At 42.4% G+C, this 121,896-nt stretch overlaps 1 protein-coding gene across 1 annotated transcript; it reads right to left on the reverse strand.

Moving 5' to 3' along the window:
* Nucleotides 1–7,917: 7,917 nt before the first annotated feature.
* Nucleotides 7,918–121,552, reverse strand: LOC126283310 (transcriptional regulatory protein AlgP-like). The gene is made up of 3 exons (XM_049982265.1): nucleotides 121,543–121,552; nucleotides 114,357–114,637; nucleotides 7,918–8,124 (listed from the first exon to the last, which is right to left on the reverse strand). The coding sequence occupies exons 1-3, from the start codon at nucleotides 121,550–121,552 to the stop codon at nucleotides 7,918–7,920; spliced, it is 498 nt and encodes a 165-aa protein (XP_049838222.1).
* Nucleotides 121,553–121,896: the final 344 nt, after the last annotated feature.

Here is a 121,896-nt window from a genome sequence, read left to right on the forward strand (position 1 = left end):
GACAACGTACCTCACAAGCTGCTGTTAATAATATTGTGTTGTTATGGAATACCATCTGAGTTATGCGACTACATTCGTGATTTCTTGTCAGAAATCAGAGTTCGTGGTAATTCACGGAAAGTCATCGAGTAAAACAGAAGTGATTTCTGGCGTTCCCTGCTGTTCTTTATATATATAAACGATTTAGGAGACAATCTGAGCAGCCGTCTTAGCTTTTTTGCAGATTACGCTCTCATTTATCGTGCGGTAAAGCCATCAAAAGATCAAAATAAATTGCAAAACGATTTAGAAAAGATATCTGTATGATGCAAAAATTGACAATCGACCCTAAATATTGAAAAGTGGGAGGTCATCCAAATGAGTGCTAAAAGTGCTAGCCGTTAAACTTCGGTTATACGACAAATCAATCAATTCTAAAGGCCGTAAATGAAGTATGTACCTAGGAATTACAATTATGAACAATTTAGATTAGAAAGGAGACATAGAAATGCTGTGGGGAAGGCGAACCAAAAACTGCGTTTCATTGGCAGATCACTTAGAAGATGAAACAGATCTACTAAAGAGACTGCTTACACTAGACTTGTCCGTTCTTTTTGGAGTACTACCACCTGGAGTGGGATCATTACCTGATAGGATTAACGCAGTACCTAGAGAAGGTTCAAAGAAGGACAGCATTTTTGTTTTATCGAGAAATAGGGTCCTAGTCTTGGACATGATACAGGATTTTAGATGGAAATTTTTAAAACAAAGTCGTTTTTCAATCATACAATGAAGGCTTTCACGACCGGATGATACTGTTGTTTATAATTCTTCCGGGTTATATGGCCGTGATCGATCGAATTCTTCTATTCCTAACGTTTCGTCCAATACTACGTTGGACATCTTCAGAGGTATGGATGGTCCTGCAGTCGGCAGGACTCAGCAGGACCAGCCGTACCTCTGAAGATGCTCAACGTAGTATTGGACGAAACGTTAGGAATAGAAGAATTCTATGGACCACGGCCATATAACCCGGAAGAATTATCAACGAAGTCCTTTTCCGTTGCGGTGGGGTCTTCTGACGAAATTTCAATCACTAACTTTCTCCTCCAAATGCGAAAATCTCTTGTGGACCTACAAAGGGAGGAACGATATCATAATGAAATAACGGAAATCCGGGCTCGCATTGAAAGGTATACGTGTTATATTCTTCCGCACTCTGTCGGAGAGTGGAATAGTGAATTAGTGTGAAGGTGGTTCGATGAACTCTCTGCCAGGCACTTAAGTATTATTTGCAGTGTAACCATGTAAAAGTATTTGTAGATTAAGACAGAGTAAACCTAACACGTGACTTTGTAGTGTTCCTTCCTCCTCCTAACACATGACATCGTAGTGTTCCTTCCTCCAGAGCTGGACCAGTTCCACCATTATTTAGTCTCATGGGTGGGGCGGTAGGCGGTAGGGGGATGAGGTGGGGCAAGAGGGAAGCTGTACTTAACAGATACTCAGGTGAAACGGCTTTTCAGATCGTTCCACTAGATGCATTCAACTCTTGTGGCCGTCCATGGTGTCCATGGTGTACAAACCAGCGGGCGTATGTAGGCCCGCACAGCGAAGCACAGAGAGATTCTTGTGTGTTCTCCCTTAATATTATGCTACACTCTAAGCGGACTATTGCCTTTTCCATTGTACGCACACTTTGGTTTACTGCGTAGCAGGAATTCTTGCTTTCAGGATACCGACGTCTAAGCCTATACTTGATTCTGTGTATCGCACTTGCATTTAGTGTGAACGGTACATATACGTTGCCTCAGCGGTAAGATTGTTCCAAACTTCCGTTAGCTGTATGAAGTAAAACTTCCTCTTAATTATGTTTCCATTCTGTACTGCTTCGCTTTGTAGCTATTTTCAAATGCATGCCCGTATATAACCAATCAACCCGTACTTTAGAAAGATATTATAATTTAAATAGTTCCACACACTTTTAATCAGAAAAGGACTATTTAGTTTTGAACCATACGGGTAGTTCCAAGCTTGTGGAGCAGGAGATCACTATTTTAAAAAGTTTTTATTTAGTTAAATACCCAAAGGCTGATAATTTCAAATCACAATTACTGATGTCTATTCGACTCTAGGTAAAGCTTTCTTTTAGTGCAAAACCATGCCAGTTTATATTTATGCAAGAACTTGTATTAAAAGCAAATCTCAAAAATGTAAATATCTTTGCAATGGATTAAAACATCAACTTTAAAACTTTCAAGCTGTCATCAATTTTAAAATTTATTTAGATACATGTTTCGATAAATTTTAAGAAAGAAAATAGTTACGATTATCATCAAATTGAATCAACTGAAAGGTAAACAATGAAATGGCAAGTAGACCAACCCCTTTTACAAGAAGTGAATATAAAGCACCTTGCTTCCAAAAGAACTTCGTTTACATTGCGTATTAACTTCAGATTGGCCGGTCGGCTGGTACCTGTCTTATATGCCGCGTCTATGGTTTTTTAGTTTGGCCTTATATCAACACAATTTCTACACGTAGTAATCATAGCTCCTGCAACACAACAACTGTTGAGCACTTGTAGTAACCAAGCAACTTGAATAAGGAGCTTGGCCCTTAATAACATGTAGTAACCAAGAACGTGAATGAAGTAGCTTGGCCCTTAACAACATGTAGTAACCAAGCAACGTGAATGAAGTAGCTTGGCCCTTAATAACAACTGAGCTTTGCGAAGTTAGGTGGTTTGAAGACAAGGCTTTTAATTTACCCAAAATGTTACTTAACTAGAGAAGGAGCTCGACAAGTTAATTGAAAAACTACCCGAGAAATTTAAATACTAAAACAAACATAGCACGTCAATTACTTGGTGCAATTTAGCGTAAAGAATTTAAATTACCACAAAAATTACCGGCACTTAACAAGAAAAGGACCTAGGCGAAGTGAACTGAGACATTTTAATATGAATAACCCGCACCTCAGTTGCTTGGTGCACTACACTCTTTAAATCTATGAAGGTCTTTCCGTCCTGTTGAAACATCCCCTTAAAAATTTTATGAATGACTGTGCTGGTAAACCTCTTAAATTATTTGATTTTCAAACAGCTGAGTAGAACTGAACGTGCTCAGACATTTCGCTCTTTACCTATTCTGATCAACACTAAACTGACACACAATATTTTTAGCGCAACGCAATCTGACTTTCAAAAATCCCTACCAAAGAATGGCCCTGACTAACAATAACCTATTCCTTTCATGAATCACTTACTTCACAAAAATCTTCGTTACTCAAACAACTGCAATACAGCGTGCGCCAATACTGCCAGCTGAATAAAAGATTCTAACTACTGAAGGCACTAACTACTGATAGGCATAGTTAGCAAATGAAAGATTTTGATGGAGAACAAACAATGTATTTACCTTATTAGTGATCAAAAGTCATTATATATATATATATATATATATATATATATATATATATATATATATATATATACTCCTGGAAATGGAAAAACGAACACATTGACACCGGTGTGTCAGACCCACCATACTTGCTCCGGACACTGCGAGAGGGCTGTACAAGCAATGATCACACGCACGGCACAGCGGACACACCAGGAACCGCGGTGTTGGCCGTCGAATGCCGCTAGGTGCGCAGCATTTCTGCACCGCCGCCGTCAGTGTCAGCCAGTTTGCCGTGGCATACGGAGCTCCATCGCAGTCTTTAACACTGGTAGCATGCCGCGACAGCGTGGACATGAACCGTATGTCCAGTTGACGGACTTTGAGCGAGGGCGTATAGTGGGCATGCGGGAGGCCGGGTGGACGTACCGCCGAATTGCTCAACACGTGGGGCGTGAGGTCTCCACAGTACATCGATGTTGTCGCCAGTGGTCGGCGGAAGGTGCACGTGCCCATCGACCTGGGACCGGACCGCAGCGACGCACGGATGCACGCCAAGACCGTAGGGTCCAACGCAGTGCCTTAGGGGACCGCACCGCCACTTCCCAGCAAATTAGGGACACTGTTGCTCCTGGGGTATCGGCGAGGACCATTCGCAACCGTCTCCATGAAGCTGGGCTACGGTCCCGCACACCGTTAGGCCGTCTTCCGCTCACGCCCCAACATCGTGCAGCCCGCCTCCAGTGGTGTCGCGACAGGCGTGAATGGAGGGACGAATGGAGACGTGTCGTCTTCAGCGATGAGAGTCGCTTCTGCCTAGGTGCCAATGATGGTCGTATGCGTGTTTGGCGCCGTGCAGGTGAGCGCCACAATCAGGACTGCATACGACTGAGGCACACAGGGCCAACACTCGGCATCATGGTGTGGGGAGCGATCTCCCACACTGGCCGTACGCCTCTGGTGATCGTCGAGGGGACACTGAATAGTGCACGGTACATCCAAACCATCATCGAACCCATCGTTGTACCATTCCTAGACCGGCAAGGGAACTTGCTGTTCCAACAGGACAATGCACGTCCGCATGTATCCCGTGCCACCCAACGTGCTCTAGAAGGTGTAAGTCAACTACCCTGGCCAGCAAGATCTCCGGATCTGTCCCCCATTGAGCATGTTTGGGACTGGATGAAGCGTCGTCTCACGCGGTCTGCACGTCCAGCACGAACGCTGGTCCAACTGAGGCGCCAGGTGGAAATGGCATGGCAAGCCGTTCCACAGGACTACATCCAGCATCTCTACGATCATCTCCATCGGAGAATAGCAGCCTGCATTGCTGCGAAAGGTAGATATACACTGTACTAGTGCCGACATTGTGCATGCTCTGTTGCCTGTGTCTATGTGCCTGTGGTTCTGTCAGTGTGATCATGTGATGTATCTGACCCCAGGAATGTGTCAATAAAGTTTCCCCTTCCTGGGACAATGAATTCACGGTGTTCTTATTTCAATTTCCAGGAGTATATATATATATATATATATATATATATCAGTTCATGACATCCAGTCTTACAAATTTACTGTCTCTGATGGACACACGTCCACATCATTCGTTCTCAAAACTCCGCCATCTCTCTCCCCACATCCACCACTGCTGGCGGCTCACCTCCAACTGCGCAATGCTACACGCTGTTAGCAGCAACTGCCCAACACTACAATAGCATATGCTCCAACAATGCAAACCAACCACAGCCTTTACACAGCACAGTCAGTGATTTTCATATAGAGCGCTACATGGCGTTACCAACATAAAAACCTAAACAGCCTACTTACACTGTTAACGCGGTCACTGTAATTAAATCTACATCTTGTAATCTGTATGGCGAGCTTCACGCAGGTTTGCTGTAGTATGAATTTTTAGAGCAGAACAAGTGCTTACCAAATGTAGAAATTTCACTGCGTCCTTCGTCGTTAGTGCTGGAAACCATTCTCATGTACACTGGTTACACTACAAGACCCGTCTAAAGCTGAGCGCCTCGTACACACTGGGACCAATAACTTGTTTTACAAGCTACCTCCGGAATAGGGTTGTATGGGGAGTGAACAGCATCTGCTTCGTTGAAAGTGAAATCCACTCGCGGAGCTGAGCCAAGCTAACACGTACCCCCCGCAAATATTGCGCCACTACGTACTCACCTCAGCCTGGCAGGATGCAACTGGCACATTAACAACGGCCCGTCCACACAGGACACTACAAACAGTGATTTCACTATGGGTCCACCTCTTATCTACGCCAAGAAGTACTCACTCTGCGGTAGCTCTCTCTCTCTCTCTCTCTCTCTCTCTCTCTCTCTCAAACACACACACACACACACACACACACACACACACACACACACACACTGTCTGTTGCTGTCTTCTTCCTCTGTCAGTCTGTATGTCTTCCCTCTCGCGCCAACGGGCGCCCCTTTTAACACCAATCGCGCCAAAGTTACTCTATTATCCGAGTTGCGATTTAATACGAGATATCGAACTTCGGTCAAAGCTCGACCAGTGACAATGGTTCAAATGGCTCTGAGCACTATGGGACTTAACTCAGTCCCCTAGAACTTAGAACTACTTCAATCTAACTAACCTAAGGACATCACACACATTCATGCTCTAGGCAGGATTCGAACCTGCGACCGTAGCAGTCGCACGGTTCCAGGCTGTAGCGCCTAGGACCGCTCGGTCACACCGACCGACGGACCAATGTCGATCTCCCCTCCCCCAACGGTTTACCTGAATCAGAGTCCAAGAAATGGTCAATTCACACATGTTGGTTGGTTGGTTGGTTTGGGGGATTAAAGGGACCAGACTGCTACGGTCATCGGCCCCTTTTTCCAAAACTTAAAAACACCCACAGAGAATAAAAGCGAACAAGGGTGTTAAAATTACGAACAACTTCAGTTGGAAGGACCACATAGATAATATTGTCGGGAAGGCGAGCCAAAGGTTGCGTTTCATTGGCAGGACACTTAGAAGATGCAACAAGTCCACTAAAGAGACAGCTTACACTACACTCGTTCGTCCTCTGTTAGAATATTGCTGCGCGGTGTGGGATCCTTACCAGGTGGGATTGACGGAGGACATCGAAAGGGTGCAAAAAAAGGAAGCTCGTTTTGTATTATCGCGTTATAGGGGAGAGAGTGTGGTAGATATGATACACGAGTTGGGATGGAAGTCATTACAGCATAGACGTTTTTCGTCGTGGCGAGACCTTTTTATGAAATTTCAGTCACCAACTTTCTCTTCCGAATGCGAAAATATTTTGTTGAGCCCAACCTACATAGGTAGGAATGATCATCAAAATAAAATAAGAGAAATCAGAGCTCGAACAGAAAGGTTTAGGTGTTCGTTTTTCCCGCTCGCTGTTCGGGAGTGGAATAGTAGAGAGATAGTATGATTGTGGTTCGATGAACCCTCTGCCAAGCACTTAAATGTGAATTGCAGAGTAGTCATGTAGATGTAGATGTAGAAACTGGGACCAAAATAAGACAAAACGAATTAAAATCACACACATTGTGATTGTGGTTGGCCGACCATGGAGACAAAAAAAAGGGAAAACCAACCACCGAGAAACACATTAAAAACTCAGTCTAAAACCGTACGCTAAATGGCAGACTCAACACAAAATAAACACTTACAGCAAATGATAAAAGCCCCCTGCCCCAATAAAACGCAAAACAAAGCCTGTCATGGCAGTGTCATCTGTTAAAAGGGCAGGGAGTGTATCAGGCAGCACAAATGTCTGCCTGACCACAGCTAAAAGGGGACAGGCCAACAAAATGTGGGCCACTGTCAGCGTCGCCTCGCAATGACATAGAGGAGAGTCCTCCCGACGCAGTAAATCAGTAAATAGCTGTGCGTCAGCCGGGTGTGGCGAATGCGGAGCCGACAAAGGACAACTGAGCCTCTGCGATTGGTTCGCATGCACGACCGCCACACAGTCGTCGTCTCCTTGATAGCATGGAGTTTATTGGGTGTGGTCAGATTGCGCCATTCAGCGTCCCATAGCGCAAAAACTTTGCAGCGTAAGAAGGCTCGCAAATCAGTCTCTGGGAGACCAACGTCCAGAGATGGTTTACTGGCGGTATGACTGTGGTGTCACCGCCAGACACCACACTTGCTGGGTGGTAGCCTTTAAATCGGCCGCCGTCCGTTAGTATACGTCTGACCCGCGTGTCGCCACTATCAGTGATTGCAGACCGAGCGCCGCCACACGGCAGGTCTAGAGAGACTTCCTAGCACTCGCCCCAGTTGTACAGCCGACTTTGCTAGCGATGGTTCACTGCCTACTTACGTTCTCATTTGCTTTCGTGGGGATTGGAATTATTATATTCTTCTTGACGTCTGAGGGTATTTCGCCTGTTTCATACGTCTTGCTCAGCATTCTTCTGTAGCACCAAATTTCTAAAGCTTCTATTCTCTTCAACTATTTATCGTCCACGTTATAAATATAGGTTTATATGTGTGATAGGTGAAGGTAAAGAACAAGAAATTTACGTCAGACTGACGACACAGGGACGCGAACACCACCCGTTCCGAAAGTGAGAGAGCGCAGGCTGCGAGACGGCGCCACGCAGACGTCGCCTTGGAGCCGCGAAGGAGGCGCGTCGACGCTTGAGAAGACGCGGTGTCGCCTGGGACGCGTCGAGTGCCGAGGGCCCTGCAACGCCTTTGATGTCGCCGAGCCACGGGGCCCGGCCGCGGGCTGCACGGCGGAGACACGTCACATGCACACGTGGGGGTTATGAGGCGCTACACCAGGATCGCGTAGCCTGCAGCGGGCTATCGAGATGTTTTATGTCAGTCACAAGAGGTTTTCTTGACTAGGCGACACAGTGACATAAATGGCACTCTTTTAAGTGTTCTAATCCATCAACAAGTTTTATCATTGTTGTGGTTGTCTGGAGAGCCAACACCGTGTCACTAGAGGAGGCCGAAATGCACGCGTTTTAGCTCACGCAGGATGGCGTGAGGTCTGGAACACGACAAGGAAATTACAATTTAGAAACAACGGATGTAGCTGGTGGAATACTTAACTTTAATCCATTAAGGATGAACGTCGCTCTTGGCGGTACATAGTTCACAATATCAATAGTAACTGATAATGGCGACTTGCTAGGTCGTAGCAAATGACGTAGCTGAAGGCTATCAGTTTAATAAGTCACAGCTGCAAAATACTAACGGGAATTCTTTACAGACGAATGGAAAAACTGATAGAAGCCGACTTCGGGGAAAATTAGTTCGAATTCCTTAGAAATATTGCAACACGTGAGGCAATACTGACCCTACGACTTATCTTAGAAGAAAGATTAAGGAAAGGCTAGCCTACATATCTAGCATTTGCAGACTTAGAGAAAGCTTTTGACAATGTTGATTCGATTACTCTCTTTCAAATTCTAATGGTGGCAGGGGTAAAATACAGGGAGCGAAAGGCTATTTACAATTTGTACAGAAATCAGATGGCAGTTATAACAGACGAGGGGCGTGTGTTGATAATAAAGGCGTGTGAGGGTTGACAGGCAAGTTACATTCGAAACTCGAAAGTATTATAACGCGAATTTTTTGATCATCTCATGCGAAAATCTTAATATTTATCATGGAGGTGGAAACCACAGGTGTGTTCATTAAATATAGAGCGTTACAATTCACTTTTTTTACCCTTGTTAATAGTAAATGACAGTTTTATAAAAAAATATTTTTCCTTAGACTTTCAAAAAAAATTCCGTTTAGTACCGCTTTTTGTCCTAAATATTTACACTTGTGCATTTGTTGACTATTAGTATTGTAGATTCTAGGAACTCAAACCAACGCATTGTGACACCAGGCTCTTTTCCTTACAGGTGGTCGGAGTGGACCAAGTCACTCGGAATTAAATATGAGGAAAATAGATCTAGTTTTAGTGTTAAAAGAGGATAACTTTTACAAACAATCACAGTTAAGTGTATAGAACGATTAACGACTCACATATTGGATAAATTTAGTGAATGTAAATAGTCAAAAGACAGTGTATGTAAAATTAAGTCAATTTTAAAAGTGTTTGTCTCAAAATTGCACACAACTGGAAAAAATCCAATTGGAATATCGAAATATTTACCAAATCCAATTCAGAATAGTTAAAAAAACAACTTGGTCTTGTCAGCTCTAAGCACTGCAACCACAAACGAAGAATTACACGTGAAAAAACCCAGAGGAAGACCTGCAAAATCTTTTGAAGAGAGCTCTCAACGATCAAAATGAAGAATAGTGCAACCAATTATTGCTGAGTAAACCCCAGAGATTTTGTGTACTGCTGATCAAAGCAGCCTTAATAAGAGTGGAAAAAGAACAGCTGCACAAGTAGTAAACTTAGCCCTAACTACAAGCCCTCGCAGATAAAAACGCATGAAATACATTCACGAAAAGCCATCATATTAGGTTATGAAGCCTTACTCACCAGAAGGAGCCATAGCGTTCATTATTGACTCTGACATGGGAAAAGAAGATTATATTCATTGGAAAAAAGGGGTGAAATCTCGAGGCGCGAACATCTATCCACCTTATAATGTCATGTTGTTGTTGTCTTCAGTCCTGAGACTGGTTTGATGCAGCTCTCCATGCTACTCTATCCTGTGCAAGCTGCTTCATCTCCCAGTACCTATTGCAACCTACATCCTTCTGAATCTGCTTAGTGTACTCATCTCTCGGTCTCCCTCTACGATTTTTACCCTCCACGCTGCCCTCCAATGCTAAATTTGTGATCCCTTGATGCCTCAAAACATGTCCTACCAACCGATCCCTTCTTCTAGTCAAGTTGTGCCACAAACTTCTCTTCTCCCCAATCCTATTCAATACCTCCTCATTAGTTACGTGATCTATCCACCTTATCTTCAGTATTCTTCTGTAGCACCACATTTCGAAAGCTTCTATTCTCTTCTTGTCCAAACTAGTTATCGTCCATGTTTCACTTCCATACATGGCTACACTCCAAACAAATACTTTCAGAAACGACTTCCTGATACATAAATCTATATTCGATGTTAACAAATTTCTCTTCTTCTGAAACGCTTTCCTTGCCATTGCCAGTCTACATTTTATATCCTCTCTACTTCGACCATCATCAGTTATTTTACTTCCTAAATAGCAAAACTCCTTTACTACTTTAAGTGTCTCATTTCCTAATCTAATTCCCTCAGCATCACCCGATTTAATTTGACTACATTCCATTATCCTCGTTTTGCTTTTGTTAACGTTCATCTTATATCCTCCTTTCAAGACACTGTCCATTCCGTTCAACTGCTCTTCCAAGTCCTTTGCCGTCTCTGACAGAATTACAATGTCATCGGCGAACCTCAAAGTTTTTACTTCGTCTCCATGAATTTTAATACCTACTCCAAATTTTTCTTTTGTTTCCTTTACTGCTTGCTCAATATACAGATTGAATAACATCGGGGAGAGGCTACAACCCTGTCTCACTCCTTTCCCAACCACTGCTTCCCTTTCATGCCCCTCGACTCTTATTACTGCCATCTGGTTTCTGTACAAATTATAAATAGCCTTTCGCTCCCTTTATTTTACCCCTGCCACCTTTAGAATTTGAAAGAGAGTATTCCAGTCAACATTGTCAAAAGCTTTCTCTAAGTCTACAAATGCTAGAAACGTAGGTTTGCCTTTTCTTAATCTTTCTTCTAAGATAAGTCGTAAGGTCAGTATTGCCTCACGTGTTCCAACATTTCGACGGAATCCAAACTGATCTTCCCCGAGGTCTGCATCTACCAGTTTTTCCATTCGTCTGTAAAGAATTCGCGTTAGTATTTTGCAGCCGTGGCTTATTAAACTGATAGTTCGGTAATTTTCACATCTGTCAGCACCTGCTTTCTTTGGGATTGGAATTATTATATTCTTCTTGAAGTCTGAGGGTATTTCGCCTGTCTCATACATCTTGCTCACCAGCTGGTAGAGTTTTGTCAGGACTGGCTCTCCCAAGGCCGTCAGTAGTTCTAATGGAATGTTGTCTACTCCGGGGGCCTTGTTTCGACTCAGGTCTTTCAGTGCTCTGTCAAACTCATCACGCAGTATCGTATCTCCCATTTCGTCTTCATCTACATCCTCTTCTATTTCCATAATATTGTCCTCAAGTACATCGCCCTTGTATAAACCTTCTATATACTCCTTCCACCTTTCTGCCTTCCCTTCTTTGCTTAGAACTGGGCTGCCATCTGAGCTCTTGATATTCATACACGTGGTTCTCTTCTCTCCAAAGGTCTCTTTAATTTTCCTGTAGGCAGTATCTATCTTACCCCTAGTGAGATAAGCTTCTACATCCTTACATTTGTCCTCTAGCCATCCCTGTTTAGCCATTTTGCAGTTCCTGTCGATCTCATTTTTGAGACGTTTGTATTCCTTTTTGCCTGCTTCATTTACTGCATTTTTATATTTTCTCCTTTCATCAATTAAATTCAATATTTCTTCTGTTACCCAAGGATTTCTAGCAGCCCTCGTCTTTGTACCTACTTTATCCTCTGCTGCCTTCACTACTACATCCCTCAGAGCTACCCATTCTTCTTCTACTGTATTTCTTTCCCCTATTCCTGTCAATTGTTCCCTTATGCTCTCTCTGAAACTCTGTACAACCCCTGGTTCTTTCAGTTTATCCAGGTCCCATCTCCTTAATTTCCCACATTTTTGCAGTTTCTTCAGTTTTAATCTACAGGTCATAACCAATAGATTGTGGTCAGAGTCCACATCTGCCCCTGGAAATGTCTTACAACTTAAAACCTGGTTCCTAAATCTCTGTCTTACCATTATATAATCTATCTGATACCTTTTAGTATCTCCAGGGTTCTTCCACGTATACAACCTTCTTTCATGATTCTTAAACCAAGTGTATAATGTCATAGCAGAAACAAAAAAGCAATATTACCCGAGTAACATAACAATCACGGAGACCGAAGTGCAAATTTCAGTTCAAGATATTTTGGACCACACAATCAAAAGACTTGCTCATATACAGCAGGATGTACTTCTGTTACACACGATCACACTGCTAACTCAGCGATTGAAGTCATCTACAAGTGGGGCCTTGACGGTAGTAGTGGACATTCCATTTACAATGTGTTGCCAACAACTCACTGTATGGAGATACCAACATAATTATATGTACTATAGTTCCATTGCAAATGTCAGAGGTCACAACGAATGGTATACAGATTTTCCGGCAAAACCCGGATCCTTCTTCGTCGAGATAGAATCGCATCATACGTCTGTAGATTGAAAAGGAGACAAAGGAATCAGTAAAACTCCATTACGAAGCAATTGAGGAACAAATATCAAGTTTGCAGCCTACTGAGGTGATCCTCGGGGATAAATCTTACACATTTAAACATTGTGCTGTGTGTACAATGATGGACGGAAAAACGTGTAATGTGCTCACACACACTTCGTCAACACAAGCGTGTAATGTGTGCATGGCAACACCCAAATAACTCAACAACCTTGACTTACTTTTGCAAAAACAATATTCTACGACCAGTTCGTTTAAGTTTTGGATATCTGTTTTACACTCATACCTTAGATGTTACGAGTACTTGTTACATATATCATATAAATTGGAACTGAAGCAGTGGCAAGCAAGAGGTAAAGAAGCCAAAGAAAATATAAAAAGAAGAAAAGAATAAATAACCACTAAATTCTATCGTGAAATGGGATTAGTGGTAGACCAGCCCATGCAATGAGGAGGTAACTCCAATGACGAGAATACTGCAACAAAATTTTTTGCAGAACCCACGACATCTGCTACTATAACAGGTCTAGTGTCCGAAATTATGCAAAGATTTGCAAACATCCTAAGCGTTTCGTCATGCGGATTTAATGTTAATTACAGTAATTTAAAAAATTACTGCCTCGAAACAGCAAAAATCTGTTTAGAAACGTACAAGTGGCACAAAATGAGTGCATCTGTGCATAAGTTGCTAATACATGGTGCAGACATAATAAAGGAACTACCTTGGCCTGTGGGGCTTTTTTCAGAAGATGTCTTGGAATCAAGTCAGAAAGAATATAAAGGTTTAAGACTTTTCCAGGCAAGGAAAACTTCAGTAATACATACCAATACGGATATTGTCCACTGGATGCTGATAGCTTCAGATCCTATCATTGCGTCCAAGAGGAGGAGGCACATTAAAAAAAGAAAACCCTTTCCTAGGTAGGTACTGTTAATGTTAGAAGAACTTGTTGTGAAAATGCTTGAAGATAATGGTGACAAAGGAACAATGGATGATGATGTCGACGGCGGAACAATGGATGACTATGATGAGAGATACTAACTGTCTTACTGTCTGTAAACTTTAAGTAAGATATACTAATTTGATTTTCATTCTACTTTTTCATTTTTAGCTACCTATAAATCACCTTTTAGGTTGGTAAGTACTTTCAGAATCTTGACAGGTCTGAATACACATCATCCCTAAGGTCAAAAGCCTTTCTAAGTGTAAATGCACATATTATTTAACATATTTTAATTTTGGCCGCCTAGAGTGGTCATTTTGCCGTGTGTGCGACGGACGGATCGCCATCAACATGTCACGTGCCCTCACTTCATGAGACACTGCGGAGAGGTTTGGTATTTAAACCAGATATTGGCGCATAGATATGAAGGGTAAGCTGAAAGGTGGAAGCAGTATATACAGGGTCTCATACAGGGAGATGAACTTGGAAGCACTGTTATAGAAAGCCAAGCGGACGTAGGCGAAAGTGAGATGGGAGATACGATACTGCGAGGATAGACCGACAAAGCTCTGACAGATCTGAGTCGAAACAAGTGCACGGGAGTAGATGACATTCCATCAGAATTATTGTTAGCCTTTGGAGGAACAGCCACGACAAATCTCTTCCATCTGGTGTGTAAGACGTATGAAACAGACGAAATACAGTCAGGCTTCAAGAATAATGTGGTAGCTCCAATTCCAAAGAAAACAGTTGCTGACAGGTGTGACAGTTACCGAACTATCAGTTTGATAAGTCATTGTTGTAAGATACTAACACTAATTCTTTACAGAAGAATGGAGAAACTTGTAGAAGCCGACATCGGTGACGATCAGTTTGAATTCCAGAGAAATGTAGGAAAGCGCGAGGCAATACTGATCCTACGACTTATCTTAGAATATAGGTTAAGGAAAGGCAAACCTACATTTATAGCATTTGTACAATTAGAGAAAACTTTTCTTAATGTTGACTGGAATACTCTCAGTGAAATTATAAAGGTAGCAGGGGTGAAATACAGGGAGTGAAAGGCTACTTACAACTTGAACCGAAACCAGACGGTAGTAACAAGAGTCAAAACACATGAAAGGGAAGCAGTGGTTGAGAAGGGAGTGAGACAGAGCTGTAGCCTACCCCCGACGTTATTCGATCTGTTCATTCAACAAGCAGTAAAGGAAACCAAACGAAAACTCGGAGCAGAAATTAAAATTCAGGGAAAAGAAATAAAAGCTTCCAGATTTGCCGACGACATTATAATTCTATCAAAGACAACAAAGGACCTGGAAGAGCAGTTGAATGGAATGGACAGCGTTTTGAAAAGAGGATATAAGATGAACATCAACAAAAGCAAAAGAAGAATGATGGAATGTAGCCGAATTAAATCAGGTGATGCTAAGGCAATCAGATCAGGTTCAAAAAAATGGTTCAGATGGCTCTGAGCACTATGCGAGTTAACTTCTGAGGTTATCAGTCGCCTAGAACATAGAACTAATTAAACCTAACTAACCTAAGGACAGCACAGACATCCATGCCCGAGGCAGGACTCGAACCTGCGACCGCAGCGGTCGCTCGGTTCCAGACTGCAGCGCCTAGAACCGCACGGCCACTCCGGCCGGCAATCAGATCAGGAAACGAGACCCTTAAGGTAGTAGATGAGTTTTGCTATTTGGGCAGCTAAATAACTGATGATGGCCGAAGTAAAGAGGATATAAAATGTAGACTGCTAATTGCAAGAGAAGCATTTCTGAAGAAGAGAAATCTGTTAACATCAAATATAGATTTATGTGTTAGCACGTCTTTTCTGAGGGTATTAGTCGGGAGTGTAGCCATGTACGGATGTGAAACAATGACGATAAGAGTTTAGGTGAGAAGGGAACAGAAGATTTCGAAATGTGGTGCTACAAATAAATGCTGAAATGTAGAGGGTTTGATCACATGACTAATCAGAAAGTACTGAATAGAATAAGGGAGACAAGAGATTTGTGGCAAAAGTTGAACAAAAGAAGAGAGCGGTTGAGAAGACACGTTCTGAGACATCAAGAGGTCACCAATTTATTAGGTAGATGTGTGGGGGTAAAAATCATAGAGGGAGACCAAGAAACGAATACAGTAAGATTGAGAAAGATGTAGGTTGCAGTAACATTCGGAGATGAAGAGCCTCGCGCAGGATAGAGTAGCATGGAGAGCTGCATCAAACCAGCCTTCGGACTGAAGACAACAACAACAACACTGGCGCAAAGACTGGTGATCAGGAACTTTAGGCGCCACCTCTCCTTGCCGGTCAGATGCTGGAAGCGAAAATTTTTTCCACGACCAGGATTGGAATCGGCCTACCCCGGGTGGACCACCTCCGCACAAGCATGCGTTAGCGACCGATTTCTTTCTTTCTTTCTTTTTTCTTCAACCACGGACACTGTCTGTTGAATTGTAATACACTCCTGGAAATGGAAAAAAGAACACATTGACACCGGTGTATCAGACCCACCATACTTGCTCCGGACACTGCGAGAGGGCTGTACAAGCAATGATCACACGCATGGCACAGCGGACACACCAGGAACAGCGGTGTTGGCCGTCGAATGGCGATAGCTGCGCAGCATTTGTGCACCGCCGCCGTCAGTGTCAGCCAGTTTGCCGTGGCATACGGAGCTCCATCGCAGTCTTTAACACTGGTAGCATGCCGCGACAGCGTGGACGTGAACCGTATGTGCAGTTGACGGACTTTGAGCGAGGGCGTATAGTGGGCATGCGGGAGACCGGGTGGACGTACCGCTGAATTGCTCAACACGTGGAGCGTGAAGCCTCCACAGTACATCGATGTTGTCGCCAGTGGTCGGCGGAAGGTGCACGTGCCCGTCGACCTGGGACCGGACCGCAGCGACGCACGGATGCACGCCAAGACCGTAGGATACTACGCAGTGCCGTAGGGGACCGCACCGCCACTTCCCAGCAAATTAGGGACACTGTTGCTCCTGGGGTATCGGCGAGGACCATTCGCAACCGTCTCCATGAAGCTGGGCTACGGTCCCGCACACCGTTAGGCCGTCTTCCGCTCACGCCCCAACATCGTGCAGCCCGCCTCCAGTGGTGTCGCGACAGGCGTGAATGGAGGGACGAATGGAGACGTGTCGTCTTCAGCGATGAGAGTCGCTTCTGCCTTGGTGCCAATGATGGTCGTATGCGTGTTTGGCGCCGTGCAGGTGAGCGCCACAATCAGGACTGCATACGACCGAGGCACACAGGGCCAACACCCGGCATCATGGTGTGGGGAGCTATCTCCTACACTGGCCGTACACCTCTGGTGATCGTTGAGGGGACACTGAATAGTGCACGGTACATCCAAACCGTCATTGAACCCATCGTTCTACCATTCCTAGACCGGCAAGGGAACTTGCTGTTCTAACAGGACAATGCACGTCCGCATGTATCCCGTGCCACCCAACGTGCTCTAGAAGGTGTAAGTCAACTACCCTGGTCTGCAAGATCTCCGGATCTGTACCCCATTGAGCATGTTTGGGACTGGATGAAGCGTCGTCTCACGCTGTCTGCACGTCCAGCACGAACGCTGGTCCAACTGAGGCGCCAGGTGGAAATGGCATGGCAAGCCGTTCCACAGAACTACATCCACCATCTCTACGATCGTCTCCATGGGAAAATAGCAGCCTGCATTGCTGCGAAAGGTGGATATACACTGTGCTAGTGCCGACATTGTGCATGCTCTGTTGCCTGTGTCTATGTGCCTGTGGTTCTGTCAGTGTGATCATGTGATGTACCTGACCCCAGGAATGTGTCGATAAAGTTTCCCCTTCCTGGGACAATGAATTCACGGTGTTGTTATTTCAATTTCCAGGAGTGTATAAGATGCAGCCACTGTACAGATCACAGACATTGTGTAAATCATTGAAATATTGAAGCATATGACAAGAAGGATCATTTGATGCAAAGAAAAGTTGATTTGGACAGATACCCTATTCCGAACAGTTTCCGAGACGGGACACATTTATCACGTTCACGCTAGCAAGTTCCACTGCCTTCTAGCACTAGATCTTCCCATCGGGCTGCGTGAACAACCGGTGGCTCATGCTGGACTCCAGCAATTATCCTGCGACCAACATAATGATGTGAGATGTATTATCTATCAGTCAGGCGCAGCGAAAAGCTCTGACTACAATTACGAAAATCATCTCCACCATATGGAGGAAAGCGCGAATACGCGTTCCAGTCCGCAGCGACAAACACAGTTCGCAGTGCCAGCGTGAACATATTAATGTACATCTTTATTTACTTTCTGTATTATTCAGTTATTTATCAGGTTTACATGTGTACACATGTATAACAGTAAGTAAACATTACAATATGGGTTTTACAAAGTATCGATTGAAAAATACGTATTTTTAACACTTGTACCGCTAATCATTATCATACACGCCACATTACATCTGTTGTACACTTCATAATACGTGTTCGAATATCTCACCGTCAACTTCAATGCATCGGTGCAGTCTTGGGAGAACATATGGTGCAGAATGTCTGAGTACATTTGAACGATCGCTAATGAGAGCAGCAGTGTCCATGACGCGACCAAGCAATTCATCTCTCTCATCTTCCGTTTTTACGCCTCAGATTTATTCCAAGCGTGTGAACAAAAATCTGATGGCGTAAGGTCTGGCGGTCTTGGTGGCCATTCAATTGTACAACCACGACCAACCCAGTGATTAGGGTAACTGGGACGTTGTGTTGCCTCACACGCGGGGTAAAAAACGGAGGAGCTAAGTCATGTTGGAAGCACATTGCACACCACGTAGGTAAAGGAATGTCCTCAAGGTCTTCAACAAAGCAAATTTCCAAAAAATGGAAGTAATTGTGACCCAGAATTCCCTCTTCCAAAATGATTGTACTTATCAACATGTAACCGACTATCCCGCACCAAACATCGATCGAAAAACATACTCGGAAATTGGTATCCATTCTAGTGCGTGGGTTTACCTGCGACCATCCATGATTATTGCGTATGTTCATGATTCCATTGCTTGTAAAAGTAATTTCATAAGTGAATAGTATCAATGGAAGCAAACTGCAATTGTCATTTAACGAGTGACGACACTGAAGCCGTATAGTGTCGTCCCGAGTGTGAAGACTGCGGACACGCTTCATTGGAAAAGTGTACAAGTTTTGCGCATGTAAAGTTCTCCATACACGTCTTAGTGGGACAGTGGAACGTGCAGAAAGTAGCCGTGTGCTGGTGGCAGGACTACCCTGCACCATTTCGACCACATGTTGCTGTTCCTGCACGGGTTGTTGACCTACATGTTCAGAAAAAGCATGGGAACTTGAAGCATACCTGTTTCAAGCAAAGTGCTGAAAACTGGCAAACACTCTACGAACAAGAATTCGACTAGTCGGTAAGTGCCAAAGGTTTTCTTCGACAGCAGCAGGAGCACTACCATCAAAGAAGCCGTAAACATATACCATCTCTGCATACTCTCCGTTAGTACAGATGTGTGGCGTTTTGGCCAATGCGTGTACATACATAGTTAAGCGATGCTTCTCTCTGATACATTCTCAAACCTGTTGTACTATTTCACTCATAACACATCATGGACAACTGCGCCTCCAACTACACTAAGCGCCAAAGAAACTGGTATAGGCATGCGTATTCAAATACAGAGATATGAAAACAGGCAGAATAGGGCGCTGCTGTCGACAATGGCTATATAAGATAACAAGCGTCTGGCGCAGTTGTTAGATCAGTTAGTGCTGCTACAATTGTAGGTTATCAAGATTTAAGTGAATTTGAACGTGTTGTTATAGTCGGCGCACGAGCGATGAGAAAAAGCATCTCAGGGGTACCGATGAAGTGGGGACTTTCCCGTATGACTATTTCACCAGTGTGCCATGAGTATGAGGAATCAGGTAAAACATCAAATGTCCGACATCGCTACGGCCGGAAAGCGATCCCGCAAGAACGGGACGAACGACGACTAAAGAGAATCGTTCAACGTGACAAAAGTACAATCTTTCCACATACTGCTGCAGATTTCAATGCTGGTCCATCGGCAAGTATCAGTGTGCCCACTCATTATCCTTAATGACCGCACGACACAAAGCTTCACGCCTCGCCTGGGCCCAACAGCACCGACATTGGATTGTTGATGGCTGGAAACATGTTGCCTGATCGGGCGAGTCTCGTTTCGAATTGTATTGAGCAGATGGACGTTTAGGAGTGTGGGAACTACCTCAGTAATCCATGTTAAAGCTAGTGGAGGTTCTGTAATGGTGTGGGGGGTGTGCAGGTGGAGTGATATGTGACCGCAACTGCGTCTAGATAAGACTCTTACAAGTGACACGTACGTAAGCATCCTTTCTGGTCACCTGCATCCGTTCGTGTCCATTGTGCAATTGCTGCAGGACAATGCGACACCCCACACGTCCAGAATTGCTGCAGAGTGGCTCCAGGAACACGATTCTTAAACTGACGAGGCAGTACACTTGTTTATAGCTGAAAACACATAGTTACTCAAAACAATATGAAATATAGGTGGAGGTAAGTTCATAAAGGTACAAAAAAAACCTTCAGCTATTATTCTAAAATTGCTGGAAGCAACAGATGTCTGAACCCACCCATTGTAGTCATTCAGCTACATATAATGACAATATACTTTTTTCTAATCAGTTTTATTCATTAGTCAAGATGATGTGTGATCAGAATTATTTTTTCCATTATATTGAACATAGCTTTTCTGATCTATTTTTGTTGTTAACGAGACGACTGAACCCATCTAACTGGACAATTTAAATGTTTTTCATATGTAATGAAGGTACGACTTGTTTGTAATCTGCCCTGGATCAAGAAGAAAGGTACATTCTTTTTTTGTACTGTTGCCTCCACCTTTTAAAATTTTTATCCGTAAATAAAGTAGTACCCAAGCAAACGTAGAAAACAATATTGGCAAGAGTTTTCTAATACGTATTTTGTAATTGTGTTGTAGATTTCATTATGTCTAGATGCAGTACGTGCATGTTCGTGAGTTGCTGCAGTTCGCTACAAACTGTCACCCCGCAGTCCACGGAGGTTACGGCCTACCGTCGTAGCTCACGGCAGACAGTGCAGCCGACGGTCTTCAGCAATAATATTTAAAGTGTTAAAAGGAATAGTGACGCTTTACATTTGCCAAAATTACTGGTCGCCGTCCTTATTCATATGTTCTAGATAGGCAGTAACGTGACAACAGAACGAGAAGTCGTTTCAAGTCGTGAAGGGGTAGTCTTGGGTTTACTAGTCGTCGGGATCAAGTTATTGCGTGCGGTAAGCCATAATTTGGAGAGACTACCGACAATACATGCTGCTTCGAGTATTCTGCCGGGATAAATTTTTGAGGATCTTGTTCACTAGTTTCGTGATTGACAAGTTGGGATTTTCCTAATGTTTATTTGATGCAGGGAGATGTTAGGTCGCGGGTTTGTGGCTGCTGGGTTGTGTATTTATTTATTGGTACTGAAGTGCATTAATGGGCTGTAAACAACGACAGGTCAAACTATAAGGTAGGGCTAACAGGTTCATCAAACATCTACCATACAGTGCCCATCCCAGCTCGCCGTCATTGTTCATCCAGTGTTACTTAAATTAAATGGTACATCATTCTCAAAATGACACATTCAAGTCTAATTTTACTCATTTAGTTGTTCTAAATTCTCGAGGTTCTCATCAGAATCTAATATTAACTACGTCTTTAGATAGACTTTCATGTTCTGCTGTTGGATGTCTGCGATACTTTCTTTGCAATTACTCTCCAGAGTTCAAGCTCTTGAGTCGGGTGGAGGGAGTGCTCGGATAGCCGAAAGGCAGCCACCCGCGTAAATCAGGAAATCCAGGTTCGAGTCCCAGTCAGACACAGATTTTCAAATCCATGTTCGAGTTCTTGTAATGCACTAATTTTCACTTGTTGCTATTGAATTCATTTCAGTGCCCAATTGCGAACGAAATCAGAACGTTTTTCATTTCGTAACATATACGTACAGCTGCGATATAAAGTATGGTGTCTGTACATTCTTTTTTTGTACTGTTGCCTCCACCTTTTAAAATTTTTATCCGTAAATAAGGTAGTATCCGAGGAAACATAGAAAACAATATTGGCAAGGAATGAAGGATATATATTGAATTCATTTCAGTGCCCAATATATATATATATATATATATATATATATATATATATATATATATATAATGAAGGGTACATAAATAAAGAGATTAATAAAAATCTATTATTTTCAATTAATGCCCAAATTTTGGATTTTTATAGTTTCTTTCCTTTGAGTCCGTTTTAACGTGAACTTTCTTCTGATGTCCTTGGTTATAATCATCTTCTTTCATCATAAATATTTATCTGCTGACCGTGCCTATAACAGTTCTTAATCGGGCTACTTCTTCCGAATGCAGGCCGCTTGTGGACCTGACATTGAGATGATGAAAGAAAACTTTCTTCGTTTTGCACAAATAATAATTATTATTCAAACAACACAACTGGCTACCTCACACATCTTACAGAAATACGTCTTCTCCATTCGAGAACTAAATACGGACTCAAAATGGCTCTGAGCACTATAGGACTTAACTGCTGAGGTCATCAGTCCCCTAGAACTTATAACTACTTAAACCTAACTAACCTAAGGACATCACACACATGCATGCCCTAGGCAGGATTCGAACCTGCGACCGTAGCGGTCGCCCGGTTCCAGACTGTAGCGCCTAGAACCGATCTGCCACCCCGGCCGGCTAAAGACGGAGTCTCTCTATTAACAAAAAAAAAAAACTGAATGGATTTTTTATCATTTGTTATCCGCCTTCCGGCGATGCAAAATATATCTTTATCGGCGCTTACAGCAGCCGCGCTAATGATTATTATCATTGGTTTTAAATTTTGTCGTAGTTTGTTGGGGCTTTTCATTATGTACCTATACAACCACTCACATATAAAAACCATATCAGTTTCCACATTCAACTAGTAATGTGTGTGTGTGTATACGATGGGAACCTCTAAGCACAGGATAGGAAGCATCTCAATAAACAATGAGTCAACAGGCGCCTTTCTAAGGGCGACATTTTGTACACGGGAAGGACCTCAGCTTGATTGGCCACCATAATGCACAACAAAGAGATCAGAGCTGTGAACGAGGGATCTGAGACGGATGATCCAAAAGGTAACATATTCCGGAGGATACCACGAAAAATAATCATTGATCTGGAATGGTTTTAAGAAGAAAATATCTTACCAAATGTGTGTTTTAGTGTCGGAGAAAAGAGGGCACCATACGTCGAGTTTGCTGAAACGTTATTCAGAACTTTGGAAGTGAATGTAAACAATAACCAGTCACAGTCATTGATGTTAAAATGCACAGCAAAGCACAGGCCATCGAGACGCAAAAAATGCCTGCCTCCGCCAATACAATCTCATGCACGCCAGAGGCCTCATTATAGTTCATTGTCTGTTTGCTGCCAGCTACTGAAATGAAGTGGTACACTCCAAAAGAATTTTGTCTACCAACGTTCCATTTCTCTCTATATAAGAACTAACACAAAAGTAGCGCTAGGTTAACGATAAATACAGTTAGCACATCATTTTTTTATCTTATTGTGTGATAAAGATGGAAAATGTGGAATTCCAAAATGGTGTTGCCAGACGATACGGTAACTACACTCATGCTCATAAATTAAGGATGTGCAGCATGTGGTGCCACACAACGTGGCACTACACAAAAGTGGCGCTAATAGCATAGGCACATCGGGAACACACACGACACAGATCTGTACGTCCACGGTATTGGTAATAAGTTGAGAAAACCGTCCCGAAACAGATGTGCTACAAACGCCACTGTTTCCTGCGCATGAACCCCGACGTCATTATGGGATATGATCACGATGCACTCGTACATAAGCGGCAAAACGGGTTTGCATACTCTGGATCAGGTGGTCGAGCAGCTGCTGGGGTATAGCCTCCCATTCTTGCATCAGTGCTTGTCAGAGTTCCTGAAGTGTCCTAGGGGTTTGAAGACGTGCCGCGATAGGTTGACCGAGAGTATCCCAGACGTGCTCGATGGGCTTTAGGTCTGGGGAAAAGGCAGGCCACTGCATTCGCCTGATGTCTTCTGTTTCAAGGTACTCCACCACGATGGCAGCTCGGTGGGGCCGTTCTTTATCATGCATCAGGAAGAAGGTGGGACCCACTGCACCCCTGAAAAGGCGGACATACTGGTGCAAAATGACGTCCCGATACACCTGACCTGTTACAGTTCCTCTGTCAAAGACATTCATGGGTGTACGTGCACCAATCATAAACCCACCCCACATCATCAAACCACAACCTCCACACAGGTCCCTTTCAAGTGAATTAAGGGGTTGGTATCTGGTTCCTGGTTCACGCCAGATGAAAAACCGGCGAGAATCACTGTTCAGACTATACCTGGACTCATCCGTTAACATAACCTGGGACCACTGTTCCAATGACCATGTACTGGGTTCCTGACACCAGGCTTAACAGGCTCTCCTGTGACCAGGAGTTAGTGGCATGCACCTTGCAGGTCTCCTGGCGAATAAACCATGTCTGTACAGTCGTCTGTTGACTGTATGTCTGGAGACAACTGTTCCAGTGGCTGCGGTAAGCTCCCAAGCAAGGCCACCTGCAGTACTCCGTGGCCGTCTGCGGGCACTGATGGTGAGATATCGGTCTTCTTGTGGTTTTGTACACTGTGGACGTCCCGCACTGTAGCGCCATAATCTTGAGATCACACTTTGTGGCACATGGATGACCCGTGTTACGACCTGCTGTGTTTGCCCAGCCTCCCGTCGCCCTAGTATTCTACCACTCATAACGTCATCAATATATGTTCTCTGAGCCATTTTCAACACACAGTTACCATTAGCACGTCTGAAAACGTCTACACACTTACTCGCTGCACCGTACTATGACATGAACCAACATACCTCTGCGTATGTGGACTGCTGCCAGCGCCACCGTGCGACGACTGCAGGTCAAATGCACCGAATGGTCGTACCAGCAAACCGTCCACCAGAGCTTTGTTTCACCATGTATCAGCGTTATCCTTAATTTATGAACATGAGTGTAGTTAATCTTACTGTCATCATTAACTCAAATCGTGGCCTCAACAAGACAGAAAACTAAAGAACAAGTTTTAAAAAAGGTGGTAATTGTTTGAGAATAAGTCATAAAGTAAACGCAAACTACATTTCATTTTGTTACTGAGACTGCCCACAGTCGATACCAAAGATTTGCTTCCACCTCATGGATGCACGGTACCGCTGCTCGCTAGGAGGCGGGAGAGTCTTGCCTTCAGTAGTTAAAGCTGGTACGCGGGCCAGCCCGAGGTCACGTTGTCAGCGGGCTCTGATTTGCGTCTTGGCTGAAGTATTAGATGAAGTTTTGAGATGAAGAAGTCGTACGAGGCCGGCCAGTGTGGCCGAGCGGTTCTAGGCGCTTCAGTCCGGAACGGCGCTGCTGCTACGGTCGCAGGTTCGAATCCTGCCTCTGGCATGGATGTGTGTGACATCCTTAGGTTAGTTAGGGTTAAGTAGTTCTAAGTCTAGGGGACTGATGACCTCAGATGTTAAGTCCCATAGTGCTCAGAGCCATTTGAACCATTCGAACAAGTCGTACGAGGCCCGTTGAGGTGCAGGGCCTCCACTGGCGCACGATGTCGTATATTGAACTTACCATCGAACGGTATATCAGCGGTGTGCGACGGCGTTCACGGTTCACAGTAAACATAGTTTTATGGATTTAATCTGGATAAATGGATACGTCTGCTAAATACTGTCTTCGCCGTCGCCGAGCCTCACAGTGGATGGATAACTGGCCCACGAAACGTTTTGTGGATGCTTTACAGCGCTGCATTTTGAAAACGGTAAGCATCAACCAGTTTACACGTAAATTATTTTTTCCCTCCGCCGTGAGATAACCGGGTGAAAGTGATGCTCTCCCTTAACATCGTCAGTATCAGGTTTAACCTTTAACTGTAATGAGGTATTAGCAACTTATGTTATGGCACCTGCTGCTTCTGCAACGTTACTGGCCTTGACAAATTTTATTCTTCCTTTTGAAACTTTAAAGTAACGGAGCAAAGCCTCGTGCAGCTTTATTTGCCTGTTATTAGTTTAAAGGATATTCTGCATCATTTAATTCACAATCGTGCCTACACGCAATTTGTTTGAGAACAGAGCGGTTAACAGTTAGTTAAGTTATTTAAAATTTTAAATCTGACCTCTTAATTTTTGCTGTACTCGCCGGCTTCATTTAGATTTTGACTTGTTTTATAGATACTATTTTAAGCTCCTGCTAATCTCTGTACATTTTCAGAATCTGTGCGATTTAACCCGTTTACGGGATGTTAACTATTTATCCGTTTGTTTTTTAAAGGTCCCATACTGTTCCGAGATTTTTCTTTAAAGGGAGTTTTCTATTAACTCAGTGGTTTATTCAAATATGTGCTAATTGTTTTATTTTATGTGTCTTTTAGAAATGCTGTCCATACTATTGTGAAGTGTCGTGTAAAGCTGATCTAAGACCGTCGGTGTTGGCGTTCAGTGAGAGCCTATAGCTGCTTGCTTCCGCAACTAGAATCATTTGTTGAATGCATCGTTGTAATGAGGAGTTTCCATTTCTAATTAATTTTGTAAACGTTTTATGTGATAAATATTTGAATTCAAAGTTGGCTTCATCTGGATGGTCTCTCTGAGGACCTTACACAGAGCCTGAGCTTTTATTTCTGTGATTTGTATTGTGTTGACTAACTGAAGTAAGTAAATAATCTTCGTAAAGAAATGTAATCAACGCACAACGTGAGCTTAAAGTAAACCGACCACAGCTTAGTTATGTTTCAGAATAAGGTAAGTACTGTGAAAATAAAAGCAAATGTAATATATTGCATTTGCATATCTGACGTTCGCCCATCTAATCCATTTACTTTCATTAATTCAACTTAACTGCATAATTAATAAGTTTAAATACTGAAAATCAGATTGTCAAACTAGTTCTTCAGCAACAAAACTCTCTCCTATAGTCACTCCGCTACGCACCTTTCCGTACATCACAGCGTCATGAGCAAAGAGCTGCACATTGGTGTTCATCCTGCCCATCAGATCATTTAGGTCCTACCACAATTCCCTGGGTACTTCTGGCGATACCCTTGTCCCTGATGAACACTCGGTGTCAAGGACAAAAGTACTGGGTTTATATTACTTAAGTTTCCGAGACACTCATATATCTGGGGACCTATTCCGTTCTCTCGTATCTTCGTTAATTAAATTCGTGCTGATTTATGGACAGAAACTTTACCGTCTCAATCAAATTTATTATTTTCGAACTGATAATATGTTCAAGAATTCTGTAGCAAACTGATATTTAAGTAATCGTCAGGTCCCTTCTTTTACCCTTCTAATGCACGTGAGTCACCTGGGCTTTTTTCCAGCCGTTTGGAATTTTGCGCTGAGTGAGAGATTCGCAGTAAATGCAAGCTACGTAAGGAGCCAGTACCGTAGAGTGCTCTATGTGAAACGGAATTGGGATTCCATCCGGACCTGGCAACTTGTATTCAAATCTTTCAGTAGTTTCTCTGCACCAGAGTTGTTTATTGCTATGTCTTCCATACTGGAGTCTGTGCGGCAGTCAAACGACGAAATTTTCGGAAGGTCCTCGTGCGTGAATGATTACTTAAACGCGAAATTTAGAACTTCAGCTATCGTTTTGCTGTCTTCTATTTTCACACCAAACTGATCAACGAGTCACTGGACAGAAGCTTTCGAGTCGCTTAGATAGGACCGTCGCTAGAGATAGGACCAGAATTTTCTAGAGTTCTCGGCAACGTTTTTTGCTAACTTACCAGTTGTATGCCTCGGGCACTGATCGTTCGTAGATGCACGAATTTCTAGTAACTTTTGTTTACGACATTCGCGCGTTCTTTTTTTAAACCGAGAGTGCAACAGTCTCTGCTTCCACACCATCTTTCGAACTCAGTATTCGATAGAAAGAATCAAAGACGAAGCACGAACTCGGATTGGGGAAGGATAGGGAGGAAAACCGGCGGTTCACTTTCAAAGGAACCGCCCCTACATTTGCCTTACGAGATTTAGGGATATCACGGGAAATTTCAATCTGTATGGTCAGATGGGGATTTGAACCGACGTCCTCCCTAGACAAGTTCAAATGGTTCAAATGGCTCTGAGCACTAGGCTACTTAACTTCTGAGGTCATCAATCCCCTAGAACGTAGAACTAATTAAACCTAACTAACCTAAGGACATCACACACATCCATGCCCGAGGCAGGATTCGAACCTGCGACCGTAGCGGTCTCTCGGCTCCAGACTGTAGCGCCTAGAACCTCACGGCCACTCTGGCCGGCCCCTAGACAAGTCCCGTATCTTAACCACTCTACCATATCACTAGGTTTTGTACTATATCCCTGTTATACGTGGTGCGCCTACATTTCGTTTTCCCACAGTGTGGTATAGCATCACCTGTCGAGATTATAGGTGATCATCAATTGTAGGACTAAAGTTCTCGCGACGGTGTCCTACAAAACATTATAGGTATTGTTCCCGCGTCGAATTAGAAAGAAGAAAGAAATGTATTATGTCACGTATCAACCTACGAGACTCTGTCATCAAAGATGTCATGGAAACTTTTTGACACAGTATGTTCCTGGAGAACTGACGTTAGGGGAGTCTGTATTAGTTTTACGTAATGCCTTTAAGCTATAAAGTGTAAGTAGAATATGAAACTAAGTAACTGTGTCTATATTATGCGTTGCATGTCAACGGGCGAGAGCAGAGGAAACCAGCGGCGTGTACCTCCTTTGTAATGAGTCTGTTTAGCGCTGGTCGCAGAAAACCTACCAGCCGATGGCCAGGCCGCAGAAAAAGATTCCACTGGGCTCGTCAACGTTTCTGATACATAATTATTGCACATTGTTAAAGAAATAAGAGATGTCTTATAGGGATTAAATTTTTTGAGATTTTCAATCAGTCTGTGTTCATTTGCCAAACTGCCTGTCAAGTTATTAACAGTACTAAAAGTATTGCTTTTATCATGGGAGAAAGCTTTTGTATCTTGTGTGTGATTATCTGTGAAAATATAATGAAGATGATTCGCAAGACTTTTATTATTGCGCCGACGTCGACCGCAGTCCTTACCTGGCAACAAGTGGAACGCTGTTCAGGTGAGTCGCCTGCGAAATATTGTCGCTAGGTGCTCAAATACTGCAGGGGTAGCATTCGGAAAAACAGCAGCCTGCGTGGCACTGGGCTCGGTTCCCATAGGCCACAGCACAACGCTGAGCTTCCGTAGCCGCCACTGTCACCAGAGATTAGCACAACATCGCTGGCGAGCGCTATTACAAATGCTCGAACACCAGCCATTAGCAGCACTTGTACTTCCTGGACTTCTGATCACAACCAAAGCCGTAACAGTCTCCATCCCAACCGACGGTCCAATGTGGGGCCGAGTAGCTTCAACCTCGCTAAGCACTGCCATCAGCTAATTACTGGTATAAATGCCGCCAGCTAGATCTGATGGTCCCAGGTCTCGAGGCCGGCCGCTGTGGACGAGCGGTTCTAGGCGCTTCAGTCCGGAACCGCGCTGCTGTTACGGTCGCAGGTTCAAATCCCGCCTCAGGCATGGATGTGTGTGATGTCCTTAGGTTCGTTAGGTTTAAGTAGTTCTAAGTTCTAGGGGACTGATGACCTCAAATGTTAAGTCCCATAGTGCTCAGAGCCAGGTCTCGAGCCGGTGTCACAAAGTGAATGTCACCATCAGGGTCTTAAGATCTGATTCTCCATACGACTGTGAGGGTCCCGGCTTCTGACCGGGTACCTGTGCATCCAACCGATTGTTGGGAGCTGCCAGCAGTTTAGCGTTATGCTTGTCACCTGCTGGGTGCCTAACGTCATCCTTGCCTTAGCACGGCCACTCATCAACCGCTTCCGTCCTAGTGTGATAGCGAACTGTTACCTGCTATACGCTCCAGTCACAACGCGGACGCCATCGAGTTATGCTAAGTCAGCACGCCACTGTCTTGATGTCTCCACACGCAGCCGGGGCGCCATCATCTGCTTCTTGTACTGCATAGTGAGAAATAATAAAAAAATAAACGCTCTATACTCTGGTATGGTTTATTACGACTGTCAGAATACCATGAAAAATATTTGTTGAATAATGTCTTATCTTTAAACTCCTTGTGGGTTAAAAATCCAAATGTTAGCCTTAATGATTTTACTTGAAAATAAACTCTGAGCAGAGTTACTTTCAACATTACTATTAAATGTCCTTGCATTGCTACGACATCAAACCACAGTCCGTACTGCTAGCTTAGCATTCGGCAGTATCGTGGGGCTGACAATTCTTTTTTCTCACACAAGGGGCTACAAGTTCCTTGAAACATGAACTCTATTATTTATCTCAGGTATCTGGTTTGAATACATGTAGAGAATCCACATGGTTAGACTCATCGAATATTATTTACTTAATATAATGCAAATTTACCCGTTCTAGGAGCTATTAGGTAACGTACTCGGCATATGAAAACAAAAGAATATTATTTTAAACTTTACAGCAATAAATGTGTTTTCAAACACAAACCAAGAAATTATTGGTTGTTACAGACCTTGAGAGATAAACATAGAACAAAATATTAGTGCGCCCATTCAGTTCAGTGGTACTGGCCAGAGAGATGAAACATTTTTTCAAACAAAAAGTTTGCCCTCTAGTTTTTGTAATGACTGTTTTTTTTTTTCTGCGAGATCACACACACTTACGCTAATCATCATTATGTCTTTGGTTCATTTCGCGTTGCGAGTGAGACATGAGCATTTTTAACCCACATCTAACGTTTTTACTACAGTCAGTTCCAGGGGACAGTACAACTGACATCATGCTGAGTTAAGAATGTTTGCACCAAAAGAGATATTCTGATTGCGGGCTCGCCGTTGTGCTGTCAGCACTACCGAAAACAAAAAAGTTCAATTGTGTGTGAAATCCTATGAGACTTAACTGCTAAGGTCATCAGTCCCTAAGCTTACACACTACTTAGCCTAAATTATCCAAAGGACAAACACATACACCCATGCCCGAGGGAGGACTCGAACCTCCGCCGGGACCAGCCTCACAGTCCATGACTGCCGAAAACTTTACACTATGAAGTTGCCAGGCCTGGCCAAATAGCGCTCCGCAAGCGCTCCTGTCGGGCGCTCCCAGCACAACGGCGAGTGGGGCTGAATGGTGAAGAAGGAAAGGAACAGGAAAGCTGCAGTCGGACGCCGCTAAAGCAAAGCAGCCACCTTGTCGGGCGCCAAGCTGTTTGCTGACAATGCTACTTGTGTTAAATTAGCATGCATTATGTATGAATACTATGGCGTCTACGCATTAGTCAAAAAAAAAGTGGAGAAGCCACACTGTTCAATGGCGAAGGGGAACTGCTTTACCCGTTGCATCGTTTAAAGGCCATGCAAAGTTATTAATATACCACTGGAGTATTATTAGCTCAAAAACAGTTATTGGAACGTCATTACCACACAACAGTGAATTTTGGCTGCACTTAGGGTGCCTGTTAGGTAAAAAAAAAACAACTTTATTTAAATTCATTAAGTTTCTTAATGTAAGAAGAGAATCATTTCGTAACACAAGTGATCAGCGAGATTGATGCTATCAAACAAGACTGGATCTTGAGGAAAAATCGGTTTAAAGTTCATTAACTGAAACATTTCCCAAAAGTCAAGGCAGTCATTTGCAGATCAGATGTGGCTACGTTTCAGTCATTGAAACATTTCATTATGAGCCCCCATAGAAATTCCATGAATATGGACGACTTGAGACTAATTTCATCCTTTCTGATTTTGTCAGACCGTTCTCGAGGGCTGCCGATGTATCTCGTTACTTCCAACTTGAACTCACAGACGTACAGTGCAGTACCCAACAGAATAATCTGTTTTCCAGTCCAGGAAATTACAATACTTTTATATTATGTTACCCCAAAATTTCAGTGTTCGGTTAACACATTTGAGCGAGCGATCTTTAACTTTTTTTCATTGACTAAGCTCCGCCAAAGTTTGATTTCACAGAGCAAACTCATGTGTTTGTATAAACTCACCAGACAAAAAATTCGTCACCTTAGCACAGACCCAACCATAGCATGCCAATCTTCACGCGTGCAGGACATGCTACCCGTGTGCAGGCCACGGCCTGGTCCGTCTCGCCTTTGATCAGCCCTCTGGGAAGTACCCGTGAAACCTTCCCGTCTCCTCTATATCTCTTTTTTATGCCAATTTCCCTTCTACAATAACGTATGAAACCTTTCCTTAGCATTTCCATCTCTTGCTTAATAATAACAAATTAAATCTTCCTTTTGAAATTTATTCTCTTTCTCAATCTTCGCATACAAATTTTATTGCTGCTTATTAAAAGTGATTTTCTGATTATTTCGACGAAACATAGGATGTGTCGTATTCGTGGCCCTCAGTCGTTATCTGCAATAAACCAAAACTGTTCCTTACCTTTTTTACTGTTACTGGACCGCCATCTAACTGCTACATCGAACTGCGATATGAATATACATACCCTCGGTTACTATACTCTATTAACTGCTGGTGGGCTGTCATAATAAGTGGCTGTTTTATTACCAAAGCTGCAGTTACTCTTTAATAGCAAAGCTCAAAGCTCTTTGAGAATGTTTATTGGAATACTCTCTTTCAAATTCGGAAGGTGGCAGGGATAAAATACAGGGAGCGAAAGTCTATTTACAATTTGTATAGAAAGCAGATGGCAGTTATAAGAGTCGAGGGGTATGAAAGGAAAGCAGTGGTTGTGAAGGAAGTGAGACAGGGTTGTAGCCTATCCCCGATGTTATTCAATCTGTATACTGAGCAAGCAATAAAGGAAACAAAAGAAAAATTCGGAGTAGGTATTAAAATCCATGGAGATGAAATAAAAACTTTGAGATTCGCCGATGACATTGTAATTCTGTCAGAGACAGCAAAGGACTTCGAAGAGCAGCTGAACGGAATGGACAGTGTTTTTAAAGGAGGGTACAAGATGAACATCAACAAAAGCAAGACGAGGATAATGGAATGTAGTCGAATTAAGTCAGGTGATGCTGAGGGAATTTGATTAGGAAATGAGACACTTAAAGTAGTAAAGGAGTTTTGCTATTTGGGGAGCAAAATAACTGACGATGGTGGAAGTAGAGAGGATATAAAATGTAGACTGGCAATGGCAAGTAAAGCGTTTCTGAAGAAGAAAAATTTGTTAACATCGAGTATAGATTTAAATGTCAGGAAGTCGTTGCTGAAAGTATTTGTATGGAGTGTAGCCATGTATGGAAGTGAAACGTGGACGATAAATAGTTTAGACAAGAAGAGAATAGAAGCTTTCGAAATGTGGTGCTACAGAAGATTACTGAAGATTAGATGGGTAGATCACATAACTAATGAGGAGGTATTGAATAGATTTGGGGAGAATAGAAATTTGTGGCACAACTTGACTAGAAGAAGGTATCGGCTGGTAGGGCATATTCTGAGGCATAAAGGGATCACCAATTTAGTATTGGAAGGCAGCGTGGAAGGTAAAAATTGTAGAGGGAGACCAAGAGATGAATACACTAAGCAGATTCAGAAAGATGCAGGCTGCAGTAGGTACTGGGAGATGAAGAAGCTTGCACAGGATAGAGTAGCATGGAGATCTGCGTCAAACCAGTCTCAGGACTGAAGACCACAACAACAGCTAAGCTGACGTTATTCGTCAATTAATTTGACTGAAGTTACGTAATTTTTCTTGACAATAATAAACTTTTTGCAAAGTTTTACGTTGATTGTTTTTGGGATGGATTATAATCAGCAATGCATTTTTTATTTTTATTTTTTTTTCTTCAGTGTACTGACTCCTTTGATGCGGCCCGCCACGAATTCCTTTCCTGTGCTAACCTCTTCATCTCAGAGTAGCACTTGCAACCTACGTCCTCAATTATTTGCTTGACGTATTCCAATCTCTGTCTTCCTCTACAGTTTTTGCCCTCTAGTACCCTCTAGTACCATGGAAGTCATTCCCTCACGTCTTAGCAGATGTCCTAACATCCTGTCCCTTCTCCTTATCATTGTTTTCCACATATTCCTTTCCGATTCTGCGTAGAACCTCCTCATTCCTTACCTTATAAGTCCACCTAATTTTCAACATTCTTCTATAGCACCACATCTCAAATGCTTCGGTTCTCTTCTGTTAAGGTATTCCCACAGTCCATATTTCACTACCATACAATGCTGTACTCCAGACGTACATCCTCAGAAATTTCTTCCTCAAATTAAGGCCGGTATTTGATATTAGTAGACTTCTCTTGGCCAGAAATGCCTTTTTTGCCATAGCGAGTCTGCTTTTGATGTCCTCCTTGCTCCGTCCGTCATTGGTTATTTTACTGTCTAGGTATAAGAATTCCTTAACTTCATTGACTTCGTGACCATCAATCCTGATGTTAAGTTTCGCGCTGTACTCATTTCTACTACTTCTCATTACCTTCGTCTTTCTCCGATTTACTCTCAAACCATACTGTGTACTCATTGTACTGTTCATTCCGTTCAGCAGATCATTTAATTCTTCTTCACTTTCACTCAGGACAGCAATGTCATCAGCGAATCGTATCGTTGATATCTTTTCACCTTGTATTTTAATTCCACTCCTGAACCTTTCTTTTATTTCTATCATTGCTTCCTCGATGTACAGATTGAAGAGTAGGGGCGAAAGGCTACAGCCTTGTCTTACATCCTTCTTAATACGAGCACTTCGTTCTTGATCGTCCACTCGTATTATTCCCTCTTGGTTGTTGTACATATTGTATATGACCCGTCTCTCCCAATAGCTTACCCCTACTTTTTTCAGTATCTCGAACAGCTTGCACCATTTTATATTGTCGAACGCTTTTTACAGGTCGACAAATCCAATGAACGTGTCTTGATTTTTCTTTAGCCTTACTTCCATTATTAGCCGTAACGTCAGAATTGCCTCTATCGTGCCTTTACTTTTCCTAAAGCCAAACTGATCGTCCCCTAGCGCATTCTCAATTTTCTTTTCCATTCTTCTGTATATTATTCTTTTAAGCAGCTTCTATGCATGAGCTGTTAAGCTGATTGTGCGATAATTCTCGCTCTTGTCAGCTCTTGCCATCTTCGGAATTGTGTGGATGATGCTTTTCCGAAAGTCAGATGGTATGTCGCCAGACTCATATATTCTACACACCAACGTTAATAGTCATTTTGTTGCCACTTCCCCTAATGATTTTAGAAATTCTGATGGAATGTTATCTATCCCTTCTGCCTTATTTGACCTCCAAAACTCTTTTAAATTCCGATTCTAATACTGGATCCCCTATCTCTTCTAAATCGACTCCTGTTTCTTCTTCTATCACATCAGACAAATCTTCACCCTCATAGAGGCTTTCAATGTATTCTTTCCACCTATCTGCTCTCTCCTCTGCATTTAACAGTGGAATTCCCGTTGCACTCTTAATGTTGCCACCGTTGCTTTTAATGTCACCAAAGGTTATTTTGACTTTCCTGTATGCTGAGTCTGTCCTTCCGACAATCATATCTTTTTCGATGTCTTCACATTTTTCCTGCAGCCATTTCGTCTTAGCTTCCCTGCACTTCCTATTTATTTCATTCCTCAGCGACTTGTATTTATGTATTCCTGATTTTCTGATTGCAATATTGCTGGTAACAATTAATTATATTCTGAATGAAATGATTTTACAAACGTTCAAATGGGACTTACTTTTTACAATAATCTTACAACTAGCACTGCACAAACATACCTTTCATATTCTTGAGTTTCGCAAAGAAAATAATTCAATAATATTAGTCCCTCTTATGATAATAGTTAGCTGATGTCTCTGTACATCCGTTTATAATCTCTTGTAAATCATAGCTGGTGGCTGGCAGGCACACTGCTCCTCTCAACCTCTCGCTTCAGACCTGCTACCAACTCGCTTCACATCTCACTTACTACTGACTTCCTACGAACGCTTAAGTGCGGTCTCTCCTGCCAACAATGCTGACAATCCCTGCTACCATTACAAAATGTATCAATACGAGGTCTTTCCTGCTCTTTTCTTAAAATGTATCCATACACGGTCTCTCCCGTGATTGCTACGACAGATCTGTTGTGAAACGACAATGTCATGGAGAAAAGATTTAAAGATTTATTTGACAATGAAAGAATAGAAAATTAAAGTTAGTTTAGAGTTGGAGAAAACGTGTGATGAGTTATTTCTTTAAAATAATATTAAACCCTATACTTTATAAGGATGTCGCCTGTCTTTAGCCGTTACCATTACACCATCATCCATGTTCCGATGACTGAATATATTTCAGCTCTTGTATCTAAATATGTTGAACATAAAAACCGTCATTTTCATGCAGCAAAGAGGCATGCCCTTGGTTAACAAAGTACGTTCTGTACACAAAAATGTTAAATGCCTTACGCTGGTGCTATACGAATAGATGAAGTTCCATCATTCACGTCTCGTGTTGACGTTGAATTGCTCAACGTTAGAACAGGGAGCAGGTCGACTGTTAAACCGACCTAGTCTGCTCCTCTCCGAGCCCTGCAGTATTTTCACATCGACCGACGCACCCCGAATAGTTTCCCACCGCAGGTCGGAATGGTGCGCCTCGTTTCGTCTGCAATATGTTTCACTCCTGGCAGATTCCCAGGAAATGCTGCCCTCGCAGTACAAAAGAAGAATAATGGAGCAATTTCGCTCGGGATTTCCCGAAAGACGCGTACGAGACATACAGCAATGCGACTGAAACAACAACGAGTAACGTAAGCTATCGTAATTCTTAAAGCCTCATTCCCATTGTTCTGTTTCTTTCTCTGTCTTTCCACCGATTTCGTTTGCATTCTGCACTCTGTTTTGTATAATAACAACTTATTATATGAGTCAGTACGTTGCAGTGACTTGCTTGCACGCTTTTTCTTCAATGCTCTTCCTACCACCGCCAATCCTCCCTGCAGGCAGTAGTGCCTTCATCCCGACAAAGACAATTTTTTTCGTGCAAGGCAAAGTGTGCTTTCAAACAAAGGGAAAAACGTGTAAGTGTTATATACCTCTGGTAAAATAAGAAAATAGTGAATTGAAATTCCTCTCACGTGGATTCGTACAAGTCTGTTTCTGCGACAGACACATTTTTTCACTACAATTTACCAGACACAAATCACATACACACTTTATAGGCTATAGACGACCAAGTTACCCTGTCCAAATTGTCTATTTGTTACTTGCAGTTATATGTGACCAGCACCTCAGAAGCGACGTAGCCCATGTTTTACAGTTATTGTTACTGTTATTACAATCTAGAATGAATTAACAAAAATTATTCTTGTCTTTCATAGACAGTTATTGTATACCCCGAAATTCAAGCCCACGTAACACTACTAAACTATTTAAAAAGAAGAAAAAAATTATTTGAAAAGAAGTGGCCCAGAAAATGTGAAAAGATAAAGGAGAGTAAACGAATAAGACTGAGAAGGAAATAACTACAAAAAAACGTTAGTAATAATGAAAGGAGTTACCAGTAACGGCGAAAATGGTAATGTAATTAATGAGGTAATGCATGGCATAATGAGTAAGTGTTCATGCCTCCTATTGTTCTATCTGCACATCAAGGGAAATCTGTCTATCACAGCCTGAGACATAAACTGGGTCCGCTGTATGTAACCAACACATTAGGTGAACCTTACAAGCTGAAAATAGATGACAAAGCCTCAATGGTACTACGCGACGGAGTCGAGTTCATGGGTGCCGCAAACGGATATTTGCTAAAAGAGTCTACAACAATAAGCCGACGAGTGTTCCAACAGGGTCCAGTAAAGTGAATATGCCCTCGTTGCCACGGCGGCGCGATAAATTTTCAGCACAAGCGTGACACTGTGACGTCATGTGTTCAATGCGGGCTTCCATGCCTGGTCTAGTGCAGTGCCGACGAGCTAACTGTTTTGTGCGTCCGATTCCCCAACGTCTTTGTTGGAGCAATTGCAACATACACTCCTGGAAATTGAAATAAGAACACCGTGAATTCATTGTCCCAGGAAGGGGAAACTTTATTGACACATTCCTGGGGTCAGATACATCACATGGTCACACTGACAGAACCACAGGCACATAGACACAGGCAACAGAGCATGCACAATGTCGGCACTAGCACAGTGTATATCCACCTTTCGCAGCAATGCAGGCTGCTATTTTCCAATGGAGACGATCGTAGAGATGCTGGATGTAGTCCTGTGGAACGGCTTGCCATGCCATTTCCACCTGGCGCCTCAGTTGGACCAGCGTTCGTGCTGGACGTGCAGACCGCGTGAGACGACGCTTCATCCAGTCCCAAACATGCTCAATGGGGGACAGATCCGGAGATCTTACTGGCCAGGGTAGTTGACTTACACCTTCTAGAGCACGTTGGGTGCACGGGATACATGCGGACGTGCATTGTCCTGTTGGAACAGCAAGTTCCCTTGCCGGTCTAGGAATGGTAGAACGATGGGTTCGATGACGGTTTGGATGTACCGTGCACTATTCAGTGTCCCCTCAACGATCACCAGAGGTGTACGGCCAGTGTAGGAGATCGCTCCCCACACCATGATGCCGGGTGTTGGCCCTGTGTGCCTCAGTCGTATGCAGTCCTGATTGTGGCGCTCACCTGCACGGCGCCAGACACGCATACGACCATCATTGGTACCAAGGCAGAAGCGACTCTCATCGCTGAAGACGACACGTCTCCATTCGTCCCTCCATTCACGCCTGTCGCGACACCACTGGAGGCGGGCTGCACGATGTTGGGGCGTGAGCGGAAGACGGCCTAACGGTGTGCGGGACCGTAGCCCAGCTTCATGGAGACGGTTGCGAATGGTCCTCGCCGATACCCCAGGAGCAACAGTGTCCCTAATTTGCTGGGAAGTGGCGGTGCGGTCCCCTACGGCACTGCGTAGTATCCTACGGTCTTGGCGTGCATCCGTGCGTCGCTGCGGTCCGGTCCCAGGTCGACGGGCACGTGCACCTTCCGCCGACCACTGGCGACAACATCGATGTACTGTGGAGACCTCACGCCCCACGTGTTGAGCAATTCGGCGGTACGTCCACCCGGTCTCCCGCATGCCCACTATACGCCCTCGCTCAAAGTCCGTCAACTGCACATACGGTTCACGTCCACGCTGTCGCGGCATGCTACCAGTGTTAAAGACTGCGATGGAGCTCCGTATGCCACGGAAAACTGGCTGACACTGACGGCGGCGGTGCACAAATGCTGCGCAGCTAGCGCCATTCGACGGCCAACACCGCGGTTCCTGGTGTGTCCGCTGTGCCGTGCGTGTCATCATTGCTTGTACAGCCCTCTCGCAGTGTCCGGAGGAAGTATGGTGGGTCTGATACACCGGTGTCAATGTGTTCTTTTTTCCATTTCCAGGAGTGTATCTTTCTACAACAATTTTTGAAAATAAGCACGCTCAATTCTCCAGACTCATTTTGCAATAAAGTCACACCGTGCTGGACGGAGAGACTATGCCGACGAGCAAAATATCGGCATGCAAAAGATTTCTGAATGTTTTTCGCTGAACGAGGCCAAGCAGTATGGATGTCAGTCAATACCGTCACAGCGCGATAGCGATGGAAATGTTACCGCTGATTGTACCATTAAAGCGAAGTTACTAAATACAGTTTTCCGCAATTCCTTCACGAAAGAAGACGAAGTAAATATTTCAGAATTCGAAACTTGAACAGCTGTTTGCATGAGTGACATAAAAGTGGATATCTTAGGTGTTGTGAAACAACTCAAATCGCCGGCCGCGGTGGTCTCGCGGTTCTAGGTGCGCAGTCCGGAACCGCGCGACTGCTACGGTCGCATGTTCGAATCTTGCCTCGGGCATGGATGTGTGTGATGTCCTTAGGTTAGTTAGGTTTAAGTAGTTCTAAGTTATAGGGGACTAATGACCACAGCAGTTGAGTCCCATAGTGCTCAGAGCCATTTGAACAACTCAAATCACTTAAGAAAGCAAGTCTTCCGGTCCAGATGGTGTACCAATGAGGTTCCTTTCAGAGTATGCAGACACAATAGCGCCTTTCTTAGCAATCATATACAACCGCTCACTTGACGAAAGATCTGTTCCTAAATACTGGAAAGTAGCACAGGTCACACCAATATTCAAGAAAGGAAGTAAGAGTAACCAATTGAATTACCGACCTTTATCACTCACCTCAATTTGCAGTAGGATTTTGGAGCATATACTGTACTCGAACATTATGAATCACCATGAAGCATGTTAAGAGGATGCATGGGCAGAGACTCCCCAAAATTACGGAAGAACAAAAGATGGATAGGAAAAGACCTAGAGGGCGTCCAAGAACACGGTGGAAAATGGGAGTGAGGATATCTGTTGAAAGGAGAGGTGTGACCTGGCAGCAAGTGGAGGAAGAAAAGTGTTGGGAGGACCGAGCCAAATGGAGAGGACTCGTCAGCACCCAGACCCGGCAGCAGCTGGAGCGGGATTCGGATACAGATAGATGAAGAAAATGACTTATTGATACATAAGCAACACGGATTCCGAAAATATCGTTCTTGTGCTACACAGCTAGCTCTTTATTCCCATGTAGTAATGAGTGCTGTCGACAAGGAATCTCATATCGATTCCATATTCCTAGATTTCCAGAAGGCTTTTGATACCGTTCCTCACAAGCGAATATTAACCAAATTGCGTGCATATGGAGTATCGTCTCAGATGTGTGACTGGATTCGTGATTTCCTCTCAAAGAGGTCACAGTTCGTAATGGTAGACGGTAAATCTTCGAGTAGAACAGAAGTGATATCTGGCGTTCTGCTGTTCTTGATTTACATAAATGATCTAGGTGATAATCTGACCAGCCCCCTCAGATTGTTTGCAGATGACGCTGTAATTTACCGTCTAGTAAATCATCAGACGATAAACTGCAGTTATAAAATGACCTAGAGAGAATTTCTGTATGGTGCGAAAAGTGGCAATTGGCGCTAAAAAAAGAAAATTGCGAGTTCATCCACATGGGTACTAAAAGAAATCCGATAAATTTTGGGTATACAATAAATCGCACAAATCTAAGGGCCGTCAATTGACCGAATAACTAGGAATTACAATTACGAGCAACTTAAATTGGAAGGACCACATAGATAATATTGTGAGGAAGGCTAAACTAAGACTGCACTTTGTTGACAGAACACTTACAAGGGAACCTCCCCATCGCACCCCCCTCAGATTTAGTTATAAGTTGGCACAGTGGATAGGCCTTGAAAAACTGAACACAGATCAATCGAGAAAACAGGAAGAAGTTGTGTGGAACTATGAAAAAATAAGCAAAATATGCGAACTGAGTAGTCCATGCGCAAGATAGGTAACATCAAGAGTAGACTGAACTCAGTAGAGCCGTGGTCCCGTGGTTACCGTGAGCAGCTGCAGAACAAGAGGTCCTTGGTTCAAGTTTTCCTTCGAGCGAAAAGTTTAATTTATATTGTCAATCAATTACCAAAGTTCAGGCACTCACACATAATCAACGTCGCTCTCCAAAAGTTCAGATTTGCTTGGACATATGCAGGATTTGACGGTCTACACACGGAAAAATTTGAAAACGATAAAAACAAATGTTTTGACAGAGCACAGGGAAAAGTGTGCGACTGTGAAACTGTTGGATTCATTTGTTGCAGTTTATGTGACAAACTCTTATGTTTTCATCACTTTTTTGGGAGTAATTATCACATCCACAAGAAAACCTAAAATCGGGAACGTAGAAGAATCTTTTTACCCATTCGCCAAGTGTACAAGTTAGGTGGGTCGACAACATATTCCTGTCATGTGACGCACATGCTGTCACCAGTGTCGTATAGAATATATCAGACGTGCTTTCCTGTGGAGGAATCGGTTGACCTATGACCTTGTGATCAAATGTTTTCGGTTCCCATTGGAGAGGCACGTCCTTTCGTCTACTAATCGCACGGTTTTACAGTGCGGTCGCAAAAAACATACACTAAACTTGTTATAGTGACTAGAGACGTCAATGAACGAATGGACAGATCATAACTTTGCGAAAATAAGGAAAAAATTTTCTCTCGAGGGGAGACGTGAACGAAGAACCTCTCGTTCCGCAGCTGCTGACGCTAACCACGGGACCACGGCGCTCCTAAGCTCAGATTATACTTGATATTGCCAATCTTCGCATGGACTACTCAGTTTGTATATTTTGCTATCCACTGCGCCAACTTATAACTAAATCTGATCGGGGTGCGATGGGGAGGTTCCCTTGTTAGAAGATGCTACAAAACCACTAAAGAGAAAGCCTACATTACACTTTTCCGTTCTCTGCTGGAATACTTCTGCGCGGTGTGCGATCCTTACCAGGTAGGATTGACGGAGGACATCGAAAAGGTGCAAAGAAGAGTAGCTCGTTTCGTGTTATCGTGCAATGGGGGTGAAAGTGTCACTGATACGATATGCGAGTTGGGTTGGCAGTCACTGAAACAGAGGCGGTTTTCTTTGCGGCGAGATCTATTTACGAAATTTCAACCACCAAATTTCTCTTCCGAATGCGAAAATATTTTGTTGCCACCCACCTATGTAGGGAGAAATGATCATCACAATAAAATAAGAGAAATCAGAACTCGAACGGAAATATTTAGGCGTTTCTTTTTACCACGCGCCATTCGAGAGTGGAATGGTAGAGAAGTCGTCTGAAAATGGTTCGATGAACCCTCTGCCAGGCACCTAAGTGTGAATTGCAGAGTAATCATGTAGATGTAGATGTAGCGCAACAAAAGGTTCAAGTCAGGGTCTGCTTGTGTAGCCTGGGCAGTTTTTCTATAGATCAGTGCAAAACTCTGTAAAACTTCAGAGTCCTGCGTGTCGATCCGACAACAAAATGCGGCAGTAGCATCGAATTCAGACTCAGGACCAACCGGAAGACGGTAAAAGGGGTCTCAATTTGCATGCTTCGGCATAATACTTCTTACTGCTACCGCGAGAATAGCAAAGCCCAACGTCGCAGCTTCTGAGCCGTACATGGCGGAACGGGGTTGAACGGATGAAGCAAAGACTGAAGCGGTTTACGGTCCGTCACTAGGTAAAGCTTCTGACCAAAGCGATAATTGTAAAACTCTGTCACGCCGTAGATAATACGGAGCGCTGGAGCGCTTCCCTCTCGATTTGGGAATAGTTACTATGAGTCTTGGTCAATAACTTGGAAGCGAAAGCAACCGGCCTGCCCTCTGAACGATATCTGTGCGAGAGGACAGCTCCGATTCCGTACGAGGAAGCGTCCACTACCAAAACCATAGGCTTAGTGGGCTCGAAATGAGCAAGGCATCTGTCACTCAGCAGGGCGTTTTGTAAGTCTCTGGAATGTATCCTGACACACTTTGGTCCAAACAAAAGGCACATCGTTCCGGCGCAAACGATGCAAAGGAGCCGCGATCTGGACTGCGTTGGACATAAACCGGATATAATGCGTCGACTTTTCGAGAACTGACTCAGTTCCGCCACTTGCTTCGACGCAGGTAGGTTCCTGATGGCCAGAAAATGTGAATGAAGGAGATAAATATATGGACTATTAAGAACATGGCCTAAATAGTGAATTTCAGTCTGAAAAAAGGCACGTTTGTTCAGCTGACGCCTCTAACCTGGTGCTGAAAGCACTTGGAGAGGTTTACGAAGGTTACTGCTATGTTCCTCCTGACACCACAATATTGTCGAAGTAATTGGAACAGAATGTAACTTTTGCAGTAAGCTGTTCTAAGTAGCTTTGGAATATGGCAGGCGCGGAAACGCTGCCAAAGGGTAAGAGCAAAAATTTGAACAACGCTAAATGTGTGTTGACAACAACCGCATTGTGAGACTCCTGATCTAGCGGAATTTGCAAGTACGCTTTGCGTAAGTCAGTTTTTGAAAAATAACAGCCTGAACCAAGTCCGTCTTTTAATTCCTCAGGCTGAGGCTACGGGTTAAGTGTCAGCTATTGTTTGCGGATTCACAGTGGATTTGTGAGTCAACACAAAGACGAAGTCTTCCAGAAGCCTTTGTAAGATTACCAAGGGAGAAGCCCGTTGACTAGTCTGGATAGGAGCAATATACAATTTTCTTGCCATCTTTATGTTACGTTGCAGCTTTGTCTGTAAATGTATGGGGGCCGGAACACCCCCGGAAAAAAACTTGGGTTGCACATTGTCCTTTATTTTAATGGCCAGCAGAAAATTATTTTCTCTCCCAAGTCCTTCAGAAGATACATCAGGAAACTCCACAATCAATTGAGGAACACAGTCCTCCGGGCTCAAAGCAGAAACAGTAATTACATTGTCATGTATACGAAGACCAAACAAATCAAATGGACTTAACCTAAAAATATTTTAACAGTCTCAAAATGGTTCAAATAGCTCTGAGCATTATGGGACTCAACTGCTGCGGTCATCAGCCCCCTAGAACTTAGAACTACTTAAACCTAATTAACCTAAGGACATCACACACATCCGTGCCCAAGGCAGGAATCGAACCTGCAACCGTAGCGATTGTGCGATTCCAGAATGTAGCGCCTAGAACCTCTCGACCACTCAAGCCGGCAATAGTCTCACGAATGCAAAATTGTAAATGTCACTGTTCTTGCGTGAGACTGGAATGTGACAGGAAAACTGCTTGTATCAAGCACTATAATGTCTTGAGCATTATACGCAGTAAATTCCGTGCAAGATGTTGTCAACTGTGGCGAGCCCAACTGTTAACAAGCGACGCGATTAAGCAATGTAACGAAAGGGCCAATATCTACTTAAGACGCACAAAGCGCCTGGCAATGACTAAGATCACAAACAGTTTGTTTTACTGTCGTTGCACAGCACTTGGGCGGCACGTCTTGAATTGGATCATTAGTAGTACCGGTAGCAGTTCTGGAAAAAACTACGAGTACGTTCACTGAGCGAGAATGTGCTCCGCGCTTACGAAAGCGAACGTGCGTGGAGATCTTTTTCTGTTGCAAGCACACAGGCTGTACATAATCTGGCTTTCCACAAGCAAACCAAGTCACGTTCCGGGAAGGGGGACTTTTTTTGTCTTTTATGCTTATAAAAGCAGCGCAGACATGATTTCACAGCAGACACGCGCGTTGACATTTGTTTATTCTGACCGTAACACGGTGACGCTTTCGACAGGCAGTCAGTCGCGTGGCCGCAGCTGTCTGTCACTTTGCGTTACACTGCAATGGGAGCTACCTCAAAGTTTCCTACGGCACTATCGCACGAGTCCTGATGTTCAGTAATTGGTAACACTTGTTTCAGAGTAGGACCAGAATGTTAGATAATTTGTTCACGTATTTTTCCGTCTGGGAAATTGTATGTATACTACTGGCCATTAAAATTGCTACACCACAAAGAAATGCAGATGATTAACGGGTATTCATTGGTCAAATGTATTATACTAGAACTGACATGTGATTACATTTTCACGCAATTTGGGTCCCTAGATCCTGAGAAACCAGTACCCAAAACAACCACCTCTGGCCGTAATAACGGCCTTGATACGCCTGGGCATTGAGTCAAACAGAGCTTGAATGACGTGTACAGGTACAGCTGCCCATGTAGCTTCAACACGATACCACAGTTCATCAAGAGTAGTGACTGGTGTATTGTGACGAGCCAGTTGCTCAGCCACCATTGACCAGACATTATCAGTTAGTGAGAGATCTGGAGAATGTGTTGGCCAGGGCTGCAGTCGAACATTTTCTCCATCCAGAAAGGCCCGTACAGGACCTGCAACATGCGGTCGAGCATTATCCTGCTGAAATGTAGAGTTTCGCAGGGGTCGAATGAAGGGTAGAACCACGGGTCGTAACACATCTGAAATGTAACGTCCACTGTTCAAAATGCCGTCAATGCGAACAAGAGGTGACCGAGACGTGTAACCAATAGCACCCCATACCACCAAGCCGGGTGATATGCCAGTAAGGCGATGACGAATACACGCTTTCAATGTGCGCTCACCGCGATGTCGCCAAACACGGATGCGACCATCATGATGCTGTAAACAGAACCTGGAATCATCCGAAAACATGACGTTTTGCCATTCGTGCACCTAGGTTCGTCGCTGAGTACACCATCGCAGGCGCTCCTGTCTGTGATGCAGCGTCATGGGTAACCGCAGTCATGTTCTTAGAGCTGATAGTCCATGATGCTGCAAACGTCGTCGAACTGTTCGTGCAGATGGTTGTTGTCTTGCAAACGACCCCATCTGTTGACTCAGGGATCGAGACGTGGCTGCACGATCCGTTACAGCCATGGGGATAAGATGCCTGTCATCTCGACTGCTAGTGATACGAGGCCGTAAGGATCCAGCATGGCGTTCCGTATTACCCTTCTGAACCCCACGATTCCATATTTTGCTAACAGTCATTGGATCTCGACCAACGCGAGCAGCAATGTCGCGATACGATAAACCGCAATCGCGATAGGCGATTTATCAAAGTTGGAAACGTGATGGTGGGCGTTTCTCCTCCTTACACGAGACATCACAACAACGTTTCACCAGGCAAGGCCGGTCAACTGTTGTTTGTGTATGAGAAATTGATTGGAAACTTTCCTCATGTCAGCACGTTCTAGGTGTCGCCACCGGCGGCAACCTTGTGTGGGTGCTCTGAAAAACTAATCATTTGCATATCACAGCATCTTCTTCCTGTCAGTTAAATTTCGAGTCTGTAGCACGTCATCTTCGTGGTGTAGCAATTTTAATGGCAAGTAGTGTAACTGCATCACCAACCACTGCGTCACTGTAGTATTGTCCACAGCCACACTGGAAACGACACTGTCGTGTCAAACGCTGAAGTTCAATGACACACTGACGGTATGTCTGTTCTGGCTTTTTGTGCAATCGAAAGAACTTGGAACGAGCTGCAGCAACCTGTACCTGATCCTCGTAATAACGAGTGCGGATGGAAACCAAATCCTTAAAAACTAGCAACTCTGACCTGCTAATCTTCCGAGCGAGGCCGTAAGCTCCTGTTCCGGGCGTCGGCAAGAAATAAGAAAGTTTCACAGTACTTTGTAGTTGATGTGTAGTACAATGAGCGTCGAACTGAACGTACCACTCGCTACATTCCTTTTGTTGTTCATCGAAAGCACGGAACGGCGGAATGCACGGAGGTGGTGCCGTGGAAGTGGGTGGCTGTTAGGGCAGAGTTGAAACACCAGCGCCTTGTATATTAATAAGCCTCTGGACTGCCTTCATCAACTGCAACATTTGGTGGTTCTGAAACTGAATAAACTGCATTAGATCAAAGCCAGCTGGTGTGGCGTGGTGTAGGAGGCGGGTTAGAGGACATTTTAATGAGAGGAACTCCGCAACAAACTATAAGAAGAAGCAAAACTACGCAATTAGTAGCATTGCTTCTCTGAAATATAATAGAGAAACATTAGTGACGCGCTCTGACGGAGCGGCGGAGAGGCAGGCCGCATTGGTTCTAGAATCCTCGTCGCCAGATGATGTGTCGGCTACTGTGGGCACCGACACAGACAAGGTAGGAGAGAAGTTGCGTTGGCCAGTAGCAAGAATCCAATATGATCTGTACATTAGGCATTAACATTAATATAACACTTCATTCCTACAAAGAAAAGAACAGTTACTTAACTTGTTGTATCTCCTTCGTGCACTGACAATCCACTACTACTCGCAGAAAGCAGACTAAATATCGTCTTCCTATTACTCGGTAGTGGTGCTCTCGAAGTCTGCGACCGAACTGGGCCGACCCGCGATGGGCGGCTGGTTAAGTCAGCGTTGACAGGGAGCGCTGAACTCCGTCTTCCTGAAGATGTGACGCTGCCCGGTCTTGCCACTGGCGCGCGGAGCAGCGCCTTCTTGACGCCATTTCGCAGTGCTGAGCCGGGCGGTGACCAACCGGTTCCTGATGCGAAGATAAGTGTTTAGCCTTGTATACCGAAAATGCAGGGTATGTAAGAAAGATGTATACACACTTTTATAAAGATAAGCTTTTATATTACGATCAGCATTTCGACGACTCAAAGTGAAACAATTACAACAATTGTTCAAGCTGTAAATCACCCGCTTCCAAACAGTTCTGAGCACGATGCCGTAAATTCAAAGTCACACCTCCTAGAATTTAAAGCTATAGTTGTGCTTCCTGCTATACACCACGTTCTTGAGGGTACTACACAAGTAAAAATGAAGTGGGGTCAAATTGGGAACTCGATGGGAGCCCTTCGTGCAATTCAAAGACCTTGTGCATTGTTACCCAGATAGGTCCGTACATCCTATGAAAGTGGGATGGAGCGTCATCTTGCTGGGAAAAATTGTCCATCACCAAACACAGCACAAATGGATTGTAAAATTAATGAGTCTAACATCTCCAAGTAACTCCTGCCAGTAGTCGTACCTTAGACTACGAAACGTCCAATCAATCCCCTTGATGTTAATCTGCAACAGACATTACGTCCCGAGGCTCGCTCGACATAAATTTCGCACGGCCCAGAACAAAGAGGTATGCCTGTCTACAATGCCATTTAATTTAAACTGTGCCTCATCAGATCATACCACTTTCGAAACAAAATTAGCAACAAATTAAACCTGTGCAAGTGACCATTCACTAAACTTCTCCTTAAGTCCCCATTCAATGCGCGTAATAGTTGTGGGACGTAAACTTTCTGTTTTATTCTATGCAAATTACGACTTACGCTTGCCCCACTCACTCCTACAGATTTCTCTGCTAAACGACTGAAAGCATCTAACACCTGCCCGGAAGACTCTTCAACTGTTGTGCGTGACTGACTTCATCTTCCCTTATCCATACCCCTAATTGTTCTGGCAGTTTCACAATTATCGCGAAGGCAAGCAAAGACTACGCATTCCATATTCCTGCCTCCAATGTCGTTGCACTTCATTGGTGTTCTTGAACTTCCAGTACCATTTGGGACCGCTTATTTTCTGCCTCGAATGTCAGTTGTGTTCGCACCGTGACCTCACTTTGTACACTGTCACTGGGGGGTGACAACACTACTGCCATATGTTGCTCAACCACAGTATTTGATAAGTGACGACCTCAACTGAGAAACATATTTATAAAATAAAAATCCGCTCCATTCCCCATTGTTTTCTTAATTTATTCCATAATTGCTTTCGAATCATAAAGCTTCATCTACAGTTGCTACCAAATAAGTATGGAAACAAAAATGTGTGGCAGTCGGGTCAGTTAGTCATGGAAGTCACACTCTCGTCAAACAGATGGGAGCGTAAGAGCGGCAGCCACAGCACCGACGAGGACAGCACGACGCGGAAGTGCCTAGGCAACATTCGAAAAATGGTTCAAATGGCTCTGAGCACTATGGGACTAAACACCTGAGGTCATCAGTCCCCTAGAACTTAGAACTACTTAAACCTAACTAACCTAAGGACATCACACACACCCATGCCAAGGCAGGATTCGAACCTGCAACCGTAGCAGCAGCGCGGTTCCGGACTGAAGCGCCTAGAACCGCTCAGCCACAACGGTTGGCAGGCAACATTCATTCTATGAATATGTTGCTCAACTTCTGTGCTATACGTTCGGCTCATAACGATTCTGATTTCAAAGCGTGTGGTTCGTATAGCCAGCTTTATAATATGCATACAATTTTTTTTATCTACCCTTTGTATTGTACTCTCTAAAGTACTGGATGGGACTAGGAAGTGCCATTAAGGTCCTAGACCCAATGAAGGGAAACTCCTGATCTACACCTCCAAGCGGTAGAGAGTGGGCAACATCACTCCACATGATGGCTAACGTAGACAGGGACCCCGAAGGATGACCGGGATAAGTCATCACCCCAGCATCTGCTGGACAGGGCACCCTCTTGCCCTGGAAATGAGAAATCATTTCCAAAGACGGAAGAACCAGCTGATGGTCAACGGCATAGGATGTGGAAGGCAACGGGAAACCACCACATTAAAGAACTACGGTTATCCCAAGCATCAGCAGTAAACCATGTCAGTATCTTCTGTAAAATTTTCCGGAGATAAAATAGTCCCCCAATCGGATCTCCGGGTGGGGACTGCAAAAGATATAGACAACGTGAAGGAATGAATCCCAATTTTAACATAGCCACTTGGAATGTGAGAACACTGCTTCAGTGTAGCAAGCTAGAAAATGTAAAACTTGAAATGGAGCTACTGGAAATCGATATCCTGGGCATATCGGAGATGAGATGGCCCCAACCAGGTGACTTCTGGTCTGGAGAATACAGAGTCATTCACACCGGAACTGACCAAGATAGACCGGGAATGGGAGGAGTTGGAATAATTTTGAGGAAAAACTATGGCTCACGTGTCAAGGGATATGTGCAATATAGCTCTCGAATAATACTAGTCAAACTTGAAACTAAACCAAAGGACACTGTGATAATACAAATATACATGCCAACATCCAAAGAAGAAGATGCAGTCATTGACGAAATATACGAAGAAATAAGTGATGCGATGAGAAATGTTAAGGGAGATGAAAACCTGATTGCCATGGGGGAATGGAACGCGATTGTGGGTGAAGACCCAGAGGAAGGAATTGTTGGCAAATATGGACTTGGAAGAAGAAATGAAAGAGGTGATCGACTGATCGAGTTCTGCTCAAAGCACCAATTAGTTGTTGCAAACACACTTTTCCAACACCACAAACGAAGAAGATATACATGGAAGGCCCCTGGAGACCTGAGGAGACAACAGATTGACTACATTCTAGTGAAAGCACGTTTTAGGAACCAGATAAAAGATTGCAGGAGCTATCCATCTGCAGACATAGGCAGTGATCATAAACTGGTCATGATGAAAAGTTCACTGAGATTCAAACGTTTGAAGAAGAAGCCAGTAAAACTTAAATGGGAACTAGAAAAACTGAAAACTGAGGGACTGGCAAAGCACTATGCTCATGAAACAGACAACCTAATTAAAAATTTTCAACATGGTGGAGTAAATGAAGACTGGAATCAGATTAAATCTGGTATATACAAAGCAGCAGAAAAGATAGTTGGAAGAACTGAACCCAAAAACAAGAGGAAATGGATTACAGCAGATATTATTGAGCTTATAGAAAACAGAAGATTATACAAAAATGCAACTGAGGAACAAGGAAAAGCTGAATACAGAAGACTAAGGAATTTAGTTAATAGAGAAGCTAGGAAAGCAAAAGAAAATTTTCTTGGAGAAGTGTGCAGGAAAGTAGAAGAAAATATGCAATACGGAAGAACTGATTTAGCCTACAGAACAGCAAATCAATTTTTTTTTAACAAACGTAAAACAGTACTCTCAGGCACAATAGAAAATAAAGAGGGGAAAATGCTGTTTGGTGAAGACATGCTGAAGAGATGGAAAGAATACATAGAGGAGTTGTATGCTGGAACACCTCTTTCGGAGGAAGTAATAGGAAGAGAAGAGGAAGTAGACGAAGATGACAAGGGAGATGACATTCTGCAAGAAGAATTTGACAGAGCTCTAAAAGAACTACAGGACAACAAAGCAACGGGTATTGATGACATCCCTGCAGAACTAATAAAGAATGCTGGTGACGGCATGAAAATGATGCTGCTTAAACTTATTAGGTCCATCTATAACACAGGAGAGATACCGACAGACTTCCAGAAATGTATCATTGTTCCTATACCAAAGAAGGCAGCAGCTACAAAATGTGAACAGCACCGAACTCTTAGCCTAATATCACATGCATCAAAAATTCTCATAAAAATAGTTCTGAAGAGAATTGAAGAGAAGGTGGAGGATATGCTGAGTGAAGATCAGTTTGGTTTCAGAAGGGGATTGGGAACAAGAGAGGCGATTCTGGCACTAAGACTCATTATCGAAAAGCAATTACAGAAAAATAAACCAACTTATATTGCCTTTATAGACATGGAAAAGGCATTTGATAACGTTATCTGGCAAGAGATGTTCAGAGTGCTGAGGAAAATTGGAATAAAGTACAAAGACATCCGCGTGATACTCAGTTTCTATAAGAATGAGGTGGCAGTGATTAGGAACTGTCACCAGGAACAACAAGCAAATATTAGAAAAGGGGTAAGACAAGGATGTGCTCTCTCTCCTCTTATATTCAATGCTTACATCCAGGAAGCTATAGACCAAGTTCGAGAAACTACTGAGGTGGGGATCAAAATTAATGGGCAGAAGATAGACATGGTACGTTATGCAGATGATATTGCTATAGTCACGGAGACAGAAGAAGATCTAGAGGAAGTCCTCAGAACAACGGAAAAAATTCTATACAATCAGTATGGAATGAGAATAAACAAGAAAAAGACTAAAGTGATGGTATGCAGTACAGGAGCAGAATATGAACCTCCGAGAATTAGAATTGGAAGAGAGGAGCTGGAAGTGATACAGGAATTTACTTACCTGGGAAGCAAAATCACAAGGGATGGTAGAAGCCGGAAAGAAATTGCGACCAGAATACAAAAGGCCAAAATTGCATTTAATCGGAGAAGGAACTTACTCACCAGCAACAACATCAGACTGAAAATAAGGAAACGCATCATGAAAGGTTTCGTTTGGAGTGTGGCCCTATATGGATGTGAAACTTGGACAGTTGGAAGAGCAGAGAGAAGACGGCTAGAGGCCCTGGAGATGTGGTGCTATAGAAGGATAATGAAGATCAGCTGGACAGACAAAGTAACAAATGAAGAGGTGCTTAGAAGAGTACAGGAAACCAGATCTCTGTGGAGGCACATCCAAACAAGAAGAGACAAACTTGTAGGGCACATCCTACGACACAACAATATCATTGGAACAATAGCAGAAGGAGTTATTGAGGGAAGGAATCGGCGGGGGCGACCAAGGATATCATACATGCAACAGATCATGAATGACGTTGGATGTAACACATATTTGGAAATGAAGAGGAAAGCAGACAGAAGAGAGGAATGGCGCTCTGCTGCAAACCAACCTCAGGGTTGAACACTAAAAGAGAGACCCTTTGTATGGTTTTTGCTTTTTCCTTTTCTTCCAATTCAAGTAATATTGGTATCCCTCACTCCAGAACTGCAGACTACAGATTAATTAATATTGACTTAATTTTGAGATCCCACAGTCTTTCCAAGAAGTTTATTTTTCTTTAATTGCTACATTTGAAATGAAAGTTGAAGTGTTGATTTTGTAAAGAGGGCCGAGTTCTTAACTGCTTCCTGTGGTTCTTCACCACACTGCGCACACACGTCTAAGTGAATTGCATTCAAGATTTTGGTACAACTACTTAATAAACTGAAATTGTGGCGTGGTCTCCTGACCTTCATTTCTTACATATCCTGGAAACACCATCGTATTCTGTGTATCAAGACGTTTCATTCCAGCCCAAACTCGATAGGGTAGAGTCAATTTTATATATTTCCATTTAATCGATATGCAAATCTAATATAAATTGCAAGTGCACACAGAGATTAAACAGCCGAGACTGGCGTACACAAATGTTCAAGACACAATGGCCACAGGAGTTTTTGTTAGGCGGAGGCAACCAGCCTGCTGGAAAGTCTGTAGGAGGGTGAGTTAGCATTCAGATATGCCAGCCGTCTGACCGCCCAGGGACCAAAACAGTTTTTGCCAGAGAAAAGGGATAATGGCTTGTGTGTTCAACTTAAAAGCAAAACCCACTGTATTGTTTGGGAGAGCCCAAGAACAGGCATTTTTTATAGATCTAGTGCACAGTTTCAGAGCTCTCACAGGTGGACAGTAAACGCCTTACGCAGATGCTATATATTTCCGGATTGGTCGGCCTAAACGGAGCGCCATTCTCCCGTTTGTAAGAGTAACGCTGATTGGCGAACTATTTCTGATGCAATGAGCCGGAGGATTGAGGGAAAGACAGCGGATGAGATACCCTTTCGTTTTTTGCTTGGAGAGGGATTGTTCCAGTGACACTCTTGAAGTGGATACACGTAGTGGGAGTGAGTGCGCTATTGCATGTACACAGAGAGCTAGGAACGAAGTCTCTACTCAGTAATGCAGTGAGAGAGCACCTCTGTCACTAGTGAATCGAAGTACTACACTATATGGAGTCGCTCGCGATTAAGTGTGTGTTCACTGTGTTGGCCACGATACTTAATGTGCAGTGTGAACACAGAGTATTAGTTAGCAAACATTGAGTGGCATCGCGGTTGACTGGTTATCTGACAGGTGTACCACTCCAATAGTTAGACTAGGAGCAGATAGGAGTCCTTGACTTCATCAAGGCGTAGTGAGAGTTCGATTGGCGAAGGTCAATCCAAATAGAAAGAGATAGTTTTGTTATTTTTCAGCGGCGAACAATGCAAGCACCAGTCGTCGCAGCTCACAGTATTGTGCGCTACAGCGTAGGCGAGCCCCGTCTTTCCTCCATTAGAAATAACACACTTCATTCACGTCACTCCATTACATTTCTCACGCGACAGCCTCGACCATACTTGCAAAAATTCAATCGGGTAATTATTCAAGTTGAGTAGGCGCGGCTCTCAGCCACACTGCCTATTAAATAACATTTTTAAAGGAAAGGGATAAAAGAGCTTTCCCACACTTTGTATATAAATTTCATTAACAGGATTCCTATCCATAAGAGGTCACCTCCTATTGTGAAAAGAACCCGGAAATTTGTGTATCAGTTTATAAATAAAATTTTCACTTTATTTTCTCAGATTTTGAAATAAATAATATTTTCTGTTCGTTTAATGTTTTTCTTACACTAACTAGCAATACTCCAGTACCCAAGTATCCCACTAGTTAGTAAGAAAATAGTATATTTTTGCGTCTTTTCCTTACCATGGACGACTCCAGAAGATATTTATTGCTGAAAGTTTTTCAGGCATTTATTTTTGTTGCGTTAGGAGCGGCTTTCTTACTTTTGTAGTAGGGTGGGGTGGAAACTGCTTCTTGCAGGAGCCAAAGGGTACTAGTCAGATCAATCCGTTGCGCAACATAACGCCCACACACATACAACTGATAATGTTCATTTCTTTTTGATGCTTGTGGTACGTACTATGTGCATATGTCATGAAGTTTGCAGGCCGATTGTATGCTTTTCTAGTGCTTTCAAATACTGTGTTTTGTGCATTGTTACTTCGAAGCCCGTAACTCTCGAAGTGCATTTGACTGAGACATATTTAACTGAAAGAGAATTAATGCTAAAAAAATTAGTGTTTTCAGTCTGTCGTATAAAAAAATCACTTCCAAAAACATTAGATTTGTGTTTGAGACTTGCACCATGAATTACCGCAAATAAAATCATGGCATTTCTTTTCTATTACACGGACCAGCATTTAAAAAGTATCATTTATGGCATTTAACGTTTTTTCGTGTTAGACGTTGTACCTAATGTCTTGGCGACCTTCAGATTGTTCTTTTATCTGTGTTGCTTTGGAACTTCGCAGTTTACGGGGTAAGGATTAAGCGAGTAGAACTTCGCATGGCGGTAGCTGAGTGCAGAAGGTATCCCTTACAACAAACTGCCAGCCGGCAAGCCTGGCTCTGGGCGATCCCAGGCGGCGACGATATTGGCTCGCTGATAAGGTAAGCCCTTCGAACGATCGGTTGCAGAGGAAAGATACCGCAACCAATCAGCGTGACGCTGTCGACTTCGCTATCTTAGCGACCAAAGCTAGCGCTGGCTGCTGAAATCGCCTCCTGTTGCAGGTCGATTGTGTGTCACGAAGAAACGTCGCATGCAACCGTCTATGTCTTGCTTTCCGGATTCCTCTTCCACTAGAATGTTGCGAATTTCCTTCAAGTGTCCTCACCTCTTGCCCCAGTAAACCGAAGAGACCAACTGATTTCACGAGCTCTTTGGATGGTGTCTGTACTACCAGTTTTTTATTATCGATATTGCAGCGGTGGAGTCTAAAAGCCTTTACTACCTACCGTACCCGTGGTCTCGGGGTAGCGGCTCTGATTAGTAATCAAAAACATCTTCGGACCCGGGTTCGAAACCCGCCTCCGCCTAAATTTCGATTGATAATCAGCATTGGCGCCAGAAAAACTTCCCATGTAAGAGGTCACCCTCATACTACCAACGGCCTTGTAAAGAGGGTGGAGAAGCAGACAGACTTTCCAGGCATCCTCTTGTCCTTAGGGTGGGAAAATGCCGCTGAAGGCCGAAGAATCAGCAACGATCAACGGTATGAGGATGCAGAAGGCAACGGAAACCACTGCATTAAAGACACATAACGCGTACCCACAGGATATGTGGCCTGTAATTGAATAAGTGTCATGATGATCTCCCCATTTGTAAAAAACATTCCAGAATAGTCCCAAAATCGGACCTCAGGGAGGGAATTGCCAAGGGAGAGGTGACAATGAGGAAAAGATTGAATAATCTACGAAAGGATAACGTACTACGAATTTCAGAAGCTTGAACGTGGTTGGGAAACTAGAAAATCTTAAAGGGAAAGGCAAAGGCTAAAATTAGATGTAGTAGGGATCAGTGAAGTGAAATGGAAAGAAGACAAGGGATTCTGGTCAGATGAGTACAGAGTAATATCAACAGTAGCAGAAAATAGTATAACGGGCGCAGGATTCCTTATGAATAGATAGGGCAAAGAGTGCGTTACGGTAAACAGTTCAACCAAACCAAAACCAACAACCATAGTTAAGGTAAGTTAAGGCATACTTGTCGACGTCACAAGCTGAAGATGAAAAGATAAAGTACATGAGGATATTGAAAGGGTAATACAGTACATAAAGGGAGATGAAAATCAAATAGTCGTGGTAGAGTGGGATTCAGTTGTAGGGGAGAGAGTAGAAGAAAAGGTTACAGGGGAATATGGGATTGGGAGAAGGAATGAGACAGGAGAAAGAGTAATTGAGTTCTGTAATAAAATTCAGCTAGTAATAGCGAATACTCTGTTCAAGAACCACAAGAGGGGGAGGTATACCTGGAAAAGACTGGGCGATACGGGAAGATTTCAGTCAGATTACATCATGGTCAGACAGAAATTTCGAAATCAAAAACTGGATTGTAAGGTGTACCCAGGAGCAAATAGGAACTCAGATCACAATGTAGTAGAGATGAAGAACAGGATGAAGTTCAAGAGATCACTCAATAATAATCAGTAAGCAAAGAAATACGATACAGAAGTACTAAGGGATGAAGAGACACACTCGAAATTCTCTAGGACTATAGATACAGCAATAAGGAATAGCTCAGTAGGTAGCAGAGTTGAAGAGAAATGAAAATCTCTAAAAGGGCAATCATAGAAGTTGGGAAGAAAAGCATGTGCACAAAGAAGGTTCCTGCGAACAAACCATGGGTAACAGAAGAAATACTTTAGTATATCGACAAAAGATGAAAGTAAAAAAATGTTGGGGGAAAATCAGGAATACAGAAATACACGTCGCTGAGGAATGAAATAAATAGAAGTGCAGGGTAGCTAAGAGAAATGGCTGCTTGAAAAACGTAAAGAAATCGAAAAATAAATTATTGTTGGAATGACTGATTTAGCATTCATGGAAGTCAAACAACCTTAGGTGAAATTAAAAGAAAGGATGGTAACATTAAGAGTGCAATGGGTATTCCACTGTTAAATGTAGAGGAGGGATCCGATAAGTGGAACGAATACACTGAAAGCCTCTATGAGGAGGGAGATTTGTCTGATGTAATAGAACAAGAAACAGGAGTCGGTTTAGAAGAGATAGGAGATCCACTATTAGAATCAGAATTAGAGAGAGCTTTTGAGGACTTAAGGTCAAATAAGTCAGAAGAGACAGATAACATACCACCAGAATTTGTAAAATCATTTTGGGAAGTGGCAACAAAACGATATTCACGTTCGTGTGTAGAACGTATCAGTCTGGTAACATACCATCTCACTTTCGGGAAAGCATCATCCAAACAATTCCGAAGATTGCAAGAGCTGACAAGTGCGAGAATTATCGCACAATTAGCTTAACAGTGAAATGTCCCCTTAGAAAAATTATACAAGATTGTGACACACAATATTTTTAGCGCAACGCAATCTGACTTTCAAAAATCCCTACAAAAAATGGCCCTGACTATCATTAACCTATACCTTTCACAAATCACTTACCTCACCAAAAATCTTCGTTACTCGAACTACTGCAATACAGCGAGCGCCACTACTGCCAGCTAAATAAAAGGTTCAAACTACTGAAGGCGCTAACTACTGAAAGGCATAGTTAGCAAATGAAAGATTTTAATACAGAACAAACAATGTATTTACCTTAATAGTCATAATACATATAGCAGTTCATGACATACATTCTTACAAATTTCAAAACTCCGCCATCTCTCTCCCCACATCCACCACTGCTGGCGGTTCACCTCCAACTGCGCAACGCTACGCCCTGTTAACATCCAGCTGAACAACACTACAATGGCGAGTAGTACAGTGCCAACCAGCCACTGACTGCACAAAGCACGGCCAGTGATTTTCATACAGAGCGCTACGTGGAATTACCAATATAAAAAACCTAAACAGCCTACTTACATAGCCCCCATGCTCCCCATAAAGAGTTTTACAAATTGTTTTGGGCACTGGCCAATACAGATTTGAATTTTTTTTCATAATTACAGTAAGAAATATATCAAATGCACACACTTATTAATACAATATTGGTCAAAAGCAAAAATTTTCACACAGTCCATAAAGACAGTTCTGATCATTCATCACAGTAAAATTGCAGTGTATTTCTCAAAGTCTGAGCAGTAAAAGAGAATGCACACAGAAGTAGTAGATTTCCATGCAGTCTTGAAGAAGTAGTGTTGTCCTTCCAACGGAAAGACAGTACTGACTCTTGACATGCAGACAGGTATAGGGCCACAAGAGAGCAAACCCACAGCAGAGTCAGTCGAAGTTTTGAAGAATACTGGTAGGTAGGTCATCACAGAGCAGACCCACTGTAGTCCTGGTAGAGGAGTACGGTATTGGTGGACCACCATAGGTGCAGACACACTGCAGTCCTTGTAGAAATAATGTTATTGGTGCGTCATCAAAGATGCAGACCCACAGTAGTCCTTGTGCAGGTGCACAATCACCATTGAAGAGTCTTGCGGACAATATACCAAGTCCATAAACCACAACTTGTGCACTCACAAAAAATTTTTTGAAATGTTCTTAGAACCAGTAGTGCTGTTATCCAGTCCCATGCTGAATTATCTACACACGTCCAAACACTAACAGTCCCTACTTCTCACATATTGTCCATATACTATGACCAACAGAAACATGTGCAGTGAAATGTAACTTACAAGTTGCTTACTTTGATGAACTGGTGTCAATTACAATTTTATAACATAGGAATACAATAACAAAGGTACAAAATACATCATTAAAAACATAATAATACAAATAACATTTGTAGTAAAACAGGCTTTACAAAAGAATAGAAATAAACATGCACATCAGTGTTACAAAAATTATGACATAAGTACATACATAAATATCAGAATAACTTTTTAAACATCAACTTCACATATGAGCAACAAAACAGAACAGATAAATAATGTCTAAACATCTTTACAAAGTCAATAACATATTATTAATGCAAATTATAGTTGAGGATAACAGTATTCCTCGTCATAGTGAATGTACCTTAGTACTAGAAAAATTCTACAACATAAATCGTATTAGCTAAACACATAAAGACAGGAAAAACACAAATATACAAGAGTACTCAAACACATAGTGGGATAACACAAAAGGAAAGGGCAGGGTTTGTTATCAGTGTAACATTTGGTACTGTAGTCCAACCCAAAACTTCATTCCATCGATCTTTCGTCTTATTTCAACATTTGTTTCCACCAAAAAAATCCTATCCAAGCATGCTTTTTGTATTTATATGTTCACATATTTCTTACCTCATTATTTATTTTCCATTATCATACCTCATCATTTATTTCCAAGAAAATCCTACCTATACCTGCTTTCTGTACTTTTTTCGTATAACTTCTCAATGCATTTCTTCCAATGCATCGCAACTCATTTTCTTATATAGTCTACTCCCTCTTAAGCTAACTTAAATCTACTTAGCTCATATGCTAAACTACGGGATGAGGTAATGCAGCAGCGCAAAACAATTAACACAAACAGCAATGACAAAAAAATGGCAATTGGCAAAGCAAGCTACAGTAAATCTAAATTACCAAACAATGCAACATTACAACATATATTAACCAATGTGCAGCAACAAAAAAAATCAGTAGTAAAACTAGCTTAACAGAGTAATACAAAGTGAAATTTAGTAGCACTATGCCTGGCAAACAGCAGCAGCAAATGCAATAACTTATATCTAAACATGATGAAGCTCAAGCAGAAAAAATATTACACTAAAGACAACAATGCAGATAAGGGAAATGTATATTCACATCTTAATGTCTATATAATTAAAGTGGCGCACCACAAAAACTTATTCTATGAAATAAATTACCAACTACTTGAAAAGAAAATTATGTATGCAGTTCCTGTGAAGGGAAATGTCTTTTCGTGCTCCCTCATTTTTTTGGAAGTATATCACGAAGTTATTCTTTACTGGGTCTGTAGGCATAAAACATTTATATTAGTACATCTATAAAATTTTATTTTAACCAATGCTGCAGGGCAGCTAGAAACTAGATATTAAACAAAATGAGTAAATAAATACGTAAAGCAAACCATATGGCATTTCTCTCAACTAGCAAGCCAATGGCCGTAAAATGTTTCTCATCGTTTCATTAGGCATTTTAGTAAATATCATAAATTAAGAGCTCCACAGTATAATCATATGTTCTCAAGTTTGAGCGTGTCGTATTTGCAATGATTTCTACAAAGGAATGTCAATAGCGAGGATAATGGCCTCTTTTTTTTTTCACCTGTGCCTCTGAAAGGCACACACTAATGGCTTGTTTCCAGGTTGCTGTCGCGCAGCTGGGTGCCCACGACGCATTACGTGCAGGTGGTCACTTAACTTTCTTACCGAAATATTTACGACACCACTTTCCGCTACAGTGGCAGTCTCATATAACAATTTCACAGGTAAAGAATTTGCGTTTCAAATCAGTAGAAACAAAATCCTGTAAATATAACAGTGTCCAAAAAATTTTCGTCGGCATTGTAATACATTCACGCATTTACATACCTTTCATAACTCTTAAAGTACGATTGTTGGTTTCCAACACCCTTTTTCACAAACCAGTGTCCCTAACCACTACTCATTATTCATTGCCTTATTCGTTGACACTTCTTCAATATTTCATCGTGACAGATACGTAGCATAATCAAATAACTCATATAGCATCAGCTTATTGATCATAGACATACCGCAACAGCATAATACACGTAGTCGTCGTAATAATAACATCATAACACCTCAGTCAACTCTCAAAATCGTCATAGCTTCCACCAATAATTTCAAAACGTAAAAAATTCTCTGCTCATGTCAAAAGTGTCATCTACCTCAAAAGTACTTTAAAAATCATGATCCCATACCAAATACATCATTCAAAGCTCTCGTAGTATCACAATGGTTCCGAAAAAGAATGAGCAGTTCACAAAGTACAGACCAAATACAATTTCATAAGTGTGAAGTTATCCACCTGCGTAATTGTGTAAACATGTGTCACTGACGTAGTAAAAAGATGCTTGTTTCTCCGTCAAATAATCAGATAGCTGTGTAATCCTGTGTTAGAGAAATATGGTACCGATGTGTAAAATTGTATAAGCAAATACCATATTAGCTAAGGCTCCTTGTGCATGCCAAACACATGATACATAAAGTAAGCGTGTACCCCCCTGAGGATTAATGTACTTATATCCTCAGGTGTTACAGATTACAGCAATGGAATGAAATGTATCATGGAAAACCTTTGTATCATTGTAATTCAAAAATCTTTAAAAATAAATGTTTTAAGTACAAAATTAATCACTCAAATACGTGTACTGTAGCGCTAAACTGTGCGTCATGTTGTAAGATAATCTCTGTGGAAGTGTCGTAGTTATCGTCCTCCGAAAGCTAAGTTCTGCAGAAGTCAATGTACTTACCTCATGATAAACAAAAGTGAAATGCTTTGCGTATAGATATCTTAGTTATTACGCTTATTGCCGTGATGAAGAAAGGACTGTGCTGTAACGTACTGTTGTGTTACGGAAAAGGCTGTCTCTTTGTAGCTTTACCACAAAAGTTACTACTAAAACATATTTTACTTTCCAGGATAATTCAGAAAAACTGTGCAGATATAAAACAGATACACCGCAAAAGCAACATTGTAAATTGTCACTCATTAGTAGCGTCAGAGATAAAATCGTGTATTTGTCACATAAACTAACCACTGTGTCATCTGGTATCTCACAGAAAGTATTTTAAATCCAGAATGTATCTTCAAGTAAACCAAAATGTTGCATTAAAATCTCATTAGCAGTACCAGTATATGTCCTAAGTATGTAAGCCTGATAGTCGTTACGTAATCGTGCAACTAACGCACAAGAATGCACAAATACAACACTGTGTCGTCTGTTCACTATAACAACGCATTCGTAATTTCTGTTTAAAAATGTTCCCTGTGTTCTAGACTGGATATTTAACTTCAAATATTGTTGCATGTTAACAATTTCTTAAGTCTGACAAAACATACTAGAAATGTGAAGTGAAAAGTTTTATGGCAAAGACAAAGTTAAAAAGCAGTTTATCTTTCAATAAACAGTTTTACATGTGAAATGTGATGTAAACCTTTATTCTTCCTACTATGCAGAGCTCCAGCTTCAACGGAATTATCATGTGTTATATGGTATTTCGGTAAAGAATGCTCAAACTTTTCTCGAGGTTAGCGTCTATGTTATTTTTCTCTGAGCCAGCCGGTGCACGTGGCTGCCTGCGGTCTGAGTCATTGTCTGCTATCTCTTTATTAGCGTGCGTCGTTATAGGGATTAGGAGACATAACTTCTACAAACTCACCTTGCCCAGAGGGCCCAGCCCTGTTTAAATCCCGCCAGTGAAATTCAGGTCTGTCGTTATGATTATATCATCTGTCGTCATGTCAGTAGTTCCTGTAGTTTCTTTCTTGTCGGTTAAGTGCTGGAGAATTTCTTCCTGAATTATCACTGCACGGTGGACCTTTGCGTCTGAAGTTATTCTGTCTCCCGTGATAACAATAGTTCTGGTTGCCATATTGTCTGTTTCTATGATTGTCTCTGTCATATTCATTACTGCGGAAATGCGATCTTTCTTTCTAACTATTACTCTGCCAGTGGTTGTCATACGGGTGGTGTCTGTTTTGGTCACGATTTACGTTGTAAGAATAGCCTTGTCGTGTCCAGTTATTATTTCTTTCATCGCGGAATTGTGACGGATGTGACCTGTAATTGTTGTCTTCCTGTTTTCGCGTCCCGCGATTGTCAGTGTCAATTTCCAATTCTTGTAAGAGTCCCTGAAAAGCTTCAATGTCGTCTTTGTAACGTCCTGCCAAAATAATATGGCATAAATGTTCAGGTAATTTGATTAAGCAAATGCGGATGAGTTCTGAGGGCTGTATGGGTTTGACAGGTACTGATTCTTGTGCAACATGTCTTCAAAATATTTCACAAGACTGTAAAATTCAGATTGTTCGAAATGTTTCATCATTATGATGCCATGTTTTACTCGGTGTTGTGTGGCTTGAGACCAATATGCTGAGAGGAAGGCATGGTAAAATTCTCCTTCACTGTGGCAATGGTGAATGAGTGATCGCATTCTTAAAGCTGGTTCATTCTCTAAGTAGCCACACATAAATTCTAATCTGTGTTCTAATGACCAGTTGGAAGAAAAACAATGAGAGAATGTCGTTGTCAGAATTCTTAAATGTTTTGAAATTACGTGTAGTAATGAACAGCTTATAGTCAAAATCATCACGTCGGCGAGTCGCATGTCGGTCATTATTACGTCGTTTCGGCGGTTCCATCTCAAAATTCGGTGTACCTTGCCAATTTCTTTCATAATTTCCGAAGTGCCCTGTGTTATTATTTTGTGGCTGTTCCGTATTTATATGTCCCTCTTCCCGTATTGGAGCGCGAGTGTCCTCTGAAATACGTAATTGTTGTATTACCTGTGTCAGCTGATCTTGTACTTCCCGGATTTCTCTTTGGTGTTGCGTATTAATTTGATTCAGATTTTGTTTGAATTTCCTAATTTGTTCGCACTCTTCTGTGTCATTAAAGACTACCGGTTTTGTGTCATTCAGATTATCATCTACTTTCGTAGATAAATTATTTAGCTGATCGGAAAGTTCAACTACTTTCTCTGATAATGAACTAATTACCTCCATGTGTCTTTCTGAACCAATTTTCAGAGTATCTACTGTGTCCTCTAAGTTGTCTTGAGTTTTTGCAAGTTGCGTAACCAAATCGGTAGATGCAACTGAGTCAATTTTAGCTTGCAAGGTCTCATGATTTTCATGAACAATAGTTTGCAGTTCTTTTATGGCTGCTTCGTGATTCTGTAATGCATGTTCATGCCGCAAAAAAATGCTACAAATTTGTGTTTTTACGTCATTACAGACTGTTTGACATTTCGATTCGATTTTATGTAATTCAGTAGTTAAATCTTCACGTGTTTGTTCAGGCGTATGTTCCAGTGAGTCTAAAGTTTGAAGCTTTTGTTCCATTGCGTCTAACTTTTGAAGATTTTGTTCCATTGTGTCTAACTTTTGCTGTGTTTGTCTCCGATATTGTTCCATTGTGTCTAACGTTTGAAGCTTTTGCTGTGTTTGTCTCTGATTTTGTTCCATTGTGTCTAACTTTTGAAGATTTTGTTCCATTGTGTCTAACGTTTGAAGCTTTTGTCCCATTTGTTGCATTAATTGTAATAACAATGCACTGGTGTCTGAAACATGTTCCTCAGTGCTATTCGGCAATCCACTTGAACCGGCAATATTCGCAGTTTGAAAAACAGAAAATGTGTCTTGACTTATTTGAGAAAACGGTGAGACGCAAAACCTGAATCTACAGTATTTGCAAGATTGTGTCCTGTCATTTCGGATTCCTGAGGCACGCTGTTGCCGACCGATCGATCGATAATGCTTCCCAGTTTACTACCTGTTTCACTGTGTACACCATTATTTGACGCCCGCTCCATTTCCCTATGCACAGTTACCAAATTACTACTTCGAATGTCTGTTAATTCACTACACAGTGGTGCTGATAAGCTACACTCGTCGTCACTGTTATTTCTCAGTTTACTTTGGAGCCTAGTGTTACGTTTTTCACACACCATTATTGTCACAATATTTCACACGATAACACAGAAAACCACAATTTGAAGAGCAAAAATAAGTGAACACATTAACATAGCACTGTAAATATTATCTAGTTAATTGCAAGCGCAGCTGCGAAATACTTCGTGCAAAACTACATTCATGCCACAACTGTTTTACTGTACAACAATAAAAGACTGCAGCTAAAAAGGAAATTCTCTCTATGATTACGCGCTAGCAATAAACAAAAGCTACACTAATTACACAAACTACAAGAAATAATCAGAAGATTCCAGTGAGGTATCCTCGGCTAAGGGTCGACATATGAAACGTCCCCTTTGAACAATTATACAAGATTGTGCTTAAAGTGACACACAATATTTTTAGCGCAACGCAATCTGACTTTCAAAACTCCCTACAAAAAATGGCCCTGACTAACATTAACCTATACCTTTCACAAATCACTTACCTCACCAATAATCTTCGTTACTCGAACTACTGCAATACAGCGAGCGCCACTACTGCCAGCTAAATAAAAGATTCAAACTACTGAAGGCACTAACTACTGATAGGCATAGTTAGCAAATGAAAGATTTTAATAGAAAACAAACAATGCATTTACCTTAATAATCATAATATATATAGCAGTTCATGACATCCATTCTTACAAATTTCAAAACTCCGCCATCTCTCTCCCCACATCCACCACTGCTGGCGGCTCACCTCCAACTGCGCAACGCTACGCCCTGTTAACATCCAGCTGCCCAACACTACAATGGCGAGTATTACAACAATGCCAACCAGCCGCTGACTGCACACAGCACAGCCAGTGTTTTTCATACAGAGCGCTACGTGGCGTAACCAATATAAAAAACCTAAACAGCCTACTTACAACAGCTCATGCATCCAAATTGCTGACAAGAATAATACACATAAGAATGGAAATGAAAATTGAGGATGTGTTGGATGGCGATTAGTTTGGCTTCAGGAAAGGTAAAGGCACCAGCGCGGCAATTCTGACGTTTCTGCTGATAATGGAAGCAAGACTGAAGAAACATGAAGACACGTTTATAGGATTTGCCGATCAGGAATAAGAGTTCGACGATTTGGAATAGTGCAAAGTGTTCGAAATTCTGAGAAGAGTATGGATAAGCTACACGAAGAGACGGGTAATATTCAATATGTACAAGAGTGAAGAGGGAATAATAAAAACGGACGACCAAGAACAAAGCACTCTGATTAAAGAGGGTAGAAGACAGTGATATATCCTTTCACCCTGCTGTTCAGTCTGTACATCGAAGAAGCAGTGATGGAAACAAAAGAAATGTTCAGGAGTTGAATTAAATTCTAGGTGAAAGGTTATCAGCTATACAATTCGTTGATAACATTGTTATCATGACTGAAATTGAAGATGAATTGCGTGATATATAATAGAATGAGCAAAAATGAATTATCAAATGAGAACAGAATAGTGATTAAAAGTAAATCGAAGAAAAACGAAAGCAAAGAGAAGTAGCAGAAATGAAAACATCGAGAAATTTAACATCAGGATTGATGGTCACAAAATAGATGAAGTTAAGGAATTCTGCTACCTAGACAGCAAAATAACCAACGACTGATGGAGCAAGAAAGACATGAAAAGCAGACTAGCACTGGCAAAAAGGGCATTCCTGGCCAAGAGAAGTCTACTAGTATCAAACATAGACCGAATTTTTGTGAATTTACGTTTGGAGCACAGCTATGTATGCACTTTGGAAAAACCGGAACAGAAGAGAATCTAAGCATTTGAGATGTGGTGTTACAGAAGAATGTTGATGATTAGGTGGACTGAAAGGGTAAGGAGTGAGGAGATTCTGCACAGCATCGGAGAGGGAAGAAATATGTGGAAAACAATGACAAGGAGAAGGGACAGGATGGTACGACATGTGTTAAGGCATCAGGGAATGACTTCCATGGTACTAGAGGGAGCTGCAGAGGGCAAAAACTGTAGAGGGAGGCAGAGACCGGAATACGTCCAGTGTAGGTTGCAAGTGCTACTCTGAAATGAAGGGGTTGGCACAGGAGAGGAGGCGGGCCGAATCAAAGCAGTCGGAAGACTGGTGATCCCAGAAAAAAAAGAAACCTAGTCTTTGTCAAACTAGTTCGGTAGCTACCAACAATGTAACAAATTACTTATGGCTTTTCGACTGATGGATAACGGGTAAGTCTAAAAGTGATTATCACTTTATTTTCTTCATACTAGTTCGATAACCTCCATCAATGCAATAAACTACTTATAACTTTTCCGTTCATGAGTCCAAGAATACAATTTATGCCTAGACGTCCAATAGGATATCCAGCACTTAGCTGTGTATGACAACAGAGAAGCTGTCCTATGACAGACACGTAAGAGTGCTCATAGTTTTCTTCAAAAAATAAGGGAATAATAATGCTAAATGTGAGACAAGTGCAAGACCTCTATTGTAAAATTACGAAAAGCGACAGTTTCGGAATGGATAATGATATTTTATTAATTTTTGATATAACATTAAGACAACTTATCTAATACACACACTGCTTGCCATCAAAATGTAGCACCATTAATGTGGCATACAACATCTGTGAAATTGGTTCAGATTGTTTGCATGCTTGGTGATAAAACGATTAATATTTCAGCGCAGCCGCACAAAGAGGAAGGAGTATCGTCATCTACATTCCGTGAATAGGAAAGATTAGGCAGTGGCTTTCTCTATTCTCTGTTTGACATAAGTTTCTGTTAGGACAGATAAGTGGAAAGCTATTGCACAAACAACTTAACAGCTGCTGACAAGAATAATGTTAGAAGAATGGAACAGAAAATTGTGGCTTAGATGACGATCAGTTGGGCTTTAGGGAAGGTTCTCACGTTGTGCGTACTAATGGAAACAAGATTGAAGAAAAGTCAAGACACACTCATGACATTCGTTGACCTAGGAAAAGCGTTCGACAATGTAAAATGAAGCAAGATGTTCGAAATTCTTAGAAATATAGGAGAAAGCTATAGGGAAAGACAAAAGGTAAAAGAACCAAGAGGGTACAATAAGATTCCAAGACAAATAACGGAGTGCTCGGATTAAAAAGGGTGCAAGGAAGGGATACAGACTTTCGTACCTACTGCTCACTTTACACATCGAAGAACTAATGGCGTAAATAAAAGTTAAATTAAATATTAAAGTGAAAAAATATCAATAATTAGATTCGGTGATAACATTGCCATCCTCAGTCAATGTGAAGAAACGTTAGAGGATCCCTTGCATGGAATGAACAGCCTAATAACGATTACAGGTTGTGGATTGAAAGCATACCAGAAAAAATTAAAACAAAGTCTCAGATGTAGCAGAAATGCGAGTATCGCTTAACTTAACATCAAAATTGATGATCACGAAGTGCTCGAAGTCATGGAATTCTGCTATCTTGGAAGCAAAATAACCCATGGCGGACAAAGTAAAGAGGATACAAAAATCAGACTAGAAATGTCACAGAAGGCATTCCCTGCCAAGAGAAGCTTACTGGCATCAAACATTGGCCTCTACGAGAGGAAGAAATTTCTGACAATGTACGTTTCGAGTACAGCTTTCTAAGGTAGTGAATCACGGACAGTGGGAAAACTGCAACAGAAGAGAATCTAAACGTTTGAGATGGGTGCTACAGAAGAATGTTGAAAGTAAGATAAGGAATACGAAGGCTCTCCACAGAAATGGCGAAGGAAGGAACATATGGGAAACACTGACACCAAGAAGGGACAGGATAATGGGACGCCTGGGAATAACCTCCAACTTACCAGAAGCAGGTGCAGAGAGAAAAAACTGTAAGGGAAGACAGAGATTTCAATACATCCAAAAATAATTAACGATGTAGGGTGCAAGTGCTACTCTGAGATGAAGAGGTTAGCGCAGGAGAAGAATTCGTGACAGACCCCAGCAAACAAGTCAGAAGACAATGAATAACAAAAAATTTCGTTATGTCTCATGTAAGGAGAAGAAAGGTCTACAAGCTCGTGTCGGAATCAGCGGCAGGATCGTTGCCATTCCACGATACTGTTGCTCGAATTGCTCCGCCATATTTCCTCCAGGTGACTGACGTTTTGCACCAACTTTGGAGAAGAATTCGCTTTCGCTGTCCGGTTCCTACTGCTCTTTACTCTAATGATGACTGCGACACCCGCGTCCTTCGTCTCCACTATCTAACAGCGTGTAGGAAAAAATGAACACTTAAATCTTTCTGTATGAGCTCTAATATCTCTTATTTTATTATGATGATCATTCGTCCTAAGCAGACTTGCGACATTAAAAAAATTATCATATTCGGAGAAGAAGTTAGTGATTGAAATTTCGTGAAAAGACATCGCCGCAACGAAAAATGCTTGGTTTTAATGATTGCCATCCCCACTCGCTCATCATATCCGTGGCACTCTCTCCCCTACTTTGCGAAAACACAAAACGAGCTGCCCTCCTTTGAACTTTCTCGACGTACTCTGTCAATCCCATATGGCAAGAACACCACACTGCGCAGCAGTACTCCAAAAGGGGACGGACAAGCGTAGTGTAGGCAGTCTCTTTAGTAGATTTGTTGCGTCTTCTAAGTGTTCTAACAATGAAACGTTGTCTTTGGTTGCCTCCCCACAATATTTCTATGTGATCGTTCCAACTTAGTTCATTGTAATTGTATTTCCTGAGTATCTAGTAGAACTGACAGTCTTTACGTTTGCGTAATTTACCGGAATTTAACGGGATTTATCGGAATTTAGCGGATTTCTTTTTACACTCATACTTTTCCTTATTGAGATACAATTGCCACCTTTCTCACCATTCAGGTATTGCTCCTAAGACATTTTGCAATTTGTTTTGATCTTCTGCTGACTTTCCTAGGTGGTTGAAGACAGCATCATCTGCAGTTAATATAAGATGGCCGCTTGATTATCTCCTAAATTATGTATAGAGATTTGGAGTACCAGGGGTCCTATAAGGCTTACTAGAGGAACGCTGGATATCACTTCTGATTTACTCGATGACTTTCTGTCGATTACTACATACTGTGACATTTCTGAGTCGAAAACACGAATCTAGTCGCGCAACTGAAACTATACTCCACAGGCACCCAAGTCAATTGTGAGGAACGCTGTCAAAAGCCTTCTGGAAATCTAGAAATATGGAATCAGTTTGATATCCCCTACGGATAGCACTCATTACTTCACTGACTTTAAGATCACAATTACTTCTCGAAGTTTCGTAACCTCATTAGGTGAATATGTAACTGATCTTCCTCATAGAAAGATCGAGTGCTATGAGGTTGACAAAGTCAGTCAACTAGCTTACTGCACAAGAACATGAAATATACTAATGACGTCAAACATAATCTGATCTCGTAGTCTCTGCCGCAGTAATTACATTTTGAGCTTAAAAGTACGCAAAGAAATTGAAAATGGCTCGTGCTAATTGAAGTATGACTTCGCACTGACTAACAATTCTTCTGAAAGCAGCTTTCACACTAAAGCCGGTGACCAAATTGAATACAGATTCGAGACTGAACACACAAACACGTGTACAACAGAACTTTAAAATGGACTTCATTGAGTGAAACGGGAAATAAAATACATCGTGGATAGTATAGTTGTATTCCTTGTTACTAAGACTCAGTTCAAAAGCAACAACACATGAAAGATTACATTTGTCCTACGTTGAGGGTATAAGAGGCCACAATATATAAAAAATTAAAGAAGAAAGATTCTTGTCACATCAGCAAGTCCTGAATGCGTTTAAATTAACGCTAATGTGATGTGACCACCGTGCGGGCGAACGAGTTAAAAATAGATACTGTATCACCAGGATAGACAGCGATCCACCTCTTTGAACAACAGAAGTTTGAAAATGAATGAGGACACATTTTAAAAAATGGTTCAAATGGCTGTGAGCACTGGGGGACTTAACTGCTGAGGTCATCAGTCCCCTAGAACTTAGAACTACTTAAACCTATCTAACCTAAGGACATCACACACACCCATGCCGAGGCAGGATTCGAACCTGCGACCGTAGCGGTCGCGCAGTTCCAGACTGAAGCGCCTAGAATCGCTCGACCACACTGGCCGGCGACACATTTAAAGACCTGTAAATGTTGCAAACACACTATGACCCAACTGCAATGTAATTCTCCACCTCACAGTAATTTTCGTAACAGTTTGCATAAGAATAGACATCAGAATGTAACCTTAATGCAAATACCCAACATCCAAATGGAAGCTACCACATCAATCATACATAGCAAAACGTGGAAGCGGCGAGATGAGTCACCAGCCAGAAACATCTTCAAGTCCGCAGCTCGTGGTCGTGCGGTAGCGTTCTCGCGGGGTTCGATTCCCGGCGGGGTCAGGGATTTTCTGTGTCTCGTGATGACTGGGTGTTGTGAGATGTCTTTAGGTTAGTTAGTTTTAAGTAGTTCTACGTTCTAGGGACTGATGACCTAGATATTAAGTCCTATAGTGCTCAGAGCCATTTGAACCAAACATCCTCAAAAGCAAAATTAGAAAGAATGAAGAATGCTTTATCAATCGTTCATCTACAGCTACTTGAATTCCTTGCAAGCCACAGTACGGTGCGTGGTGGAGGGTGTCCTCTACCACTACTAGTCGAATGTTCGAATGTGTGTGAAATCTTATGGGACTTAAGTACTAAGGTCATCAGTCCCTAAGCTTACACACTACTTAACCTAAATTATCCTAAGGACAAACATACACACCCATGCCCGAGGGAGGACTCGATCATCCGCCGGGACCAGCGGCACAGCCCATGACTGTAACGCCTTAGACCGCTCGGCTGACCCCTTTCTTATTCTACTCGCAGACTGAGCGAGAAAAACGACTATCTATATGTCTCCGTATGAGCCCTAATTTCTCGTATCTTCGTGGTCCTTACGCGAAACGTATGTTGGGATCGTAGAATCATTCTGCAGGCAGCTTCACACAACGATTCTCCAAATTTCTAAATAGTCTTCCTCGAAAACAACGTCGCCTTCCCTCCAGGATTCCCATTTGACTTCCCGAAGCATCTCCACAATACTTGTCTTGTTCGAACATACCGGTAACAAATCTAGCTGCCCGAATCTGAAACGCTTTTGTGTCTTCCTTTAATCTGACGTGGTGTGGGTCCAAAACACTCGAGCAGTAGTCAAGAATAGTTCAAGACAGCGTTCTACATTAAGTCTCATTCACTGATGAGCCACAAGATCCCAAAATTTCCCAATAAACCGAAGGAACAGTTCGCCTTCTCTACTACATTCCTCACATTCTTCATACGGACTTGTTGTTGTTGTTGTGGTCTTCAGTCCTGAGACTAGTTTGATGCAGCTCTCCATGCTACTCTATCCTTTGCAAGCTTCTTCATCTCCCAGTACCTACTGCAGCCTACATCCTTCTGAATCTGTTTAGTGTATTCATCTCTTGGTCCTCCTCTACGATTTTTACCCTCCACGCTGCCCTACAATACTAAATTGGTGATCCCTCGATGTCTCAGAACATGTCCTACCAACCGATCCCTTCTTCTGGTCAAGTTGTGCCACAAACTCCTCTTCTCCCCAATTCTATTCAATATCTCCTCATTAGTTATGTGATCTACCCATCTAATCTTCAGCATTCTTCTGTAGCACCACATTTCGAAAGCTTCTATTCTCTTTTTGTCTAAACTATTTATCGTCCACGTTTCACTTACATACATGGCTACACTCAATACAAATACTTTCAGCAACGACTTACTGACATTTAAAACTATACTCGATGTTAACAAATTTTTCTTCTTGAGAAACGATTTCCTTGTCATTGCCAGTCTACATTTTATATCCTCTCTACTTCGACCATCATCAGTTATTTTCCTCCCCAAATAGCAAAACTCCTTTACTACTTTAAGTGTCTCATTTCCAAATCTAATTCCCTTAGCATCACCCGACTTCATTCTACTACATTCCATTATCTTCGTTTTGCTTTTGTTGATGTTCATCTTATGCTCTCCTTTCAAGACACTGTCCATTCCGTTCAACTGCTCTTCCAAGTCCTTTGCTGTCTCTGACAGAATTACAATGTCCTCGGCGAACCTCAAAGTTTTTATTTCTTCTCCATGGATTTTAATACCTAATCCGAACTTTTCTTTTGTTTCCTTTATTGCCTGCCCAATATACAGATTGAATAACATCGGGGATAGGCTACAACCCTGTCTCACTCCCTTCCCAACCACTGCTTCCCCTTAATTCCCCTCGACTCTAATAACTGCCATCTGGTTTCTGTACAAATTGTAAATAGCCTCTCGCTCCCTGTATTTTATCCCTGCCACCTTCACAATTTGAAAGAGAGTATTCCAGTCAACATTGTCAAAAGCTTTCTATAAGTCTACAAATGCTAGAAACGTAGGTTTGCCTTCCCTTAATCTATTTTCAAAGATAAGTCGTAGGGTCAGTATTGCCTCACGTGTTCCAACATTTCTACGGAATCCAAACTGATCTTCCCCGAGGTCGGCTTCTACTAGTTTTTCCATTCTTCTGTAAAGAATTCGTGTTAGTATTTTGCAGCTGTGACTTATTAAACTGATAATTCGGTAATTTTCACATCTGTCAACACCTGCTTTCTTTGGGATTGGAATTATTATGTTCTTCTTGAAGTCTGGGGGTATTTCGTCTGTCTCATACATCTTCCTCACCAGATGGTAGAGTTTTGTCAGGACTGGCTCTCAGTAGTTCTAATGGAATGTTGTCTACGCTGGGGGCCTTGTTTCGACAAAGGGCTTTCAGTCAAACGGACTTATTTTTTAAATAACTTATTTGGCCTCCAGAGCGTGTGCTCTATATAGCCATCTAAAACATACACATACAATGTACACTGAATTGTATGAATAGAACACATAACGTCATATTTACATATAGAAGTGCTCAACCTGTCACTATTTTCTCTACCATGAATCTACAACAAACAGATTTCGAAGTAAATCAGACAGTTGTGGTTTATCAGTTCACACCATTACAGAAATTGCATCACAACTTAAGCATAACACATGCCATTAAAAACTATAGTTTTTTCCCAGCACTCTTGATGAATTTAACAATCACTTTTCAAAGGCAATCTCTTTGCCAAACAAACAGAAGAAGCTGATTGAGGGAGATGGCATCCCATACTCAGCAATGTCTTCAAGATGTCCAACTTTCCACAGTCAAATTTAGGCCAGAAAAACAAGATATGTTTTACATCAGCCTCCGTTTCAGAATCACATTCGCGTATTGGAGAATTGTATATGTTGACTCGATGTAGATCGAGTGAGAAAGAGGTGTGGATGACGCGCAGTCCAATGATATTAGAAATCGTTGATTGGTCCATATGGGTCCTAGTAAACCACGTCTTTGCAAGAATTCGAGGTTGTAACACCGCCTGATAAAAACCTTTCGTTTATTGTGCAACGTTCCATATATCTTGTCTTTGATATTTTTCGTGACTCTTGGCTGCTTATGACAATTTCAGATCAAGGACGTGTCTGTATAGGCGGATTGCTTCGCTAATACGCCAGCTTCATCATTATAGCGGATGCCAGCGTGGGAACGCACCCACAGTAACGGCATGGTCTGTCGTCTGCGCATACTAAGAACAAATTCCAAAGCCATATCCAGTATACACTTAAAGACAAAAAAAGACGCGCCACGAAGGAATTTTCCGAATGGGATGGAATTCTGTAAATGTGATGTACATGTACAGATAAACAAATGATTACAGTTTCAGAAAAATTAGATGATTTACTCATGATAAAGAATGTCAAAAACTGAGCAAGTCATTAAGGCGTTGGTCCATTTCTAGTCCTTATGCAAGCAGCTATTCGGTTTGGCATAAATTGATGGAGTTGCTGGATCTCCTCGTGAGGAATATCGTGCAAATTCTGTCCAATTGGCGCCTTAGATCGATAAAATCTCGAGTAGGCTGGAGGGCTCTGCTTATAATGGTCCAAACGTTCTCAATTGGGGAGAGATCCGGCGACGTTACTGGCCAGGGTAGAGTTTGAAAAAGTACGAAGGCAAGAAATAGAAACTTTCGCCGAGTGCGGGTGGGATTTATCTTTCTGAAATGTAAGCCCAGGATGGCTTTGTATTAAGGACAACAAAGTGTGGTGTAGAATATCGTTGACGTATCGCTGTGCTACAAGGGTGCCGCGGAACCAAAGGGGTCCTGCTATGAAATGGAATACCCCCACCCACCACCACCACCACTCCCAGTTCATCTCACCCGGTGGTCGGGCCGTATGGCGGGCGACATTGAGTTTGGTATCCTAATGCTGTTCGAGGCCCTGCAGACTCGTCTTCACTGGTCATCTGGGCTCAATTCGAAGCGGATCACTGAAGGCAATTCTGCTCCATTCAATGAGATTCCAGGCTGAATGTGACCAGCACCACTGTAAACGGGCTTGTTGGTCTATAAATATCAAAGGTTGTCGGCGCAAGGCGTGCTATTAGCTCAGCCCCCTTTCTACGAAACGCTATTAATGGTCCTTGTGGTCACTGAGGCACTACTTGCACCTCTGATAGATGTTAATGACGAATGAGGGGCTCTGAGCGGCTCTCTGAAGATTGTTCGGTCCTCAAGTTCTGCCGTGCCTCTAGGTCGACCAATTCTTTCTTGACGTTGTGGTCGGCCATGGTTCGCCCATTCTTGCCAAAACTGCCGATAGTTAAATCGCTCCTATTCAAATGCCGAGTAATTCGTCGATTACTCCAACTGACTTCTCTGAGCCTGCCTACACACCCTCTCTAAAAGGCTGGCATATGCGTATATTGCCCACGCGTCTGTCTGCCTGCGAGATATAGCTACTGTCCAGATGTGTACACGGAATGAAATTCGCAGATACTTTATGCCCTGGTATCGACATGTCCCCTGGTTACTATCCTTGCCAGTTGCACTGTGAAACTTAACTGCAATGTCACACATTCACCCATCTGCCGCCAAAGTTTGAAAGTTTACTATTATTTTTTAGAATGTACAATGGTTGATTGGTTTACTTCATCTCTGATGTCGAATATTTTCACGGATGCTGAGGGAATCAGACATGATTCATATCTTTGAGAAGGGACATGAAGACACAATCTTAAGAGCTTCCAAAAGTGTCACTATCTCCGCCGTAAAAATAGAAGCACTGTTAGTCAGTTTGAAGACTTTCCGGACTAGGAACTGAGAACAGGGAAGCATCTAGTATACTCCTCTTGAGTATTTTGGATTCATTGGTATGAATGCATAGATAATCAGATCACTGAGTTGAAAGTAGACGACTGAAGGTGCAATTCACATCAACACTGTCCCATATGGTCGGATGAAAATAATGGGCTGAAACCTGGTAGCTCAGTGTATCGAGATCATTTTCAAAGAAAGACAAATGCGAACAACATCGAATAGAACGTATGATAGGAAACCATGTATCAAACATGGTACAGACGACTGGAAAGGGCATCTCGTCAAAAAAGTTCACAAACTCGTTACTCGGTCCGTATAGGCCTCTATCTGGTACGTATGCACTCCTTCTAAAGTATAGGTTAGTAGACGTGCTTTCATTTGATTAGGCAGTGTAGTACATTAAGTAACCTGTTACAGGACGTCTCTGCAACAAACTTACGATTCAGATGTCTCGTAAGAATGAATAATTTTTCACTTGACATTTTAACGAACGAGTTTCAAGTGCGGTTCTGAGATGTACATCAACTTGGCCACGTAGTTTCCATGCAGACTACCTTCCTTGACGTAAAGTGACAAACCGTGCAACATCGAAGCCTAAAACGACTTCCAGGCGTGGTGGCAGACTGAACAGTCAGCGCACACTAGCCGCAATGTCTTGTTCATAATTGGACATACATGTACTGAACAGCACTGAGAAAGCAGCTTCTTGTTTTATGGTATTTTGTCAAACAACGACATTATTAGAGAACCGTGTATGATACACAATTTGGATAGTGTACACCACTAATCAACGATACTTCGTTTTCGGTTTACTTTATTAAAAAATAAACAAAAAACACCGTTACTCCTTTCAAATTGATACAGTCGGCTACAGACGGTTTATGTGCTGTCATCTTATCACGTGGACGTTTAAAAGTTCGAGAATGATGGTTCTCAGGCTCGTGTTAGAATGTAACCTGAAATGACCACCGGGAATAGTTGCTTTTGTCGTCTTTCTTGAACGAATGACTCTTCCATTGTTCTTCATGTCTTCACATGCAATCACTGCTGTCTTCATTACTAATCATGTTCGTTGGGCAACAAAAGAGAATATCTCGATCCACCACGTACTTTGTCTCACCTATATAAGACGAAAATTAACACAAAGCCATCACAAGGTACATCATCGTCAAAGATGTTTCGACACAATAACATCTTTGTGCTTCGTCACTGTGACAACAATTGGTGTTTTTCTTTATCATTATTGCAAAGGTAGCTGTTCTTAGCTATTTTCTGATATTAAGAAACAAGTTCGCGATAAAATAGGGAAAACAGTTTGAAGCGATGAGTGTGGTGCTAAAGGTTTTCTTTGACCACGAATATTATCCCTGTCTTTAATTTGAAGAGTAACATTATTATTTTTAACTTGCATTTCGTTCCTTAGGCAGTGAGGGCAACAGCAGTGTTGCGTGTACTCCGTCGTATTTTGTAAGCACACAATGTGTTTAGAGGATTTACAATACATATGATGTCTGTTCTACAAATACTAAATGCATAGTAAACCCACATTTAAAACACAGCAACATTCTCGAGTTGACATTCGCAATGCCCGTTCTGGTTTATATGAAAGCTATGCTATCCTGCGACTGCGGGGATAGAATGAGAAACACACTACGTATGGTGATTTGTGACGGTGAGAGGAATGTTAACAAATGATGAAAACCGCAAAAATAGTAAACTACGAACAATGGAAACTCCCTAGCACATTAATACTGTGTGTCGAGTCGGCTCTCGAACCTGGGGCCTTTTGCCTGTTGCGGCAAGTGCCCTCCCACCTAAGCTACCTTCAGTTTTTTTCCCTCGTTACGTCTATTCCATTCGCTCACATTTAGTCGCGCTCTCGGCCTGGCTTTTTTGCCTTTCCTCTTGTTAGTTAAAACACAATAATTCTCCTAGGAGATGGAAGAAATTAACTTAAGTAGTTATTGAAAGATTACCGTCAAACCTCCTTGCCTAGGGACGCCAGATGAAAGTTGATGTCGTCAAGTCCTGAATGAAAATTGCGCAACGGATAACTGGTGAGGGGAGCTTGAGAGCGCTACCTAGAGAGCGTTCCCTTTCTGAACGATACTAGGCAAGGGCCTGGAGGGCTCACACGCTGATGTGTGGGTCCCTGCATTCTATATCTTTTATTTTAAAATTAATTCCTTTAAATTGACTCCTATGTGATTTTTAGGGTATGTTAAAGATTGATGACAATTGATTACCTATTTAGTTTAAACTTTATCACTCGACTTAACAGCGATTGCAGCAATTGTTCCAGTTTACAGATATTGGAATTTTACAACTTATAGCTCGGGTATAATATATACTAATCTGCTTGCACATTTCTACGGGCAAGACGGAATTGCGTTGGCCAAATGTATACCACCAAAGCCTCCCAATATTTTACATGGGACATCCACTATGTGAGGAGGATAACGGGCAAACTGGGGACCAGATACATTAACACAAGGGGTCAAATTTCCGAAATTAAACGAGAACATTCATTTCCTTACGCAATCCGAAGCTGGAAATAAAAGAATTAGTGCCAATATTCTAATACCTCTCTTCCACGCGCGAACTTCGAGACAGACGCACCGAGGGCACGTCTGCTCAATTACCCGTCTTCTGTAACACCCCAGAATATTGCGGGCACCCCGAGGTCTTCCTGGGCCCCGGTGAAGGGGATGGTCGAACCACTTGGCCGTGACCAACCTCTCCAACCCAAATCTTGTGACACTGGAACGTCTTTGACTTTTACCTGCCTATGCTATCTCTCTGATCCCCTACCCAGGTTGGTACTACTATACTACAGAACTACTTCCCAACTAAGATTTGGCTACGCTTTATGGAAAGGTGTGAGGAGGATTAGGAAAGTTCATGTGCAGCTTCACATTCACGTACAAGAAATTCATAATACATGACACATATAAATACGTATTATGAAGCCTGACACATTTCTTTCCACCCGTTCACATGGGTTCTGTTGCACCCGGGGCCGGCCGCGTCGTACTATAAAATTGGCGGCGGAGCCGCCTCTGTTTGTATTTACCGTTGCGAGTGAGCGAGTGAGCAGCGAAACCTGCTCGTTATAGAGCGGAAACGACTGTACCGTTTCAATATCTTTTAATGTGCCAACCTCTTTCTTTATTATATATTTAAATTAAAATCCTTCTTAATTATAAATTAAATGACGAGAAAAATTTTTCATTTCGTAGAACTGAAAAAAGCCCGAGCGCATGTTGTAAAGTAATGTATTCGAATTTTTTGCGTAAAAACTCTTAAAGCCCACAAGGAAACTAAAACTTATGGTGAAAAGAGAAACTGTACGTAATCAGGTACTCAGTTGGCAAGCTAGTATTAATAAGGGAACCTCCCCATCGCACCCTCTCCAATTTGGTGGAAAGATGGCCCAGTGGATAGCCCGTCAAACACAGAACACAAAGAAGGTGTACTGAACTATGAAAAAAAATAGAAACAGTGAACGGTCCAAATTTAACACATGCAACATTGAGTGTAAAAGTCATGGCGTCGTGTGATGACGTTGTTAGTCTGTGAAGTTTGGAAGCCAGGTTAACCCCCCCCCCCCCCCTGCCATTTATTTTCATATTTTTCACAACTTTATGTAACGTCCATCCTGTCACTAATTTGTTTGATCTCTTTTTGTAGTCCTGGCAACTGTCATACTATACATTGGTTGTAGAATGTAAGTCATGTGGTAATAATACATTATCGTTGGAAGTAAATGTGATGTATACTGAAAGCACGTGAGATACCACATAGACGTCTCACAGAAATGAAAACAACAAATAAATGGATGTGAACTGGGTTACAACTAAGGAATACGAGAGTCAAAACTTCCAAAACGGAACGCAACTTTCAAAAACATTAAAAATATATTTTTTGACAGAGCATAGAGAAGCTGTGTGATTTTGGAACTGTTGTCTTCATTGGCGCAGTTTATGTGACAAGCTATTATGTTTTCATCATTTCATTGGAAGTGATCACATTCACATTCGTATGAACAGCTAAATCAGTCAAGGAGGCATATCTCACTCACTCGCTCATCTGGCGTACCTATTAGGTCCTATCATACGAGACACGAGCTGTCACTAGTGCCTTGTATGACACACTAGACCTGTTTTCCCGTGGACGATTCAGTTGACTTGTCGCCTTGTCATCAAAGGTTTGCGGTTCCCATCCGAAAGCCACACTTCCTATCTGTTGCTAATAGAGTAGCTGTGCAGAATCAACTTTACACCTAGTTGCTGCAAAAGGATGTTACACCACGACACAGACGCAAATTTGAATACAGCAAACAGCGAAAAAAGTTAATAAAAAAAGAAAATGCACGAAAGAGCTCCAAACACGGCTCGCCCGCTTAGCAGTCCAACATCGTTAGCACTCGAGCCCTGACGCTGTCCCTGTCGTCCCTCAGTGTTGCACTTGTTCAGCTTCCACCCTTCACTCTTTCTATTTTGCTTTTTTTTTCGCAGTTCCGTACACCTTCTTCCTGTTTTCATGCTTAATCTGTGTTCCGTTTTTGAAGGGGCTATCCACTGGGCCATCTTACCACTAAATCTGAGGGGCGTGCGATGTGTTGTTCTTGTAAGCAGTGAAGAGAGGCTAATAAAAAATAGTTCATATGGCTCTGAGTACTATGAGACTTCACTTCTGAGGTCATCAGTCCCCTAGAACTTAGAACTACTTAAACCTAACTAATATAAGGACATCACACACATCCATGACCGAGGCAGGATTCGAACCTGCGTTGTAACGGTCGCGCGGTTCCAGACTGTAGTGCCTAGAACCTCTCGGTCTCTCCGGCCGGAAAGGAAGGCCAATAGGTGGAAGGTATACACCGAAGGGCTATTCAAGGGAAATAACCTTCAAAACAGTATTACAGGGAAAGAAGAATCTTGCTCTTACGCCAAACAACAATTCAAGGTCCGCCCCACACATCGATATCAACATAGCGGAACCGCTGATATAAGCGCTAGGAGTCGCGCACACCGCCTCAAGTAATGCCCTCAACTATGGTGTGTGGCCTGTATACAACATTATAAAGGGAATAGCATCTGCCGTACCGTATCACTTCTGGTCGTGAATAATGTTACTAAATGGCCGCATTTATGCAGATATATCCGCGATTTCACCGTTTAATGTATTGTTCGCGCATTTTTTTTTACGATTTCGACTAATTTCTGCATTTTTTTAGTTTTAGGACTTAAGATCTTTTGATTTTTGTTTTCAACAATTACACACTTTTTAATGCGGTTAATGAAATATGTCATGTTTTATTTGCTTATTTGATGAGCTATGCTAGTAAAGCCGAAAATATCGATTCGTATCGCTAACAACCGATGTTTCGACCTCCTTGGCTTAGAGATACAAAATCTGATTTGGAGAACATCCGCATCTGCGGACCGTATTAATTAAATTAGAAACCCGATCCAATTCTAGATTACTACTGAAGCGCATTTTAATTCAATTAATAACTTAGCTGTGATGTCTACGTTCCTTGGCTGTGACAGTCCATAACGCTTGTGATGAGAGCCATAGATAATAATGGAGAGAAATAGGCAGCTGAATGTGTAAAAGGGACTGAAGTGGTAAAATTTGATTTGGTACATTTGTAATGCAAAACATTTTTTTTTAAATGTGTGTGTCAACGAAAGGAATTTTTAAACAAGATTCATTCCAGTGAAAAACACGCATGGGACTTAGGCCCTAAAGTACTGTAGGTACGTGTAATGTGTGTAATATTCTTGGTTTCATTTGTTTCATATGTCATATAGCCATCTGACAACATAAAGATAAACTAACAATGTCTCATTCGGTAGTGCTAAAGGTATTAGTCCAGATCTCGATACTAACGTGACAGTCATTGTCTTACGGCAATCATACTTTGTTGCATAAAGCTAAAAACATCCCAACCTAACAACGAATACCTAGGCTGTCCTACAGACAAAAAGTGCGGCGATTCTTAATTTTTTATCCAAAACGAAAACATTCGAGGACCGCTATATATGATAAGGCGTCAGAAAAGTTTACATTATTCTACCTTCCCGTCAAGATATTGACTAGAATTGCCCTAAAGCTTGTTGATTAACCCAATTAAGGGTGTCCTTACAGAATGTGGTAACCCTAATCTAATTTTGCAGCAGCTAGAGACATCACCTGCAGTGACTGAGAAAACCTGCCATTAATCTTGAATACGTACCAGATTACTACATTGAAGGACTCTGACATTGCGAGTAACCAATTGGCTTTCCATCCATTGGACATTCTAGTTAATTTTATCATTTTTTTCCTCTAGTGGACTGTAATCAAGAGGACAGCTTTGTCAAAGAGGATGTAGATGGAAGATGAAATTGATGATATAATGTTTTGAGAGAATTTCCACATAGCACTGAAAGACATGGATTGGTGTTCGAAGTAATGAGACGGGCAAGAAAAGGATTTCTGAAAAAGAAGCCTTTGTTACCACTGAACATAAATTTAAGTTTTAGGAAGTCTTCTCCGAAGATATTTGTCTGGATTATGATCTTGCACAGATGGGAAAAGTGGGCGATAAGCAGTTCAGAGGGGAAGAGAACAGAACCTTTAAAAATATGGTGCTATGGAAGATTAGATAAGTAGAGCGAATACCTAAGAAGGAGCTACTGAATTTGTTCTGTTTTGCTTCGTACACAATAGTAAGGAGAGGTGGGCCACAGAGTGGTGCAGCAGCTGTTATTGTACAGAAGGTGGACAGGAGCAGAAATGATTAGTGAACACATAAACACGGGAAACAGATGTTTCGCGCAACTTACAGCTTTCGTCTAGCGTTCCGAAGAAACTTTAGAAAAGAACAAACAGCAGTGAAGTCGAGCTACTACAAGAGCATAAGCAGTGTGGGGCTTCCACTACCAGCGCACAAGCAAACTGTTCCATCCTACTTCTATATTACAGTGACAGACGGAGCTCATAGTCGGAGTCACTGAAGGCGTGGTTCAGCACGCACGCCTTATTGGACCGTTATCGGCGTCTATCGGAATCATATGTTGCCATCTGCGAGATATCGGTGACGGTGGTATTGGTCTGTAATACCAAAGAATTAAATTAGGAGAAAAAGAAATTTATGGCACGACTTGACTAAAAGAAGGAATCTGTTTCCTAGAAACACTGCGAAGAGTTCTGCATGCAATGGACATCTGGACTTGGGTACTTCACAAAAGACCATCAGTCATGGCCACATATCTTCAGTGAACGAAACAACAGAGAAATAGGAAAGTAGCTGAGTGGAGGCGTGTAGCGCGCTCCGACAAATAGGGGAATTGTCTCTTTTCAAATTATGCAAGCCGTCGAGTGCACCAACAGCCCAATCAAGCGTTTAACCTGCAAAGTGTGGAGGGTGTATTTCAGGCCAGAGGCGGTTCAGTGATTTATTTGAGGGGGGGGGGGGGGAGGAGTATGACTCACTCCTCTAGGTTACGGTGAACAAAAACCAGAGTTTTTTTTTTGCAACATTTTCGGTAACCAAGTGTTGCCCTTTCCTCTACATCTTCATAATGAGTATGTTGTGGACACTCTCGTCTTCCAAGATGGCCACAGTCGTTACATCGGACCAGTGTTTCCCACATGCAGTGCCTTCTTAATATTATAATTACCTAGAAATGTTGTTGTTGCTGTTGTTGTCTTCAGTCCTGAGACTGGTTTGATGCAGCTCTCCATGCTACTCTATCCTGTACAAGCTTCTTCATCTCCCAGTACCTACTGCAACCTACATCCTTCTGAATCTGCCTAGTGTATTCATCTCTTGGTCTCCCTCTACGATTTTTACCCTCCACGCCGCCCTCCAATGCTAAATTAGTGATCCCTTGATGCCTCAGAACATGTCCTACCAACCGGTACCTTCTTCTGGTCAAGTTGTGCCACAAACTCCTCTTCTCCCCAAATCTATTCAATACCTCCTCATTAGTTATGTGATCTACCCATCCAATCTTCAGCATTCTTCTGTAGCACCACATTTCGAAAGCTTCTATTCTCTTCTCGTCGGAACAATTTACCGTCCATGTTTCACTTCCATACATGGCTACACTCCATACAAATACTCTCAGAGACGACTTCCTGACACTTAAATCTATACACGATGTTAACAAATTTTTCTTCTTCAAAAACGCTTTCCTTGTCATTGCCAGTCTACATTTTATATCCTCTCTACTTCGACTGTCATCAGTTAGTTTGCTCCCCAAATAGCAAAACTCCTTTACTACTTTAAGTGTCTCATTTCCTAATCTAATTCCCTCACCCGACTTAATTCGACTACATTCCATTATCCTCGTTTTGCTTTTGTTGATGTTCATCTTATACCTTCCTTTCAAGACCCTGTCCATTCCGTTCAACTGCTCTTCCAAGTCCTTTGCTGTTTCTGACAGAATTACAATGTCATCGACGAACCTCAAAGTTTTTATTTCCTCTCCATGGATTTTAATACCTAATCCGAACTTTTCTTTTGTTTCCTTTATCGCTTCCTCAATATACAGATTGAATAACATCGGGGAGGGCTACAACCTTGTCTCCCTCCCTTCACAACCACTGCTTCCCTTTCATGTCCCTCGACTCTTATAACTGCCATCTCGTTTCTCTACAAATTGTAAATAGCCTCTCGCTCCCTGTATTTTACCCCTGCCACCTTCAGAATTTGAAAGAGAATATTCCAGTCAACATTGTCAAAAGCTTTCTCTAAGTCTACAAATGCTATAAATGTAGGTTTGCCTTTCCTTAATCTATTTTCAAAGATAAGTCGTAGGGTCAGTATTGCCTCACGTGTTCCAACATTTCTACGGAATCCAAACTGATCTTCACCGAGGTCGGCTTCTACCAGTTTTTCCATTCGTCTATAATGAATTCGCGTTAGTATTTTGGATCCGTGACTTATTAAACTGATAGTTCGGTAATTTTCACATCTGTCAACACCTGCTTTCTTTGGGATTGGAATTGTTATATTCTTCTTGAAGTCTGGGGGTATTTCGCTTGTCTCATACATCTTGCTCACCAAATGGTAGAGTTTTGACAGGATTGGCTCTCCCAAGGCCGTCAGTAGTTCCAGTGGAATGTTGTCTACTCCCGTGGCCTCGTTTCGACTCAGGTCTTTCAGTGCTCTGTCAAACTCTCCACGCAGTATCGTATCTCCCATTTCATCTTCATCTACATCCTCTTCCATTTCCATAATATTGTCCTCGAATACATCGCCCTTGTATAGACCCTCTACATACTCCTTCCACCTTTCTGCTTTCCCTTCTTTGCTTAGAACTGGGTTTCCATCTGAGCTCTTGATATTCATACAAGTGGTTCTCTTTTCTCCAAAGATCTCTTTAATTTTCCTGTAGGCAATATCTATCTTACCCCTAGTGAGATAAGCCTCTACATCGTTACATTTCTCCTCTAGCCATCCCTGCTTAGCCATTTTGCACTTCCTGTCGATCTCATTTTTGAGACGTTTGTATTCCTTTTTGCCTGCTTCATTTACTGCGTTTTTATATTTTCTCCTTTTATCAATTAAATTCAATATTTCTTATGTTACCCAATGATTTCTACTAGCCCTCGTCTTTTTACCTACTTGATCCTCTGCTGCCTTCACTACTTCATCCCTCAGAGCTACCCATTCTTCTTCTACTATATTTCTTTCCCCCATTCCTTTCAATTGTTCGCTTATGCTCTCCCTGAAACTCTGTACGACCTCTGGTTTAGTCAGTTTATCCAGGTCCCATCTCCTTAAATTCCCACCTTTTTGCAGTTTCTTCAATTTTAATCTACAGTTCATAACCAATAGATTGTGACCAGAGTCCACATCTGCCCGTGCAAATGTCTTACAATTTAAAACCTGGTTCCTAAATCTCTGTCTTACCATTATATAATTTTTCTGATACCTTCTAGTACCTCTAGGATTCTTCCATGTATACAACCTTCTTTTATGATTCTTGAACCAAGTGTTAGCTATGATTAAGTTATGCTCTGTGCAAATAGAAATAACCATTTTAATATGAAAGCTAGCATTAAAACGATTTGTGTGTCTCAAGAGACAGTGAAAGTAAATTATACTGGCCATGGACAAATGGCTCTAAGCAGTATGGGACTTAACATCTGAGGTCATCAGTCCTCTAGACTTAGAACTACCTAAACCTAACTAACCTAAGGACTGTACATAAAGTCATGCCCGCAGCAGGATTCGAACCTGCGACCGTAGCAGCAGCGCGGTTCCGGACTGAAGCGCCTAGAACCGCTCGTCCACAGCGGCCGGCTGACCATGGACAAATAAAGTTAATACTGACAGTACGTGTACTACTGCAGCTGCTGCCACTAATAGTGATAATAATAATAATAATAATAGTAATAATAATAATGACACTAACTGACACTTTAATAACAATAATGCCAGTAATAGATACAATAAGAATTTACAGATGTAAAAACTACGTGGTCAGACTGAAAAGTAATACTTCCACCTTCGTAACTCTTCGACAGTTGGCTGCATTGATATGCGACAGGCACTGTCTTGTTCCGTAGCCTCTTCTCTACAGCTCCAGTTGGTGGGAAGCATTAGCATTGAACGGCTGTGTTGTTACAGTGTAAAGTATGGGACCCTACACAGACTGTCGGTCAATGCAATTTAAGCAACGTGCAGTCATTGGATTCTTGGCAGCAGAAGGTGTCACCCCAAAGGAGATTCATCAGAGAATGAAAGCAGTTTATGGTGACTGTGTTGATGTGAGTGCTGTGCGTCGTTGAGCGAGTAAGATGTTGAGGCGGGAACATCTGCCCTGCATGACAAACAAAGAGTAGGACGTCCTGTGACAGCAACGACCGAGTTTCACAAGTAAAATGTTGACAGATCGATTCAGGATAATCGTCGTATCAGTCAGAGAGAAACTGCAATCACAAGAACGTTTGGGTCACATTATTGCTTTTCTTGGCTATCGGAAGATCTGTGCACGATGGGTACCCCCCATGCTGACTCCTGAAATGAAAGCAATTTAGCACCATCTGACTTCCATCTGTTCCCAATAATGAAAGACAATCTGCGAGGACATCATTATGCTTCTGATGAAGACGTTGAGAGAACTGTGAGGCTGTGGTTGTGGAAACAGAGAGTCGACTTCTTCCGTGACGACTCCATGAAACTTGTTCATAGTTGCCAGAAATGTATCCAGTTCGCTGGTGATTATGTGGAAAAGTGAATATTGGTAATTAAATATCACATTCTAAGGATTATTTCTAGGGTTGATTTATTAAAATATTCCCATCCAAACCCAATTAACGAAGGTGGAGGCATTATTTTTCATTCAACCCTCGCAGATGTTTTCTAATATTGTGAATTCTGGGAAAAGGAGATTTAATAAAACCGCATCAGCTAATAATTCGGGGAAATGAGGAAGATAAGGCTTGGAAGAGGCTTGTACAAGGGTAACGAGTGTGTACAGAGATTGTAAGTAGGCTGTTTAGGTTTTTTTATTGGTAACGCCGCCGCCATGTAGCGCTCTGTATAAAAATCACTGGCTGTGCCGTGTGCATTGTTGTCTGCCATTGTAGTGTTGGGCAGCGGCAGCTGGATGCTAACAGCGCATAGTGTTGCGCAGTTGGAGATGAGCCGCCAGCAGTGGTGGACGTGGGTAGAGAGATGGCGGAGTTTTGAAATTTGTAAGAATTGGTGTCACGAACTGACATATATATTATGACTATTAAGGTAAATACATTGTTTGTTCTGTATTAAAATCTTTCATTTGCTAACTATGCCTTTCAGTAGTTAGCGCCTTCAGTAGTTTGAACCTTTTATTTTTTTTGAATTAACAGACATTCGAAGTAGTAATTTGGTAATTGTGCATAGGGAAATAGAGCGGGCGGCAAATAATGGTGTGGACAATGAAACAAGTAGTGAACAGGGAACAATTATCGATCGATCAGTCGGCAACAACTCGCCTCAGGAATCCGAAATGACAGAACACAATATTGCAAATACTCACAGTTTTCTCAAATGAGTCAAGACACATTTTCTGCCTGTCAACATGTAAATGTTGCTGGTGAACATGCACTGCCAAAAAGCATAGAAAAACAGATTCCAGACACTAATACTTTATTATTGCAATTAATGCAACAAATGGAACAAAATCAGAAACAAATGGAGCAAAATCTTCAAAAGTTAGACACAATGGAACAAAATCAGAGAAAAACACAGCAAAAGCTTCAAAAGTTAGACACAATGGAACATAATCTTCAAAAGTTAGGCACAATGGAACAAAATCAGAGACAAACACAGCAAAAGCTTCAAAAGTTAGACACAATGGAACAAAATCTTCGGAAGTTAGACACCACACTTGAACAAACACGTGAAGATTTAGCTACTGAGTTACGTAACATTGAATCGAAATGTCAAAAAATCTGTAATGACGTAAAAACACAAGTTTGTGAGCATTTTCAACCTATTTTTTCGCGGCATGAAAACGCATTACAGAATCACGAAGCAGCCATAAAAGAATTGCAAACTGTTGTTCGTGAAAATCACGACACCTTGCAAGCTAAAATGGACTCTGTTGCATCCACCGAATCGGTTACGCAACTTGCAAGAACTCAGGAAAACTTAAAGGACACAGTAGATTCGATTTCAACACAAATGAACACTCTGAAACTTGGTTCAGAAAAACACACTGAGGAAATGTGTTCACTATCTGAGAAAGTAGCCGAACTTTCGGATCAGTTCACTAATTAATCTACGAAGGTAGATGATAATCTGAATGACACAAAACCGGTAGTCTTTAATGACACAGAAGAGTGTGAACAAATTATGAAATTCAAACAAAGTCTGAATCAAATTAGAACGCAACACCAAAGAGAAATCCGGGTAGTACAAGATCAGCTGACACAGGTAATACAACAATTACGTATTTCAGAGGACACTCGCGCTCCAATACGCGAAGAGGGACATAGAAATACGGAACAGCCACAAAATAATAACACAGGGCACTTCGGAACTTATGAAAGAAATTGGCAAGGTACACCGAATTTTGAGATGGAACCGCCGAAACGACGTAACAATGACCGACATGCGACTCGCCGACATGATGATTGTGACTATAAGCTGTTCATTACTACACGTAAATTCAAAACATTTAAGAATTCTGGCAACGACATTCATGCACAAGCGTGGCTTCATCAATTCTCTCATTGTTTTCCTCCCAACTGGTCATTAGAACACAGATTAGAATTTATGAGTGGCTATTTGGAGAATGAACCAGCTGTAAGAATGCGATCGGTCATTCACGATTGTCACAGTAAAGGAGAATTTTATCATGCTTTCCTCTCAGCATATTGGTCTCAAGCTATACAAGACAGAGTAAAACATAGCATAATGATGATGAAACACTTTGAACAATCTGAATTTTCTAGTCTTGTCAAATATTTTGAAGACATGTTGCATAAGAACCAATATCTTTCAAACCCATACAGCCCCTCAGAACTCATCCGCATGTGCTTAATAAAATTGCCTGAACATTTACGACACATTATTTTGGTAGGACGTTGCAAAGACGACACTGAAGCTTTTCAGCGACTCTTACAAGAACTGGAAATTGACACTGACAATAGCGGAACGCAAAAACAGAAGCACAACAATTGCAGGTCATATCCGTCGCAATTCCGCGATGAAAGACATAACAACTGGACACGACAAGGCTATTCTCACAACACAAATCGTGACCAAAACAGACACCACCCGTATGACAACCACTGGCGGAGTAATAATAGTTACAGAGAAAGATCGTATTTCCGTAGTAATGAACATGACAGAGACAATCATAGAAACAGACAATATGGCAACCAGAACTATTATTATCACGGGAGACAGAATAACTTCAGACGCAACGGTCCAGCGCGCAGTTACGATTCAGGGAGAAATTCTCCACCACGTGGCCGACAAGAAAGAAACTATGGAAGCTACCGACATGACGACAGACGATATGATAGTAACGACAGACCTGAATTCCATCAGAACTGGCGAGCTTCAAACAGGGCAGGGCCTTCTCGTCAAGGTGAACTTGTAGAAGTTAGGTCTCGTAATCCCAATAACGACGCGCGCCAACAAAGAGACAGACAATGACTCGCACCGCAGGCAGCCACGTGCGCCGGCAGGCTCAGAGAAAAATAACGTAGACGCTAACCTTGAGTAAAATTTTAACATTCTTTACCGAAGCATACAGCATGATAATTGCGTTCAAGTTGAAACTCTGCGTACTAGGAAGAGTAAAGGTTTACACCACAATTCACATGTAAAACCGTTTGAGGTAGATGACACTTTTGACATGACCAGAGAATTTTTTTTAGGTTTTGAAATTATTGGAGGAAGCTACGACGATTTTGAGAGTTGATTGAGGTGTTATGATATTATTATTACGACGACGATGTGTATTATGCTGCTGAGGTATGTTTCTGATCAATAAGCTGATGCTATATGAGGAATTTGATTATGCTACTTATTTATTATGATGAAATATTGAAGAAGTGTTTACGAATATGTATATGTGTAATAAAGCAAGGAATAATGAGTAGTGGTTAGAGACTCTGGTTTGTGAAAAAGGATGTTGGAAACCGAGAATCGTACATTAAGTGTTATGAAATGTGTGTATATGCGTGAATGTATCACTATGCTGGTGAAAATTTTTTGGACGCTATTATATTTAAAGGATTTTGTTTCTACAGATTTCTAACGCAAATTCTCAACCTGTGAAAATATTTTTATATGAGACTGTCACTGTAGCGGAAACTGCTGTGTAAATTTTTCAGTAAGAAAGGTAAGTGGCCACCTGCACGTAATGCGTCGTGGGCACCCAGCTGTGCGACAGTCGCCTGGGAAAAAAGCCATTAGTGTGTGCCTTTCAGAGGCACAGGTAAAAAGAAAGGCCATTATCCTCGCTATTGACATTCCTTTGTAGAAAGCCTCGCAAATACGACACGCTCATTACTTGGAAAGATACTTACATCTGCACAGCTGATTATGACAAGCGTCTTTCTACGAGAATTAAGAGAATTTTTTACTACCTTATGAAATGCCATATGGCTAATGAATGATGTCTCATGCCTTTCTTTGTACATATTTGCTCATTTTGTTTAATATCTAGTTTCTTGCTGCACTGCAGCATTGGTTAAAATAAAATTTAATACATGTACTAATATAACTATTTTCTGTCTACAGAGCCAGTCAAGAATCATTTTATGATGTACTTTCATAGAAAAGAGAGCACAAATAGACATTTCCCTTCACAGGAACTGCGAAAATAATTTTTTTTGCGATTTGGTAACTTATCTGCTAGCGTATGTTCTCGTGATGCATCACTCTAGTATTAAGATGTGACATAGGTATTAAACATTTTTACTGTAATATTTTTTTCTGCTTCAGCTTTGTCATGTTTAGATATAAGTTATTTCATTTGCTGCTGCTGTGTGCCAGGCGTAATGTTACTGAATTTGACTTTGTATTCGTCTGTTACGCCAGTTTTACTAGGGATTTGTTTTTCTTGTTTGCTGCACAGCGCCTTATATTAGTTGTAATACTGCAATTGCTTTACCAATTTCCATTTTTTTGGGACATTGCTGTTTGTATTAATTTGTTTCGTGCTGCTGCTTTGCCTCGTCCCTTAGTTTAGCATCTGAGCTCAGTAGATTTAAGTTAGCTTAAGAGGGGGTAACCTATATAAGAGAATGAGTTGTGATGAATTGAAAGAAATGCATTGAAAAGTTATAAGAAATGATTTGGCCAAAAAAGTAGTGTACAGTGGAGAAAAACTATTTTTGAAAGAGGATGTGAACAAAATACAGAAAGCATGCTTGGATAGGATATTTTTGGAGGAAACAAATGTTGAGATATGACGAAAGACCTACAGAATGAAGTTTTGGGTTGGACTGCAGTACCAAATGTTACACTGAAAACAAACCCTGTCCTTTCCTTCTGTTATCCCACTATGTGTTTGTGTACCCTTGTGTATTTATGTTCTTCCTGTCTTTATATGTTTATCTGATAAGACTTACGTTGCAGAATTTTTCTAATACTAAGCTACATTCACTATGATGAGGAATACTGTTATCCTCAAATGTAATTTGAATTAATAACATGTTATTTACTTTGTAAAGATGTTTACACATTATTTATTCTGTTTTGTTCTAATGCTCATGTGTGAAGTTGATGTTTCAAAAGTTATTCTGATCTTTTATGTATGTACTTATGTCGTAATTTTTGTAACACTGATGTATTTGTTATTTCGATTCTTTCGTAAAGCCTGTACTACTACAAATGTTATCTGTATTGTTATGTTCTTTAATGATATATTTTGTACCTTTGTTATTGTATTCTTATGTTATAAAATTGTAATTGACACCAGTTCATCAAATTAAGTAACTTGTACGTTACATTTCACTGTACACATTTCTGTTGGTCATAGTATATGGACAATATGTGAGAAGTAGGGACTGATAGTGTTTGCACGTGTGTTAATAATTCAGTAAGGGACTGGATAACAGCATTGCTGGTTCTAAGGACATTTCAAAAACAATTTTTGTGAGTGGACAAGTGGTGGTTTATGGACTTGCTGTATTATCTGCAAGCCTCTTCAATGGTGATTGTGCACCTGCACAGTTGCAACAGATGGCTGCTGGCTGTCTCTACAAGGACTACAGTGGGTCTGCATCTTTGATGACCCACCAATACCATAATCTCTACAAGGACTGAAGTGGGTCTACACCTTTGATGACTCACCACTACCATTATTTCTACAAGGACTGCACTGGGTCTGCACCTCTGGTGGCCCACCAATACAGTAATCTCTAACAGGACTACAATGGGTCTATTCTGTGACGACCTACTTATCATTATTCTTCAAAACTTCGACTGACTCTGCTGTGGGTTTCCTCTGTTGTGGCCCATTACCTGTCTGCATGTCAAGAGTCAGCACTGTCTTTCCGTTGGAAGGACAACACTATTTCTGCAAGACTGCTTAGAAATCCACTACTTCCAAGTGCAATTTTTTTATTGTTCAGACTTTGAGAAAAACACTGCAATTTTACTGTGATGAACGATCAGGACTGTCTTTATGGACTCTGAGAAAATTTTAGCTTTTGACCAACATTGCATCAATAAGTGTGTGTATTTGATATCTTTGTTATTGTAATTATGAAAAATTTTATCAAATCATTATTGGCCACTCCCCAAAACAATTTGTAAAATTTTTTGTGGGGAGCATGGGGGCTATGTAAGTAGGCTGTTTAGGTTTTTTTATTGGTAACGCCGCCGCCATGTAGCGCTCTGTATAAAAATCACTGGCTGTGCCATGTGCAGTCTGTGGCTGGTTTGCATTGTTGTCTGCCATTGTAGTGTTGGGCAGCGGCAGCTGGATGCTAACAGCGCGTAGCGTTGCGCAGTTGGAGGTGAGCCGCCAGCAGTGGTGGACGTGGGTAGAGAGATGGCGGAGTTTTGAAATTTGTAAGAATTGGTGTCACGAACTGATATATATATTATGACTATTAAGGTAAATGCATTGTTTGTTCTTTATTAAAATCATTCATTTGCTAACTATGCCTATCAGTAGTTAGTGCCTTCAGTAGTTTGAATCTTTTATTTAGCTGGCAGTAGTGGCGCTCGCTGTATTGCAGTAGCTTGAGTAACGAAGATTTTTGTGAGGTAAGTGATTTGTGAAACGTATAGGTTAATGTTAGTCAGGGCCATTCTTTTGTAGGGATTTTTGAAAGTCAGATTGCGTTGCGCTAAAAATATTGTGTGTCAGTTTAAGCACAGTCAGTGTATAAATTTTTCTAAGGGGACGTTTCAAGACAATCACAGTCCTTACTCTTGCTTAAGTAGACATTTCATTAACGCTCTTCTGGAGATGCAGATATTATTTAGTTCTCTAATATAATGCGGAAGTTGTTCAAGAGTCTGTATCCCGCTACTAAGAAGGTAACTGAAAAGGTTTTGCTCTGATAGGAGAGGTTGTTTTTGCTAGTTTGTTCAGACAAGAGCGTCAAGGTTGAAGAGAAATGTGAGGGACGGTGTTTAGTGAGAAGACAGTGGAAAAAACCGACTGTATGGAAATCTCTGCACTTGTCTGCATGCAGCAGGATAGCTGTGCATATGATGGTGAAATCTGATCAAGGAGTCAAACATCACAGATATAGGAATACAGTTCCGAGCGCCATGAGTTTTCCTGAGAAAGTTATTTTAGGATAACATGGCTGTAATCAATAATTCGAAGTGTTTGTATAAGATTCTTTTGCAGGTCAAGAGGGAGAAAGCACATCGTCTTCAGCCCACATGTGTCCCATCGGGACCATCCGACCGCCGTATCATTCTCAGCTGAGGATGCGGATAGGAGGGACGCGTGGTCAGCACACCACCCTCCCGGTCGTTATGATGGTTTTCTCTGACCGGAGCCGCTGCTATTCGGTCGAGTAGCTCCTCAATTGGCATCACGAGGCTGAGTGCACCCTGAAAAATGGCCACAGCGCATGGCGGGCCGGATGGTCACCCATCCAAGTGCCGGCGACGCCCGACAGCGCTTAACTTCGGTGATCTGACGGGAACCGGTGTATCCACTGTGGCAAGGCGGTTGCCCCTCAAGAGGGAAGACTTTATATATTTTTTTAAAGCATGGAAAGATGCTGATTCCTTCTTGCACATTGTAGTTATGTCTTCAGTTTATAGATTTTCATCTATTATTACTCCTAGACCCTTTGCTAAAGGAGAGAAGTTGATATTTGTCCCATTTATGGTTAAATATGGTAGGGATTCCCAATATGTCGTGCCAATGAGCCTACAGTGACCAACCAATACCGCTTGGGGGGGTTGCAATTTAACGCTGTCCCTGCACCCACCATTTTGATAGCGCACACAGTTCGGTATTAAGATTCTCGATAGCTGTCTTCAGGTTTACTGGTTTTGGGCTTAGGTAAAATTTGAGGTCGTGAGCGTACTATGCTATTTGCGATAGGATGCAATTGGTGACACATCATTTACGTACAATGAAAAAGCATAGGACCTAATACCGAACACTGGAGGAATCATGAATGAGCGGCACCAGATAGATATGCCAATCTTAAGGAATGTTTTCTATTCCAGGCTTTGATCACAATATCAATTCTTTTGACGAAAAAACATTTGACAGTTTTGGATCACTGTTCGTACACGCGACTATGTTGCAGATGGTGAATCTTAAGGAACTTGCGGACTTTCTACCAGCCTGCCTCTGTAGCCGAGTGGTTCTAGGAGCTTCAGTTCGGAACCGTGCTGCTGCTACGGTCTCAGGTTCGAATCCTGTCTCGGGCATGGATGTGTGTGATGTCCTTAGGTTAGTTAGGTTTAAATAGTTCTATGTCTAGGGTACTGATGACCTCAGATGTTAAGTACCATAGTGCTCAGAGCCATTTGAGCCATTTTTTGACTCTCTATCCGAATTGAGATCATTGTAAAGGCTAGAGGCAGCATCGCATGCTTTTGACGTAGTGTCTCCTGCTGTTGATAAATCGTCCAGTGTGTTTACGTCACAAATAAATATCAATAAGTAAATCCGTTACTATAACGTCAGATATATCTTTAAAGAGATGTATACTTTATAAATGCTAGTCAACTTACAAGCAGGGTGACTAGATACTATATGCTTTACGAATTGATCATGTAGACTTGGGCCCGCACCCGAAATAAGGTCGCTACCCAGTGCGAGCAGTCGTTCGCCGACCGCTGTGCGCTAACGAGTGCGGGCATCGATTATCGACCCGCGGCGTCAGCGGCAGAAGCAGCAGCAGCGGTATCGGCTGATTGCGAGGAGTCGCGGCGGGCCTGCAGCTATCGAACGCTTCCCGCGGGGCTCCCCCGACCTACTCTGAGGCCGCCGACGTGCTTTCAGCGCGCACCTCCCTCTGCCCTGCCGTGCAATGCCCTTCGACCTACGCATCCTGTGAGTCGATCCCCCCAATGCTGAACTCGTCGGCTGGGTCAGAACCTGGATTCTTGAATTAACCAGAAGTCTTCCAAGCAATTCATATGCGTCAATTTTCATCAGCTGCCACATATGACGTTACCGATAATCCTTCATTGCTTAAGGGAACATGGGTGTGAAAATGACAAGAATATCTTTTTTTTCTTTTATATTCCAGGAGAATAACCGATTTCTTTTGCTTTCTAAAACGTTTAGTTTAGTAACATTTGCACAATTAGTTTGCTTTTCACGTCTTTTTGAATAAAGAACACCTCGTGGGCCTCGTGGGCCCTCATCAATTCAGGGGCGATTTGTGACGAACTGAAAAATTGATTTCGCTTGAGCTCTGGCAGTTCCGAAAATCCTTTATAGATTAACGAACTTTGTCGTCTCAGCATGACCTGGACATGCTACAGAATCATGGATGGCAGCAAACGTGGCTGAAAGGAATTTCTGCAAAATTCTGACTGTCTGTTGCAAACCACTGCACGTATCGTATTTAATACAAAATTCCTAGAAAAACAACACGGCCCACTGAAAAATCATCTGCAAAATGCCCATGGCAGCCATTTCTAAGCGTCGTTTTGAAATGCATGACCTTTCAGCACATGTCTTAATATCTTCTATTCCATACAACGCCAAAAGGTCAAACCGCGTCATACAACTTGTAGGTACATTGAACTAGCAGATCTTGTCGCTCTGATGACTCTACACTCACAAACTCAGTGGCAGAAAATATGCACAGAGTCCACAATCGATGCTAAAACTTACGAAATGACAACAACAGCAATTCGTCGCCGAAAAGATATCTGCATTGTGGCGGTAGAGCCATTTCTAGGAACCTTGATGTTGTCTCAGTTAGTTTCCATAATATTCAGTTTTTTCTCGTCTCAGTACTGTAGGTTCAATGAACCCTCTGCCAAGCACTTAAATGTGAATTGCAGAGTAATCATGTAGATGTAGATGTAGATGTAGAGAGTGCTTTGACGAGATATGGCGTATCTACTATTTTATATTTCTTCATTACATTTATTTATTTAGACTGATCTGTTGAGGACCATCAAGCTCTCCCTTACACTTTTTTTTACATCATAGTTACGTAAGAAATAACAATTATAATACGACAGCCACTATTAAACTGATATTAGTGACTGGAGTGTCAGTATCAATCATTTAGACTGACAATGAATTAATTGTTAATACCGGCAGTACTTGTACTACTGCAAGTGTTGCAACTAATAGTGATAATAGTAATAATAATAATGACAAAAATAATAATAATAATAGTGTTAAATACAAGAATAATTTATAGGTGTACCAAATAGATGTTTCCTCATATAGCGAGTCCTGGGGAAAGGAAATTTAAGGAGACTGCATCGGCTAAGAATACCAGGAAATGAGGAAGATCCGGTTGGAAAGAGGGATGTACAACGAGCATGTACAGCGACAATCGTAATCCTTGATGTTGCTTTAGTAGATACACTATGTGATCAAAAGTATCCGGACACCTGGCTGAAAGCCGGCCGAGGTGGCCGAGCAGTTCTAGGCGCTACAGCGTGGAACCGCGCGACCGCTACGGTCGCAGGCTCGAATCCTGCCTCGGGCATGGATGTGTGTGATGTCCTTAGGTTAGTTAGGTTTAAGTAGTTCTAAGTTCTAGGGGACTGATGACCACAGATGTTAAGTCCCGTAGCGCTCAGAGCCATTTCAATCATATTTTTTGAGTCGTCGTTTGGTATTTACCGGCGTGATGTGTGGCTTACGAGTAGCCACTCCACCATGAAATCCAAGTTTTAACACCTTCTGCCTAACTGTCATAGTACTTGCAGAGGATCCTGATGTAGTCTGAATTTTCTTCTGTGATGGTCTGGATAGATGTCTGCCTGTTACAAATTACCTTTTTGTGCTGTACGTGTCCCTTCACGTTTTCACTTCACTGTCACATCGGAAACAGTGGACCTAGGGATGTTAAGGAGTGTGGAAATCTCATGTACAGACGTATGACTCAAGTGGCACCCAATCTCCTGACCACTTTCGAAATCCGTGAGTTCTGCGGAGCGCCTATATCTTCTCTCTAACTGTGTCTAATGACTACTGAGGTCGCTGATATGGAGCACCTGGCAGTAGGTGGCAACACAATGCACTTAATATGTAAAACGTATTTTTTTAGAGGTGTCTGGATACTTTTGACCACATAGTGTATGTCATTAACTGTCTTTTGAAGTTGAAGACGTTATTCAACTCTCTAGTATTAGGTGTACATTAATAAAACCGATAAACTACTGGGACGGATAACTGACTGGATATGGAGCAAAAACTGTCCTATCAACATGTGTCCTAAAATAGACGATGTGCGTGCGACGACAACAAATCGTCCCGAGAGCCAGTACAGAGCTGTATCGCATCCATGTCACAATAGATGTTCAAAGTGGCCTCCATAGTACTGCAGGTGACACGGTCGTCACGCAGGACACAAACAATCGCACTTTGGCTTACATTAACTTGGCACGCCACTTGCCTGGAGCTTGTACTATCCTGTGGAACCCGGTCCTCCAAATCTGTTGTATGCACAGTCTGCCGCCTCCCTGTACGTTTGTCTGCCTGAAAGGACACATGATCACACAAACGCCCAAAAAGGGATTGAAATGTGTGATGTGATTGGTGTCTGTGACGGTACGTGTTTTGGTATAGTCGTTCTGCCTCTCGACCGTTTTGCTGTACACAAACACAATCTCGGCCTGTTCTCGATGTGAATGCCGGGCCATTCTCTGCTTATCTTCCTTGTGTGCTGCGTCGACCACACAGCTTGCAGCACACAAGGAACACACGGAACTGTCATTCGACTGCACCATCCGCCGTGGCAACGATACATTTCCTGACATATGTTCATAGGACTTTTTTTCCTCCATTTCCAGTCAGGAACCCATCTTTGCACTTTCTCGTTTTTATTTATGTTCATCGTGTATAATAAGGGAGGTTATTGCAGAGTCGAGTTCCTGTTAGGAGAAGGACTCCAGGAGAGTGGCTGAAGGATAGGATGGGACAGAAAGGATTTTCGTTGAGTTCGAGGAGAGGCATGATGGATAGTGTCCATTGATAAGACAACAGTGAAGGCAAATGGTATGGAAATCTCTGCGCTTGTCTGCAGGCAGCCAGGATAGCTGTACATACGACAGTAAACTGTGATCAAAGAGTCGAACATCCAATACAACTAAGACAGGCATTGAAAACTAGATCCAGGCGCCATGAGCTTTCCTGAGAAAGGTCATGTAGGATAACATCGTTGTAATCAACAACTTCAAATGTAAAAAAAAAAAAAAAATGTTCGAATGTGTGTGAAATCTTGTGGGACTTAACTGCTAAGGTCATCAGTCCCTAAGCTTACAGACTACTTAATCTAAATTATCATAAGGACAAACACACACACCCATGCCCGAGTGAGGACTCGAATCTCCGCCGGGACCGATATTTCGTGATGAATGGTGCGAAAATTGGCAGTTGACCCCAAATAACGAAACGTGTGAGGTCATCCACATGAGTGCTAAAAGGAATTCGTAAACTTCGGTTACACGATAAATCAGTCTAATCTAAAAGCCGTAAATTCAACTAAATACCTAGGTATTACGATTACGAACAACTTAAATTGGAAGGAACACATAGAAAATACTGTAGGGAAGGCTAACCAAAGACTGCACTTTATTGGCAGGACACTTAGAAATTGTAACAGATCTACTAACGTGACTGCCTACACTACGCTTGTCCGACCTCTTTTAGAATACTGCTGCTCGGTGTGGCATCCTTACCAGATAGGACTGACGGAGTACATCGAAAAAGTTCAAAGAAGGACAGCACGTTTTGTATTATCGCGAAATATGGGAAGGAGTGTCACAGAAGTGATACAGGATTTGCACTGGACATCATTAAAAGAAAGGCGTTTTTCGCTGCGACGGAATCTCACGAAATTCCAATTACCATCTTTTCCTCCGAATGCGAAAATATTTTGACACCGACCTACATAGGGAGAAACGATCACCACGATAAAATAAGGGACGTCAGAGCTCGTACAAAAAGATATAGGTGTTCGTTCTTTGTGTGTGTCCTGCATGACAACCGTATAGCCTACAATACGATGGACGCAACTTTGAATATCTATTGTGACATGGATTCGATGCAGCTCTGTACTGTTTTTCGGGACGATTTGTTGTCGTCGCACACACATCGTCCATTTCAGTACACATGTTGATAGGACCTTTTTTGCTCCATATCCAATCAGTTATCCGTCCTGGCAGTTTGTCGATTTTATTAATGTACACACTATACTAGAGAGGTGAATACGACATTGGAATAATAGAGAATTGTGAATGTGGTTCGATGAACCCTTTGACAGGCACTTAAATGTGATTTGCAGAGTATCCATGTAGATGTATATGTAGAATAAGCCTAGCATGGTCAACCACTATCGCTTGGGTTTTGAATGGGTTGAGCTTTATACCCTGCGCCCATTTTGATAGTGTATACAGGTCGGTACTGAGATTCTGGATAGCACGACTTGAGATTATCAGCGCACATGCTTTATTTCCAGTAGGAAAAACCTGGTGAGACGTCATTTACGTACAGTAATCCCTAGGGGACGCCTGATGCCACCTGCCTCTATTGTGACATTATGCTGCCGGACGTGCTGGCGAGACGGCAAGTATGAGCGAAACCATTGCACTGCACTTGGCGAGAAATTTAGCCTGCTGAGTTCGGAAACTGAAATGTCGTAGCCTATTTTGTAAAAGACTTTTCTGAAGTCTAAGAAGAACGTAATAGCTGCCTCTTGTGCATTCCTGGCAAGAAACAGGTCATGTGTTACTGTTATTAAGGCAGATGTTGTGCTGCGGTGTTTACGGAAACCTAATTGGTATTTGTGTAGTAGGTTGTTTATAGTTAGGTAGTTTGCTAGCTGGTCGTGAACTATATATTCCAAGTTATGACAGCTGCCAAAATGCATAAAATAAAAATTACATACCGTAATAATTCTACATTGAAGTGCTAAAAATAATCGCTGACCTGTTTCTGAAGTTCCTGTTGTCGATTACATTAATATACAAAGTGAACCAGAACTCCACCGACTACATTTCGGAGGTTGTTGAGGGAAACTTTCCAAGTATTTTGGTACAAGGGGTCCGTGGTGTCTGCTGGCTCATTACAGAGCAATTGCATTTTGTTTGATTTCTTGGCCTGAATTGTTTATCTTCCTATCTGTGCAGCAGTGAAAATATCTGCTTAACACTGCAAATGTCGGCGGTATGCTCCGTATGTCTTCTTTGGGAACACTTCTTCCATTCACTCACAGAAAGCTACTTCTTGTTGGCATCAGTAAAGTTCACTTTACTTTTTGATCTAAAGATCAGTAGTGGTCTTCTGCCTCGGTTTTTTTCCCTGCTGAGTTAGTTGTTCCGTTAACAGTGACATACAGCAATACGGGTAGGTTTACTGAAGGAGAGCTTGCCGAGATGCACCTCACGTATAGCTTCACGGAAGGCAACGGAAGAGCGCCACAACGACACTAAGATATTGATCCATCGACGATAAGCTCATTGTACTATTTCTCCTTCTCTTTGATGGTTGTTGCATTGCTCTGTGTTTTGTGTTGTAGTATAACAGATTTTTTCACTGTGTAAGTAGGCTATTTAGGTTCTTATATTGGTAACGCCACCGCCACGTAGCGCTCTGTATGATAATCACTGGCTGTGCTGTGTGCAGTCTCTGGCTGGTTTGCATTGTTGTTGGCTATGGTAGTGTTGGGCAGTTGGGTGTCAACAGCGCGTAGCGTTGCGCGTGGGGACGCGAGATGGCGGATTTTTGAGAGCGGATGATCTGGACGTTTGTCCAACAGATACAGTACATTTGTTAGAATGGATGCCATGAACTGCTATATATATTATGGCTTTTGAACACTATTAAGGTAAATACAATGTTTATCTCTATCAAAATCTTTCATTTGCTAACTATGCTTATCAGTAGTTGGTGACTTTACTAGCAAGAATCTTTTATTTAGTTGGCAGTAGTGGCGCTCGCTGTATTGCAGTAGTTCGAGTAATGAAGATTTTTGTGAGATAAGTGATTTGTGAAACGTATACGTTAATGTTAGTCAGGGCCATTCTCTTGTAGGGATTATTGAAAGTCAGATTGCGTTGTGCTAAAAATATTGGCTGTCACTTTAGTGTTGATCAGAATAGGTAAAGAGCGAAATGTCTGAGTACGTTCAGTTCTGCTCAGCTGCTTGAAAAACTAATAATGTAAGAGGTTTATCAGCACAGGCATTCCATAATTTTTCGAAGGGGACGTTTCAACTGTTGCGAAGGTATTTTAACACAAAGGTAAGTGGGGTGACAAAAAGAATAAATCATAATTACACGGTTCCCTTATACCAAAATACACAGAAAATATCCAACAACCTCCAAAACTTTATCGGTGGACTTCTTGTGCACTTTGTATAGTGCGTGACCACTTCGAAGAGTTTGATATCTTGTCATAAGAAATATTGTACATATACCTCCATATATATCTAGCTCTAGAATTCGCATATAACTTTATGGCGTGTGGCGACGGGTACTTCTGGCTTCTGGTACCACTATTTAATCCCCTCCCCCCCCCCCCCCCCTCTCCACGCCACCCTTCCTCTTGCCACTTTCCCTGTTCAATTCACAATGGCGCGTGGGAAGTACGATTGTCGCTAAAACTTCGTAAGACATTTTTCTTTTCTCGTCGTGGTCATTTCGCGAGACTTATGTGGGACGACATAATATGTTGTCCGACTCTTGTAGGAACGTACGCTCACGAAACCTCTCCGTAGTGTACAATGCATCTTTTGTAACGTCTAACACTGTAGTTTCTGGGGCATTTCCGTAACATTCTTGCGACGAGTAAACTATCCAGTGACGAAAGGCGCCACTCTTTGTGGGTTCTTCTCTATCACTCCTTTTAATGCTACCTGGTAAAGGTCCCAGACTGAAAAACAACACACTCTGTCTTGTACGACGGACAACGGCAGCCATAAGCAGTCATCTTTAATAATAAACGCTTGGCTGCTCCTGTAAGTAATTTATTTAACGACTAGTTTCGTAGCCTAGAAGATACATCAACAGTTTAAATATCGTGAATCGTGACACTGAAGTTGCTGCATGGACGAGACGGAACATTCCTTGTCTATGAATAAATGACGCAATTAGCTGATGGTCAGGTAAGCCGTGCTTTCCGCTTACCTGACGATCCTCTAATTGTGTCATTTGTTCATAGACAAGGAATGTTCCGTCTCGTCCATGCAGCAACTTTAATGTCACGATTCATCTCATACTTCATCTCATGATATGGTTTCTAGGCTACGGAACCGGTCGTTAAATAAATTATTCACAAGAGCAGGCAATCGATTACTGTTCAAGATGAAGAACAATACTTAAGAAAAGGGTCTATTTTTTGTAGTCCACTCCTTTCGTAATTGTCTTACATGCGTTAAGTGTCTCCCAATGATTGTCAATGTGGCATCTGCTTTTCCTATTCCTTGTTTTATTGGATCATTCCACTTACGTTCGCTGGGGGTGGTTACTCCTAAGTAATTAAAGGTAGTTACTGTTTCTGGTGATCTATTGCCAATAGAGTAATCGAAGAGTAGCGGATATTTATTCGTTTATTCATTTACGTTCACGGTCAAAGACCAGTCCATCATTGAGTGCCGATACTCAGCAGATCGTCCTTAAATTCACTGCAGTCTTGTGCCTTTCCAACTTTCCTATAGACAACAGGTAGGAGACGAGGTACTGACAGAATTTAAGCTGTGAGGTCGGCTCTTGTGCTTGGGTAGCTCAGGCGGCACCGGCACTGCAGCTCAGCGTGTTCGATCAGGGGGTTCGTTGCCCTCTGTAATAAAAAAAACTGAGTGAATGGATCAACGATGAATTTGAGCAAGCTTCATGGGACATCCATCCCGACCAAATACAGCGACCAATGACGAACAAAATGAGTTTAAAAAAAAGTTAAGTCGGCAGAGCGCATGAACTCGAAGGGCAAAAGTCCCCAGTTCGAGCCTCGGTCGGGCACACAGATTTAATCAGCCAGGAAGTTTCAACATAACACTGTTTGTGGATTTTAGCGTTAAGCACTACATCATCAACAATCCGTCGATTCCAGCCTCCTGCTGTCGAGAAAGTGCTTTGGTTTTGCTTGATTTGCCTCGAACTTGTTGCCCAGGTTTCTTTTGCTACTGAGAGTCACACTAAAATACGTGACTGTGGCACATGTGCCTTCCCACGTTGCTGGTAGTGCTCTGAGTTTCTATGCTTTGAACTTTTATGTTATGAATCAGCCTGGGGAATGTACTGGCTCTTTAAAAAGTAAAATAAAATAACTGAAATACTAGTATTTACATATTTGTCATACGAGGTTGTATAAGATTTGTGACGGCAAAATCTAATTTCAATATGTTCTGAAATGCCTATTTCGTTTGTAATTAATTCCATTATATTTCTGGACGTCATAAAAATATTGGTCGCTGATATCACATACTTCCACGACAACACAAGAAAAAAATAATAATGTAAGATCGGATTTGAACAGGGAGTGAAAAAACTGAAACTGTGATTTCAGCTGCTATTGTTCCAACTCGCTTGGTACAATGCCATGTGTGTGAACTGATGCAGCAGCGTCAAAATTTTGAGTGTCATTTTCCTGGAATCTATTGAGTTTTGGCACCTACGATAAAATAGGTGTCCCTTTATTTCCACCCTTCTTTCACGAAGCGAAGTTTTGACTGTGTCAGAAAGTGACCTACGCATTGTGGATCCCCCTTGTAAGACATAGTTTCAGGAAACTGCTGATGTAACGCCACGCCCGCACATGGAAGACGCAGATCTTGCAGTATTTCCGCGCCAGAAATATAGCTTCGCCAATCCTTACGGGCCACAAATGTCTGTCTTGAGAAACTAGCACATTATCGTATATAGTATAATAACAAAGTCCTGTATCCCTCAGGCCTACCGTGTTGATATTTAGGCTTGTTAAAGTAAGATTAAACTGTACTGATTCCGTGGAAACTGACGTGTTTCATCTTCTGTAATTTACTTTCTTATACTCTCTTATTTACAGTCTTCCTGAAATTATATCATTGCAGTTTTAGTGTGCTATTTGGAGATTGGTTCGCTTCGGCATGACAGCATTTGGTGTCGAACACCCCACTGCGACCTCCAGTTATTAAAGTGTTTAAAACGAAGTGATCTTCAGTTACACGTATTTGTTAGCTATGTAAGGGTGATATAGTACTTACGAAAGAAATTATTTAGGTTTCATTTCGAAATATTTAATTTATCCCTTCAACCTCATTTCATCTAAATTCGTTGCTATACCAGTGCTTTACTTTTTCAAGTTATTTCAAGTTATGTAAGCAGTGAAGTGTCTAATCCGCCGGCATATTTGTCCTTCCGGTTTTACCCTGTTTATGTGACCCTCAAATTGTTAATTAAGCAAGAGTCTATGAGCAATTTCATTAGGTGACAAGCTGAAAGAGGCAGGATCTATGATAAAAGCGTTATTAAACCTTTCAAACAGTGTCCAAGATTAAATGAAATTACAAGAAGTGTTATCCACTGAATCAGATCCGGCAAAAAGAGGTATAATATTTACTTAGTAGCCAATTTTAACTATCGCTCAAATGGCTCTGAGCACTATGGGACTTAACATCTGTGCTCATCAGTCCCCTAGAACTTAGAACTACTTAAACCTAACTAACCTAAGGACATCTCACACTTCCATGTCCGAGGCAGCATTCGAACCTGCGACCGTATCGATCACGCGGCTCCAGACTGAAGTGCCTAGAACCGCACGGCCACACCGGCCGGCCAAACTATTAGATCCTCTACAATTCTCATATCTATGTCACGATAGCCTAGAAGGTTTCTTAGTGTGAAACGACCGGGAAATAAACTACGAACAGAACGTGCCAGCTGCAAGGTACTGTATTGACGTTTTGTTCCATGCTTACCAATGACAACTTTGGTTTCTCTCTGTCCTAAGCTGTCTAAAAATTGAAAAGGTCATGCATTTATTGAAAGAATCACCGGCAGTTATACTGTAAACGTTGTGAGTAGGCGATACTTTTCGTCTCTTTGGTTTTTATAGAATGAATCACAGTGTTGCTGAAGATGACATATCCATTACATTACTGTGGGCGCTTATTGTCTTTTGTTTCACATTCTCATCACAACTGGTTCTCCTTCCATGTTATCGGAAGTTGGAATCGGACTTTCCCGGCAAAGATTCATTTATTTAATTATCTTCTCGGCTGTTGAGCAATTTCACGGACATTGCGAAAAATTTCTGTACAAGGTAGGTTTTGTGATTTGAAACTATACGTCATTTACAGCTTCTGAAATTTGATCGCAAAACGCTAAAATCCACAAACAGTGTTACGTTGAAACTTCCTTGCAGATTAAAACTATGTGCCGGACCGAGGCTCGAACTCGGGACTTTGCCCTTCGCGTGCAAGCTCTCTGGCGACTTACTTTTTTTTAAACTCATTTTGTTCGTCATTGGTCGCTGTATTTGGTCGGGGTCGATGTCCCATGAAGCTTGCTCAAATTCATCGCTGATCCATTCACTCAGTTTTTTATTACAGAGGGCAACTAGCTGAGCTACAGTGCCGGCGCCGAGTGAACTACCCAAGCACAAGGACCGTCCTCACAGCTTCAATTCTACCAGTATCTCGTCTCCTACCTTCCAAACTTCGCAGTGATACGTTGTCTTTTCATTTATGTTATTATTTATTAGAGGTGGTGCTAAAACAATCATTTGTAAGGAAAACTGTTTTCAACTACATAATGAATGTTATTCACTCATAACGTTGAAAGCGTCTGGTAATGTTATAAAGGCGAAATTCTTCTGGTGAATGAGTTTTTTAGTTTACAGTTCGCTTAAAGTAGAAAACCAAAAATACCTAGGACAGCTACTGAAAAGGAGAACCGACTGAATAATTTTCTTTGCGCTTTATTTATGATGTTCGAGTTGTAGTCCGTGCATCAGGATATTATTTGCGACTACGGTTTAGACTCAAATCAAATAAAGATCACTGGTCTATATTTCTGCTCCCAGTCAATGCAGTGGCAACCGGCGAAAACGTGTCTTCGAAGGATTGGCTTCCCAAATGCTAGCCGGCTTAAGCAACATATCGGAGGAACAAACGTATTCCGCCTGCCGCTAGTCTATTGGAGAACTGGCAATATTATAGAATACGTTTGGCAAGTGACTGTTGATTTACTTCTAGAGTGATTCAAAACGATACTGAAAAATTCACTCGATATTTTCTTGTCATTTAGATTAAATATTCTGAATTATTCGAATTTTACGGGGTATAGAGGAAGCAAATTTACGTTTTTGGATCCATGGATCCAATAAGCTTCTCGTAACAGAAACTGCAGCTTAGTTCGCCATTTACACTCCTAGAAATGGAAAAGAGAACACATTGACACCGGTGTGTCAGACCCACCATACTTGCTCCGGACACTGCGAGAGGGCTGTACAAGCAATGATCACACGCACGGCACAGCGGACACACCAGGAACCGCGGTGTTGGCCGTCGAATGGCGCTAGCTGCGCAGCATTTGTGCACCGCCGCCGTCAGTGTCAGCCAGATTGCCGTGGCATACGGAGCTCCATCGCAGTCTTTAACACTGGTAGCATGCCGCGACAGCGTGGACGTGAACCGTATGTGCAGTTGACGGACTTTGAGCGAGGGCGTATAGAGGGCATGCGGGAGGCCGGGTGGACGTACCGCCGAATTGCTCAACACGTGGGGCGTGAGGTCTCCACAGTACATCGATGTTGTCGCCAGTGGTCGGCGGAAGGTGCACGTGCCCGTCGACCTGGGACCGGACCGTAGCGACGCACGGATGCACGCCAAGACCGTAGGATCCTACGCAGTGCCGTAGGGGACAGCACCGCCACTTCCCAGCAAATTAGGGACACTGTTGCTCCTGGGGTATCGGCGAGGACCATTCGCAACCGTCTCCATGAAGCTGGGCTACGGTCCCGCACACCGTTAGGCCGTCTTCCGCTCACGCCCCATCATCGTGCAGCCCGCCTCCAGTGGTGTCGCGACAGGCGTGAATGGAGGGACGAATGGAGACGTGTCGTCTTCAGCGATGAGAGTCGCTTCTGCCTTGGTGCCAATGATGGTCGTATGCGTGTTTGGCGCCGTGCAGGTGAGCGCCACAATCAGGACTGCATACGACCGAGGCACACAGGGCCAACACCCGGCATCATGGTGTGGGGAGCGATGTCCTACACTGGCCGTACACCTCTGGTGATCGTCGAGGGGACACTGAATAGTGCACGGTACATCCAAACCGTCATCGAACCCATCGTTCTACCATTCCTAGACCGGCAAGGGAACTTGCTGTTCCAACAGGACAATGCACGTCCGCATGTATCCCGTGCCACCCAACGTGCTCTAGGAGGTGTAAGTCAACTACCCTGGCCAGCAAGATCTCCGGAACTGTCCCCCATTGAGCATGTTTGGGACTGGATGAAGCGTCGTCTCACGCGGTCTGCACGTCCAGCACGAACGCTGGTCCAACTGAGGCACCAGGTGGAAATGGCATGGCAAGCCGTTCCACAGGACTACATCCAGCATCTCTACGATCGTCTCCATGGGAGAATAGCAGCCTGCATTGCTGCGAAAGGTGGATATACACTGTACTAGTGCCGACATTGTGCATGCTCTGTTGCCTGTGTCTATGTGCCTGTGGTTCTGTCAGTGTGATCATGTGATGTATCTGACCCCAGGAATGTGTCAATAAAGTTTCCCCTTCCTGGGACAATGAATTCACGGTGTTCTTATTTCAATTTCCAGGAGTGTACATTGCGTATTGGAAATCCTATTTTCGTCCATTCTCTTTAAGTGGCTATACCACCTAAGCCTTGATGTTTCTGTCCTGCACTCTTTCCTTATTTCCCTTACCCTTTGATTACTTATCCTATCTCTCCTTGTTACTCCTATTCCTGAGCAACTCCATTTCACATGCCTGCAATTTGCTTACATCTCTTTTCTTTTTTACCTATGTTGCAGATGCGAAGGTCAGTATTGCTGTGCAATAACTTCTATATATTACTTCTTTGCTTTTTTGTGGGATGTTTTTTCACCAAACCAGGCTCCTAACACTTTGCAGAAATGCTTCTGTCTGTCTGCTACGTTCACTGATCTCACTCTCATTTCCTCCATCATACTTCCCAAGTACTTAACACTTCCCACCTTTAATTGACACTTTCCACCTTCCTCAGTTGTTCACCTTCAATCCTTATTCCGCTGGTTGGTCTATCTTTCATTCTAGTTGTTTACATTAAATTTCATTCCAGTACTGTCTCACACTTTCTTCCCAAGCATCCAGCCGTTCCTGAATCTTCCCTGTGTCGTCATATCATCAACTCGCCTGCAAACACCATTGCTTTTATCTTGTCTTCTCCAGTTTTTTCTGGCACCTCAGTCATTATCTAATCAAAGATATAAATGAAGAGGAGAGGTAATAGAGCACTGCCCTGTTTCACACCACTTGTTTGCAGGAGCCAAACCCTCCTTTCATTTCCCAGTTTCAAACAACTCACACTTCCACAGCACCTCATCCAAAAAGGAATAAAGCAAAACTTTTTTGAATGTTGAAAAGAAAATTTGGAAGCGCCTTTCCATTAGTCCAATTTATAGGTCGTTCCGATTAACAAGGCATAGATTCAAACGAGATTGCATTGCCTTTTATGCGATTGTCGCTTGAAATTCTATGGGTACGCTGTTTTTAGATGAGCAACACGCGAGTGTGGTGTTAGTCCAGTGAAATGTTTACGGGTGTGTTTTGCGTTCTAGAGGGAACGCTATCTGTCACAGGTCGCTACGACAGCAGTAATTTCCTCTGCAGGTAAACACGTAGAATAGGCCAATGTGCGCCGTACTCTCGATTAGCATTCGTAATCCAACTCGTTAATGTTAGCTCCCAGATCATTGCATATTTAATAGTGCCCTCGGTGCCATGAAAGCCTCGTGGCAATTGGTCGCACGGAAGTTCTCGTTCCAGCGTGCAAGCGGATCATAACACGGAAAGCAGAGTGCGAAGCCATAAACACGTTAAGCGTGGGAGGGGGAAACAAACACAATCTGCATCGTTAATAACGGCCCGTAACGACTGCGAAACCCGCTGGGACGTCTCAAATGTAGCCCGAAATACGATCGCGGGGCACAGGACGCGACTAATAATTTTTTCACGACGCACGCAGTTCTAGTGACGGATTTACGGTGAGGGCACAGACACGGGGATTTAGCAGCAGCTGTGCGACTGCGGCTACTCCGGATTGGCTCTCAGAGTTACTGCTCAATAAACTGGCAGGTGCGAGAGCGGGTAGTGGGCTGACCTCACAGAGAGCGACACGTGACTGCGCCCCGTATGGAGTGTGCTCGTATATCTCAGAAGAGGTGAGGCAAGCATGAGAAATAACCCGGACCTATATCCTACAAAAATTTGGGTGCAGCACTTGCTGTGAACTCAACGCAGGATTCAGAATAGGAAGTCTCCTTTCCCTTCTAGGGGACTGCATCTGTTAACTTTTTGAGTCTGTTCCCGACCTGTCTCTAGGCACCTATCTCATACCTCTTCCCCATACAGTCTCACACAGAAGCAGAACCTAGAAAAATCTTCTCAAATAAGAAGGGGGGGGGGGGGTGAGGGATTGGAAGTCAAACGGGCCAGCTGGGAGCAGAAGAGGAGTAATGGAGCAACCTATGTATCACCCCAAGTACCGTTATCCAAGATAGCGGCCGTCACCCCAGGGAGGGCATCACCCCAAGATGGCGGACGTGATGCAATTACGTGACGTCACTTGATGTTAGCTGATGACGCTATTGGTTGGTTGGTTGGTTGGGGAAGACCAGACAGCGACGTCAACGGTCTCATCGGATTAGGGAAGGACGGGGAAGGAAGTCGGCCGTGCCCTTTCGAAGGAACCATCCAGGAATTTGCCTGGAGCGATTTAGGGAAATCACGGAAAACCTAAATCATGATAGCCGGACGCGGGATTGAACCGTCGTCCTCCCGAATGCGAGTCCAGTGTGCTAACCACTCCGCCACCCCGCTCGGTGATGACGCTATTGACATCACAGTAGGTCAATTGTGCTATCTCTACTAATCTAAGAAAATGGAGGGAAATAAAGGGCACTTGTGCTACCTCCACTAACCTAAGTCACCTGACCCAATGTTACCTGGCAATAAAAAGGCACCCTTCATTGATTGGTGTTGTTACAACTGCCAAAAACCAATTTTGTGGGAAGAAATGCACTTGCTATTGGTGTTTATGATGCAGTTTCACGTTTTAATGATTATGTGCAAAGCAGGAAATATTTTTTCGAGGAAATGGGAACTAAGCCTGGAGTGAACTGCTTCAAAGCTTTGTATGGGACAGATAGAGAGCGTGTAGTGAAAGCAGATAAATCCTTTTTGGAGGCCATATAATCAGGAAGAGAGCATCATAGGAATGTGAAAAATGATGCAATTTCACATGTAAAAAAGGATTTATTTTCTGCATTTTCAGCTTCTCACGACGTAATGAATAGTCCATTAAATTTCGGGCATGCAGACGCGCAAATAAAATTTCCCCCAATGAAATTTCGGCAGCGTATCGTCTAGCCATCCTCAGAGTGAGTCACAAGACTGACGATTAGTTTTTTTTCTTTATTGTTATTTCAACACCTTAAACAAAAGGTGGACCGGCAGCGGCAATATTACGCCGCTCTTCGGCCACAGATAGAACAAATAGACACAAGGAAGACACAGAAAGATAAAACATAATGGTGAACAATAAACAGTAGACACCTAATTAAAACACATGGAGCCGTTCACAGGTTGAGCATAATGAAAACTAACATTCAGCAATTGTACACGCACACTGATGACTGAAACGACACACGTGAACGATGGAGAGTGGGCGGTGAAAACACTAAAGCACTAATATGACGGCACACACAAAGAACCAATGGCGAAGACCTCCAGCACGCGAATGTTCACTTGACATGTGCGAGTCCTGGGACATGGAGGGAGAGGGGAGGGTGTAGATGCCTGTGGCAGACGAGATGGGAGGAGAGGAAAGAAGGTATGGGGGTAGTGGAAGCCCAGGGGGAGGAGGGAGGGAGGAAGGGAGGAGGGAGCAAAAAGGAGAGAGAGGGTGCCCTAAGGAAACATAGGTTGTGGAAGGGGAGGATCAAAGTTGATAGAAGGGGTAGATGGAGGGGATGAGAGCATCATCAGGGAGGGGGAGTTGGTGGAAGCCACCTAGGGCGAGGGTATGGAGAGTGGAGAGATGGAGAGCAGGTGGGACATGGAAATATAAGTGTGGCAGTGGACAGGGGTGGGAGAGGATGAGAGAGAGAAACGGGTGAGGGGGATCAAGTTTATGGGAAGTGTAGAGGATCCATATGCATACAAGGAAACGGAGAAGGTGCGGGAATGGAATAAGGTCATATAGGATCTGCATGGGGCGGGGGAGACAGGTACGATAGGTGAGGTGGAGCGCGTGGCATTCTAGGATTTGAAGGGATTTGTAAACGGTAGGAGGGGCAGAGATCCAGGCAGGGTGGACATAGCAAAGGAGAGGGCGGATGAGGGATTTATAGGTGTGGAGAGTGTTGGAGGGGTCCAGACCCCATGTGCGGCCAGAAAGGAGGTTGAGGAGACGATGTCGGACGACATGTGTACAGTTTACAGGGGCTGAGGAAAGGTTTCGTTGAGGAGGAAGGCATTCCACATGGTTGGTTGTGAGGGTGTGCAGGAGAAGGTTCTTGTTTGCTGGAAGGGAGCGGATGTTATTGAAGAAGATAGAGTACTGTCACACCATGACAGGAATATAGACAAGGGTGTCAAGACGGGAGAAGGTGAAGTGGCTTCAGTTATGGGAGTAGGTGTGATGGTGGAAGACGGACCAGGCAGTGAGGGATATCTGCTGGAGGGTGTGGGGGCCCTGGAACAGGTGGACGTTCTGGAGGACAAACCTGATGATGTCCTCGGCAGTGGGAGGGGGGGGGGGGGTATGAAGGGAGTTGCCACAAGGTGTGGGAGCATCCAGGGGGCAGACGAGGACGGTGAGTTCAGGAGTGGTGGGGGGGGGGGGGGTCGGGCCTTGCACTTCTGGGAGTAGGTAGCATGCAGGAGGTTGCAGATGTTGCAGGAAGGAGGGGACTGGAAGTTGGGACACTGCTGGAGGAAGTGAGCCTGTTTGCAGTGCACGCAGACAGGGGCCTCGCGGCACTCAGATGTTGTATTGCATTGTTTGCATTGTATCATAGGCACCTCTCTCAGAGGAGGGGAACGGGAGGCGTCGACTTTCTACTGGCGATGGAACAAGAGGGCACCCTCCTTCAGTAGCAGGTTAATGGAAGGGGCTTGTTTGGAGAACATCCGCATAAGGTGGATGGGTCTGGCTGGTTTGAAAATCTGGCATACCGCACGTAAATCAAGGTTCCAGGAAAGTGCTGGCAGGAGAGCAGGGTGAGGTTCTGGGCCTTGAGGAGTGAGGGCTCAGGGTGGGACAGGAGGTATTTGTAGGAGGAGGAAGAGGAGGTGGTAGAGAGACAGACAGGGAGACATCCATGGCATCCAAGGGAGTGGGAGAAGGAAGAGGCTAGGATATTTTGGGAGCGGAAGAGGTGGGGGTACCACTGGGACATTTAACTGCTACAGAAAGATGAGATGGGGTGTGGGGGATGGAAGCAAGAGGGAGATGGCGGGAGTTGGCAGGTCCCGTTGTGGGCACTGGTGCTGGTGCTGGTGATGGCGATGGTGAAGGTGACGGTGAAGGCAATGGAGAAGGCGATGGCGATGGAGGCAGTTGTGCATTGGCCGTTGCAACAGGGTGAGGGAATGGACGGAAGGGATCAGAGGAGGAGGCTAAGGGGGAAGGAGCCGAGGGTGGGGCAATGAAGAGTGCAGGAGAGAGAAGGGTGAGAAGCCAAGGGATCGAATGAGGGGGTGGTGATTGGGCACACCACGTAATCATGGTGGCAGCGGCGGACAATGAGATATAGATGACGTTGGTGGAGGTGGAAGTGGTGGTGGAGGTAGTCATGATTACAATGAGAAAACAAGGAAAGGTACAGGACAGGACGGGACAAAACAAAAGAAGAAAACAAGGAACTCACGAAGACGGACGAAGTCGGACGAAGACAGACAAAGACTGACGAAACGCAGGCTGGAGCCATAGCCCCACTCCGCTGCCGCCAGCGGGATGCGACCACAAAGCTGCTTGGCTGTTGGGCTGCTGGCTGGACCGCTGGCTGGCTGGCTGGACTGCTGGCTGGCAGGCTGGACTGCTGGCTGACTGGCCGTCTGGACCACTGGCTGGCTGGCTGTCTGGACCACTGGTTGGCTGGCTGGCTGGACCGCTGGCTGGCTGGCTGGCTGGCTGGACCGCTGGCTGGCTGACTGGCTGGCTGGTTGGCTGGATCGCTGACTGGCTGGTCCTGGAACATGTATCACTTCCATAAGTGGCTATGCCGTTATCGAAGGGCGGTACTCTTTCGAGGTACCGCCAGAGATGTGACGACAAGATGCTAAGAGCGACCTTATATGCTCCCCTGCGGCGGTACTGCGCATGCGGGGAACAGATGCTGGTCGGCGGCAGAGAAATACGTTTAGACATGTGCCGCCTGTGGCGAAGGCGTACGTACATTCAATTCGCTTATCGATGGATGATCGGCGGCGACGACACCATGACGACTTCTCTGCAGTTTCATTACCCCAAGAGTCGAATTCCATGCGTTGTCTAAATTAAAACCATTATCTCTATTTCTTAAATTATTAGCTAAGCTAATCTCTATTGCTTCCTTGAAGACAGATTCCCAAAAAGAAGAGGTGGCTTTTAAAATCTTCGCCAGCCGGGGTGGCCGAGCGATTCTAGGCGCTACGGTTTGGAACAGCGCGACCGCTACGGTCGCAGGTTCGAATCCTGCCTCGAGCATGGATGTGTGTGATGTCCTTAGATTAGTTAGGCTTAAGTAGTTCTAAGTTCTAGGGGACTGATCACCTCAGAAGTTAAGTCCCATAGTTCACAGAGCAATTTGAAATTTTGTTAAAATATTCACATCACTGTAATTCATGGAATGCCCTGTATTAATACAATGTTCGGCCACAGTTGACTTGTCTGGCTGTAATGCTCCACACACCTCTATGACCTATGTACGACTATTCACAATTTCCGCAAGGAATCTGATACACACCAACTTTATGAAGCTGTAAATCGTCCTTCACAGAGCCGAGTGAAGCTGTAATTTTCCTGGGGGGCCGTAAGATCACGTTAACACAGTGTTTCTTAAGAATACGGGCTATCTTCGAGGAAAGAACACCCACATACGGCAAAAATGCACTAGATCTGAAGGAATTCCTATCTTCTTCTCCGTCACATATCTGTATTTTAGGGTTTGAATCGAATGCTCTACGCATTTGTTATGGGGAAAGTCCATTCGATTTAAAAATGCTCTTGAGGTATGTGAGCTCTTATTGCAAATTGTCATTATCGGATATACAGTGCGCCCGATGCACTAAGGTCTTAAGGATACCTATGGTCTGTGAAGGGTGATGGCAGCTACTGGAATGAAGATATAGATTTGTCTGTGTTGGTTTGCGATATACGGCATGTCCTACTGTGCCATCACCTTTACGGCGAACAACAACATCCAAAAAGGGGAGGCATCCGTCTTTTTTCATTTCCATAGTAAATTTAATTCAAGCATGGATGGAATTCAAATGCTCAAGAAATCGATGTAATTCATCCATCCAATGGGGCCATATCACGAATGTGTCGTCCACGTACCTCCAGAAGACCGTTGGTTTAAAACCTGCTTAGTCCAGTGCCTTGTCCTCGAAGTCTTCCATGAATAAATTAGCTAGCAGCGGGTAGAGGGGACTTCCCCTTGGCAACACCATCAATTTGCTCATAAAATTCACCATTAAACTGAGAATAAGATGATAAAAACACATGTTCAAATTAGGCTGTAATGTTCTTATCAAAATGTTGAACAATAAGAGATAAATGAGTCCTTTAAAGCTACCTTGGTGTATAATGATACCATGTCAAAACTAACAAGCACATCCGTACTATTTAGTCTGGCGTTGCTAAGTCTCTGAATTAAATCCATAGAATTACGAATGTGGTGACTACATTTTCCTACCAACGGTTTTAATAAGGAAGGACAATATTTGGCAGAAAAATACGTTGTTGAACCACAAACTTGGCTCAATATTTGGAAGAAAAACGCGTTGGTGAACTAAATATTTGAGATGAATATCTCTGGACATAAGTCATTATTTAAACAATTATAGGCACTACCACCATAAAATGTGTTCAACATCATCTTGTAAAATGTTCGTGAATTTTACTCTAAAAGCTTACTCCTCCTGCTTAAGGGGGTTAGTATGGTGTTGCTGTTCAATTCGAATATAATTTATTTATATTTGTTATCTATCTACATCATTAGTTTCGTGTACCGTCACAAGAGTCTTAGATATCAATTATTTATTTAAACAATTAGATCCAAGTGTCTTCACCATCGTCTCTGAAAATGTGCGCGAATTTTGCCCTACGAGCTTACTCCTACAGTTGAGGGGAGTTAGTATTGTTTTTCCTCCACTAGTTCCACCTTAGCGGAGGCGGAGGCGGAGGCGTCGTGATATCAAGTGGTACGCGATCTGCTATCCACCAATAAGCGCCTATTCGTATTGGTCCTAGTGTCACAGATCTGTGCAATCGCTGTCCTACCACACACAAGGTAGAACATAGATTTACTTTTGGTCACGAAGTGACTGGCACTGGCTTTAAAAAAAAATTGCTTTGCTAACTCGATCAGCTGAGACTTTCTTTTCGATTGATATACTATTGCTCCACTTTCCTCCAACTTTCCAAGGGCAAAGTGAAATACAATTGCATGGTTGTTAGACCACAACGTTCACTAAATTGCAGGTAAAGGGGGCGATAGGGATCACTCGCCTTCCACCAATGCGTATTGGAAGTGTCTGCGCCTGCCACGGTATCGCGAATTATTTGCCAATATTTGTTAATGTCAATGAAATTCACCAACGACCGTGTAACTTAAGATATTACTTTATTTTATTTTTAAGGCTACCAGTTTCAGGTTTTCACTATGCCATCTTGAGGCCCATATGTATCTCTCCAAATAAACGAAAATGTCATATAGGGCCATAAATCTCTGGACGTCGTGAATTCAGTCGGTACACTAGTGCTTCATTCGAAGACTTGATTGCAACTCAGTCAAGTCTACGTATGAAGCATTAGTGTACCGACTGAATTCACAACATCCAGAGATTTATGGCCCTATATGACATTTTCGTTTATTTGGAGAGATACATATGGGGCCTGAATATGACAAAGTGAAATGCTGAAACTGGTAGCCTTCTTCTTCAATCACTTTCTCGTGTGTGGAACTATGGTCTTATAAACTTGCTTTCACTGTAATCTACGCATCCTACTGCACAATTCTAAATGTTGTTGGTAATAAATATGGAAATAAATTAATAATAGGCAGATTACAGTTGAGTGGTGAGAGCAGAAAAAATTGTCTCACCTCGTAGTAGTCGTTCCGTTGTTAATAAGGCGATGTGTAACAGTGAAAATATAGTTTGGAATCTCAATGTCGTTATTGACTTTGTAGAAAAATGACTCTTCAAAATAATATCGTACTTCATAGGAAAAAATCTAAGTGATGGCAGGTTCTAAATTAGATCTTGCGATATGCAGTGAAACGAAATCAGTGTCGGCTGATCAATAGCATCACCATATTCAGACGTCCGACTTGAATCGAGCACTCAGACATTAATTTTTGGAAAAATGTTTAGAAAAACGAATTTAAGTTTTCCGTCGTTTTCGTAAAAGACATCAACAAATGCCAGGATAGTTTCTACTACAATGCCACGGTTGATTACTTGTCCTGTCCTTCCAAACTTGACCAGTAAGTACATAGATTTTTGACTTTTGTAAACATCAGTCCGGATCACAATAAATCTTTATTTTTAACGCGACAATAGGGTCAGGAATTTCCTTAAGTTGACTGTAGGAGTGTCTTTGTAGAAAGAAACAAATCTATTAAAACTTTACGCATGATGCAACATTTTTTCACGCGTATCAGTGTCTATATCGTCATATCACCCAATCTGCGTGTCACACAGTGATACAATTTTGTACATTTAGCAACATATGTGGATATGCTCTGAAAACTGTGCGAATAGAATAAGTAGCAAAGAAATAATCAATTCAAACGTCATCCCAATGCGGCAGTTTTTTACAGATTTTTCTGTTCATGACGTCATATCTCCTGAACTATGTGTTGTACCATGATATAATTTCGTAGGTGAACTAAGCGGTATATATGAATCTTTTCTGCGAAATGTATTGCCAAAACTGTTTGTTGCACAGATAATAAATTTAAGCGTCATGCGCAATGCTGCAGTTCTTCACCCATCTCATCGTTTATGAATTCGTATCTCCTGAATTATAATAGGTAGGTGCTTGAAATCGGTGCAGTGGTTTAGGAGGAGATGTGAAACACACACACACATAGATTCATAATTTTTATTACATATATACTGACCCTACGACTTATCTTAGAAGAAAGATTAAGGAAAGGCAAACCTACGTTTGGAGACTGATGACCTCAGCAATTAAGTCCCAATAGCGCTCAGAGTCATTTGAACCATTTAAGCCAAGCCTACGTTTCTAGTATTTGTTGTCTTAGAGAAAGCTTTTGACAATGTTGACTGGAATACTCTCTTTCGAATTCTGAAGGTGGCAGGAGTAAAATACAGGGAACGAAAGGCTATTTACAATTTGTACAGAAACCAGATGGCAGTTATAAGAGTCTAGGGACATGAAAGGGAAGCAGTGGTTGGGAAGGGAGTGAGACAGGGTTGTAGCCTATCCCCGATGGTATTCAATCTGTATACTGAGCAAGCAGTATGGGAAACAAAAGAAAAGTTCGGAGTAGGTATTAAAATCCATGGAGAAGAAATAAAAACTTTGAGGTTCGCCGATGACATTGTAATTCTGTCAGAGACAGCAAAGGACTTGGAAGAGCAGTTGAACGGAATGGACAGTGTCTTGAAAGGTGGGTATAAGATGAACATCAACAAAAGCAAAATGAGGATAATGGAATGTAGTCGAATTAAGCCAGGTGATGTTGAGGGAATCAGATTAAGAAATGAGACACTTAAAGCAGTAAAGGAGTTTTGCTATTTGGGGAGCAAAATAACTCATGATGGTCGAAGTAGAGAGGATATGAAATGTAGTCTGGCAATGGCAAGGAAAGCGTTTATGAAGAAGAGAAATTTGTTAACATCGAGTGTTTCTGAAAGTATTTGTACGGAGTGTAGCCATGTATGGAAGTGAAACATGGACGATAAATAGTTAAGACAAGAAGAGAATAGAAGCTTTCGAATTGTGGTGCTACAGAAGAATGCTGAAGATTAGATGGGTAGATCACATAACTAATGAGAAGGTATTGAATAGAATTGGGGAGAAGAGGAGTTTGTGGCACAACTTGACTAGAAGAAGGGATCGGTTGGTAGGACATGTTCTGAGGCATCAAGGGATCAACAATTTAGTGCTGGAGGGAAGTGTGGAGGGTGAAAATCGTAGAGGGAGACCAAGAGATGAATACACTAAGCAGATTCAGAAGGATTTAGGCTGCAGTAGGTACTGGGAGATGAAAGAGCTTGCACAGGATAGAGTAGCATGGAGAGCTGCATCAAACCAGTCTCAGGACTGAAGACCACAACATATATATATATATATATATATATATATATATATATATATATATATATATATATATATATATATATATATATATATATACCACGTGGCACTCCAGTAGGTACATAAAAATATGTGTATTCAAACGCATCGTTGTGCCAGAATTTCAAAACAATTAGAGAACAACTTTAATAGATTTACGGTTTTGAGCAAACGAACATTTATATTTTTGTTTATACAGAAGATTCCGGTATCAGTATCAAAAATAAAAAAAATAAATTAAATTTACTGTGGTGGGGCTGATTTTTGCACAGACATAAAGTATGATCGCTGTTGTCCACAAGAAAGTCAAAAATTATTAGACATATTAATGCCGTTGCTCCAAGTGGATGATGAAAGCTACTAGCTACCTTACCCGAAACATTGGTATATATAGTACGACAGCCTGGTCAGATAGCCCCAAAATTTTTATTTAACACGCTTTTAGTACTCTGTACATGCTATTGTACCATAACTCTGCATTCTGGACTTCCATGTGAGGTATGATCATTGGGCATTACAATTTTAAAGAACGTTTTGTATTTGAAAACATAAACTACAGACACATACATACGGCCAGGGTCCTTTATGTGAATTGACGTACCTCTGTTGATTAGTCGTCACTGACATTAATGAAAATGTCGTATCGTCCCATTTTCGAAAGTTGTATGTGTACAGAATACATAATTACCTGCAAGCAATATATTAACAGCTCTGCGGAATGTTCAAACTAATAGATACAAATTCTACTATGCATAATTTGTTTAGCCCGACGTTATCTCTTAAACATACAAAGTTAGATTAATTACCTTAAATTAATTTTAAAATTACCATCAAATAGCTTACATTCATGTAATTCGAGTTTTCATTACAACGACAATCATTAATAGAAGTTTAACCTCGCTTTAAGTTGAGAGGAAAGACATAGAAGTTTAAAAACGGAAAGAACTGAACGCTGACCTCCTAAAGCAAAACGGAAAAAGTATCATTTATGTATTTCCACTTTCCTTGTGCCGAAATCTGGCGTTATTAAATTGTCGTTGCGACAGCGGGAAAAGCGTATAGCGTCCTGAGAGAGCTACAGATTAATTCAACTGGCGCGCAAATTTAATAACAGACGAAGACGAATGGAAAATGATATATATTAGCATAGGTGCCTCCGTGAGTTGTTGGTGCACGTAATAAATTTACAAATTCTGTGTAATTTTATTCAGCAGAGATATTGTCATTCATTCGTGTACTAATAAATGCGTTCACATTAAAATATCTTGAAGCTATTACTACGAATCGAAGAAAACAAGTCAACTACCGAAATGGATTATCGAAGTTTTATGATTAGAACTCTTCATACCAATTCTGTTTTGTATTTTCAGCGTAGTGTTTTCCTTTCATAGCTGTTGACACGAATCCCAGGATGGTTGCTAACAACAGGGCATGACGATCACTTAGTAATTTCAAAGCGGCATCTTATACTCTTACAGATTTGTTATTATTGAATTGTGTGTTCCTCACAGTTCGATTCCTCTCCCTCTTAATGTCCCTTGCAGCGTTAATTTCAATTCTCACCATGCGCCATCTTTGTTTACTAGCGATTCCAAGGGGCCGCTGTGTGCTGTGCACGGTGGGCATGGGCAGGGGGAGGGGGGGGGGGGGGGAGGTTGACGGGAAGCCCGTCACCGGCGGTTCTCGACCCTATGTCTAGTGTGGACGTGGTCTCGATAAGGTTACTGGCTTTGGGTCTGAATACAGGTGTCTGATTCAAGACGTTATGGAAGCTCTATCAGTTCTGTTTCCTCTATTTTAAGGGTGTGGAAGCAAGACTGTGTCTCGGTACCAGTAGCTATTTGTCGGAGTGTGCATCATTCAAAGTAAGACCTATCAAGCAAGACTGTGTCCTGATACCGGTAGCTATTCGTCACA

This window comes from Schistocerca gregaria, chromosome 1, assembly GCF_023897955.1.
Source record: "Schistocerca gregaria isolate iqSchGreg1 chromosome 1, iqSchGreg1.2, whole genome shotgun sequence".
NCBI classification, from domain to species: domain Eukaryota; kingdom Metazoa; phylum Arthropoda; class Insecta; order Orthoptera; family Acrididae; genus Schistocerca; species Schistocerca gregaria.

What these genes read in the sequence shown, in the direction of transcription:
- LOC126283310 (XM_049982265.1), bottom strand. An exon ending in ATGGCTCCAGCCTGCGTTTC is followed by an intron (nt 8,125 to 114,356) that starts GTCAGTCTTTGT and finishes TCCGCCGTGCAG; the next exon opens with CCCGCGGCCGGGCCCCGTGG.